The 144,179-nt window shown below is 41.5% G+C and overlaps 1 protein-coding gene across 7 annotated transcripts; it reads right to left on the bottom strand.

The window, feature by feature from the left end:
* Positions 1–80,271: 80,271 nt before the first annotated feature.
* Positions 80,272–111,537, bottom strand: SEMA6D (semaphorin 6D). 7 transcript variants are annotated; one of them, XM_033070426.1, is made up of 19 exons: positions 111,479–111,537; positions 94,823–94,964; positions 94,345–94,456; positions 93,714–93,774; positions 93,540–93,602; positions 93,352–93,453; positions 93,041–93,131; positions 92,644–92,763; positions 92,124–92,212; positions 91,164–91,381; positions 90,924–91,055; positions 90,573–90,728; positions 90,318–90,491; positions 89,478–89,618; positions 89,300–89,377; positions 88,408–88,499; positions 88,009–88,065; positions 86,039–86,206; positions 80,272–83,953 (listed from the first exon to the last, which is right to left on the bottom strand). In XM_033070426.1, the coding sequence occupies exons 2-19, from the start codon at positions 94,929–94,931 to the stop codon at positions 82,650–82,652; spliced, it is 3,267 nt and encodes a 1,088-aa protein (XP_032926317.1). In that variant the 5' UTR covers positions 94,932–94,964; positions 111,479–111,537; the 3' UTR covers positions 80,272–82,649. The 7 variants fall into 7 exon arrangements, with proteins under 7 accessions (XP_032926317.1, XP_032926316.1, XP_032926318.1 ...); XM_033070425.1 differs by lacking the exon at positions 111,479–111,537 and adding an exon at positions 111,097–111,190; XM_033070427.1 differs by lacking the exon at positions 111,479–111,537 and adding an exon at positions 111,097–111,190 and having other exon boundaries at positions 88,408–88,469.
* Positions 111,538–144,179: the final 32,642 nt, after the last annotated feature.

Genomic DNA, 144,179 nt, shown 5'->3' with positions numbered 1-144,179 from the left:
GTGGCTTTATCTCTGGCTGCTGCCCAGTAACTGCTGCTTATCTCAGCAGCAATATCACACTGCTTCTTTGGGTTTGTCCATTGCACTGGAAAATGAGGCCCATGTGTGTTCTCTGTACTTCTATCAGGGATTGTATCCTACATACTAAATCTTTTCTCTAAAGGAATGTGAACAGTACCCTTTTGTACAAAGGATCCATAATACTCTACAGCTTTTCTTCTGTAAGGTGAAACTAAGAAATGCCATAATTTTGAATGTTGATTCATCTTCCTTCATAGTAACATGGAAGATCAAAATACATTGCTCATGCTATGAGGAAGTAGCAGTACATTTGTGACAATGACAGTTCAGCCAGCAAAATTCAAGTGCAATGCCTTCTAGGAAGCTGAGTGGAGTGTGATAAAACACTGGTTGTGCATAGGTTTTTTTGTCTAATGCAACTCAGTATAGGCTGTAACAGATTTGGAATTTGGCTTCAGACATGGACTGTAGAATCCTTTGGAGGGTGATTAAAATAGGAGCTCACTCATCATCCATGTGTTTAAAGTCTCTCATTCTAACATCTTCAAACACACTACAAAAATGTTTTGCTGTAGTCTTCATGTTCAATTACCATCATCTGCCATGTTCCACACCTCTTGTGCATATAACTTTGATGTGAATTACTGGAATTATCCTGCATGTGCACGCATCCTTGTTAAAATATGTGGGTCAGTGCTGCTGTCTCCTCTGCTAAACAGCACTGATCCTCATCTATAGCAACTGCCCTTTCTAGAAATTGAAATAATACCCCTGGCCAGTTTTAGTGTTATTCCTAGAAAGCACATGACACATGAGGATGTGTCCTGCCACAAAAAATTGTCATGGAAGTTAACATGCTGCTAGATACAGTTTTTGAGGGCTCACTTAATTCTGTGTTTGCAAGGCATTTTTCTTTTTCTGCATAGACTGATTACTGATTTGTCTTCTAGAACAGAAAAGAAACTAAGAGGTATTAATTCTCTCCTTTAGTGGGGAGGTGAGCGTGAAGGTGCTTGACAAGATAAAATTCTCCTGTTCTATTAGTGCAGTTGTGAAAAGCTGACTCCTCTGGGCACCTTAATGACTCCCTGTGGAAAATGGAGCTGCAGACCCTGGTCTCCTTGCCATTGGTGCTTCTGTTCACCACAAAGATGCCCAATAGTGGGACTCCATGGTGTTAGCTACAGCTTGTCATGTTCTGATTCAGGCTAGAAAGCAGTAACAAACTATACCATTGATTAATTCCTGGTTCTCTTTAACAGAGAGAATCATTATTTGTCTACTAAAATTAGCAAATCTGCTATGCTTATCTTCAACTTCTCTCTCTTGACTCTTCAAAGATCATAGTACCCTCCAGGAACAGCAATATGTATGTACACAGATAATTCTTGAAGGGTGAATGTAGTTACTAGCTGTGGTTATTTGAACATCACTATTCATGTCTAGTTCCTATATATCACACATAGAATGGAACAGAAGATGCAATGCTTTGGGGATCAAAAGAATAAAGGTTTGAGGAAAATAACACTTCAGTATCCTGCAGTCTTCCTCTACCAGCCCTTTTCAGTCTCTGCCCATCATTTTTTATTGACTCAACATCAGTGTTTTATCACAAGGATGTAAAGTAGGAACTAGACCAGACTCCTGGGTAGAATCTAGTCCTTTGTGCACTCTATCATGTAATCCTACTAATGAAGTTATCAAATTCTGTCTTTCCCATCTTGCCAGCTTTGACTTTTCCACATCTCTTTTCATGTCTTGACTTCACCTAAGCTTCCTTTGCTAATTAGGCATAGAAACATCTCTGCACATAAAAACAAAGAATACACAAACCACATGCTTTAGTGTGAGAGTGCTCAATTTTAAGGTCTGTCTTCTGCATAGTCAAGGGAAAAGGGGAAAAAGTTATTTTTGTTATGATTATTGAACTATGAGAATGACCCAGACCCTTAGATGAAGATGAGAGGACCCCCTTTGGCTGTGTTTTGGTCTCAAAGTTGCTACTACAAAATTGGTGAATGAAATAGAAGCCTCAAGGGGAAAATCTCATGTTACTTGCTTCTGTGCTAATTATACTTCACTTTTTTAACATGATGGGACGCAATATTCAGTAATTTAATTATTAGTGTCATGTGAATTAATTCTGAAATAAGACTTTTTGATAAAATACAGATGAAGACGTGCTTTCTTTTACACCTATACCTAGGTGTATACCATGACACTAATTTCTCTATTCAGCTGGACAGAACTGGTATAATGAAAGCCTCTTTTGGTGCCTCTCCAGTTTGCTGCAGAGGACAGAATTTGGATGTTGTGACCCATTTCCTGTGCATTGTTTTCTTCCAGAAGGTCAAATATCAAAATGGTCTTAACTGGGGGGGCTTTTCACTGGAAAATCCCAACTCGGTGATAGCTGTGGACCCATGATGATTCCATCAGTATTTGACAGGGAGCTATGTTTTGTTGATATGAAAAGATTTGTGTCTTATATAACTTGGAGTGTAGTTACCATGAAACCCATACTGGAATATTTTGACGTAACTCCCAGGTTGTGACCCCTGGGAGTCAGAATTTTGTCAGATTTTTTGTCAACAACTTTTCCTTAGATGCCTCTGCTGAAATGTGAAGCAGAGCCAAACTGGTACTTAATTAATTCTGCAGAGACTATTCTACTGTAGAATTCTTTTTCCAGGTTGTATACAGTTAGATGCCACATAAATGTTCATTTGGAAGTGAGTCAAAAATGATGCTAAACATTATTTTAGTTTGGTTTTTTTTCTGGCTTCTGTGATTAGCGAAGTTAACACAGCATCTCTTGGGCTTAGGTCCTTCAGATTTCTGAAAGAGATTCAAAAATATTTTTCATACAATGCTTTCTCCAATGTTCTCTCATACCTGTGAGGTTAGTCGTGAAGGCTGAGGATTTTCAAAAAACACAAAACTCCCTAAAACAACTTTCCAAAACAAAAACAACTTCCAGACTTTTTGACCCCACAGGCTTTTCATGGAAAGCAGGAACTCAAAAGTGTTTCAGTAGATAATGGACTATATTGCAGTCTGTGATATGTACATAGTGAATACATACCTTGTTATTTTCCTATGGAGAGCTGCTGTGATTTCAGGAAGTTGATGCCTTATCTAAATGATAGGATTGCACATTCAAGGATCATGAGAAAATAGTGAGCAGTGACAGGTGTCTTTATTTTTTCATTCGGCTGACTTTTCTACCATGATCAAAATTGCAATAAATTGAAATATTGCTGTTAAGTCAGAGCAGAGTCAAAAGAAAGTGTCACTTTGATTATTCAGAGGCCTGCTTTTTTAACAACATTCTATGATGGTAAAAGAATTTGCAGGATCTAAATATTTAAACAGCATTTCACCAAACAAAAGCAGAGGAAGTTACAGTAATACTTTCTGCATCTTTCATTGCTAATCTTTTTAGATTGAAAGAGCAGGTCACTTAATGGTGTAATGTAAAAACAGACACACTCTTTCCTCAATAGTAAAATGTGGATAATACTGCAAAGAACTGTTGTGGTGATTCATCTTTATAAAGTTCTACAGAAATGGTAGATGTTATTAGCATCCCATGTGATTACAGTGACAGGATGATATGGTAGTTTGTCTAAATTGGTATTAAGTGGTACTGGAAGTCTCTCAAAAAATCTGTTCCTTCTATTTTTTCAGACATTAGAGATTTAGAACAGTTTGGATAAACATCTGGACTGAAATGAGCTATGTCTTTTTTAAAGGTTACCTTAAAGGACAGATGAAAGAACCTTATATTGTGGTAACCTTCTGCCTGAAGGATCTCCAAGTACTACAGGAATCAATATGCAAACTATATATAGATTACAGCAGCTCTGTTAAGGCAGAGCACTGTTTGGCAAAGCAGTGAAACAAACCAAAATGTTATAGAAATTTAAATGGGAAAACGTAATGTTAAACTTAAAATACTGGAAGAATGTAGTCAGAGAGAGAGAGGGTAATTGTCAGCTGGGTCCTGGCAGGAGACTGAGAGGTGTAGTTTCTTTTCCCACACAATGTACCATAAGAACTGGGGTCTGAACTTAAAGGCTCAGAAATGCCTTTATGGCTCATGTGAAAAATTGCAGCTCCAGGGACAGGCAATTTGCTGGGATGCAGGTTAAATAATGTTTCATATAGAAGAATTGCAACTGCCTGTTTGTCAGCATAACATCACAAAACCCATGCATTTTAAGCTGTTATATTGTTGACAAAAAAGGGCTGCTTACCAGACTGTGTGGAGCTCTTGCAGCAGCAATGTCTTTGGAAGACGCTCCCTTCTTTAACCTTACTCAGCTTGGCTGAGCTGAGAGTGCAGTAACTGGCTGGTATCACTTACATGTAAAGAAACAAAAATAGATGTTTTACAAAGACACTTCATATTTAAAAAAAAAAAAAAAATCAAGCATAGAGAGATGACTAGCTTTTAAAAAGCTGCTTTTATTACTTTTGACCTTGTGCATTTGCCTGCTTTTGGCTCTTTATGCTCTATGCGTCAGGGAATTGGTGCAGCTCATCTGAACCAGCAAAAACTACTTCTCATCCTGCCTTCCTGCTCTGATAAAGACACTTGTAGGAGCAGTCTTAACCAGACTACTCTTAATTTTCTTGTCTTCTAGCAAACAATGAAGCTTGAGAAATTATGCTCTCTGCTTTTCAGCCATAGAGACCTATTAGTGCTCAACAATATGGCAGATTACTTGCTGTAAATCTAACCTAAAATAAATGTCCAGGGTTTAATATTTTATAAACAGGGGAGCTGCTCAGATGGACATGATAGAAGTTCTGTGTCTGTCTGCATGATTTCTATCTCGTTGTCATAGCCAGGCTGTCACCAGGCTGTTTGTATCTTAGTTCTGCCCGTGCCCGGGGCACATGACTGACTAGTGAGTTACACTGTGCTATGCTGAAATTCCTGCAAATGGCAATTTAGCAATCGCAATTTGGAAGCAGTGAAAGCTGATTGTGCTGAATCAGTCAAAATGTTACACTGTTTCACATTTAATTTATTTGCTGAGATTAATTATTTAAATGTCCAATGATTCTCTTTCCATCTTCAGAATAATCTGTTTTCAAGTGGTCCTAAATGAGTGTAACACGTTTTCCTCCCTCTTCCTTCTAAATCTTTCACCAAGTTTTCCTACCATGGTGATAATTAAAGAAATTGATAATGTGTCTTTAGAGGAAGGCCAAAAGGCCCTGAAGGGGGTATTTCTTTTCTTTTTCAATCGGTGTGTAACATTTGCCAATAAATAAAGAACTGCTTCCTAAAGCCAGGAAAGGGTTCAATCTAAATGTGCCAGTCACTGTGCAAGTGCCTATCACTGGGCTCAGGATCTTGTGCTTAGCCCTTCTTAAGGCCATGGACCACTTCCAAAAGTTTGGAATTGTTATTGGTTCCTAAAAACTGTGATCTAACATTTTGTTAGTGAGTAGAAAGGCATCATCAGAGAAGTGGTTAAAGAATGCTCAATAGTCTAAGTTTGTAAATGAGTCAATTCAAAGACAGAAACAGCTCTAGAACTCCAAAGGCAGTTCTTAAACCTGCAGTGCTCAATAGAGTGAATCTGGGATGATATTCCTATAGCTAGTAACCTGAATCTGCATGCCTGAGCCACATTTCTGTGTGTGCTTCCTCCAGAGCAGAGTTCAGGGATGTTCTGTACCACTTGTCTGATAGTTTGAGAAGAAACTTCCAGTGCCACAGAACCATTCTTGTTTCATTGGTGTCAGGGTCAAGTCTGAGCCTCAAAGGAGACTGTACAGTGCTTTTTCAGGAGGCAGCAAATAAAGGTAGGTTGATTTCATGTCGCTTAAAAAGAATGACTCTAAGCATGCCTGCTGCTGGTGGTGATGGCTCTGGATCTGATGGTTTGAAAACAACTGGGAGACTTTGACATAAGAACTGTAATTGATTATGAGCAGTAGATGAACAAAAAACAATTTGCAGGCTCACAAGTTAGAGTGCTCTAACATAACCTCAAAACAATGTTCTGTATGTTAGTTTTCTCTAGGGGTATTACAAAAGGGATAAGCTTCACAGAGCTCGACGCTTGAAGAGTGCGACCCTGATCTAAAGAAGTATTTGTATTCAGCCAATCCAAAAAAGAGGTAAGCACAGCCTCATAATCCTGTTTGTATAAAGGTAGTACAAACAAGTACATTTGCTGAAAAAACAACAAATAGTGTGGGTTTTTTGGCAAAAATTCCTTTATACTAATATTTCTTACCACAGGCTATGGTCATTGTGTGCCCTTCTTTCACTTCCATATGCTGCTTTAACTCAAAGCATGCAATGCTATGTTTTCTTAAAAAAACCCACAAGATTGTGGGGTGCTTCTTCCCCTTCCACACTTGCAGAAAACAAAACTTGAATAGGCAGAGACTACTTGACCAATATGTTATGCTTTTTTGTGAAGGTTTGAAACTCCAATCTTTGCTGCCTCACTGTCCCTCATCCCTGTTAATTGCATTCAGGTGATCCCCATGTGGCCAGTCTACAGTAATTTCACGACCATGAGGCGCACCGGACTATAAGGTGCACCCGCCGGGAGTTGGCAAAATTCGCAACTTTGTAGATCAGATAAGGCGCACTGGACTATAGGGCGCACTTTTTTTTTGCAGCGAGGCTCCGCCCCCAGCTCCCTCCGCGCGGTTGCTGGCCGAGGCCCCGCCTCAACCCGGCAGCCATTGGCCCCCGGGCCCGCCTGTACCTGGCAGGGGCGGTGCCGCGGGGCCCCAGGCACGCCTGCATCCGGCGGGGCCGGGCTATGGCCGCCACCCCTCCGTGCCGCCTCTCCGGGGCCGGGCTATGGCCGCCACCCCTCCGTGCTACCTCTCCGGGGCCGGGCTATGGCCGCCGCCCCTCCGTGCTGCCTCTCCGGGGCCGGGCTATGGCCGCTGCCCCTCCGTGCTGCCTGCACGGGGCCGGTGGGTGCCTGTGGAGGGGCGGCTCTGCCTCCACGGGGCCGGGGGGTGCCTCTGGAGGGACGGCTCCGCCTGCACGGGGCCGGGGGGTGCCTGTGGAGGGGCGGCTCCGCCTGCACGGGGCCCGGGCGTGCCTGTGGAGGGGCGGCTCCGCCTGCACGGGGCCGGGGGGTGCCTCTAGAGGGGCCGTCCTGCCTGCACATGGCCGGGGCGTGCCCGCCCCTGCTCCGCCCCACCTCCACCTGGCAGCCACGGCCCTGCCGGCTCCCCCCGTGGCTCGCAGCTCGCACTTCCGGGTAGGCAATTTTTTTGAACTTTGTCCATCAGATAAGGCGCACCGGACTATAAGGCGCACTTCCGGGTTCCAGGGAAAATTTTAGTCAAAAGGGTGCGCCTTATAGTCGTGAAATTACTGTAATTTCACACAAGTGTTGACAGGGCTCTCCAAATTACCTGTTTGCATCTGCATGTTGTGAAATTTGGGTGAATAAACTTAGCTGAGGTGATGTGTAAATCTGAATTTATGAAGAATTCCAATATCTGGGCCTCACAACAACTAAAGCTGTTGCTATGTCCAGTAAATCTTTAGAATTACATGCTAAACAGACTTTTGAAGGAATACAGGTAAAATTGTTTTTTTGTGAATTCTAATATTCATCTCAAGCAAGCAAGCCTGACTTCCTTTCAGTAACACCATCCTTGAAGACTTTCCTAAGAACCAGAGGGTCACTCCTGAACTGGATCGTGCCAGCCCATCACTTGAGTGCTCAGTTTCCAGGGTCCAGATGGTGGCAAGCTGCAAATGGATATTCTGCAGCTGAAACATCTATCCCCTTGGCAGGCTCGAGAGACACTGGTTCTGGCAGATTTAGACTTCTCTCTGGCTATTTAGCATGGTTGTACAGTTAATGGGCTGTTGGACAGTTTTGTCAAACTTGCTATTTTCTGGTGACTTGTTTATAATTCTGGGAAAGGCATGCATGGTTAGTCATTTGTGAATAATTGGAAATCCTCTTGAGATCTCAAGAAAAACCGCTTTCATTGTTAAATAGGGTTGATTTGCCTGTTTATTTAGGTAGCCTAGATAGAATCTCCATATCGACCCTTGAATGCTCCATATATTTCTCCAAATTGGATTTTGCCCTTGTGTGTGTGTGTCTGATGTGTTTTAAGAGGCCAAGGTTTTAATTACTGTTATTATGCCTAGTTTCCCATATGATTACAGTTGATATTAATTAAAATGGGGACTTTGCAAATCTAAGAGGCAGACCTACAGGTTCTAGGGCTTCCAGATATAGTTTTGTGTGCATCTACAGGTATAAAGTTAAGAAATTTTTTTCCTTAGCTGCTTTTATGTTTTACTTCTTACCAGTTTATTGATCTGCTAATGGATTTCTTGAACATCAAAGTTCTTGACCAAGCTCAAACCAAAGTAAAAACCTAACTTATCCTCCAATTACTACCCTAAATAAAAATAATTAATGAGAAAATTGTTTCCAGTAACTATCAGGCTTGTGGATGGGAGCAGTGTCAGTGTAAAGAGATCTGCTCTAGCTTTTCACAGATCTCACTTTTTTTTTTTTCATGCCGCAATACCCTGCTACAATCTGAGTCATTTTGTATAAATTTGAAGCTGTTTTGGACAGTTCTGCCGTGAATTAAAAATTTAAAACCTTCAGCTTCTTCCAGTACTTGCATTATGATTGCCCAGCTTAACAAATAGGAATGTGTACAATTAGCATTGATGGCACCTTCAAGACACGTGAGCAATGCTCAATGCACCAGGATATAACATTTAGGGTATGTGCTGTCTCTGGATGAAGATGACATGAAAGCTTTGCTGTTTTTCCTAAGCCTGTAAAATGAGGGTCTGGCAATACAGATAACCTCATGCAAAGAGACACACGTAATGCATATCCACATAGAAAAATATGTGCTTGAAAAACGTTCAATGTTTGGAAAAGACCATTTATATTTTCCAATGGAATTGTTTTAAAATTCTAGATGATCCTGGGATTGGTATTCTGTGCAGCACACTGGCATTTTTCTGTATTTTCCTCTCTCAATATAGTTTAATCTGTATTAAAGCACTGTTCTGTCACAACTTTCATAAATTATTACATAGTCAGCCAATAGAAATTACATAAATACTGCAAATATAATCGTCTGTTCTTAGCAGAGAGTCTTAAAGGACTTTTAAACTAGTTACAACAGCAAGTGGTAATCCTTCTATTAAAACTTTCTTACCACGTTATAAGTTTGGTGTTATGCAACATTTTTCACTTTGTCAGCTGAAAACTGTTTTTCTGAAAGTAATCTAGACCTTGCTTTGCTGAGATGGAAATAAAGGGAAGTTTGTCTTGACTAAGTGCTCTGTTTTCCTATGACTCTGAGCAAGTAGTAGTTAGAATGAAACATTGGAAACAACAGTAATTTACTAATCAGGAGAAAAATGGTTGTTATTGAAACAAAACCCATGTTTACTGCAAAATTGATTTAAAGTGCCTTTTAAAATAACGGCTCAAGAAAAACAGGCTCACAGTGGGCTCCAAATTCTAAATGCAACATTTACATATGTGTGATTAAGTGCTGCAGAATGGACTTTGCTCACTGAGGTCTCTTAAGGGCAGAGAAGATAGCAAGGAATGTTGTTGAATTAAAGTGTCTTTGGAAGTCTGAGGAGCACTGAGCTTCTGATCAGGCCTTTCATTGCCCTTGTGGAAAGCACTGAAGCAAGAAAATGCAAGGAATAAAGCTAAATTCTATGATACCTTCACCCAAGCCCTAGACTGCTTTTACTGGATTAGTAATGACCACGGTGCTAAAATATAATTAGCTTAAATTATCACTTGTACGCTCACAAAATAAAGATGACAAGGGGAGAATTATCTCGTGCTCTTTTTGTATTAGAATGGATTTATCATGGCAATTAATGAGAAGTAAACTGAGGAACACAGTTTACTGAAGAAATGAGATTCAGCTAAACACTAAAAAAAGTAATTTATACAGGGGTGAGCTTCAACCTGGTAGAGCTCATGGTAGAGGAAAAAAAAAAAAAACCCTGGAAGTTGTTACCAGCAGCTGGTTTTGAATGAAAATGAATTTCAAACACTTGTGTGGCAAACAGCAAAATTTATCAGGAGTTGTCTTCTCCCTTTTTGCATTTGTGTACATACCGCTTTTATAGCTCTGTGTACTTCATGTGGTAATAAATATTCAAAGATTGCTTTACAGTGGTTGCAGCCAAGTTGATGCTGGTTATTCCAGATGGAAAGATCATTGCTTCTCAAGGTACTGTAACAAAAGACTTGGCAGTTCATAAGTAGTGCTCCTGCTGGGAGCAGGTGTCTTCAGTTTGACAAGATTGCACTTTATCCATGAGTGCTTGAAATGCACGATAGCTGGTAGCAGGTCAAACAGGTCTGAATTTTTAAAGAGAGTGTTGTAAGACTTCAGTAATGAGCTTGAGGTGGTGAACAATGACATGCAAAGCTAATTACCTGTTTACTAACGTCACGATAATTCAGCCATTTGTCTTGACTGGAGCCATGCTGAGCCTTGGCTCCTCCTGCCAAGCCCACTTTCCAGCCATTGAGTGATTGTATGTGAGCTGCTCTGCTAGAAGGTGCCAAAAAAAGAAGAAAAAAACGAGGGGAAAAGGATTTCATTTAACTGTTACAACCCTAGATTTTAATTTACTGACCACATAAGAGATTTAGGGATTAGATTTGCTTATATGCAAGGCATGTCTCTGTGGGAGCAGTGTTCTCAGTGAAGAGCATAAACCGGACACCCGGCAGAAGAGTTAATTATCTGAGTGCTAATGTTCTCAGACAAATATGTAATGCATCACAAGTACTAGCAATGAAGTGCTGGCTGGCAGCATAAAATGAAATTACCCCTACAAGTTTTATTGTGGAAATATGATTGCTACACTGCAAAGATGCAAGTTACAGACACCCAAGAGCAGGGGTCCTGTGAAGCTGTGCCGAGTTGCTCACTAACAGCTCCCAGTTGCAGAAATGACATCTTTGTGGCTGTGGGCTGCAGTATGTGGGGTTAAATTGGTGACTTCATTTGGTTCTCTGACCTGCTGAACTCAATAGTTACCTCACTGTAAACCAACAAAAAGTAATTTTGAAGAAGTTAAGAGAATGTAAAAGGGTGGCATTTTTGTTTTCAGTCAGGAGACTATGTCCACACTAGTTTATATTTAATAAATCAGAACTTGGGTGATTTTGTTGATCTGGATATGCTGCCTTTCTTTGATTGTGTCACCAATTTAATCTTCTATAATCCACTAGTATAAAATTAACCCCTGAAGTAAACTGTATGCATTTCAAGCTGCTCGGAGTTAGTCAGCAAATAGCTGCACACCACTTTGCTATCTGCTCATTTCCCCTCCCAGTGAAATCAGAGGATTTCTTTCCTGTGTGTTCAGTGGGCATTAGTTAGATGGTCAGGTGTTAATTTTATTGAGTGGGAATGCTCCATTGTAACTGATGGAAGTAAAATGGCGGACTTTATTTATGACTAGCAACTGGGCAAAAATTGCATGCTAAAATCAAGGAAAATGGTTCATAGGTGGGAAAATGTGCATTTGTTTGCCTAATTATGTACCGTGTGTGTGTGTATCCAAGGGAAGTGTTCTGAAAGATTAGTACCTGTCTAAGAAATGAAAATCCTTGAATAGTAATAACTAAAAGCACTTGAGGCTCAACAGCACAACTAGGTTACTCTGAAGTGTTTTCTAGAAATTCTATTTCCAGCCTTTTGTAAAGCCTTCATCTTTTACAAATCAATCTCCTGAATTATTTAGTATCTATTGTATGCAAATAGCTTAAGAATACTGAACAAGGAAGCATTTCTTTTAACTTACTCAAATGAGGGAGATAAGGTGTGCAATTTGGAGCTAGATTTCATAACACATGACAGTGCCTAAAATTGGATTTAAATTAAAGAAAGAAGTTCTGATCTAGCTCAGTTACTACCTGGCCCTAGTCTCATGAATACGTTTTCAGTAATGACATTCCTGAGCTGCTTGAAATGTGCTGTGAACACCTAGAAAGCTCCAAATCAGAGCAGTCCATTGCCCAGGACATATCCAAACATGATCCAAAGTGGGCAGTGGGATTCCTCAGTCTGTCTCCCCTAAGAAGACAACTTTGGCTGATGTTTGTGACGTGCAGAGCCCAGGGAATGCTGGGCTCTGTGCTGTCTGTGCACTAGGGAACACAGCAGAGTTCCTGATCAGGACAGGAGAGCTGGCTGTGTGAATATTTTCTGATTGCTCTCAGGCATCCCCTGTGCTGTGAGCTGCACCAAAGTGGTGATGGTGAGGAGGGCAGTATCCTCTCCTAGGAGGGAGCTAGATCCAGAAAAAATGTGTGTGTATGGTCTAATTTGTTAGGCAAAATAAGTATATGAGGGAATGGATAGTGTGTTGGTATTGGGATTAGGGAAATTTGAGTTGTGGTTGGGAATTTTATGCAATGGCCCATTTCAGTGTTGGTAGTATTTTTTTTTTCTTTTTAGGTAGGTTTTGTTGAGATGGAAAATGACATTCTGGCATTGCAACAGCATTCTAAACTGTGGATTACCCTCAAACAGAGATATTTAACTTTGATTTCATTCCTGAGGAAATGTTTCCTGGTTTTCAGGTGCCTTCCTGTCATCTTCCTTTCTATTTTTGCTAGTACTGCAGAGTTTCTCACTGAGTATGCTGAACTGCTCCCTCTTTAGTGTGGTGGCTCTTCTGAGACCCTTGTTTGTCCCCATACACATTCTCAGGAGATTTGCTTTCCTCCTAGAACAGCAGCTAATTAGGTTAATGGTGTTGCTAAAGAAATGTTTGTGGAATCACAGACTTGGGCCCAAGCAGAACAACCAGTTTCTGTTATACCCACAAACACCTGGGTCTTGAACCCAAGAAAATAAAGGAAGGAGAAAACAGTACAGGTTTTTTATTCTCTAATTTTCCTAAATTCCAAGCAAGCTACCTGCAGCCTTCTGCAAAACTTAAATTCACTATTTCAGATAAAATTTTGATTATGACTGTGCTACTCAGTGTGGAAATGGTGTTTCCACATCCAGCTGGGATCTGAGAAATGAGACTATTAAGAGCAGTTTTCAGGAAGTGATCACTGTTGCTCTTAGAGATATTGCAGGTATTGTGTCCCCAGTCTGGAGACTTTTACTTGTATGTCTTGGGTCCAAAGAATTTTCCTGGAAATGAACCAACAACAAAATTTCTCGTGAGATTTCTCTTATATCCTGGCAAGCTTCTTTCCTGGAGTGTGTTTACAGGCCCCACAGGAAGAAGCACTAGGAAAATCTCAGGAAAAATAGACATGTAAACTCTGAGATGAATTCTGGGGAAGACGTGAGTTGAGTTTAGTTTTTTTTTAACCCAATTCAGTCATTCATAGATACATAGCTCTATATAGAAAAAGGTAAAATAGGACTTGGTTGTCTGAATGTGCAGAGGGTATTCTGTGTGGCTTCAATGGACTTTAGATCTGTTTTAGTCTACAGAATCACAGCTTAGCTGATAAGCATTTTGCAAATTCTAAATGGTTTGCCTGTACCAGCTGTACTCCTCATCTTGGGCTTTGCAAAGGCATTTGAAATTTTCCATGTGCTGCAAATCTGGTAAAAAATAGTTTCTAATGTTTCTGATTTGAGTGGGAGACAGGATTTGAATGATACTCTAAATCACAATACATAATTTTCATCAGTGAAAAGTAGTGAGTCGTTCAGTTCTAGTGGATTGTTAATAAGAGACTTAAGGAAGTAAGGTATATGGATTGCTAGAATGGATGACTAAATAAATACTCATAGCAGTATAATGTGAAACACATGCATGATTCTGTGCCTACAGACTTGCAAAGCACGAATTTCCTTTTGTTCTGAATCAAAATGTTTCAAAGGAAACAAAACTCTAGGAAGTGAGCTGGAACATTTAGGAAAGACAGGACAGGCAGGGAAATGAGCTGCAGAAAGGTGGTCCTAAAGTGACCAGCTGTTTGAAAAAAATAGAGTTGGGGAGGAGATAGCAAAAAATGTAACATCAATTATGCTATTTTGGCTTTAGTTCCTGTGGAAGATACCCCAAGCACAACAGTAGAGAGATGAGATTCAGCAGTTAGTATTCAGCACATTGACAAGGAGGTGAGCCCTGGGAGGTGAGCAGTGGCTGTGGGATCAGCCCAGCTGAGGCCAGTGCCATTCTGGTCAGGTAGGGAAAAGCACCCACACTGGAACCATCTGTAAATCTAAACCAAAAGATGGCATGTGAGAGCACAGAGCAGTTACTGTGATGGTGCCCATCCCATCAACTGGAATTCATTCACATGTGGCTCAGGCTGTATGAGGAAAACACTGAGAAGCTGCAGAGTGGCTGCAGGGGTACTGCAGATCCTGTGATCACGTGCAGTGCAGGAGCTATGGAAATCCAGCATGGATGCTAAATGATGGATGTGGTTTAGCAGCACTTGGGAGCAGCAGAATGTCATGCTGAGAGGCAGCAATGTGATTATCTGATGATAATCTCAGCCTATGAAAGCAGCTGCTGCAGAGCACCTAGAAAAGGGGTAAGGGAATAAGGGCTTACCTTAAATGATTGAATCTTGGTGAGGTTGATTCTTATAAACAATGCAGAGTTAGGAAGTAAAATATTCTCAAAAAGAACCTCATGGAGTGGTGTTCTCATGGGAGTATTTACAATGCCTTGGCAATGCAATCCTCTTAGGTCATCTGCACCAAGGTTCAGGTATGACACAGAAGAAAAATACTAGATCCTGATTTGGAACCAAATCAAGTAAAAATTGCACATCTTTCTATTGTTATATTTCTGGGTTTGGGTCAGACCCAAGTGTAAGGAAATTGAGGGGCATGTAACAAAGCCACCATGATCATTTGTCTCTCTTCTGTAGGTTGCTATAAGTTGGATAAAATTGAGTTCAGCTAAAGGTGTTTGTACCTGTACCCTGAAGAAAACCTGTGAATTTATTATTTTTTCCCCACCCTCATGTGAATTAAAACCAACTCCTTAACTTTGAAATGTTTGAAACATGGAATAAAATCATGTTGAGTGTAGCCCCATCAACAACTGTTAATGTGGCAGGGGTTTTCACTAATTTGTGTAGTCCAGTGTTAGATATCCTGTACATGTGCCCACTGTTTACAGGATGTTTTGTTGGTGGGATGTGGGTATGGAATTGATTGGGGTTCGGTGGAAGAATATTATCACCATCTACTGTGTATCAAAGGGAGCACTACAAGGCAATAAACAAATCGTTTTAAGCTGCTCCAGTTTTTTTTTTTTCCCTGGTCTTATTCCTAATGTATATTAAAATTGTATCAGATCTGAGGAATGGGAATGGTAGAGTATGATTTGAATGTCAATAGCATTTTAGTTTCTTGCATAATTGTTCTTTGCAAGGATTGCAGATGAGGAAAATGTGACCCTGCCATTTGTTGTGCATGTGTATTTTAGGACTTCTAACACAAAACAAAAGAAGGTAGTTTTACTTTAGGTGTGAACATGAACTGTGTTTACTAAATATTCTGAAGAGACAAGTTCAAACAGGAGAAAAAGGCGTAAGGACGCCAGAGACGTTCTGATCAAGAAAGATAGACTTAAGCAGAGGTTTGCCCTTGTACTCAGAGAGCAGTGAGAAAGCAGTCTTGATTTTTCTTACCATCACAATATGTCAAGGGCAGTGAGCACATTTTGCCTCTTGATTTTTACAGGCAGTGCTGACATGAGCAGAATATTATTAGAGAGACCGGGAATATTATTAGCATATATAGATATACTTTTTTCTCTCCAAACCTTATGTTTGATTTCTGTTTGGAAATACAGTGCAGAATCCTGTGTGGATTTTAGTAGCACAAGCTTATTGAGAGCCACAATGTAGTGGACAGATCCAGCTGCAAAGAGATTTTGTACACTAGAGGCAGAGACAATCCTTCACAAGTGAGGGAAGATGATGCAAAGCTGTCAGCTGTACATAAAAATTGCCCCCAAATTGCAGGGAGCAGATGGCTGTTAATGGCAAGTGTTTTTAACATAGCTTTATTGTCCCATATTGGGACATTAAATTGTCTCTTTTTTTTTTGTTTTGTTTTTTTTTAAAGTCACTTTGTAAAAATGACGCTTTGGCATGACTTGTATTTTCCTGTGTGGTTTCCATGTCCTGGTTGCCCAGTTTTCTGCAGTAAATGTGCTCAACAAACTATTAGAGTATATTTCTGTTTCATATATTCTCAGTGATTAGTAAGAAAAAAACAAACATCTATTTTTAAGGAATACAGTATGTTGTTTTTTTTCTTTTTATTGCACTGATTTTTACTGCAAAAATAAGAATAAATGTTCTTGTTTCCATGTGCTAAGCTGATATTTACAAGCCTAAATACACAACATCAAACTTGCTTGAACTAGCAAATGTTATAACAGAAGAAATAGAAAAATGCACATGGAACACCCTTAGCTTCTCTGTTTTCTTAACTGCAGGTTGAAAGCTAGCTTTTGGGTGATTAAACTTTTCATTTGGTTATTAAGTGATAGACATCTTGCTGAACCCAAGCATGCTGCAACAAGCACAGGAAGAGTGTTTATTTAAAGCAGACACAAAAGATTGCACAAAGAGACCCTTAAACACAACACAAATGTCAGCAAAACTAAACAAAGTAATCATGCACAATTTAAGACTGATACAGACAGGCAAACCGGTGACAATTCCTGAATAATCCTTTAGAAAAGAGTCTCCCCGGTGAGTTGGGAAATCTGTTTATTTGTTGCAGTTTCTTATCTTTTCCCTACAGGAAACGTAGGAAACTTCCACATTAAAGGCATTGTGTGCCCCAGCATTGGCCTGAAATGGGTGGGTTGACATGTGGGCAGCAGAGTCACCCAGCAGCACAGGCTCAGGTGTGTGTTCTGGGGACTGCAGAATAAAGAGGTGCAGCCCAGCTGGGGGGCTGCAGTCTGCAGTGAGGAGCCTGCTTGCTTTGCCTTCTTCCCTGCTGGTTTGTGCTGCCTGAGCTGGCTTGGGCATTGCAGTGCTGTGTCCCAGCACTGCTGCCTGTCAGGAAGGGTGCCAGGCCATGAGACACCCAGCTTGTGCTGGAGCTTTGTGCTACCCTGGTTAAGCTGCAGAGATCTTTGTTCTGGGCTGTCATGAGCAGAGGAGACTTGTAGGGACCCTGTGGAGTCACTGCAAGAGTGCAAACCAGATCTTAGCCAGGACTCTGCCTTTCCTTCCCTTACTGCAGAGGAAAATCACCCAACCTTTCTGTGACTTGGGCTTTGTCCTCAGTGTAGGGGTGATGACGTTCATTATGAGATCTGTGGATTAGAAACACTATGCAAATATCCAATTCCTTTTTTGGGGGGTGTTGTTTGAACCTGGGAAAAGCCACATAGCTGGTGATTACTCTGAAATCAATTCTTCTCTGTTCTGAACAAAACGGTAGTCAGCTTCTTGAATATTATCCAGCTTCCCTCTTCCTGCCAGTCTTAGTGTCTATTCTTCTCTCCAGAGCCCTTGGCACAGCTTTTAACCACATCAGAGTTTCACCAGTTGCAACATGCAGCTCCTCTTGAGATGAAGTGAGAGAGGCTCCAAGGATATGGCAGGGAGGGAAAGAGTAGTCACTGAAGAGGACAGAAAACTAGCAATAAAACAATACACAAAACATCTTTATTTTTTTAATTCTAAAAATGGAGGAAAATGGATAGAAGGAGGTTGAAGGAATGTGAGATTGAGAGACATACTTGTGGCAGTTGTTCCAAGAACTGATGTAGAACAATTAATGAGAAATAGGAAAGAGGCTTCAAAGACTATTTTTGGTCAAATAGTCTTTGCAAGGGTCATCACCACTAATCCACTGGGAATCAGAAAATTGATTGGAACATTAAGATCACTGAGAAATCTGCTGGGCTGTCATCACATCAGCCTCATTTCAAAAAAACCAGCTGATCTTGAGTTCATTCTGTCTGGATGGAAAAAAATAAGTCTTTCAGATGATTATCAAGACTTTTTCTTGTGTGTTAACCTAAGGCCTGTCTTCTTCTGTGTTTTCATTGCCAAATTGCAGTTCCAGAAAGCAGCTGATGTGGAAGAATAGCAGCTCTGTTGCATTGTACTGACACCGAGTTTCATAAAGCAAGATGATGGCAATAATCAGTGTGTTTTCTTGTTCTGCTCTAGAAATAATTGTACAGCTGTCAAATTCTCAGCCAGGAAAACAGATTCAGGACACTGCAGCAGTGAGCATGTATTGGCCAGTATAACAGCTGTCAAATTCTCAGAAAACAAACCCACACAGTGCAGCAGTAGATCTCAGTAGACTAAGATAACTCAATTTCCATGTGCACCTTTGTATTTTCTGCTGCCTTCAAAACATCTGCTCCTGTTTCATCGATCAGTAAAAGAGGCTGATTAGTGTTTTTCATGTATAGGCACGAAGTTGCTCCATGTAACCTGTTTAACAACAGGAAAGTGTCTGTAATGGCACCAATGACCCATATAATCTAACTTTCAATGGACTGTTCTGGTACTCTTTTAATATTGGCATTTTTAATTAAATGGCTTCTTTTTACAAGTCAGTGACTAACTTGCAATTGTGAAGTAGATACTGTTGTAACAAGTGCTGAAAACGGATCAAAACAACAGGTTGGAATTGCACATACAAATGTTTTGGTTCTAGAGCTTTAAATCAAATTAAATGGAGGATCAAAGTTTTCAGTCATTAAATTCAGTGAAAAGCTCTGAGCAGCCTGTGCTGCTGTATAGATTTTAGAATCATTAAGAACTCTAATTCTTCTAACACAGTATCTTTGTTTTCATTATGCAGTATCACAGCTAGCAGCTTTTTTCCTTGACTTGACCTACAATGACTGGAGTTTTATTTATTGTTCTTATAACATTGTCGCTGTATGCTTTCTCTTACTCTTTGGAATATTTAGAGTATTTAAAAGCTATGACTTTGAGGCAGTGTTTGCTTGCATTATGACTATGATCCTTATGTACTTTACAAACTTTGTTTTGACGTAGCTCAGAACAAGGCAAGGTTTCTTGTTACGGGTAAGCTTGAAGGTTCCCCTTATATGTAGCAATAAAAGAATTCCAAGTTTCATACCACATGGAATTTTGTGGTTTGTAATGAGTAGCCAACTCAGTGTTTCATTGAGCTGCTTCCTAAGAAAATTTTGTATTTGACAAAGATTTTACCAAGAAGTTTAAAATGAAAATAGAAACAAATTGTAAATTTCTCTCCCTATAAAGAGGCTTGTGCATCAGTGAGATATTATGCATTTAATTTTTTTGGAGGCTAGCAGTATCAAAGAGCCCTGGTTGCTGTCTAGAGGCCTCAGTGTCAGGTGGTGTACAAGCTCAAGTGAGGATGTGACAAGAGGCAGACACAAGCTACAGGTGGGGAATGGAAGGACTTGGGAAAAGTATGTCAGGCTGTGCAGCAAGCAGTGATGGCAGCTTGTCAGCTGTTTGACCACGGTTAAAATTGTGCACCTTTCAATTCTAAGGTGGTAAGGATGGGAGCTGGATGATTCTTAAATATACAGGTAATGATATACCATTGTGTGTAATATATGGGTATTACTAATCTTTCAAATATACCTAAATCAAGGATTTAAATATAAAGTAGAAACAAAATTTATTACCAGACTAGAAGACAAAAAATATAGAGATGGGAGGTTTCTGCAGATGCCAATTGCCAGTCATTTAGGGTGAACTCTGAACCAGTTTTTGCTGTATGTGGTAAAGTCACAGTGCATGCAATTTAACTAACATCTGTTAGTGTGCTGTCAGCTCCTTAGAGTATGTCATATAGAGCTATTCTAAACTGCAAAACAAGGAACAACACTTGTAGGTGTATGGCAAGCTGGAAGTTTCTGTCAGATGGTGGCAAGAATGTGGCTTTTCAGGTCTTGCTGGAGACTTCAGCTAAATTCAGGCCACGGAGTATCTGAAACTATTGGGATCCTGTTATACCAGACCCAGTCAGATTCCCTGTTCAGTTTGTGTCCCAATGGATTGAAGAAGATTTTAATCAAAATAATCAACATGAAACTATGCAGCTGCTAACAAGAAATTTTAAAAGCATAGGAAGCTATGATGCTGTGATTACTATCTTTACTGGGTCATTTTCTGAGTCTACATGTGAAATTCTGAGAGTCAAATTAGTTTTTTGTAAAATTGTAGTTGTTCTATCATAAAATTCTAAGCATTTTAAAAGTGTGGACAAAGTTAATTATTGCTGCAGTAGGTATTGCATGTTGGATTGCTTGAGACTTGGTTAGTGCAGCTCTTTTGTCATAGGAAGAATTGCCCAACTCCTTTGTTGAGTTGTAACACCTGAGTATGCTTGATCCAGCTTAATTATCTCTTCAGACAAATTAAAAGCTTTACAGCTGGTTTATGTAGCTTGGGCTTGTGATGTAAGTTTTGCAGTAATATCCTGTGATGTTACTTAATGCATTAGATGTTTTTTATATGGAAAAATCAGAGCTTAGAATCTTTTACAGGATTTTAATTTGAACAAAAGCACAACGTCCTTCCCTATTTGTTCTTAAACATTTAAGGGGGGAGTTTTCCTACCAGCTAGTGATCCAACATCTGTGTCATTTATTGAAAAGATGCAGAAGCTAGTCAGTGGCAGTACAACAGTGAGATTAAGAAACCAGCAGTTTCATGTTTCATAAGCAACACCTTATTTTAGGGAGAAATATTATAGTAGTGAAATATGTTTTATATACTTCACTCTGTTCCAAGAATACTTGAAAAGAGCCCAGATTCTTACATAAGAGAATTCTCTGTGTGGACCTTAAAAGAGAGTATTTTCTATGTAAAATGCTCTTAAATCTATGGGCAACATTATGCTCTTGCAACTGCTTGGTTCTGAAGAACAAAGTCACTCTGGAAATGCATTGCTGAGGTCATTCTTCTGAAACAGAAAATGCCAGGGTTATTAGTGATATGAACTTGTTGCTTACATGATTGCACATGTTGCTTGTCAGGAAAAGGGCCCTTCCTCAAGGAACATGTAGTTGGGACAAAGGAAAGGAAAACACAAGGGGTTAAGCACAAGGGGTTGCAGATAAAACACAAATGTGATAATGGATAAGGAAATGTAGGTCCAGCCTGCTGCCTCATTTACAGGGAAGTAGTGTCTTTTGGGTGTTTCAGCAGAAGTCTGATATTTGTACACAAGTATAAGTTAATTCTCTAAATAATTTTAGATGAGAACTTTGGACTTCAGTGGAGCAGTTCCTCTAATTTTTAACCTGCCTAAGGGACAGACTGGAGCTAGCTGGAAACTTTCTGCCAAAAAAATTTTCCATCAGAAAAGGCAGATTCATTGATACCAAAATATTTTGCAGAAACATCATTTTTTACTGAGTTTCTACAAAGACATGGGATGGGTTCTGACAGGCTTCATGCCTGATTTCATGGCTCCTGGCGAGCTGTGAGGTCTGTGGCTCTGGGATAGCCTTGGCTGCCTCTGGAGATCCCCAGAGACCTGGCATATACCATGGGTGCTTTGAGGGCTTCTGGGCAGCATGCCACACAACTGGAAGTGTAGGAGCCATGATTCCCAAGCTGTGTGATTTCCTGCTCTCTTATGGCCTGCAGGGCTTTGAACTCCTTGTCGGTTCATTTGAGGGCTGGGGGATCCCAGGAGCACTTGGTGACATTGCTGAGCCAGGAGTCCTGGAGCTGGGCTTTCAGAAAGCTGGGCTTTCAGGCTTAACTGTGCTCTGAAATGATGTAAATGAAGCACTGATTATTTCAAACAAATCACTTAAAAATTCTCTTCTGCAGGAAATGTCAGTATCTGTATTTCACATGGGACTGCACTGGCTGTCTTCCCTACCACCTGCTTGGGGAATTATCTGTGTACAGGATGGCAACCACCCTGTGACTCCCAGAGCTTAGGTGGTGTCAGGGCTCTACTGCAGGTACTTGGGGCAGAAGCTGCTCAAGGCAGCTGCTGGCAGTGCCTTGGACGAGAGTTGGTGTATTACATATTGCTCCACTGACCGTGAAAGGGCAATTATAATGTTTTGGTTTCACAAGGAGGCCTTTATGTGGGAGTAGAGTGAATATATTACCTGTGTACCTGTGTGTACAAACAAGCAAAAGTTAGACACGTATTTATCTATATAAATGTCACTTTCAGAGCAATACAGGGTCTGCAGATCCTTCAGGCAGATGTCAACACCAGGAAACTTGTGATGGTTTCTTTGTTATGTATTGCAAGTGTCCCTGATACACTCCTGTTGTCAAGAGGAATGGTTATGATGTGGATTCTGATGTGGTCTTTCTAAAAACCTCAGTATGTGCAGGAACATAAATAGTTGTGTTGCCTTAGATGCTGTGGAATGCTGTAAAGCCATAGGCTCTGGTGCACTGAAGGACAGGGGTTAATTTCAGTAGTTGAAGGTCCTTGAGACTCCTGGAAGGCAAAACAAGCATTTGATCTGTGTTGTGTCTGTGTGTGTCTCTCTATGGGTGTATGCCTTACAATGGCATTTGGTTTTACAATGCACAGTTGTAGACACATGTAAGTGGCCATAGGGGGAGACTTCCAAAAATAAAAATGCCAGCAAAGTTATCCCATGCTTGCTGACTTCAGGATCATGGTTCATCAGTGAAAGTTAAATTCCTAGCTGCCACTTGGTGCCTTTGGCAGTCTTGCTATGGATTTCCAGCAGTTCACATTTTGATGTTTGCTGAGAGTGCTCAAGGGTTTGCTTGTTTCTCTTGATGTGAAATCACTGAAGTTGGAGATGAAGAGGAAATATAGGGAAAGAGTCAAATGAATGTTGATTGCTTCTGAGAATTAATTCCACACTGCCTTTCTGAAGATTCAGTGTGTATTAGATGCAGTGCAGTGGCATGACGGACTGGTAAATATCACTTACTGAGCCCATCATTCATTGCAGAAGAGGACCTGGACCATGCAAATTGGATGATGTTGTGTTTGAGAACCAGACAGCCCATAATTTTAATCTGTTAAAAAGGATTATGAATGACATCGATGAAATACGGTGTCAGTTCTTTGCAAGATGCCTTTTCTCTGCAGCAGCATCTGGAAGCACAGCCCAGCAGCAGCACTGAACGCCCACTCAGAGGCTTGCACCAACTTTGATCTTCTTTCAGGACTAAGCCTAAAACAATGTGCCACTGGAAACCAAAGAGGTAGAACTACTTTGCCACGCAGAGAGTTGAACCTTCCCACACATGTGTTTATTAATGTGAACAAGATAATGCAGCTGTATTAACATCATAATGTTCAGCAGCCTTTAAGCTGCCAACAAACTTGTTTGAAGATAGTTCAGTGCTCCCTGGACACACTGTTCCTTTTAGTACCAAAGTCACTGTTATGATGTTAGAAGAGCAGTTTCTACTTTGATAGATTTTTTTCATAATTAACGTGTGATTTCTTTATAAACCAGTAGGGAGAAAATTCTAGTCAAAGTCACCACTTTCTCCTGACCAAAGAGTCCACTGCTCAGGAATATGGAAGGATCACTCATTTTTTTCAATAAGCAGTCTTGATAAAATACTTTAAAGACTGCTTCCTAGCTGTGTAGTGCTAGATTTGCTTCCTTTTGGAAAGAGCCAAAGCTAAGTTGTGCATGCATGTGACTAGATTACCCAAAATATCTGTCTTGCAGAATTTGAGGAAACACTTGAAGTGTAAGTATTGAATGCCTCTAGCAATGATGCTCCTTTCTCAGTTTCTTGTGCCTTATCTGTGCCTTTAAAAATATTGGATTCTTGTGTTAGAAAAAAAAATCAAAAAATACTTGAATAAGAAGCGGAGTCCCAGTTCCCTAGTTTTTCCTTAATATTTCTTCTATTCCCTAAACTGTACTCCGGGCTTGTAGGCTCAGCTGAAAATGGAGTGATTCTAATGCCAGCAGTACCCAAGTCAGTGTCACAGAAATTGATGTGAGCTCTGTATCATTGTGATACTCTCCTGTCCCTTGCAGGGATTTGTGGATAGACAGTTATTAAGTGTGACTAGGAATTGAAATTTAAGGAGTGATCAGTTCAATGGCTACTTCTTGCTCAAGGCATGGTATGTAGTTGGTTGACCTGGGCAAAGAAAAAGGAAAAAAACCCCACCCTGACAGCATGTGATATATCAAAGTACAGAATTTCTATGATTACTGTATCGTATCCAAAAGCTCTTTGATAATTAAAATATATGCTTCCATTGCCAATCTGTTATATTAATAGTCTAATCCTAACCATGGACACACCTTTTCAAATTAGTTTAGATATCAATTATAGTGACTGCTCCACCACCATTCAAAATCCTTTCTTGCAAATCCTAGCTCGGGTACATATGTTGTTCCAATCCATGTGACTTCTGAACATGAGTAAGCCTTACGTGCATAAGGAAAATTTTTCTGAATAAGACCTGTAACTGTGTTTGACTGGGAGGCATTGCCAAGATTTCAAAGTGTGGAGTACTAGTAAGACACCAAATACATACAGATAACTTGTTTCCAAAAATAACTGTTGTGGGTGTTTTAGTTGAAGGGAACACTAGTAAATATGACCTCAGGGAACTGATATCTATTTTTACAGGGATTACTGTAGCAGAAATCAAGCACTTGTTATATGGCACATAGAAACATCTACAGCTACCTGCTTCTTTGATGCATAATTGTCCACTCATGTGTAGATCTGAGCTTTTTATTCCTTTTTACAGTTGCATGATTTTCAACTTTTTTGTAGCTTCTGGGTCGTGTTACTTTAACCATACTCAGACTGAGATCCTAATGCAGCCTCCTCCAGCTGACAGTCCTGAGGCTGGGATGTGGCACACTTAACCAGTCCAGTGGACCTTCTCTGAAGGTGCTTCAGACCTAAACTGCCAAGGCACAGTAAGGGAATGAGAAGATCTGTCCATATGACTGAGTTTTGTGGAGCAGAGGAACAGCTACGTTGTGCAATGTTTGGGAAGACTGCTTAGCCATGCCCAGGCAGGAGTGCCATGTTAACATGACTGTTGTTTTTAGGATCTAAGATAGCTGTGATTGAGTTATGTAGAAACTGAGTCATGTTTCTCTGCTTGGCCCCACCTTGTGCTGTGCAGACACGCCTGATAGAGGAAGAGCTGCCTACCCCGTGACACAGTGTGGTTGAGCCAGTGCAGCAGCTGGCTGAGCTGGACAGCCAGGTGCTGTTGTAGGAACATCTCATCTCTATCAGAGCCTCACTGCAGTTTGTCACAGCCAACATGGGGCAAGCACTCCACTGAACTTCTTGCCTTCTATCAGAACCTAGAATGGTGTTTAAATATGTGAATATTCTTTGTGTGTGAAATAACTTGTGAAGGAGATTATCCAGGTTGTTCCTGTTTCTCTGGTGTACCTTGCTGTGCTCTTTATGATGGCTCAGTTTTTAATATTATTGCATAACTTCCAAGATCAATGAGAAAAAAAACCAAAATGCATCTACAAACACAAGCTGCATTATTTCTGGATTTGGCAAATCAGAGGCTAATCCTGCAATCAGCTGGTAAAGCTAAGTGAGCATACAGATTTAAGAGCAGAGAACAAATAGCATTGTGGCAAACATCTCAGTGAGAGACATAAAAGTTCAAGTATTATCAGCACTGGCTTATCTGCAGCACGGTGTGCCAGCAACCCAATTACTAGGTTATTTCTGACAGATATGTGTCATGTATTGCATCATTTTAATTGCTACTACTCAGGTGTCTGTACTTGCTTTCCAAGAGGCCATTCCAAGCTCTGGGCCTTGGAAGAATAGGCCACTGCCTAGTTCATCAGCCTGTAACTGCCTGGGGATGGGGAGATGATGGTCCTTTGTTTTGGCTTGTTCAGCCCTTCCTGCCTGTGTGGGGAGGAGATGGAAGGAGCAGTGAGGTGAGGAGCAGTTTTACTGCGCCAAGAACTGCTCCTCTCTACAGCAGTTGCCATCACCTTCCACCTCAGTTCCCTTTAGGGCTGTTCTGCAGCCCCTGGTCCTTCCTCTTCCACTTCTGCCCTGGAAGGTGAGGGGCCTCGTTGCCTCCTCTTACACCCAGTGGGATAGGTGACCCAAAGAAGGTGGGGGAGGTATAGAAGTCTTGCCTGTCTGAGAACCCTTATCAAGACAGAGTGTCTTCTGAACAAAAATGTTTTTCACAATTTTGCTGTTTGTTTAGAAGGTGTTTTCTACTGGCTTGTCTCTAGCAGTTAACTTTGGCTTGTAATTGCAAATGAATATCCAGTGTCCAAGTCACTCTGAGTAATATTGCTCATTGGGACAGTGTTCTGTCATTAAACCAGGACTGAGACGATATTTGAAACAACTAGACATACTGGTGAAAAAACACATTATTGGCAATTAGCAATTAGAATAAGAGGCATTGACTTCATTTTAGGAGCCTTAATACCAAAGCAAGGGGATTTTTTTTTTTTTTTTGCATCTATATCTTATCAGCATTCTAAATCAAATTCTCTGCTTAAATAGTTAATTTTGTTTTCTTTCATCTGGATATTTTACTCTTAGCAAGAAGTAGACAGAGGTAGGGAGGTCACGTTTGCTGTAATGCCACTGGCGGAACTGGGTTTTCCAGGAATAAAAGCTTGGAATTAATTTTATTTCTGAGTGGGAATAATGACACCTTCACATTTTGCTCTTGGCAATATATTAACTATCTCCCCTGGAATTACTAAACATGGTGTGGTGGGTTAATGTGTCCAGCTGCCCACACCCCCACTTTCCTCCTCAGTAATAAGATGTAAATCTTGTGGGTGAGATAAAGCCAGAGAAGTCAATTCCAGTTACCCTCACAGGCAGAACATGTTTGACTTGGGGAAAATTAATTTCATCTGTTGCCAATTAAAACAGAGTTGGTTGGTGAGAAATGAACCCCCATGGGCTGCAGTCTCTCAGGGTACACCTGCTCCTCCGTGGGCTGCTCAGGGGAATCCCTGCTCCAGTACCTGTTTCCCCTTGGCCCCAGAGCAGGCAGGGCTGTTTCCTCACATTCACTGCCTGCCCTTAAACACGCTCCACAGCTGCACCAGCTGCTCTGGGGACTTGGCTGTGCCCTCGGTGGGAACAGGCTGGCACTAGTTGTGCCCAGCCAGGGCAGCCCCACCCTTCCCTCCTGGGGGTCCCTGCAGTCCCCCTCCTGCTGGAGCCTGGAGATGGACACCCAAACCCTGAGAATGCTGGAGAAATGTGAAAGGATTGCTGAATGCCAAACTCAAGAGGCACAAGGTTGTTAGCTAGGTTTGGTCTTGGGATTCCTGATCGCATCTGATCCTCATGACTGCCTCCCAGTACACCTACTGGTAGCCAGCTGGATGCAGTACTGGGAGCTAAGGGCAGGATGAGCTGACAAAGGGTGGTAGGGCAGCTGCAGACTCCAGGTGTGACATGCCCAGCCTCTGGGGGAATATCCTTTTGGCAGAGAGGTTCTCACCCTGCAGGCTTTTAGCAAGTCTCCCTTGTCTCTGTGAGTGTGAACACACTGATGTGAGAATACATGACCCAGCTTTTTCATCTTACTAAGGCTCTTAAACACACTCTGCAGAAAATAAGGTAGCACAGTGTCGGTGACCTTCATGCTGAAACACAGGATTTCCCAATTTTGAGGTAATTACCCTTTTCTGGAAGCTCCTGAGGGGCTTATGGGTGTTCAGAGAGGTTCTGCACAGACACTGCAGTTAATTTCTTTGAGATTTGTAGTAATACTTGGAGTGATCTGAACATACACTTTCCTTTGCTGTATAGGTTCCTTCAAATAAATGTCTATATCTTATTCCAGACTGTTCAGCCTTAGGTCCTACTCCTGGGCTCTCTTTGACAGTTTTCAAAAGTAAAAGTGCCCCACTGCTAAGTGCAGGGCAGCTCTTATGCGATAGCATAAGAGTGATAGCAGATCTTATACTTTCCTCTGCAGCTTGTGAACCCCTTCTTGCTATAGACCCACCACTGGGAAGCCAGAGGCTCTGAGGAAGCACACCAAGGAGGGCTTGGGGAATTTCTGCCTTTTTATTAAATACTTACAGGTTGGGATGCAGCAAAATCTCCAGCCAGAAGTGGAAGAGAGATCAGGCAGCTTTCTGTCAAATGTGGGACCTTAGTCCGGCAATCAGGTGTCACTGCTGACACTGGTGAAACCGCCCTCTTGGCAGCAAGAACAGCTTGACTTTGTTCAGCTTGTGAGGGGAGGCTCAAACCCCTGCCACAAAGTCAGCAGGAGTGTCAGTAGGCACGGAGCTTGCTCTGGGTGGACTGATGGTCACTCCCTGGCTGGAGGTGAGGCACACTGGCGTGTGCTTATTGCTCAATATTGCTTGGAGAAAACAGCTACAAAGCAGCACAGTTCTGTACGCTGCAAGGTGGTTATAAACTTCCTGCATGTGATGACAGTGAATAATGTCTTAGTTTGCTGGTTTCTGCTCTGGTAGTGTTTCTGAAACACTGGCCAAGCAGCCCACGGGGTACTGAGGGCATAATGCAGTCATTCCCCTGTTTCTGTGCCTGGTTCTTTGCTTTTTTTGCTGCATTGCATTTATCAAAAGCCTTATTTTGCCAAGTGCAACAGAAGCACACACCTTTATTTCTACAGTGGAGTTTGGTAGGAAAGAGCACCACAGATCAGGGTCCCTGCTTTATAGCACCAGAACATACAAAACACGAGGCATGAGAATATTTGAATAGTAAAGTGGTTGAGAAAGATGCTGTCCTCATCAGAGTACTGATGCCTTCCCGTCTTATCAGAATTATATCTTGCTTGCTCAGGTTTAATTCTATTGTGTCATTTTCTTACAATCTCCTATCTCTTCTTTTCCTCCCTCACATTTTTTTTTTTGTAATCTAAAGTGTTGCCTTCACCTGAATATGCATGCCCTTGCTTGACATTTTTGAACTTGGGAAAGGAGCCTGTATCTGCAAAGGTAAAACGCTGGAATGCTGCAAATTGTTATTGCTGTTCCCTGCCTTGCATGGGTTGTAAGCTGAGTTTTAAAGGTGGTACTTTCACTGCTGTGGGTGCATGGCCTGGTCTCAGTTGTGACACAGACATCCATGGGAACAAGTCATTCATGGTCACATTCTTGAATGAGTTGTCTGCTTTTTCTTTAGCCACTTAAATGTGGTAACTGTCTGTATCCAACAACCACAATAGAAGCTTTAAATCCTTTGAAAATTTTCCTTTTAGTACTTCCCTTTTTCATGGGGGCATTATGAGGCAGCTGGAAGTGACTGCTACAATAATTATGAACTAATACAAGTAATGGCATCTTCAAGCCCTGAAATAAATTTATACAGTTCAGCAAGGTTCCTTCTCACAGCCATTCATTGTGAAAGTATTAAAACTTAAATGACTTAAGATGTTACACAGGCAGAGAAAAAAGCAGCATTTTTCAAAACAGGAAGCAGAGCAGAACAATTACTATTTAATGATCCTGGAATTGGAAAACATATGATGAAGCAGGAGTGTCAAGTTTACTGTGCAGATTGCTACTAGGGCAGGATGCTTTTTGGCAGAGTTTACCCTATTTCTGTTTTTCTGCTTATACATCTATCCTGGCAATACAAAAGGATTCCAGTGAAAGCTAATCCAGTTCTTGGAATCCCCCATCTCTCCCCCCTTCACCAAGCTAAGGCTTGTTCACAGCACTGCTTCAGCTTTTCTGCTTCAAGGCCAGGAGGATGGTTCTCCTGGCAGAGCAGAATGCTGCAGCCCCTAAAGGCTCAGCACTGCTGTGGCATGGTCCTCGTTAGGTGAAATAACCCCGAGGTTGTTGCTGCCTGGCAGCATATCCTCTGACAACACATCCTTTATTAAACAGACTTGATTAAGAATGGATTTTGCTGCTTTGAAGATCATTATATCAAATATCAGTCAAACCAATATAAAAATTTCTTAGTACAATTTTTGACTAGAAAGACAGCACAGGACCTCAACTTCCCCAAGACTAAAATATCTTTATGTATTTGTCAATAACCTCATCCAAGCTGACATCAAGAGTAGCTCCATCTGAGTAATGCACACTCTCTTTTTTTCTTGTATTTTTCTCTCCCCAAAGCCTAAAAAAAAAAAAATTATTTTTTTCCAGCAGTGAGGTATGTTATACCAAGCATTTTATTTAGAGGTTGCTCATTTCCATGGCAGTTTTGAAACCTCAAATCTATTTTAAAATCCTTCTGCATATACTGGCTTATATGATCTGTGTTTCTCTGTGCTTACTGTCCATGTGCTTGGGGCATTTACATGGAAAGAAATTTTCAGTTCCTTAACTTCATCTATATCATCTTCCAGTCCCCTACCTAAAGTTGTAATCCTTGCATATGACATTGCAGCTGGATGTGCAGATGACATCTCCAGCAGAGGCCTGGCTTCAACTGGGGAATCAATGCCATGAGCAGATGAGGTCTTGGAAGACAGTTATTCAGCTTGAATGGGAATTTTTATAATGAGGATTGACAGATGAGAAAATACGGAGATTTAGGGTATGTGGTATAAAAGCGAAAAAATTCAATTTACAGGTGAAGTGTGCCATCTTGAAACCTACTGTAGGTTAAAAAATGCTCTTAATTAAAACTGAAATGGAGTTTGAATATTTTAAATATGCTAAGTTGTTCAGGCAGGAACTTAACAATAATGTTCCTGTACTGACAACTGCCCTACCTAATTAACAGTGCAGGTAATATGACCACAGTGATTTCTCCCTGCTGGACAGTCAGTGTTTTTTGTTCTTTTGCCTCTTTGTTGCAGCTTTCCTTTACTGGATCTTCTCCCATTTTTATTTTAATCTGAGTTTTTTTAGATCTGTGGTTTTCCTGAATAGTAATTTTTAGTCCAGATTTTTACAAAATTATTCTAGAGGTTCAGAATCTTTAAAAATCACAGCCTTCTTAGGTCTGGTGGAAGCCTTGGGGGGAAAAAAGTGTTTGTCAGGTTTACTTTCAGGAGAGCAAAGACTTGCTGTGAATATTATTGTGGGATTGAAATGTAAATGTCCATTTCTTCTCTATAATCCCTTGCAAGAAATTGAACTGTCCTTTATGTTAACTTTTGCTTAGGTATATGCTTGGGAATTTATCAGCTTTCAGGACAGGATTGCCTTTAGCTTCAATCAGAATATCTCACTGATACTGGATCTTCCATAATTCTGGCAGGGAAATACACCCACCTCCACAAAGAAGCAGATTTTTCTTCATTGTCACCAAGCTCAGTGACTGTCTCTTGTTTACTGAGGAGAGAAGCCAGACTTGCTAAAAATGTTGTGATATTTAGCAACATTAGTTATAGTCACTACATCACCCTGCTGCTTTGCTTTCTGCCTTTGCTCACTGACAAATGACAGAGTAGTACAAGCAATATGTAACTTGGCTCCATTTGTTTTGATAAGGGTGTGATTTTTATTTTCAGTACAACGCAAACAAAAGGAGGGTCAGTGCAATCAGGTAATCTGGTACAAGATCACATGCTTGTTTCTGAACCAAAGTTCAGTTTCATGTTTTAAACCAGTGATGCAACCTTGTTTTAAAGATCAAGTAGAGATGATTTGTCACTTCAGTAGTGACACCTGCCATCCTGGCTTATGCTGCTCTGCTGTTCCCATTTCAGGAGCTTGTGCTATTTGTGAAAATGAAATGAGTCACCATTGTCAGGGCATGATCAGGTTTTTATTTACATATTTTCTGTAGAGCTGGATGCAATATTATGTTCTAAACATAACTTGTAAGCTCTGTTTTGAATATCAGAAATACAGACAATAAAACAAAGCTCCAAGACATGGTATCCAAGAGGCATCTTCGCAGTCCTCATCAAGCCTTAATTCACAACAATAACAAGCCAGATCACGTTTGTTTGAGACATTGGGCAGTTCTTCATAAGGTTGGTAGTTGAGAAAAAAAATTAGACATTTTTATCTTTACTGGACTGTATGAAGAGTCCTCAGAGAGCTTTGGTAGAAGGAAGTGTTATGCTGGAAGGGAAAGTGTTGGTATGCCTGATCTTGTCTTTTGTGAAGGCAGTGCATTTGTCACCCATATGAGGAATTATGCTTAGGGTTAGGGTGGCAGAGATAATTTTATCCATCAAGGTACAGATCACAGAATTCACCAAAACTGACGTTAGTAGAAACCAATGTCTCCTCTTGACTATTAAATGGTCAGTCTCACTTCTGAATTGAAAATTTGGGTTTTTATTTTTTATCATTTCTGTTAGGGACTTAGATATTGAAAGGGTTGAGAATCCAACTTATTTCTTGCAGTGCTAGAAGAGCCTGTTGTCAACAGGGCTCTAAATGTACCATATGTTTTCTGAACTAGTAGGTTGTTTTGAAGGTTTGGAACTGTGGCACTGAAGGTGTCTCAAAATAATCAACAGGGCCTTATGTTTTACTCCAAGAATTGATTTTTTTTCTGGCCTGAATTAATGTTTGCATTGATTTTGGGTCAAATTTTTACCCAAATTGACTCAAACTTGGAAAATTGTTGTTCAAGATTCCATGGTGATGGTTCAAGGTTCAAGATTTTTAAACCTTGGTACAAAAATTTTGAAGATTAAGAGATTAAGGTTCGAGATTTTTTTTTTTTTCCTGGATTCTGAAGACTACACGGAAATGGGAGTCAACTGGTGCAGGTAAGTGCTGATGAGTTTGGGGGAGCAGCTCCCTGGGTATATCTGAGGATTTGTCTATTTTTTTAGGCTTTTTTTTTTTTTTTTAACTGAGATGGCTGACTAGGTAAAAATATCAACTTCTCTGTATCCAGTCTAAGGCCTCTGCTGGGCTCATTCCTATCTGATCGGATGATCTCTAGCCTGAGGAAAGAGCGAGGAACTAAATGACAGCTGCAGCCTTTCAAAGTCATAAAAGAGGGAAATACGTGTGTATGTACTTATTTATTTATTTTCTCTTCTTATTCTGTATTTTATGCTGAGGCTATGAAGACTATTGAACTTTTTTTTGAGCCCTTAAGGTACATCCAATGTCACTCAGACATCAAAGCTCCAGAGCTGAAATGGAAAGAGAACAACCAAATTGCATTTAAAGGTTAATAAAATAATGCTTGTGTTTTCTGTTGTCACAGAATTCTAAAAAGAAAAACATTACCTTCATGTTTACAAAGGTGAACAAAAAGTAGAGAAATGTGAAGTCAGCTGTGATTAGCTTAGCCTTTGTTCTAAAAATGATACATCCTTGTGTTGTATCAGAGACAGGATGGGCTCTTGAAGCTCTGCTTTTTTGTCTTGCCAGATATGAAATGATCTCAGTGGCCATTGATAACTCTATTATAGTTTTTGCAAGTTTATTACGTCTAATTGAAAACCAAAGGTTTACCCTAACATGAGAATTTCCTGTCTTTAGTCTCTTGCAATCTGGATGGCTTTTGCATATGTAAAGCTGAAAATTACCATCCTTACACTGCACATATTGGCTGAGCTTATAATGGGTGCAAGAATAAAACCATGGAGGTTATTGCTGTGTAGCAGAATTGCATGAATCTAACCAGCCCTTTGACTCATATGGCTGAGTTTAACTTTGGTATCACTTGGTCTTTGAAGTACAGATGCAGTTTTGTGGGTGTAACAGAGGAGGGAGCAGAGCTTGTAACTTGGAAGCTCCACAGTGTGTGAAAACAAGTTAAAACTCCAGAAGACTTAGCAGTTCTTTTAAAATTTTCCCCTTTTTGGAGCCAAACATTTCCTTCCTACAGCTTGTCACCCTGCAGGCCAAAACCCCACATTGCTCAGTGGAATCAGAATCCTCTGGGACTTTCAGCACTACCACTCGCATTATTCATGAAACAGAGGTCACTGAAGTCTATGAGAGCTGAAAGTATTAGCAGAGTGATCAGAGCTTGTGGAGTTCCCTGAATTATTTGAAATTCCTCCTGTGGTGAGGTCCAAGGGTGTCTGATTGACTTGACAAGCCTCATGTCTTACTTGAAAAAGAAAGAAAAAAGAAGAGAAAAGAAAAAGACATATCATGGTGGTTTGGAGGTCCAGATGAATCCAGGAAGGAGGATACTGGCAAAATTTGCAATGCATTAAATGAGTCTTTTTGCCCAGGAGTATTATAAAGTGATCTGTTATGTGCATCTGCTTGTTCTATTTCTGATTCCTAGCCTGAGATTCCTAACTCGGGAGGCAATAACCCCGCACCGTGTTAGATCGTATCATGTCACCCTGAATGCTGACCTTGGCTGACATAATGTGACATGCTACAGTTGAAGTAATGCAATGTGAGCCAATGTATCATGTGCTTCATGTTAATCTCAAGTTATTATCAGTGAGCACAGCAAAAGGTTTGGATTGCGTGTTGCGTGGAACTGCCTTGGCTTCCCCAGGCGGTCTCAGCTGTGAGTGTTCAAGCTAACAACCAGAGCCAACAGAGAAACCAGAGGGACACAAACTGGGCCAGTGTCTCTGTGAGAGTCAGCAAGGAAGGTTCAACCAGTTTAGGATGGGTGTGCAGTTAACCTGCTGAAAGGCACTGCAGCCCTCTTGGCACCACAATAACCACACACGTGTGACCATGCAATGCCAGCACTGGCTATCAGTGAATTCCCCCCTGGGAGATGGTGTGTAGAGAGCTGTTCATACACATTTCAGAGCAGATTTGTTGCTGAAGGTATTGCTCAATATACTTACTGATACAAACCTTGACTAAGCAATTAATGTAAATGTTTGGCCTTATGAAGTTAATCAATTTTGTAACATTTCATTTGTTCATCTTCTTGCTTGATCCTTTGACCCACTGCAAAGTTGTGCCCAGAACTATGTGGGTTATCTCTGTTGTTTTCCTAGGGAGACTGAGAAAACGCTCCTCGTTGTCTTGGGAGATATTTTGTAAATTACATGTCATATTCAAACATGCTTGAAAATTAATTGCTTAAATTTAAATACTAAAAAAATAAATTCAAAGCTAGAATTGTCTTCTTCCTTCGATGGTTTAGCAGTGCTCAGAGCCTGCTTCGTTCCTCTTGTCATGTGCTCCTATAACAGGATCATGTTCTTTAATGTGATCACAGTGCCACCTTCATTCTTAATCAGCCAGTTCTAACTGACAGGGGTTATTATTCTTGACTATTTGTTAGGCCAATATTTTCAGTCCTTGGTGCTTAAAAATTAGCCTTATAAAACTGTAATTGTGCATCTGCTTTGGTGAAAACCCCAGGCAGCCCAAGCTGGAAACATTTTAAAAATGAACTAGCAGTATACCTAGTGGCCTAATTTGATGGATGTTGGCATGTGGATTTGCTGCAGATGATAATCAAACATGAGTTTTATTTTAAGTCAGGGCAAAAAGGACTCAGATTAAGAAAAGAAGAAAGTATCTGGGTACACAGGATTTTCAAGTGCTGTAAATCTTGAGTGCCATAAATCAGGCTTTGGAGCACCTTGGAGCACATAGTAAGAAAAATGGAAGCTGTATCTTCTTCCTTTGCAGGATGTGCCTTTCCTTACTCTGAACTGCCCTTTTGATCATAGATCAGTCCTGCATTCTTGGCTTTACTGAGTTTGATTGTGCTTACATTGAAGATCCATTCTCTCCAGGAGTACAGGTCTAGGTTATAGTTAGTCCAGTAGCAGTGTTTGTAGGTAAAACTTTATTCTCTAGAATCTGCAAATCCTCAATAATTTAGTAATTAAAATTATTTTATGAAAACTACTTTTTCTCTTATGTCATTTTGGTTTTCTCTATTGCTGTTAAATTAAAACTGGGCTGGTGGTGGAGGTATTTGCAAGAATTTATAGCAGAAAGAGTAGCACTGCCATTACCTAATAAGATGAAGTAAAGGATGATAATTTGTCCTGGTCACTGCCAATATGCTATAAAATTTTCTTTGACTCTAGACTAGACTCAGCTGTGGTGCAGACTTTCCCCCAGGTTTAACTAGCAAGCAGTGGATGTCAGCACCAATCTGATCTGGGTCCTTCACTGTGGATCATTGTGGGACTGATCTAAAAACAGAAAAAGAGATAAAGCAGCATAGCAACAGATTTGCAAAGAAAGTAAAGGCTTTTTAAATACAATTTTCCTGCTTTCTGTTTAAAACATTATCAGGAGCATGGAAAAATTCATTTATCTTGCTGGAATTAAGGAGGTTTTGAGATTGTCTGTGGCCAGGCTTAAGAGGGTCATCAAAAGGCACAACTCAGAAAGCTCAATGTAAAACCTTAATGGTATTTGATGTAACTCAAAATTGGGAAACCATGGAGTAGCCAGGTAATTCTGAACACTGATTTCCAGAGAGGAGCATCAACCCAGACCTGAATGCAGTCAGGAATAAAAAGACATTTTATTCAAATGTCAAGATGAAGCAAGGCACTGGCAGCATTGCAAGGACAGAACTATTATAAATGAATTTTCAATTCTTTAGCACATAAATCAGCAGTTAAACTAATTAAATATATACAGAGAAAAGGGCTCTAGTCCTTTCTAGGCAGTGTTGCTCAGCAAAAAGGCTATCAGTGGAATAAAATACTGGAGGAAAGGCCATTAAATGGCATACAGCAGATTGTTGATGACACCTGGAGTTGCCAGAGAAGGCTAGAGCAAGTATGAGGAAGGAATTGCATTTCTGTGTACAGTAACCCCTGACCAACCAGATAAATCACAGCTAGTTGGAAGTTATTCCGAGGCCAGAAGCTCTAGGGCACCATGCAAGGCAGAGCCACTTGAGCTGCTTTACATTTGAGATGCATTACATTTGGGGAGGAAGCTACAAAAAGACAAAAAGCTTCCTGAGAGAAATGGGATGTTGCAGTTAAGAGAGCCAAAATAAAAACTTGGGGTGGGGGGCAGGAAGATAATACTTGTAGCTTTTCCCTCATTACTTTATCCCCTCCTTTTTGAAGTTAGTGGTACCATGTACTCTTAGACTGAAAATAGGAATTATTGAAAGAGTTCAAGACATTGTCCCTCTACAAGCAGAGTATTAAAGATCTAAATAAATGAATGTCTCTACAATTGTAAATTCTTTTTGGAACAGAATGACTTGCATGATAGATTTAGAAATTACTTTATAGAGTGTCAGTAGAGCAGATAATTCACTCAAACCTTTGTGCTACAGCAAAGTCTGATTGTGTGTCTCTCCCACCTTTGCAATGTGCTGCTGAAGTCAGCACAGCTTTGCAGACATGTGTCATAGAACTGGCTGTAGAAGAGGAATAAACACAAATACTTCTGGAAAAATGTTCCAGAAACAACATGGGACTACATATAGAAGAGGCATAGAGAATGAAGATTTTCATTGCACTTCTAGATAGGGTTAGACATGTTCCCTGTCCTTTCCGTAAAACAACAGATTCTCAAAAGACTCGTTAAAAACCCTCTTCCCAAACAATTGTTCATATTTTCATACTTCCTTTATTTGTCATTTAAATGTCTAATATTCATAGGCTGTCCAGAGGTTCGTGCCTCTCCACCCTGTAGCTTACTGAGGTGATTTTCATACGTAGGGATCCTGGCACGATCCCTCCAGGCCATTGCTGCCATTCTTCCTCACACTGCAAAGGTATCAAACGATGTTGGTTCCTTTTTCTTGTGCCTCTTGTGCTCACTAATATTAAAAGAAGTACTTTCCAGCCAAAAAAAAGTTTAACCTCACCTTTCCTGCCTAGGCTACCTTGTCTGCTGTGGTAGGAGGCAGTAGAGTGGGCTGAGGAGCAGCTGTGACAAGCTGTGCTTCAGAAGTGGATGTTGCCCTGCCTTAGAGATAAGAGATATTTCCTGTCAGTTTTGTGTTTGTGTGTGCATTGTGCTAATGATAAATATTTTCCATTTGCAGAGCATTTCCTCTGTTGAAGGATCCCAAAGCTCTTCACAAAATTGTTCACATGTAGGACTGCTGAAATTCAGTTAAACTGTTCTTGAGAAGCTCTGAAGTTGTTTTCTTAAAATCCACATAAAAACAAGTTTTCAGTTTTTCAAGTCTGACTCGAAGACGAAGTTGAAATTACAAATCTGCAGGCACTACATTCCCTTTCAAAGAAGGGAAAAAGCAGATGGAGTTGCTTTTTGTGTGCTTAAAAACAATGAAATCTTGTCGATATTTTTCATTTAAATTTTCATGAAGAGCTAAGAAACTCTGCTGGAGGGGGTAGGAAAATGTTGTGACTTTTACTGGCAAAGAAGTATTTGAATGGTTATTGACAAAGAGCACAGTGCACAAAATGTGCTTGGGCTAAGCAGAGTGAAGATGTTTGACATATTGGCAATGCAGCACAGGGTCAGGGGGTGACAGATTAATGTTGTGTTTCACAGTCGGAGCTAATACTCACTGCATCCCTCCTTATACTCCTTGTTATTCTACACATTTGGAAGGACAAACCAGCTCTGGGTTAGTTAAGCCCAAGAACTGATTTTAGCACAAAAATGGCTTATTTTGGTTTAATTGGTTAGGCACAAGTGGAGTAAATCTAAGTGAACTAGTCTTAGACTAAATTGAGAGCATCACGAGGGAATATTTTAATTAAAATAAATTAAATTTTTTTACAGAATCAGGGCAGCAGTGAGTGCAGGAAGGAGGGAGTCATGCCCAGCTCAGTGATTTACAGCAGCCTGTGATCGTGACTGTGTGACCTAACCATGAGTGCATGTCATGGCCAGGCTTAGTGGCTCTGGATATGCTTGGAAAATCTCAAGGCAGGAGGCAGAGATTACAAGAAGTTAAAAAACAACCCATGAACCCCCTAAAACTCCACCTCTTGGCTTGATTCTCTCCCTGGCTGTCGGCTTCTGGCCTGCTCCCTGGAACAAGTAACAAAAACGACTCTGCTTCCAGCAGCAGAGACCAGGAAGCCAGCGGATACTTTTCAACCTTCCAGATACGTTAAAAGAATGGGAGGTGGAGGGCTGAAATGGAAAACAGATGATAGACAGAGGCTGGTGAGAACAGGAGGAATGCAGTGCAGGCAGCCCGTTTGTCTCGGAGCAGCTGCTGTGCCTGCCCGCGGAGCTGGCCAGGTCTGCCAGAGAATGATGGAACAGTAATGCCTCTCTTCTGGAAGGTGCTGAGCACTTTGCCTTCGTAGCATCACTGTGCTGTGTAGGACACAGCCCCCAACAGTTCACATAGCTGTACAACCACAGACAATGCGGTCCGTTGTGGAAGTTTTTGGGAGGAACCTGCAGAATGCAGAATTTCATGCCAGTCTCTGCAATGCTTGGTGAAATGGGCACATGTGTGAGAAACAGCTTTGAGGGCTTGCAAAAGCAGATGCTGCCAAGAATGCTACTCCATGAGTTCTGATCCACAATCCCCCTAGTCCCTGGTTGATGGCTAGTTCTAAATGGATTTCATCTGTGTTGAAACATGTGCACGGATTTATATATGCATGTTTATATATTTTATATCCAGAGCTGTTTGTTGTTTCTAAGGCAAAGAGATCTTTTCCAGAGTAGTTCCCTGTGTTGTGCATATTTCATACATGAAGAGCTGACAATAGCAGATTAATGATGAGAAGTTTTCTTCTGCTGGCCCCAGACCATGTTCCTTAACAGGCACTGGAACTACATGTTAAATGGCAGCAAAGGGAGAGCCCACCGTGGGAATAGCCAGGGAATTCAGATATCAACACATTTGCTGGCACGTTGGAAGTGATGTGACGCCTCTGACAGAATAACATGGGTGGATATGGATCTGCTCTTTGAGGTCCAGGCAAGTGCAAACGTGAGGAGAACACAGCGAAGAGTTTATCCGAGCTCCTTTTAAATGCAAAGCAAAATGAGCAGTATTTGATTACAGCCATCTGAGAGTGTGAGATGGATGGCTGACTGAGTTAGGAAGGCTTTGCTTTGGAAAGACACCACCTGGTTCTTCAGCAAGAATAGCTGGAGCATATTGCAGTAACTACATAGCTGTAAGTGTGTGAAGAGGCTTGTAACCCCTTAATAACACTGTGTGTTTGTGTAGTGATCCCACCCTTAAGGAGCTCATGAGAGGAAAATAAGCTGTGATGACACTTTAAGGCCATTTTTTCTATCAGTATAGTGCTTTTCTGTGTTGGGAGACATGATGCTTCTGCTCCAGACTGCATACCTAACTGCAATAGCAGTGCTGGTAGAGGAGCAGTCTGCAGTTCAAACAGCCAGGATGAAAAGTGGGTCTGCACTGCAGCAGGGGTGAGCATCAGTCAGTGGGGTGGGCTGCTGCTTCTCAGGGAGCTCCATCCCACTCCACTCCAATGCTGTAATTGTAGTTCCAGTTTTTGTGGAAAAATACGCATCTCTATCCATCTCCACTCCTTCAAGTCTCTTGGAGAAGTTTGGATTCCCTTCTTCTGCTTGCTTGACTCAGAAACCATAATGTACATTATCTCATATTATACCTTGTTTGAATGGAGACAATTAAAAAATTGTTAAGCAACATAACTTTTATTAAAAGAAAACCAGTGGAATTAGGCAAGGAAATTTTCTGTTTACTTTCAGGCTTGAGAGTAGTTGTTGACAGACAACGCAATCTAAAAAGAGAAACGAGCTTCTTCCCAGGACCTTTTATAAAGAGGCCTTGTCCAGCTCAGAATTTGGGAAATGTAGTCTATTTTTTGCAGCTTGCAGTTGAGGTCAGTCTGTCTGTGATTGCGAGTATCTCTAGACTTTGGCACTGTGCTGATTTAAGCCCTAGGGCATGCATTTAAATTGTCACATATAGTGTGTCTCATACTGACATCTTCTTCTGTAGAAGTGAAGGATAATACAGCACTTGTGCTGCAGAATAAGACAGTGCTCTCTCCTCAAGCATGAAAATTGTCTGCAAATTTCAGACATGTTTTCCTTGATTGTGGCGGCTAATCAAGGCAAAACCCAAAGTTCATTCTACTCAGGGATGAACAATGCTTGGCAGTGTAGTGAATGTTAATGCAGTTAATTATTCCTAATGCTGTGTCTGTCCTCTGAAGAGTTCAATATCTCTAGACAAGGCTTTAACGATCCCCAGCCACCCTGTGGTTTCATCCAGGGAATATTGCCTCTTCAGAGCAGTTTGCGGTGTGCTGTCCCTCAACCTGTGCTCTCCCCTTGCTTTGTCCCACGGTGAGGTTGGGTGGGTGGTTTTTAATAGGCTTTGTTTTCTTACAGAACTGTTATATTGTGCTTTCTAGTGTCTCTGTTTTCTTTACTCTGCCTTTAAGCTTTTGATATTGTTGATTGGAGAACTTTAAAAAAAACCCAAACCCAAACATTTACCTACAGGGGAGAATGGAAATAGTGTTTGAGGTCACCATGACGCTCAGTGTTGGAGTCCCTAGAACATGAGATAGGAAAGCAAGCCTTTACTTGTACACTGATGGGGATAAATTAGCTTCAATAACACCTGTTTGCTGACACAATTCTATTGTAATTTAATCATTGTGATATCTTTCTCTAAGTTGTGGTTTTTGTTAGATCAACTTAGTCTAGAACTTCGTATTTGGGAAATCTGCATTTTAAATTTGTATGTTACTACATATAAGCAACTTCTCTGACACTTAAAACAATTGCTGAAAATACTGTTTTTAAAAAATTCTCAAATCAGCTGCATAATTATATTTCTTTGCTTGAAAACTGTGTTTTGAATTTTTTCACTTTTCAGTTAGGTCCAATAAATTGACAAAACTTCTTTTATCCTGAGTACACTCTCTTTGCTACAAAAGTAGCAGACCATATTTCTTTACCTGAGAAGCTACAGGGCTACATTGTGTAATCCCTTTGTTTATTGTTCCTTTTTTTTAAAAAAAAAAAACCAACAAAAAACGGTGATTGGAATTGCCTTAATTTGGGAAGTTGACCCCCTCAATGACTGTGTGGTTTGTTGAGAGCTGAGTGCAGTCCTGCCCTTATCCAGAGCTTTGTGCTCATGGAACATCTCCATTTGTAAGTGCTCTGTTAAAAAGTACTAATTTTTAAAAAATATAAATCTCTAGAAGTATCCCAGACATCCTAGAGAAGTTTTTATTGAAAGCTCTCATACAAAACTTGGAAGTGAAAAAAATGTTTTCTCTATCAAGAAGCCATAGTTAAAAATTGGCTTCAAGGAATAAAGAATGATTAATGAAGCTCCTCTTCTTTAGTGCACTAGTCCTTCTTGAGATTTAAATGTCTGCTATGGAAAATGTCCACAGTTTGGAGTGAATGATTTATAAAAGAAATTAGGCAACAAACAAGGCTTGAGGTTTCTGTTCACAGCAGAAGATAAAAAGCTTCTAGAATTAAAAAATATTATTATTTTATTTCTAAGTATTTTTCTTACTGATTTCCTGACATATGTACTGTTAATTAGGCAGTAATGATTTTCTTTCATTTGCACTGCAAATTACACCAATAATTATGCTTTTATTCACAGAATATATTTTGTTAACTGACCTTGGATTTAGAGTGGAATACAAAATGAGAAAGAATTGTTACGTTCAAATGATGCTTTGAGATTCCTAGGGAGTTCTGCTTTTGCTAACTTTGAATTTTAATTTTGGAGACTCCAACAAAGATATACAACAGAAAGGTTTTAACTAAGTATATTACTTTGACAGAAGTCACTGGGTTCTACAATTAATTCTCACCAGTAGATCAATGCACTTCATAAGCTGCAAGTCATTCTGACAAGATGAAACAAATGCAATCGTTAGTGAAATCCTGATAATTTGGAACAACGGGCTGTGAAACTGGGTCAGTTTGCATCTTCTTTGAAATATTTTTCCCTCCATAGTATTTCATACTTGGCTTATCTTGATAATGCACTTGACATCTTTGGTGAGTGATCATATGCTAATTTAAAGTCACATTGTATACTTAAATTCAGAACAACATTGAGAGATGTTCCAGCAGGATGGCAAAAAACTTTACCCAGTGAATGTGACTTAGATATTTTTCTGTTAAAATGTATGGTTTCGTCCTATTCTGAAGAACATAAAGGGATTCTTATTTTTGTCCTTTGAAGACAGGTATTTTAATGACTTAGATATTTTTTTCCCTGTCCTACTGAAATACTCTTCTGGACTTTTTAGGGCAGGTTATTGGGAAGAATAAAGTCTTCTTTTAGACTGCTCAGCCAGACCACTGCAGAGGAAATGCTAGGACTGCTTCCCTCAGGAGATCCATGGTAATTTATTTGCCTCGGTCTTCCTGGTGATGTCAGTGGTAAAAGTATTGTTGACTTCAGTGAGAAAGTTCCATTATCTGCAGATGTTGCTATCTGGATTTTGTGATATTTCTTGGAGCATAAATGCAGTTTCAGGTGTTTGCTACTCAATTCTCTGGCATGTTTTCATTAGGAGAGCACATAAAACTGCCATGTCCTTCTTCACATATTGTTTATTGTTCTCCATCCTTACCATTTCTCTACCATAGGTTTCTTGCAGACTTTCAGAGGTGAAAAAAATGTTTATAAAGGCTTATTGTGCAGGAAGATTTCTGATAATGGCTAGTATGTTGTAAACTGTTTTGGAAAGTAGAAAATCCTTTTTTTGTTTCCTGTAAAAATTTTGACTCAAGATTAGATAGCTGTTTTCCTGACTTACTGATGTATTCCATCTGTCTGTGTCTCTCCTCTTTCTCTCTCTCTCTTTTTTTTATTTTTTAAAAAGGTGTGAATTCAGTGAATATTTGCTGGGCTGGCTGCTAGTGAATAATAATAATGAGAGTGCCTGGGGTATAATATATATTTAATTAGCCAAATAATATAAATATGTAATATTTTGAAAGTTTTAGACTTCTGTTCCTGTCTTATGTTTGCCTCTGATTTTCACTAGTTATGTAACTACTACTTAGCACTTGGGAGAATAGAAAAAAGGTTTAGATTAAAAGTACTGCTGACTTAAGAAGAAGATAAAGATGTAGATGATAGCAATGAAGAGATTTATTGACACTTCTTTTCTTTGTCAAGAAGCCTAAAATATTAAACATGTAAGACACAGCTTCTTAGCTTAGCTTTTCAGAGGTGCTGACCAGTGAGATCTCTCTTTGCCCCACAGATGGATCTGCAGAACACTTAGCTACTTATATTTTAAAAATTCTCAAACACACAAACCCTGCGTAGGGAGTAAAGTCAAATTAAAATCCACAGACGAGGTAATTTATCTCATCTTCTTTTTCCATCCTTTTTCTCAACAAGTGTTTTTCCATGTGGCATAAAACGGCACCTAAGAGACATAATGAGGATAAATCTAGGGCCATGTAACAATATTTATTGTCCTGTGTAACACAACAGGAAGAGCTGGCAGTTGCTCAGTGACAGCTTTCCAGATCACACTGTTTCTGGTAGACTTAGAGCCTGGGGAGACCAGAAGCAACCCAGCTCAGTAGGTTATGGCCTTTCCAGCATAATTTCACTAGGCAGAGATTGAATGGTGCAATGTCAGCGGTCATGGATGCCCTTGGGAGTACGTTGTTAAGTACAAGGTACTGTTAGCATTTTATCAGATTTGGAAAGAATAGTAAATAACACAGTCAGTTGTAATTTCCCAGTGTTATGATAATATAGCTGCAACCTGATCATATGTCCCCTTTTGCTGATTTGCTCACTTTCATGGCTGAATTTTTGGTGATTCTCAGGGGACTCTGTCTAGTTACAAACCCATCACCTGCATGGAAGTCTGATTCTCTACTCAATTGCAAGTTCCAAATAGCAACTCTCTCTGACTTGTCTCTGCTCGGGATACTGGCATGCCAGTAATAACTGACTGTCATTAAAATTCCAGGAAACCAAGAGAAAAGCACTTGCTTCCATTGCTAGAAGATGTTTGTGGGGTTTTTTTGTGTTGGTTTTTTTTAGGGTTTGGTTTTTTTTGTTAGTTTGTTTTGTTGGTTTTTTTGGGGGGTGGATCATTGCAGTGTTTTTTGTTTTGTTTTCTTTTGGATTTTTGTTTGTGGTTTTGGTTGGTTGATTTTAATTTTTATTCTGTGTCATTTTCTTTTCTAAAGAGAAGCAGACAGGAAACTAAGGAAACTTAGGAAACTAAGCAGATATTTTAAGCCTTCCAAATTGTCCTGATAAATGATTACCTTCTCTCAGTACTCCTTGCCCTTCAGGGTTTCCCACTGTAGCGTGTTGTCCCGCATGCTCACTGAGCATTTGTGTTTCAGCCAAAGATACGTGCGTGCACTGAGTGGAGTGCTGAAGTGTTGTGAGCCATTGTTTTGCACAAAGAGAAAAATCCAAGTGCTGTGCTGTACTCTCAGATACAGCCCAAGCAACACAAACTCATGTGAAAATGAAAGTCTTTGGCATGTGAATGGGTTTCTTTGGGTATCATTGTCCTGTCTGCAACTGAACTTCACGGAGGCACAGATGTGTGGGGCGGGGGGGCTGCACTGTGACGACTTTTCGGGAGGGTTTCTTTTGGCAGGCTAGGAAAAATTGCAGTGTGAATAAAGGGAACTTGTTTAGTTCAGATGAAGACTCTATTAATGAGACCCATTATTCCTATTTTTGGAGAGTGTTAGGTTTTTTTAAAATGTGTACAATGCTGTATTATTTTTGATTACAACAGCATTCACTAGTCACTTTTATCTTTGTGTGTGAATTTCTAATTATACATGTTAGATGAGTGATCTTTACTGTAAATAGTAATGTGGTTTTCTTTCACTTGATCTCTCTGTACTGGATTCTGTTTCATTGTTCACTTTTTTCATCACAGTATCTTACTTATTTTATCTTTCAACAGACTTTACATCCTTTCGCATGGCCCTCCCCTCCTGTTTGTAACTTTTTGAAAAGAGCTTTATCTGAGCAGGCAGTTTCATTTGTCTTTTGATCTATTTTTTGATGGATGTACATTCACTTTTGGTAGTAAGCCCTGTACTGAAGTCTTTATTCAAGGCCAAAGTGTGGGGGCTTGATTGTGGCTTCTGGTTAAGGCTCTTACCTACAATTTCCTAGAGCTAATGGAGAACTTGGAGACCAGAGGTGTTGGCTGCTTAACTGCAAGGTTTTTAAAGGTTTTTCAGAGTCGGTATTGGCAATTTCCAAACTTTGAAGTGATTCCTCTTGAGATTTGAACACACAGCATTTGTAGCTGCAAGACATTTTTAGAAACCTGGTTCTCACCCCTTGTGGGCACTGTGAGATGGAGTGTTTGCCTTGCTCAGTGCTGGATCTGTCTGCCCATCAACTGCACAGTGGGAGCAAAGGGCACCTGATACCTCCTGATGGTCCCATGGTGCCTCATCATTGAGCTCATCTTTCCATGTCCCTTTTGAGGTCTTCTGAAGAGCCAAAAGCATGAATAGAGTGTAGAAGCTGGTGCAGAAAAGTGAATTAAAAGGTTTGTAAAGCCAAGTGCATGAACACCAGTGAGGAAAAACAGCAGTCATTCAGCCTAAGCCCCTCCCTGCATCTCTAAACCAAGATAAAGCTGATTTTCAGAATGACCAATGACTGGAAATTCAGGTATTTGTTTTGTTCTATTTTTCAGATGCAAAATCAAAGTAAAATCCAATTCTCCAATACAAATGCTGTGCAAATGGGAGTGACTTAAACAACTTGTTTAATACAATATTAACATTTGGAGAGTCACAATGAAACTTTGAGATTAACATCCCACTAAGATGCACAGGAGATGTTCATACCTCAGGCTGCAGATTCAACGAGACAGCAGAGCACTGATTTACATAGAGAAGACTATGTCTTGGCAAACCAGGAGGGCTGCAGGCATCATTTTTCTAAAGGGAAGCTGCAATTCCAGGGAACACACTGCAAAAGGCCCCAGATCAGGAAGCCACTGGAGCTGGGTAGCTGCAGGCTGTAACTTTAAAATGAAAGACATCAAATGGGCTTTGCAATATAAAAATTGAGATCTCAGCCAGGTGCTGCCCATTCCTGTCTCAAGACTTTCTTCTCTTCCTCTTGCCACCTTTCCCCAGAACTGATTTTTGGATAGGAAATGTAGGTCAAGGATCTGGTGACCTTTACTGACCTTAATGTTATGCCTGTTTTTGTTTCCTTTTTTAACTACTATGTCTTCTTATTTGTGCTTAATCTTGAAGATTCTCCCTTCCTTCCATATGTTTTTTATTCTCTCTTATATTGATGTATTGTGACATTAATTCTTTTCCCTCCTTAGCGTCACATTTTTCCCCACAGGACCTCTTCCACTTGCCTGTTTTCCTGTTTTTTGTCCTAGCTGTCTGGTATGCTATAATTTTTTATTATGCACTGTCATTCTAAGGAGCTTCTCTTTGCACAGCCATATGTATAGATGTGGATTTTCTTTAGATCTCTCCCACATAAGCTCCCCTGCTGCAAAATAAGTCTCTCCTGTAAATCCCAGGATGCTTCTGCCTTCAGCACACAGAGAAGCAACACAGCCTGAATTTTGCAGTGAGGTCAAATTGCAGACATTGTGCCTGCATGTTTTGTAGCTGAAAGCCTTCATACTCTTTCTACCACACACTGGCTTGATTTGGGCACCAGTCTGGAGTGCAAATGAATGTGGCTGCATTTTAGTTCCAGTTGGTTACATCACAAACTCAAAGCATTTTCGGTTGGCCTGGCTGGGGATTCAGCAGTGCCTGGGAAGGGAATAGCAGAGGAACTAATGCTGAGATGCATTTGATGAGGTTTCCCCAGCAGTACCTGCTTGTACTGTGCTGTATATATTGTTTGTCTTTTGTCACTGAAGTCAGTCAGTTCTTCTGAGTAGTTAATACAATTATCAGCTCATAGCAAAAAAGAAGCTAAACTGATTATTTTTAAAAGGACTTCTGCTGGTAAAAATTGCTTTGCAGGGCAATGCATTCATTTTTTACCAGTCCAGTTCGTGTAATTATTTAATTGGTCACAGATGAGACATAGAACTGGAAGATTTTTCTTTTTCTGACATATATTGCTGCATGTCTTGAGTTCTCTTTGTAGTACCTCAGTAGGGCTGGAATGAGGGTCACTCACTCTATTATTGACTCCCTGTTGCATTGCTTTCAACAGCTCAGCCATCATGCATGCTTTCATCAGCATCGACACAGCCATGCATTTGAAACTCAATATTACTGTCTAATAAGCTTCATTTTCTGTTCCACTAGTTTGTGTTCTAGTGCTGGTTTCCCAAGTATGGTACTAAGCAATTTTAGGAAATGCTGGTACAACTGTAGCAATTTTCCTCAATTTGTTCCTGACAAAGAACTCGCTTCAAAATTGAGTTGGCTTCCTTTTTGTTCGAAACACTGGTAGACACAATTAGCCTCATTAACCCTGGTTTCTGTTTCATAACAGAAAATTAGCCTACAATCACTGGTTTGCTGGAAAACACTGTTGTAATTAGTCCTCAACAGTCTGGATGAAAATCCATCGCGTTTTTAATTTCTCTGACATATACAGAAAACATGCCTGATTTCTCACTTGTCTTGGGGATTGAGATAAAGTCAAGGACCAAGTCCTTGGCTTGCTTAGAGCACTGTTGAACAGATTGGACAAACATCTGTTGAGAGAGTCAGAGGTGCACTGGTCCTGCCAGGCAGGAGGGCAGAAGGTGGTTTCTGGAGGTCCTTGGTAATTCTGACCCTTCAAAGAGCATGAGACCCAAATAAGGACCATTTAAATCCTGGTCCCACTGACTGGATGCTTTTCCTTACCAATCCTCCCAAAATGCTGTGTTATTCCTGATTTATTACAGAGTAGAGTTCAACCTTATTCCAGTTCTAGGATTGTGGTGACAGTGGAGCCAATTTTTAAAATCAGCTTAGAAATGAAACAACTTAAAGATGAATCAGACTAAATATTCTTACATCTCTGTAGATAATCTGAAATTGGTTGATCTAAGAGATTTATCATCACCTTTAGGAACTGCATCACTCCAGTGAATATGTCAATGGGTATGATCATGTTCTCCTGAAATAATTAATTATTTCCAGACTGTTATTCCAATCAGAGAGGAAAGCAGAGTTCATATGGGTTACTAAGCCATTAGCTGGGCCATCACTCAGAAGTTCACAGAAATAGTGCTGTGGTAAGGTGAGGTGCACTAGATCAAACTGCTGTGAGCTGGTGTCCAAACTGTGTCAGGCTCTTACCCAGACACTGCAGAGCAGAAATAGAGGTCTGTGTACACCTGTGTGTGCAGAAATGTACCCAAGGACTCTCCTGGAGATTTGGGTAACTCAAGCAAAATTACTTTCCCCTGTGAGGTGGCAAAGGTTTGTGTAAATCCCGACACCTTTGCTTGCCTTGAAAGTGAGAAGACAACCTTACTTATTTTGAATTCAGCATCAAAAACTCAAAGAGTAATTCCTAATCTAGGTCTGTCCTTTCCATGCCTCTTGTCATTCAAGAAAGAGAAATGGTGAGTGCCAACCTCTGAATGTATAATGGGTGAGTTCAGTGAAGGATTTTGTATAAATGCTTAGCAGTATTCCAGTGAAAGACAAGAGATATTATGTGTATCATTAACAGCATTTTAATTCTAGCATGCAGGAAAGAGGGCAGGTTTAGAAGAGCTTCTAGGACTGCTTGTACCAAAAGGAACTGAAGGCCAAACTGCATCATTTGTGGAGGAAAGGGATTATCCCACACGTCTCTAGTGCCTAGTGAAATTTTTGCTGAAGGAATATTTTTATCCTGTATTAAATGTTCCTCTTATTTCTCAGTTGTTCTCTTTAAATGCATATGACACCCTGGGGGGTGTCTCCATTGGAAAGATCTCTATTGCTTCTGTGTCCACTTGGGTGCCAGGCCAGAGGACTGTGAAGAGAAGCTGAGCTATTTTGTCTTGATAGCTGAACAGCAAATGAGGAACTCTGCAATTCAAGTTCAGGTCACTACATAAGTTTGTATTAAGTACTTAAATAACCAAGCAATAACTAAATACATAGTAATTTAATTTATTAGATGCCCTGAGCATTTATAGAAAAATGTTAGGAAAATTAATATGAACTTATTCCACAAAGAACCATACAAGCACTGACAAAAAGCGAAGCCTTCAAACGCCATGTTCAGCTCATTCATGCATGAGGCACCCTGTGTGCATAATGATAGTGTTTGGAATGTCAGCCAATCAAGTAGTTTAATTGGCTGAACTACTGAAGTGCCTCTTCACATAGGTTTTAATATTTTTGTGTCATGCTTTAGCTCCTGCAAAGCATGCCTGAGCTTTACTGTGCTTCCAGCCTGCTGGAGTTTTCTGAGGCCTCTGCCTGGAGATCTGCATGATACCTTGGGCAGTTACCCAACACCTCATGTAGCTGAGAGCCCCTAGGCACACACCTCCCTCAGAACCTCGTCTTGAGGGAGCTCTGGAAGTAGTCCATGGATAAGACATGGTAATAGCTCCTGTTTCTCCTGTTCCAGTGTGGCGTGGGTGTGCCCAATTGGACTTCAGGGTACCTGCAATTTCACTTCTTCCTGCAAGTGGATTTGGAGCCCCATATTCCCCTGTGCCAGCACAGCTGTGCTACCAGTCAGGTGAAACAGCCTCATCACATGAACAGCAGGTGAGAAGTTCAAGTACCACAGGTCAGCTGAATGTGCCACAAATTACAGGGAGTGAGGTGAGCATGTGTGGCTTCAGTTCCTGCTGGCAAACGGACATCAGTGTGTGCTCCAAGCAGCGTTCAGGTAGGGGTGTGCTCCTGCCAAGGAAGCACATCCTCCCCAAGTGCACAGTGGGGAATTCACACTGTGCAGTATTGTCAGCCTGCAAGGCTGAAGAGCCCAGAGCAAGGATGATAATTAGAGCCTCATGAGCAGTGATTTCCAAGTTGTACTCGCAGCTTCTTCACTGGGTGGTTTTGTTGGTTATTTTTTTTTTTTTTTGTGATCAAGGAGGATAAATCATCCAGACCATATAAATCAATTTAGTCTTCTGTAAAATGATTATTCTTGGTAGTTTCTGATTGCCACACTGTGCTGCAAGTGACTGTTTGAAAGATGCCTTGAGATGCTTGCATGAACATTTCTATATAAAGACAAAGCACTATCAAGTGTCCGTTTCAGAACAGAGCCAAACTCTGCAGGCAAGCAGTTTTCTGAGCATGCACACACAGACTCTATCACTTGGCCTGTATTTGTCAACATGTGTTTGTCCATCCTCCCTTGTCTTGTTTACTCCTTTGGTTATTTCACACTACATTCACCCTAACCTGAAAAAGAAAAGATTAAATTATTTCAAAGATCTGCAAATCTGTAGAATGCACAAGGGGCATTTTTGGCATTATTGTTCAGTGTATTTTTTTCAGATAATTAAGCATGGAAAGGTCACCTTGTGTTCTAACAGAAAGCATAGAGATATGGCAGAGAGAAAAGCCAAGTTTGAGCAAAAACACTTTAAGGAGAAAGGATCAGCATCTGAAAATATTTATTACTTCTTTAGTGTTCCCTAAGATGCTATAATACAGCAACCCTATGCCTATACACTTAGTTTCCAAAAGCTAAATATAAAGTATGAAATTGAATACAAGTTAAGGGCTAGGTAGGTCAAAGAGTGCACACTGGTGACAGCCATTTCATAGTGTTTGTCCTTTGGGACACACATCCAGATCAGCACATCAGCCATGGTACTTTATAACTCTCAAGAAGAGGCCACATGAGGAGGTCCTTCTCTTGCCATGTGCTTATGTGCCTTTTCAATATCATGTCCTTAAATAAATAAAAAAATATTTTAAACCCCCAGGCAAACAACTTTTTGGGTTTTTTATTTTAAAGGAATCAGAACAGTGGATAGAGTTGGGTTATGAAGTCCCAGCAACTTTTTCCTGAAGCATTTCCCATCTCAGAAATGCTACTCTTGTTTTCACTTTGTACTTGTGGTTTTCTGTCTGCAACTTAACTCTGCTCATTATTCATCTGGTGAATGTTTCCAGTGCCAGCCACTGACTGAACTCACAGGTGAGCTTGGTGTACCTTGCAACATCCAGAAATCCCTTCCTGAATTAGGAACATGGAGGGGGGATTCAGAGGTTGTTGTTCCCCCAGCAGCTTTGGGGTATGAAGCAGGGCCAGATGTGAGCACACACAAAACCTGTCTTTCCCTGTCTGAGCCTTGCAGCATCAGAGGGACTAAAATAGAATAACTATAGTTTCTTGAGGATGATCTCTGCTCTCAAAGTACCTAAGATTGGAAGGTTGTACAGATTTCTGTTTCATGTTGGACAAATGATTGCAATGGATGAATATAATAGGAATCCATTTTTCTTCTGTTCTTGGCTCTCACAGAAGATATTTAAAATTCACTCTTAGGAGACCTTCTTGCCTCATCTATGATTGGCAGGGGGACTGTCTATACTATGCAGAGCTGTAATTTATTTATTCCTTCTATTTGTGACCTGGAGCTCTTTGAGCATTTTCCCCCTCTCATGGAAAAAGTAATTCTCTCTCCTACTTCAGTCCTACATTCTTTCTTATGAACACTTGGTAAAGATTTCATTTTTCTGCAATCTTTTTCATCTCTTACTAAATAACCCTAGCACTCTCTTAGAGCCCTGCTGACATTTTGCTTCTTATATACTTGAAAAATTCTTATTTGTCTTTATTCCTTGAAAATATTTTCTACTCTTCCTTTCAGCCTTTCCTAGCCAGATTTTATTCTTTTAGTTTTATTCCAGCTCACTTTATTCCTTGCTCACTTGTTGATATCATGTCCCTTGTCTCAAAAACCTTTCATATCTTCTAGTTACACATACATTTATTTTTCTTCTTGTGTCTATTTTTCCTGCATTTTACTTTACTGGATGGTCTTTATTCTTCTAAATCTGCTGAATCACGCAATGCTCCAGTCCATTTTTGGCTTTTCCAAGGCCAGGAAAAAAACCTAAGAGAGAGGAAATAGTGAAGGCTTGGTGTGCATTGGGTATGTAAAAGGAAGACCTTCAGAAGGATTCACGGGGTTTCAGCAAGCAGTAGACCCTTGGTGGTGCTTGTCCTCAGTGAAACCATGATCATGTTTAAAGTTAAACTACAGCCCCTGCTTTTAGGGCTAAATGGTAGCCCTTGTTCCTAGAGGTTGGCTCCTCTATGAAACAGAAGCAATGTAACCATCTGGGTTACTCCCCAGATTCCTTCATGGCAAACCCACAGTATGCTTGTAGAATTTTTTTTTTCCTCCAAAAAAAGCCTGCTACTTCTCCCTCTCTTTCCTGAGATGCTCTGCTTGAGTGCACCTATTGATTATGGTAAGACAGAACTTCCACTTGGCCTTGTTTCCCTCTATTTCAGCCTTAACCCTATCCATGTGATTTCTGGGTGAGCTTTCTGCTTGGTGTGTATGCAGTGTCTTGCCTGAAGGTTTTGTGTCTCTCCTGATCAGGCCTCTGTATGTGTTTGCAGAGCTCAATCACAGAACCAGAAATTCCTGAGTTAAAAATGCCAGTATGGCTTCTTTTTGTCACTGTATTCTCTTCAACACTGCCACAGTGGGCCACAAGCAGACTTTCCAACAGTGCAACTAACTGAACAGGTTTTGAGCACTTTGAAAGTTCCCCTGCTTAGGGAAGATTAAAGAAGGATGATAGTACTTCCACAAGCCCTCTGAAAGACATTCCATGGTCTCAGGTGACATCATCATCTCTCCTGGTTTTCAGTTTAACAGCTGGTTAAACAGCTGTACTCTTGGAAGGGGACAGGATGAAACAATAGCTTGAAAATACAGGAAAGCAGAAGAAGCCTCCAGTAAGATGCATCCTCGCTGAAAAATCTTTTACATCTCAGCCTCTGATGCTGCAAATTCAGAGCAGGAGAGGAGAGGAGGCAGAAAGCCAATGGCTCAGGCTGATAGAACTTAGTCTTTCAGGAGAGGAAAAAACCCATTGTCTAACCCATAATCATCTTGCACAGTGTGTGATGTTTATAAAGAACAGGGGATCACATATGGCTGGCTGTCAGCAAGAGACAGCAAGCTTGAATTAACATTAAAAGAGCTGAGTACTTAAGAAATAATATAAGCACATGTAACAAAAGTAAATGGTTTCAACGGTGATAAAATAATAGTCCTTCCTTCCTTCAGACTATCTCTATGTTTCCTTCCTTAATTTCTTCTGTCATGTTAAATTATTTACAGAATGCATCCTGGTATTGAAAGGGTAGGACCAGATTCTTTACCAGCCCTGTGGTAACATTTAACAAATCAACTTAGACCTACAAAAGAAAAATTTCTTCAGGCCTTTTAAAGTACTACCACGTCTAAAGAGATGTTCAGGTTTGGAATACAGAGTGCTGTTGTGCAAACAACTCATTTTGGGACAATTTTAGACACTCATGATATTCCCTTACTGGCCTAAGCAGCCCCCATGGTGCACTTGTATGATATTAGGGGTGGGAACAAGAGCTGGATATGATAACTAGGGCTGGCCTTAGCTGTGTGGGATGGTTATATGTAGGAAAGACAGAGCTAGTTCTCAAGGAAAGAAAATGAGGCCAGTAAGAACTGCAGGCTTCCCTCTTCATCTTCTGGTGCTTCCTGGGGCTTAGGGGTGTCAATGTACAATGGTGTATTCTGACACTGACTGCTGATTATTCAAGTGACTATCGAAAAAATTGCACTGCTGAAAAGAATATACTGAAGATATAGTGCCCAGAAAATGCCATGCACTTCAATGGGGAGCTTTTTGCCAGAGGACAAAAGGCCTGGGGGCTGCAAGAAAAGACAGAAGGAAGTGTGGAGCCTGTGCTTCCCTGGAGCATAAAAAAATCCATTAATTTATATTGATTATATCCCTAAAGCATTAAAATTTTTTCCATGTTGTTCAGATCTTGCTGTTTCTAAGCCATGGAGAAGAGGGGGAAAATGATAAAGAGCAAGGCAATGATAGCTTTACAAGGAACAGAGGAGATGAAATATAGAGATTGTCCATCCCTTCCATTCTCTATCCTGCCTCCCACTCACCTTGTCACTGCCCATGCAGCCCAACACCAGAGGTTTGCCCAAGCTGAGGATGGCAAAGGGAGCTGGAGGGTGGAGAGGGATGGCTGAGTGGCTGAGGGATTGCTCTCTGATGGCTGGGACTGGGCTCCTAAACAATTTGCCCATAATGATCAGAGCCCACTAAGAGTACAAGCCAGATTTCTCGTCTTTTCTCTGCTGTATTTTCTTATAATTCATCATTAACTTTATTGATTAGAATAAACTGTAATTATAGGGAAAATAATGAAAACAATGTTCTGTTGAGATAGCAGCTGGAGAAAGCATCAAAAAAGGTGTTTGCAAGAGCCCAGTGTGACAACTGGAGTGTGGAGGTGGCTCACATCGATGGGACTCACAGAAAAAAAAGCTGTCCCACATCACTGTTCACAAACCTCTCACAGTTACTCATTACTCGTTCTGTGTCCATATCCTTATCCCTGCTACTCTTTCTCAGAGGCTCTGAGACTGGTATAAGTTGATTTCTGCTGATCCATTGGATCAGGGTGAATTCTGGCAGTCCTGGCAGGGGGTGCTTCTTACAGCTTGTACTTTCTTCTAGTTTACTTCATGGCCTTTTCTTCCTAGTGTGGCAGAAAGGTGAGGAAGAGGTACAGAGAGAGGGAGGCTCCTGCAGAGTGCCCAGGGCAGTGTGATTGCAGCTGTCCCTTGCCATATCAGAATGGACAAGTAGGTGACAGGCCTGATCTGCTCTGTTAGCACTGCTTGGCAGAGGGGAATTGTACTATCTTGAACAAGGCAATAACCCTTTGTGTAATTTTAACATTTTGAAAGTGCTCTCTATCTATGTTGCAGATTTGCAGGGAGCTACTGTCTGCCTCCTCCAAATGTGATGATCAGGACACATTATTTGAGTGCAGCGTGATGGCAGATGCAGCAGATGCTACATTACTTTCTTATAGAAAAAAAAGGGGTTTTTTGGTTGGGGAAAAAACTTCATTCAAAACACAATTCACCAGAATGTGAAATGGACAGTATTTTAATCCTACCTTATGTTATCATTGTTGTGACTTTAGTTACACACTTCACTGGAGAAGCAAAAGTTTTCCATCTATTTAGTGTACTGGCTGACCAATGTTCCTCCAGTCCTGGCTCTTCCCCTTAGAGACAGTCTGCAATGGCTTTGTTATCTGTCTCACTCCTCCTCCTCCTCCTCCCTGCTTTTGTCCCTGGTTTCCGGCAGAGCTCTGCCAGCCCAGCAGTAAGCCTGCCCCACACTGCACCCGCAGCTCCTCTGCTCCCCTCTGCCCACATTTGGTTCCCTCTGTTGCACCAGGACCTTGGCATGTGTTTTACCCTGGGGTCTGTATTTTTCTCCATGGTACTATTTATCACATATTCTTTCTTTCCCAGTTCGTTATTTATTCAAGCATACAATTCACATCCTCCCACAGTGGGGATTAGTGAAGGGTCCTGCTTGGCAAATGGGAGGGTTTTTTACCCATTTGCTTTGTGTCTGTGGTGGTTCTTTCATTGCTGAAGTCACTGTTTCTGGCACTCTGTGATATCCATGCTGTGATCCTGTTCAAATGAGCTCCTCCACATTCTTGTGCCTCTTCTCCAAGTGATAGGCGTTGTCTGTAGCTTCCTGTGTTGTTTTTTCACTCAGCTCCAGCTATGGGCTCCTTGCACCTTTCCACTTCCAGTCTTGTTTTTCATGGTAGTTTACATTCTCTTTCCTGCCTGCAACAGAAGAGGACTGTGCTCTCCCCATCAGTTCTGGTCTAGACTGTCTGACTTCCTCATCTTGGCAGGTTCAAGAGGATTTCTCAGAAGCACCCCTTACTGGTGCCCTGTTATTGGATTGGTCCAAAATTTCTCTCTGTTGCCAGAAGCCTCTTTTGCAGACTGTTTCTAAACACAACTCTGAAATGTTTTAATCTTCCACAGTTGCAGCTCTGCTCCTGTCTCTGTCACCTCTCCCCACTCAGCCTTCTTTGCCCAGATTAAATGAGAACTGTGAAAAATGTCATTTTCTTTATGACTAGCCCTGACTCAAAAAAAAGTTCCCTGCTCTGACAACTGCTTTCTTTTTGGCAGCCACATTACTGTCTGCAGCACTTTTAAACCTTCTCCAGTTGTATCACACATTCCCAGAGAAATTCCAGCTCTGACGGCGCTTCTAATTGGTTTGTTTTTTTCACTTTATGTCTTATCTTGTTTTACTCCAAGTACTTTGTGTTGTCCTGAAGTTACCCTGAGCCAAAGAGGGTGGCAGGGATTTGCCTCATTCAGTGTCCAAGCTCCAGTATCCTGGCATGGTGTAACATGAGAATTGGCATAAATGGAAAATCAGTTTCAAATGGCTCATGGCAGCACACGTAAGAATGTGTTGACTGCAGACAGTGTGTAGTGTGGATTGCACAGATAAGCATATTCCCTGCTATACCATCACTCAGTGCACAACCTGCCATGAATGTGTGTATCTGCTCCTATACAGATGGACTGGTTCTTAATGCAGTTCTGTTCTCTGTAATGATTTCTAATGTGGTCACTGTCTTTTTGATTTGGTCTTTTGTAGCTAAATCTGTCTCAAATATACCATGTGCCATAGGTATGTAGGAAAGTCAGATGGCTCTATAAGGGCTCCTCACCAATTAAAAAAATATCCCCTGTGGATCAATACAGTCAAGTGCTGTAGTTTGATCCAATACATTTATTTCCTGCAGCACAGCCACTTACTAAAGTTGCTGACCATAAGAGAGGAATGATTCTCTACAGAAATTAAACTACCACTGAAAAGTCCTTTGGTGGGGGACATTCACCTCGCTCCACAAACAGCCCGAGCGACTGAGGAGGGCTGGAACTCACCTGCAAAAATTAAGAGCAGGCTCTCTATAGGTGTTCTTCCAATTTAGAGACTGAAAAATGGCCTCTGGCCTACATGGAAGGGTAATGTGGGAGTTTTGGACCAATGGATTTGCATACCTGTGGAGCCAGCATGGAGGAATGCAGAAGCATTTTTAAGCAGCTCCTTTTCTTGCCTGTAGCTCCATAGGCTGTACCTGTTTATCAGCACAGTCTGTATTTGGTGACATCTGCAAGGCGCTGTGCTGCCCTGTCAGAAAGCTCCAAACTGGCTCTGGGGAGGCTTGAACCTGCACATTGTCAAACTGCACCAGATCTGGAGTCAGTTCAGAGCTGGCTGAGCCAGGAGGCTCCTCAGCACCCTGCCTTGCAGGGAGGACAAGCCTGCTGTGTTTCATGTGCTCTGAGCATCCCCAGGTGCTCTTAAAGTGTAAGCAAATGTCACAGCATGGCAGTGCCACAGCAGGCACTGGTGAACGAGTCAAATGTCACTGAACCAGCAATGATACACATGATCTTCTGCCTGGTCCAGGGTGGTTCACAATGGGAGCTATTCTCCCTTGACAGCCCTGAAAAGAGGACTAATGCCTACTGCTGATTGCCAGGGTTTTCTGACAGCAAAGCAAAGCGCTTTGTAAAGACAATGACTTGTTTACTTTTCACTGAAACTTGAATTGAAGATATTTCATAATAGAATTTGAGCAAATTTACCAGATGTTTCATCCTACTGTGCTTTTCTGGCAGGTGTACAAGACAGAATGCTGACTAAGGCTAATAAATCAGGCTGTGTATGAAAGTCCTGGGGAAAGAATACAATATATATGCCTGAAACCATTGGAAGATCTTACCCCATTGATCCTTGGGAATTCCTGATGTTTCCTGTGCTTTTCTTAGACACTGATCTCAGATACAGGAGGGGAAGGGGGTCGTGTTCTGTACTTGTAGCCTATGGTGAGACATGGCTTTGTCTAACAGCACTCCTTGTGCTGGCATTGGAGATCATAGACATGAAAATGATTAATATATTTCTAGAGTCAGGCAATTATCTCTCCAGCTGGGAGAGAATGGGAAATAGAAGTTTCAGGTACATTCAGACTGGCTGTGACCCAGCAAAATACTGTATTACTTTGCAAAATAATATTCTCTTCCTCATTTGTATCCTTCTCTTCTACCCCTTCACCCCCTGTCTTTTTGCTTTGTTCAGTTTCTACTAATCTCTTTGCTTCCTTGCTTCCCTATCCTGATGAGCTCTGCTGATTCCCTTGGTATCAGGAAATAAATCCACCCATAGAAGATTTTTTTCTTTGGGGGACTTGCATTGCAAGTGTTTACCACACATAGCTGCTTTAACTCCCCTTCTCTCACAGTACCTGGTTCAGTTTACTGACCACTGTCTGTGCGAGTTTGGGGCATTCAGTTTGCTTCTGCTTTCTTTTCTCTAGGCTTGCTTTTATTTCCTCTTCCTGAAATTCTGTCAGCTCTATTCACCTCCTTGTTTCTCTCCCTACATATGCGGAAAAAGCAGATAAAGTTTCCACACTATCTTCCAAGCAGAGGAACTAATACAGGAAATGCTATTTGTGTTTGTCTGACTGCAGTAGGAAAACATATATGAAACTCTTCACTGAAGCCCACACAAGCAACACTTGTGCTAGTGATAGCTGGTTCACTAGGGTGTAAGCACAGCATCATGTCATTCTGTCCTTGCTTGGAGTGATTTAATTAATGTGCCCTTCAAATCTGTCTGCTGCTGAAGGTTGTGCTTGCTGGAGGCTTGCAGTGCTGCTCCTCCTGCCTGGCCATTTTTGAGGATTCTCCCTCACACCAGGTTAAGAGAGGTACCAGGCAACTCCTCTTCTAATCTAGGAGATGTGAAATCATGATACTCAAGCACAGCAAAACATTCTTTAAATAAGAGCAGTAAACAGATTGTCTTTGAATAAAGTTTCTCCATCTGAGTAGCAGTGTCAGAGGAAAAGAAGCTGCATTTTTAAATCAAAATCACATTATTTAAACAAGTTCTGTTATTCTGTGTGCTGCTTTTATCTGAAGATTGCAGGCATTTGTGATTATCTGTCATTTTATGTTTATGCAGCTATTTTAATTCTGCTAGGTCACAGAAATTTGCCACATGGCAATAATGGCGGCCATCTCATCCAGCATGTTACAAAAGAATGGAGAGACAGGGAGTGCTATAGCAAATTGACACACTTAGAAAAATGCTGTAAAGCCTTTCCAGTCCATTTTTAATGCTGTGTCATGACAGACTATGCTCAATGAATTGTGGCATTTTCAAGTTATCTGTCTGTGCAAGATGAAGGACTGAGCTGGCTGGGATTAAACCTGTGCCTCTTGTGGCAGTAGGTGTTCCTTGGCCTCTGCAGCAGCTTGAGGGTTAAGGGGCTGGAAAAGGCAACACTGACTATCTTCCAGCTCGTCAGGTCTTAAAACCATCAATACCCAAAGTTATTGTGATGTTCAGCCTGTGTCTGCTGAGTGAGTCTGCACAGTTTGGGCACCACTCCAGCTGCAGCTGCTCCTTAAAGTTGAAAAAAAAAATGCTTGGAAGGTGATTGTGTTTTGATTTTTTGAAATTATTATTTTCTCAACTTTGAGAGTAGTTTGTCATGTCCCTCCCCCCTAGCCCTTCCTTCAACAGCAGTTTCAGTTTAGCTTGTGTCCCACCGCTCACACTCTCACTGCAGCCTTAAAGGAGCACAGACCAAACCTCAGCAGTTTTCAGCAAGGCCACAGAGTCGTTGGAAAGATTCCCACTGCCTTCTTCAGTCAGCTCTAAAAGGCAGACTCCAGCAGTTCCAGTGCTGCTGTAAATAATGTCTAGAAGGGGCCGGATAAGGAATAGGGGGTACACACAGCCTCGCTTCCAGCTCAGCTTTCATTTCCTTTGTCTCTTTTAAGAGAAACAAGGGAGCTAATTTCATGTAACTTGGCACATCATCTGATTGTTGGGCCTTTAGGGGTCTGTTTGGGGCTGTCTCTCCCACCCACAGGATTTCAGGCTCCAGGTTTTACTTGGAGGAGCCAGAGAGGCCTCTCGAGTTCCTGGAGGGGAGAGCACAAAGTGTTAACTGCAGAAGCAGCACTGGAAACAAGGGCAATTTTCTGGCTTTGATCTGTCACTTGGCAGTTCCAGGAGACAGCCTTGTCTGGGGCTATCTCTGCAGCACAGTTTGGAGGTGGCTGAGAAGGCACTGCTCAGCCTGGGGGATCAAAGTGCAGCAGGGAGCAAAGGAGCACGATGTCCTCTGAAGCAGGAGCTGCAGAATATAAATGCATTGCTGCTCTCCGCTGGGAAGCCAACAGGGAGGGTGAACTTCCCTGTTTTCCCTCTTTCTGTGATTTTTCAACAGGTTAAATTGCATTTGGTTGTTAAGGATTGTGAATACTGAGAGACAAATACTTCATCTCCAGCTGGAAGGAAGGCAGTGTTGTTAGGGTGGGGTTAATTAGCCAGATGAAGTGGAAGATGTTAAGTTATTGATAACTTACTGTTATAATTCCCTTAATTCAACAGAAGGTGACAAGGAGATGAATTAAATATAGAAAATAGACATGAAAGAACTCAAAGAATGTCTGTGTTCTTGTTCACTAAGGTACAGAATGCATGATTTCATGCAAATCAGACTTCATTTATTTTCTCTTTTGCTTCTTCAGTTAAATATGAAATGAGAACAAGAGCTTTTTTTCCAGCATCCCATACCTAGTAAATTCATTCTGGGAATGGAGGAAATAGAGTGAATATGATTCTGGACAATGACATCGCCAATGATCCAAAAATATTTGCACTGGGTGACCTGAATAGTCTCTTGAATATAAATGAACCACAAGGGAAAATTTCTATTAAGAGCAAATGCAGTAGCTAAAAGGGTGATATAACTGAATTGGAAATATGCAGAAGGATTAAAGCTTGCTGAGTTGTACACAGGATTAAGTGAATTGACACACATGGAGAAAATAATTTCAATAATTAACAGATTTTTGTTCTTTGGGAATTTTTCTGGGAAATAGTCATAGTTGTCATACTATACACATAAGTTACTACTGTAGTATAGAATGATGGAATGTATCCATGTGGTAAAGGGGTGACCCGTAGTTATATTGTTATGCTAGACAGTAAAAGACATAGACATTTGAAACAAAATAAAACTTAGTATGTTAAAATGGGTATGTTACAATGTGTTACCATCTGTGGGACACCTTAAAATGACATATTGCTCACTGGGTCATCACTTTGTCCTTCGGTTTGGCCCTTGATTACCCATGAGGGACTAAAACACATGCAGGGCAGAGAATGTTGCTGAGGTCATGCAGAAAGGACCTGAATTTCTTGGTTATCTCTCCTTTGCTAACCCTCTATGCTGCTCCTTTACCCTGTAATCCTGATGAAACAGAGCCAAGCAATAGCAATAGCTGGTGATCCTGTTGGGTGTAGGTGGTTGTGCCCATTGCTACTCTTCACCTGCAATCTAATATCTGCCTAAGCCATGAGCACTCTCAAAGCCAGTCAAGCTGGGCCATCACAAAGGCTTACAGGGGTGGAGTTTACAAACCAAGAAGCTGGACCAGGCAGATTGGTAAGGACTTGTCTGTCGTCTCTCACAGTTTCAGGCTTCTTTATTGTTACTGCTTGGTACTCACCGTCAGGTTAAGTCTAACTGGTTAGGATTAATGTGCATTGAGGGTTACACCTCTATTTTTACAGCCTTACAGCTTTCCAAGGCACCTCTGCCACTGAATGTTTCCATGTATGGTCTACAGCAAGTGTCACTCACTTGTTCATTAGCCCCTTTGTGTTCTTCAGTGAAGCCTAGTGATTGAATCTTTCTAACTTACTGGGGCAAGGAGTAGATCTTATTTCCCTTTGCACCATGACACAGTGTTTTCTTTCAGTAAACAATAATAGTGACAACTTGATCGTTAATGGGCTGTTAGGTGTGCCTTATAAGACCAAAGCTGTACAAATTATGTTTAGTACATATGCTTAATCTTCCTGTGTGGCACTTGAACTTTATTAACCAACATACAATCTCTGGTGTTGCAGCAGCTGTGAGCAAGACAGTCCCTTGCTGACCATTTTAAACACTAAGAGTTCCAATAGCAACAATTCAGGTAAAGCATCCTTTCTGATAGCATTAATTATAAAATAGTGCCCTGAGACAGTTGAGACCTGCTTGCTTTGCATGGCTTGGAGGATTAGCAAAGTCTTTATTTTAATTGATAGTGATTAAAAAATGTTCCTTGACAAAACAACTGTTATTTGCATGATTAAGAAAACCACTAATTGGGGAGTGGTGAACAGCAGCCAAACAAAAACTGTTCTACTCCATCTCTACAGTTAGTGCCAAAACATTGATGGACAATACACAACTTTTAGTCACTGCATACAGGACTGTGGAAGAATGAAGAAAGGCTGTGATCCAGCATTGCCTTCTTTGAGGCCATTGCAGTGGTGTGGGGGTGGGGTGCTTTGCTGGTTGGGGTGCCCTTGGTAGTACAGGGCTTCTTCCTTTCTGGTGGAAGAAAGTGTGTGTACCTGGAGGTGTTTATGATAGTGAGTAAGGACTTGATGTGGCCTTAGTTTTATGGTCTGTTTGCTTTAGTAAAACCTGAGGAATTAATCCTAAAATTGCTAAAGGACAAAGGTAGAATGTTGTGCTAATGATCTTGGAGGATATGTCAGCAGTGCTCTGCTGTATAATGTTTTTGCCCTTCCTCCACATACTACCTGGAACTATTGTGAATATTGTCTGTTGTGAATAGTTAATTGTATCGTCTATTACCTCCAACAGTCACTTGGGCTACAGGGGGCTGTCCAAGGTGTTTATAGCAGGGACTTGGGGTTTTGGTTGCCCTTGTCATCTAAGCTGGGATTTGGATTTAATGCTAGCAATATGTTTGGTACAGACATTGGGGCTGTAAGGCAGTGTGGTTCTGGGGAGTTCTTTGCACAGTTTTGTCCTGGGTAGTATCCCACAGGGATGAGTTTTATTGTTGTAGCCAAAGGAAAGTGTGAACCTGCTAAAGGAACACAGTCGGTGATGGCAGTTCTCAAATTGCAAGGAGGATGTTCTTGAGCAATTCTGCTGTGATGTTGGAGAGCATCAGGAATGGTCAACAAATGGCCTTGACCTGTGGTGCCGATGCCTGCTGTATGTCAGCCTTGAATAATGGTAACTGAAACTCAAATCACTTGAGTTATAAATTAATTATAAACTATACTACCAAAGGCAGAGTAGGAAACACTTTTCTTTACGTGAAAAGTGAATCAAATTCTGGTTGGTTGCAGCACAGCAGGAGCTCAGGTGAGTGCTTGAAAGTTCAGAAAAACTATACAAAAGATGGCTGTGTCATTTTGAGTGTTGAAGCCCTGCTGAAGATTCCTGCAGCTTTGCCCAGATTTATGCTCCAATAAGGGATGAAGCTTCAAATGTGCATATTTGTGCTCTGGCAGTTTGGTGTATGGAGCTTTGGATCCCCTTCTGACATGTGCAGCCCTCTTTTGAATTTTGAGCACTGTGGCTAGATGGGCTTCTTGGGATGACACAGATGCAATTTATGAATAATTAATGGCATTTCAAAAATTCTGATTGTGCTGTCTGGGGAAATGGACTAACTACAGTTTGTTCCATTTAAAAGCAGAAAGATGTTTTTATGGTAAAACCCCAAACTGTATTTGCATATTCCTGTGCTCTGATATCTCACATCTCTTGCTCCCTGTCAATAAACAAGATTTTTCAGTAGTTTGCTCAGTAAGAAAGTGGTTCCATATTATTTCCTACTGAGGTTTCTGTTGAAGTGGGCTGGCTGTAAAGAAGCAGCAACTTCTTTACATTCTGTAACTATACCATTTTCTCTATCAGCATGGAGCATTTGACTCATGTGCCCTAGAAAATAACTCCTCACTCCCACTATGTGCTCATATACTGAGCTGAGATCTAAACCTGACCTGCAGTTCTGGGATGCAAACTCATGATCAAAATCCCTGGATACAGGAGGTCAGTGTTCCAGCATCCTGAGTCTCTGGGGTGAGAGTCCACTATTTAAGGAGTAGTGTTGTGAATTCAAAACAGGTTAATACTTTCTAAGGTCTAGTGCAGTTACAAAAACACAGTACAAAAGAGCCTGTCTGCCTTAAATAAAAGCTTATTATAGAGCTCAGTCTTGTTTCTATTAAAGTCAATAAGGGGATCATGCTTCTAAATTTCACCCAGTCCAAGTCAGAGGCTTTTATAAGGGGGAAAGAAACTTCATGTGAAAAATTGAGATGCTTGTTTTCCAGCAAAAGCTGTAATACCATTCTTGCAGTAATGTGATGCAAGGATACTCTTCAGGGAGCCTATTTCATAAACAATACAAAAATAGTGGTTCTGTCTACAGTCTTCTCTCCCACAAAGCACCTTGGACTGTACTGTCCTTATGAAGCAGAAGGTGAACCCTCCACAGGGCTTTGCATTCCCCATGGCTGAGGGACTGGGTTTTCATTACAGTTAACAGCAGAGGGGGTAACTAATGGATTGAGCCAGATCAGGGGCTGTGAATGTGGAGCAAAGTTTTGTGTGATTTAATTTTCTTAATTTGATACTCTCAGAATGTGCATAATGCAGAGGTGATTTGGTTGTAAAGCTTGGAAATAGGCTCACCTCCTCCTGTAATTATCAGGAAGTCTTCTGATCTGTCAGCATGCATAAATTGGGTATTTGTATGTACACAGGCATCCACCAAGGATAAAACTTTGGAGAATTTTGGCTCCATTTATTAGTAACTTTTTGTTCCATGATTCTTGCTCTGAGTTTGTTATTCTCTATTTTCCATGCTGGAAACTGTGTTGAGCTCACCTAGTAAAGGAGAAGTGTCTCCTAGCAGTTGATCTTCAGGGGGAGATTGTGATGAGGAGGCTGGGATTTCAGATTTCTGCAGAAACCTACCTCTGAACCCCATTTCTGACAGTGCCTCACTGCCACAGAGGAGCACCCTTGGCTGCAGTGAACTCCCCTCATCCAGGCTGCCCTGACTTGTGAGTAGTTCTCTTGTTCTCCTTGGCTACCTAGGGATTTGTTCAGTGCTGAGGAGCATATACTGAATGTTCCCTAGAGAGGTGTTAGCCATATGGCTTCTCCACTGATTTTCATGGTGGCCCTTTGTTAGATCTCTGTATGTTGCTTTGGAAAACCTCAGTGTCCTCTGAGTTTTAATTCAGGGATCATAAAGACCTAATGTCTATTTCCATAAAGGAGAGAACAGCAAATAATTCCTGGCTGCATTTTGCCTTTCTTTTGCAGTGTATGAAGATGGGGAGTTTGTGAATTTGTTAGTCCAAATTACTGGGTTAGTTCTGCATGACATTGTTTATGGGTATTTCACAATGTTTTTGGACATTCTCAGAGACAGAAATGAGTATCAGGGTATGACCAAGTAAAGAAAGTGCTTGTTCCCAAGTTCCTATCTATAGAAATTAATGAAGAATTTTTTGGGAATGAATTCTGAATGTGTTAATTTGCTGATCATCTTCACTAATAACCAGAGATTAACAGAGAAGTGTCAAGGGCAGTAATCCCAAGACAATGAGGAGAGGTGGAGAACTCAGCCTGTTTTTCTCAGCTCTGTTCCCCTTGTTGTGGAAGGGCTCTCTTCAGGCATCACTTCCCTTGTCTGTTCAGCAGTCCTGGTAAATCCAGAGGGACTGTGTACTCGTGTCCCACAGTTTCTCTGTGCACACATACACGGCAATATTCCTGCCCTAGGTGCCTTTTAAAATGTTAGGTGTTACCTTCAGAAGATTGTTTCCCTCCCACATAGTCTCAGCTTTACCAAGGTTGGATCTCCTTCAAAGAGAGCAGCCTTCACACTCCTAACAGGCTTTCATCCATGTGGCTTCTTGCTTTCCCCCTCCTCCTTCTGCTTCAGCTTTCTCTTGTTCACCTCTCTGCTCTGCAGCTTGCTTGGATGCCTTGCTGCCTTGGGAGCTCAAGACCAAGGATTCTTTCAAGCTTTCTGTCCTAGCATGTAGCTGAATGCATTCAAAGACTCCCAGATGTGACTGGCTGTGGGTGTGTTGCATGAGATGGGCTGAGGGCTGTACCTAAGCCACTTTCAGCTCTCAAGAGTTTTTCCCATCCCTACTGGCCAAGTAAACCATACATCCTTTTCCTGGTAAGTAGGAGCTCAAGGACTTGCCCTGTGGTTTCCTTCCTACCATTAAACAGATCCATCTCTATGCATCTAATATAATTTTCTTTTGCAGTTAGTCAACTCTCTTGATTGTGCTCTTTGCTGATCTGGTGGTTATTTTTGTTGCCTGTATGGAGAGCTGCTCTCAGCACACCCAGAGCCAAGGCTCCTGACAGGCAGCACAATCCTGGAGTGCCTTGGCAGGCTGCCTGTGTCTGTCCTGCAGGCCCTGGGGGGACTCTCACACGTTTTGCCGCTTACTTTCCTCTTTCCTAGAGATCTAACGCAATTTTGCAAGTAGTCACTTGGAGCCATATTTCCCTTTGCCCTGGAATATTTTTTTATTTATTTTTAGTAAACGTTTGTCAGTATTTCTAACACTGTGCCTCCAGCAACGTGGCCTGGACTGAAGCCACGCAGCAGTCTGACAACCTGTTAGGCGAGTCTCCTATCAATTAGGCTGCAGCTGTCATTGGATCTATTCTCAGCCTCCTTGGTACGTGTTTGCAAATAACAGGGGCTGCTGTTTTGCAGCTCTTGATTTTTTTTTTCTCTCCACAGCTAGCAAGAACATTTTGTCCCTAGAATTTCTCCTGTCTCCTTTGTTTTTGCTTTCTAATCATCTTCACTTTATTCTCCTAAGAATGTATGCTTATCGAGGATATTATTATAATTACATAATGTACCAAACAAGGAAAACATCCCCCAAAGATACAAAAAAAAAGGAGTATCTTACTCAAGGCTATACCTTGATCCTTTAAATGTTTTCAGACTTTCTCCAAAGCATCCAGACTGCTTCTTACCTGTGGGGAGCTGCCATTTTGAAAGCCCATATTGCATGGAAGCTCTCCATGGGGGCTGCCTTGTTTCTGCTGATGTCTGAACTATGAGGAGATAGTGTGCTTTACTATCAGGTTTGCCACAGCTGGAAATAGAGTGCCTGACAATGTACAATCTGTTAGAATTTCCTCTTATACCTTCTGCAATTTACAGTTTTCTCATCTGCTCTAAAATATAATGAAGATGGCTCTATAATTTTTTTCCAGATGTTACACACTACATGCTGGTACTTGATGGTAATTTTTCATCCAGCAATCTATGGAATACAGCCCAGTTTGTATTAGATAGAGGAGCCATGCTTAGCCATATAATTCTTTTTGTTTTGCTTCCATGGGAAATGGGAAATCAGAATTAGGTTGTTCAAGCAAGGTAAACACACTCAGGACGTTTCATCCTTGGGTTGATTGAAAGACACATTTTGATATATTTTCTTTCATAAGCCCAGCTCCATCTTTGCACAAGGAAACTATTCCTCCTTCCTCTCAATCCATAGGTCCTAACAACAGGTTTCCAGCCAGTTGCAGCTCTGGAGGCAGAACCAGCCTATCACAAGCAGATTGAAGCAGTTGAGTTTGGATCAGCTCGTGCTGAATTGGCTGAAACCCCCCTGCCTGCCTGGTGGGAAACTAAGGACAGACAAAGTATTTTTCTGTCCCCACAAAATAGCACCCAATAATGCAAGAACCTTCCCCTGACATCACTCAGAGTTTGCTCTGCAAGAATATCCACGAGGAGCCCAGTTAGTGCTGTGGCTGGGCTGGCATTCAGAGCCATCCTGAAGCTCTTATGTTTAAAATGATTCCAAAGTAGCTGGGTGGCCCTGTGAAGCTCGAGGGCACTGGAAGTGTTTATTCAGCCCTGCCTGGCAATGCTATACCTGGGACAGGGAGGCTTCACCAGGACCCCAGCTGCTTTGGTGTCAGTGCATCCTTGAAGGGAGCCTGCAGACCTCTGGGCAGCCACTCAGAGGGGCTTCTCTGGGAAAAATTAGGGAAGCCAGAACACACAGAAGGCCTGGGCAGGGCACTGCTGGATTTACTAGTAGCACATTGGCACCTCAGAAAGACCTGAGAACCTTTGTGATCCTCTTCCTAGGAAAGGTGGCTCTAAATCCATTAGGAAGCCTCTATTTAGGCTGGGATCTAGGCTCCCAATTCAGGTGTTTCATGAAATACTTGTTAGAGCTAGATCCTGATGAGCAGTTCAGACCTTTGGGCAATCTCCAGATGAGACATTTAAGGTTTCTCAAGTAGTTATCTAATGAAGAATGCATTTCATGTAGCATTCCATGTTATTGCTGCTCAGTCACCGAGCCTTCAACTCTTTGAAAGTGTAAGCATAGTTAGAACAAACTGCCATCATGCAGACAAAGCTTAGTTGGCAAGAAGATGTAGTTTATGCAGTATTTATGTTCTCCTGGTAAACAAAGACAAGTAAAAGGCTTTACTTGTTAACATAAATTCAAAGGGAAAGCAAATGATGGCACTTGCTGTAATCATGTTCAGTGTTCTGAAGGTGTCTGTGTTTTTCACCATTATTCTAAGCTCTTGTTTATAATTTGCTTCTTCTGTTTTAATAGTGTGTGACTCTTTCTGAAAATGGAGTGTACAACTCTGTTTCCAGACTATATTTAAGGAGAAGGGTTCTCTCTGGATTTTACAGTGATAGTATTAAGTGCAGCAGGAACATTGGTTAAATAAGCAGGAGAGGCCCTAGCTGACTAGTTTGGTGTTCATTTCGTTGTCAGCTGCCATTGGAATAGTGTTCAGATTAATGTGATTACTCTTTGCAGTGGCTGCAAGTTCAGAGACCAACTGTGCACTTGTATCAAAGTCATCAGAATGATTTTAGTCCAGGTTTCCTACCAGAATTATTTATATAAAATGCAGTTGTAATTCTATACTGGCCATTTACACGTGAGGATTTCTATTTCAGGAAGCTTTGGAAATAGCCAGGATCTTCAACTGCACCCTTTCCAAAAGATACAAGATCCTTTTAACATTTAATGATGACTGAGAAAGTGCTTAAAAATAACTTAGGAGCCCAAAGAACATTAGTGTGGTCCCCACCAGTTATAGGACCGGACTAACAGTTAAATTTTGGATTCTGTTTGCTTTTCTTGTCCTTTCTTGCTTCATGACCTGAGGTGAACAGTCTAGTTTCCCTTGACAAATGAGCTTAATACTTATCTATTGTCTGTATTTACATTATTACATTTAGAGGTGATAGGATCTGAATTCATCTTCTCTAAGGAAAGAACTGTAAAACTCTGTGGTTGTCAGGTAGTATAAAATATATCCTTCTACTTGACTGCACATGGTATTATCTGCTGTGTAATTTGCTGGGTATAAGTCCATTTCACATGCACAAGGTCCCTGGTTAATGATGGTATAAGTTCTTTTGGGAGGGATTATACTTACATATAGATTTGTAAAATAGTCAACGTAATAGCAAGCTAATCTTGATTGTATCATTTCTGCTTTGCTAAAATTTATACAATATGGATAATCAATTAGTCTGATTCTCCTGCATGCTGCTAAATGGAACATGAACAGCTCATAATGGGCAGCAGTAAATAGACATTTGTATGTACACAGGTACCCTGTGCAGTGAAAGGGGCATGCAGGAGACAAGTACTGAGCAAAACAACCCTGCATAAAACCAGGCTTTCATTTAAAGGAAGAAAAATGTTGCTGAAAGCTGCAAGATTATTAGCATTACTATGCATGAGCAGTAGTCAAAAAAGGTGTTACAAGGGGAAGAGAGACATTATTCAAGTGTCTAAGAAGATGGACCATCATCAGCAGTGGAGACAGAAAAGGCTTCCAAAGGAATAGCATAGCATTTCAAACATTAAATTATAAGGGGACTGAGGCTTTAAAAGGTATGTTGGAGTTTCTGCATTATTTATAATTTGAGATTGCCTTTCCCCCTAGATGCTTAAGTTTTGTTCCATTCATACAGAACAGAAAATTCCTTCTCATACTTCTCAGCTTCCCGACACTGAACCAGCTCTAAGTTTTAGGATATAATTTACTCTAAGAAGGCATTGATTACCTGCAGTGCTGCACTGGGCTGAAGCTGCTTCTTGGAAAGGTTGGGAAGCAAGGAAAATTTGGCTGCCATTGCTCTGGAGCTTGGGAATGGTGGGCTTGCAATTCTGTATTATTTTGTATTTTTATTGCATCCATACCTATGAGCTCCAGGCACTGACAGGATTTTACAGTGCTGGGTGCTGCCTTTCTCCAACACAATTTAAGGTCTTGTGGACACCTTTTTTTAACCTAGTGCCAGTGCAATCACTCAGAGTGCAGAAGCTTAGGGCAGGAAAAAAAACAAACTTGCAAAAACATACCTTATATCAGTTGCCTGAGCAAAAGGAGCTGTATTGGCAAAAATAAAGATTTTTTCCCCCCTTTTGCTCATATTATATCTGTGTGTACATTAGAGCTTTTGCTGGCATAGCTGAAAAAAAATCGCACTGCTAGCTGACAGGGGTATGCTGACAATTTTTTAAATAGATGATGGATCAGTGTGTGTTTCTGTATGTGGGGAAGGGGGAGGGGTGAACCCGATTTAAAACAGGAGTTTCTAAAATTGGTTTGCACAGATACCCTTTAAATGGCAAGTACTACCACCCTTGGCAATAACTTCCTGCTCCCTGGCCCTCCTGTCCTCAGCCAGGCTCAGACTCCAGCCCTGTGCTCCCCATCCTTTGCACCTTTGCTGCACACCTGCTGTGCCAGCTGGGGACTCTTGCCTGCTGTCCTCAGTTCTGCCTGGTTTCTGCCCTGGCATCTCCCCCCTCTGTGCCTCTGCCTCCTCCTTCACTGCAGGCAAACACCTGCACTGGGCTCCAGCCCAGCACCTGTGCCACCAGCAGCTGCCCTTGCTCCCTGAAGTGGGACTTTCCTGCATTCCTCCCAATGCCTCCATTGGGTTTGAGGGCTCAGGCTTTGCATACAAACAGAAGTGCTCCATACACACTGTGCCACTGCAAAATGCTTAATTTCCTTCAGCCAAACTGCATATTAAGTCAGAGACCAGAGAGAGATTTCAATTTCTGACATAAAGGCAAAGAATTTCCAGAACATCTGGAGAATGTCTGGAGGAAAAGATGGAGCTGTGGTAAGGTCCTAGGAGTAGAGGCATGAATGTTGGTTCTGTTGCTGCTTCTCCTGACCAGACAATTAACATGTCTATGTTGTTCCCTCACTCAGGTTGGTTGGTCCAAATGACATAGAAAAGTATTTTATGGACTAGCTCCTGAGGAAGGAATTGATCCCATGAGGTCTTTCCACGTGTTTGCTGGACTAAAGTTCCTGTCTCAGATTCTGTGTGTAATGAAATGAGACTTCACAGTCATAGGGTATGAACCCTAATTTGATCAAACTAGAGCGAGGAGGTCCTGTGATGGTTGCAAGGTGCAAGGAGTAAGGATTAGCTCTTTCTTAGATGATTAACACTCCTTAGGAAGCACAGTTTTGTGAAAATAAGTTGCTAGATAGACTTCAGATGGTGTGAGAGAATGATGGGTGAAAGGCAAGCATGCTCCTGAGCAGAGAGCAGCCTGGGCAAAACCAGGTCCTTGAACCACTCACATGTCAGTATTTATAGCCAGCACCCCCCAGAGTCCTTACTGATGGTTATTGCAGGTAATTCATAGGTAATGCACCTGGAAATGAAGCATACATAATAGTTTTTTTAAAAAGAGCACTGAGAGGACTTGTTTTAATTTTTTTTCTGAATATGAAAGTTTAAGCATTTAAATAGCTTCTAAGTAAGTAACCCAAGCCCATTGGTATCAATTATTTGTTCAGACTTTAAGCTGACATTTCATAAGTATGTTAATTGATATCCCACTAACTTGCTATAGGTATCTTCCTAAGTGCCAATTATCTGCCTCAACATTCCCCACAATTTAAGTTTGTTAGTAAGAAGCTAATTATACTAGTTTATTGCTGATGGAATTACATGAAGAGTAGATTTCACTCTTACATACTTATTAGACCTCAGTAAGTGATCCTTAGCAGTCTGTTGCTATTCAATTAACAAGTAATAACTTACTTAATGAATCTAATTGAAATGCTTATTTCAGTCAGGCACCTCATATAAAGCCTTTACTTGGAACACTTTCCTGAGTGCTAGTTGTGTTTACTTAACAAGAGCTAAATAGGGCCACTGAGGAGAACTCAAGACTGTGATGAGATCTGAACCAGTGTTAGTAAATTCCTGCCAGACATGATCAGAAGTATCTGTCAGGTGATTTCTGTTTTACTGAAATATCACAGGAATAAACCAAGACTTCTGTGTCTCTGAGGATTTAATTCCACAGAGAGGATTCTGCAGCATGAAATTCTCTGAACACATCTCCTGCAGTGGATGTAAACACACTGGCTGCTCTGCTGGGAGCTGCACAGCCCAGCTCTGCTGCTCTGCATGGATGCTATCTATCACTGAGTCCTTGTTCCAGTTCAGCTCTCCTAAAAACTCACTCCCTTTCCCTGGGAGCCTGCACGTGTGGCTGGAGATGGATAGAAGTATGATGGGTACATTTAATGATCTGAAGCTATGGGTATAATTACAGCCCAAAAGAGGTTACAGCTGAAGGGTTTTATACTGTTCCATGTCCTTCTGTGAGACTGACACTACATCATGGTGAATTTAATCTTAGCTCACGAGCATGACCTGCACTGAACTGCCTTGAGTGACCACTCCTGGGGTGAGCAAAACCCAGTTCCTGTGTAGACACAGGTCCCTAACAGAAGTGTCAAGGGGGTGTGTGCAGGGCATTGCCTCACATGCTGTGCCTGCTGAGCTGCTAGGTGAGAGTCTCCTTCATGGAAGGGGCAGAATTCAACTGGGATTTTACAGTGTAGGAAAAGATACCCTGCTGTGCTCATTTATGGCATGAGAAGAGCCTACAATGGTTGGCTTCTGAAGATATTTTTTGCTTTAGGATAAAAAGTGTGCATTTTCTGTAATGAGGATTTAACAGACAAGACTTGTGTTTGCAGATAAATGCCAGGAAATCTTCCCAAGCAGTGCTAACAAATTATGCCATTTGGCAATATTAGTGTATGGACAGTAACCTTTTCTCAAGAATTTTTAGCAGATAGATTTAGTGTCAAAAAACCCATAAAAGCTGAAATATCTTCTCCAGTATATCAGGTTTGTTACCAACCTTTTAATGTATGCCTTCTACTCATTGAATTGAAAGACCTTATTGATCTCTTTGCAGCTGAACTGGTTATTGGGGTAAGAGAGAGACTTCCTGAAAGAAGCCAAGAGAAATTATTCATTTAACATATTCTCATTTTAGTAAACTTCCATTTAACCTCCAGGGTTAATTAAAAAAAAAATTGCTGGTTGGCTGGCATGAATTTATTAAATCAGACAGAAACTGAGTTCAGGCTAGTACATTTAATGTCAACGTTTGTAATAATCTTAGGGGAAAAAAAATTCACATAGACTTATTAGTCTTCCAAAATTGCTTTATTTTAAAACAACAGCCATAACAGCAGCACAACCCAGCAAGGAAAGTAGCCCCCAAAATGGAAACAGAGTCTGTAACCTTGGATAGTAGAGAAATTCTTAAAAATGGCATTAGGGGCTTTGTAGGTCTGTGGTTATTGGATGAAATTCTCTTGTCATCAAGAGGCATTATCTAGTCAGTAGGGCTGGGATTAGGGGATTTGGTGTGTTGTCCAGTGATGCCATGGGTCTTCCCCATGTCTACAGGGTGAATGTTACACATCAGAGCTGTCTTTGTTAACGTCTGAACAGAGAGCAAGGATTAAATAGGCCTGACAGCTGGGGGGATTTTCAAAGGCACAAGTGGCATTTAGAGATGTATCCTCTGCTGATTTTCCAAACTGGCTTTCAGACCCCTGGTTTGGGTCTGTCACCCCACTGCTCTCCCTGACCCTGTGATGGGTATGCTGTTTACAGGTGTTTGAAGGGGATTTGGGGAAATTTTGAGAGAAACAAGTGTCAACACCTGGGTTACACTGATGACATGGAGGAGCCCGTTCTTGATAGTCAGGACTTAATAGGGAACCATCCTGGAGAAGGTTCTGCCTTGGCATTCATGCTGTGACAAGCTTGGAGGTAAGACTGCATAACAAAGGTGCAGTCTGCCATTTTGAAGCTGGGCTCCTCTGATCCTGACTTCACTTTGCATCTGAAGCAGAGGGGAGTGGGGCTGGAGTATCCTAGGAAGCAGAGCTCAGGAGAGAAGCCTTCATTGGAAGGACTTTATGAAAAAACAAACTACTACTAAAATACTAAAGTGCAGCTTCATGCCAGGTTAGGTATTGTTCCATGCAGAACAAGTTAGACTATGTCTCAGAGAGCACACGGAGGAGTGTGAAAGGTCCAGTACTGGATTTAGATAGAAACTGCTGACACTGTTAGCTGGGTGGCATTTGTGCAAGATTTTATTAGAAGTCAACATCATAAAGCTGTCCATTCTGTCAACTAGTTTCAGGGCAAACATTTTCTCCTCCCTCCTGCCATCAAATTGGGATGACAGGTTTCTAAATGGTTTTCATATGAAATGTGACAAAAAGTATATTTTTGACAACTGATCTTGCTCTGTGTCCTATGTGATATTTTGTCCCTCCTGGTCTAGAATACCTTTTGTACTTAGAGCCTTTTGAGGCAAACCCTCTCCCCCAGAGTACGGGGAGCAATTCTATCTGGAGTTTTGTTCTTGTGGAAGAGCAAATCCAGTCTTTTACCAAGTACTGCAGTTTAACTGAAGCAGCAGGAACTAGCAAGGAATGCTTGTAATATGGAACATATCATGTATAGTAAAATGTCATTTTCAAGTACTTCCTGAGCTCTCGTCCCAGTAATGAAGCAGCTCTGAAATATCACATGACTTTCTCAGTGTGTTGCACTCTGTGTAACCTTGCCTTTGATCGTGATGTCATTTCAGATGAAAGACTCGCACGGAGAACGCTGTGCATTAGGATTGGCAGATATCCTCTGGGATCTGAGCAGAGAAGGACTGTTTGAGATGTGCACTCTGTGCTTGTCAAAGAGAAGTAAGTGCTGCAATAAAAAGAGCAGTTGGGTATCTAAACTCCCCTCAGTCTGGGTAGAAGGAAGACTTCGCCTGTCTGTAGGAAGACCCGCCTAATCTGAAAGTTCTTCTAGAAAGGGTTTTAAGGATGAATAATAATTTTTACTGACATTCATTCCAGGTTCCTGGCTCAGGTCAGTGATTTCTTGAATCTTTGAGTAGCTCCAAGTGACCCTGCTTAAGCAGAGGAGCGTGAAACTGATGATCTCCAGAGGTCCCATCCAACTTCAATCATTCTGTGATTTTGTGATTTTGATATTTAGATGTGCCTGACTTAAGGGTTAACCAATAGAAGTGAAACAAACTCAAGGCACCTTCTGCTTCTGTTAGCACCAGGAGCACCCCCCCAGCAGTCTCAATGAGCTCTCTGGGTACCTTCACCTGACTTTTCTCTTGTGCCTGGGAGCTCAGCATTTCACACCTTATGTCCCAGTTGAGTGCAATATATGATGGGATTTGCTAGTGGATTTAAAAGCAGACTTGCAGCCACACACACTGTGGTCCCAGGGGATGGCAAGAGGACTCCACACACAGAATGTCAGCTGGCCCAAGCAAGCCTGCTCAGTTCCCAGATGATGTTGGGGGATGCTGTCCTGTTACAGCAAATGCTTTCCTGCAGATGTGCATCCATTTTGCTTTGGCCTTGCTCACACCTCCTTAACATTTACTTTCTGGGGAGGTTTGAGTGATTGAGGGCCAAGGCCTGGCCCCATGCAGCTCTGCCATCTCCCTCGGTGGAGTCAGTATTTCACCCGTGCCAGCAGTGACAGAGACTGAATGTCAGAGTTGCAGGCACAAGCTTTCACAGAAATCAATTCTCACACACAGATTAATATTGGAAGTGCTTCTCTCTCACCTAATTGTTGGTCAGGCACGATAACCTGTGACTAATGGCCATCCATAGTTATACAGCATGGCCTGATCATAAAAATTTGCCATTAGTCTCTAACAAAAAAAAACATCTTAGGCTGTTAATTGACCAACATGTATTCCTGAGGAAATCAGAGTAATCACATGGATATTCAGAGCACAGAAAAGGAGGGTGCAGCTAGCTTGTGCATTGCTTTTATGATTCATCTGCTCTGATCTGCTTTTGATTATTTTTTTCTCATGTGAGGCCAGTATTGTAAATCAAAGATTTGATAAATAACCTTGTGCTTGAAGTGACCCAAACTGAAAGCCAGTTGCCACCTTTCTTCTCTTACTAGGCAGCCATCCATTTCTGTGCAGGAACAAACATATGTTAGAGGCTGTCAATACTGCTGCAGAGGCAAACCAGTGAGCTCATGGACTGCCTCTGCCAATGGCTAAGGTCAGCTACTGGAAAAAGTTACAAAACAGCTTTTACAGCCAGGTATGATCCTGCAGAAGGGCCTTCATTGAGAACTGCTATTCTTTGCTCATTTTTGTGCAGTGCAGTGACGCTCTGTCCTGGAAAACAGCTTCTCATTCTCCAAACAAGGATAGCAAGGTGTGTGCAGGTAGGTTTGGGGGTTAGGATTCATATTTTGGCCATTAAGCTTTTCTGTCATAAAATTCCTTTTATGTTGACAAATGGGGATCCTTGCTGAGAATGGTCAGGACAGCTTATCTGAGTGGTAGATTTTCTTCTCCTCCCCTACCCTTAAAGCTTTGCAGCAACACCCTTCCCCTACCCTCCCTGACATGAAGAGCAGAGGCACCAGTCTGGTAGGGAGGATGCAGTGCCAGCATTGCAGTCCAAGGAATTCCCAACCCTTACCTCAACATGGCACCTCTGCTCTGGTCAGCAGCCTTCACTGTAGGACACAGGCTGGGACCTAGTTACAATTTTAATCAGAAGAGCTCAGAAAAGTTATTAGTGACTGTAGGAGAAAAGCAAGTGAGGAGACCATAAATCAGGCCCTCAGATGAATTCAGAATGCACTAATAAAATCAGAGCTTCCAATAAATTTCATTTCAGGCAGAGTAGAAACAGTTTCTCAGTTGAGAGTTTGGGACAGATTATAATTTCAGATGTGTGTCAGGCCACTGCAGTATGCCTATGAAAATGTTTGCAAGCAGGCAGCAGTGGCTGGACCAGAGTCAGGCCCTCACACCAGCTGAACTTTAGTAGGGTTGAATAAAAAGGTGAGAATCTCTACTTCTCTGAACAAAGCTGAATCTAATTAAATATTTAATGTGGTTTTTTCCCCTCCCAAATCCTTTGCTTTCTTGCTCTTTCATACTGTGATATGATGACATTTGAACAACAAATGCAGTCTTGGTACGTTGGTCTCCTGGTAGTGCTTTTTATATGAAAAGCTTGCACATCCCAGCTGAAGTCCAGATGCTGCATTTATGAGGTATTTTGTCGTGATCAATTTTTAAAAAATATTTTTCCATGCCATGAAATTAATAGGCACCTAGGGAAATACCAACCAACTCTTCCTGACTCCTGCAAATACTAACCTTTCCCAGATGGGAAGGTATTTCTCTCTCCCTTTATTTACCTGCAAGATGTCCTTGCTAGTGCTCAGAATCACAGAGAGAGAAGGAAGCATTCAGAAGAAAACACTACAGAACACACCAGCTGCACTAAACCCACTGCATTCTGAGGAGCCATTTACTGCATAAACCCTGCATAATCTTCCCAGGGTCACAGAGTGAGTCATTAGCAAGACAGCACTAAGACAGAGGCATCCTGATTTCTCTAACTACTGTGATTACTTTAAGACCCCAATTTAAAAGGCCATAGGTTTGTTCTGGCAGTGCAGTCATAGAGATAACTACTCACAGCTTTACAAATTGGTTTTCTTGCAATCATATCACTGGCACAGGCTGCAGCCCTTTGTGTTTTGTCTGTGTTCTTTTCTACAAAACCCAAAGTAAGCCAGAGCTGAGCAGGAGCCTCTCCTCTGCCCTCCTGTGTCCACAGCTGCCCTGCCCCACATCCCACACTGCTGGGACCTCCCCTTGCTGGGTGACCCTGGCCACATCAAGCACCCTTCATGTGCCCCTTTATCACCTGTGACTTTGGATTGTTCTTCAAAAGAGACCTTAGGATGCTTAAAACCAACTGGCTGACCCAGGAAAGCACTGAAGGAGAAAAACTCTGTTGTTTTCTTGCTAAGCTTCTCCTTATTGCTGTAGTTCCCTTTCAGAATGGGGCTTCTGTAGGTGGCTGCTTTGGCATGCTCACTGGATACAAGCCATATCTGTTAGTAAATGGAGAGTTTTCTTGCACTTATTTTTCTAACAAATTCCTAATATTTATTTGCACGGACTTCTGTAGTGGTTGCACACACCATGTAGCCCATTGGGAGATGATGGTCTGGCTGCACCATCCAGCCACCACATCATGGTTAAGGGAAGGCTGGTTCAGTACAGACCAAACCACAGAACTCCAGAAAATGGTCACTTGGCACATTTTAGATAAAACAGAGACATTTTCTGAACAAAAAATTTCCCAGGATTTGTGCTGCAGTTGCACATTTACACATCACTAAAGCAGCTATTTGTAATTTTCTCATGATGACCTTTAATGCCTGGCTGGTGATGACTCAAGCAGGTGCAGCCCCTCCACAGAAGGAAAGCCTTTAGCCTCCGTGCCTGACACTGGCGTCAAAGGCACAGTTAAAGTGGGAAAGCAGCACATTATGAGAGCTGTATGTTTGATGATGCTTCTCATATATGAAGATTTCCAATGAAGAAAACCCCATAATAATAAAAAATAGACATTTTCCTTATTACTAAGAAAATATATATTGAGCCATTATAGCTTTGGAACTTTTTAAGCACTGTTTTTCTTTTTCCCTCAGAATTTTTTTTTTTTTGGGTAAGATATAGCTAGGTGCCATTGTAATGTTATAACATGCACAGCAATTTCAAATGATTGATACCTTGACACAATAATCTTGTAAAAAATCGTTTTTATCCACTATCTAAAAATCAACTTTTAATTAAAAGAATGTTGTATTTGTTTTCTGATACTAAATTACCTTGATTGTTCTAAAATTGTGTGGGATGTTGGCTCATACGAAATATGCAGCATCTATTTTTCTGCTGGGCTTTAACTGTCTGACAGTAAGTTTCAATTATTAATTGGAAGTATTTAGGAATGTCCCAGTATGTGAGTCAGCCATTAATTTGCCTGGGAATTAGTTCTGTCTTTTGTCATCTACATTGTAGAACACTTCTTTCAAAACTGTACAGTATTTGCACAAAATTGTTTTTTTTTTTACCTTAATAAGAAAGGTTTGCAGTAAGCAGAGCCCAGCTGAAACCTGGATGGAGCTGCAGGGATCAGCTGCAGTGCCTGGTGTCGGGGCTGTGTTTGCAGCCCTGCCTCTGTACCCAGCTCTGCCACCACAGGCTGGTTACTCTGACACTGTGTGTTACCTCAGGAGCCCGAAAGTCCCCGACACACCCAGGGACAGGGGACACCCAGGACCCTGGTGTGTGTCACCCCAGCTCCTCCTGCAGAGCTGCTGAAGGCAGGCAGAGATTCTCCCCTAGGGTAACCCCACAGCACATCTGCACTAATAATGGAATCACACACTCAGTACATGGGAATATTTTATTTTGACTTTACATGCGGTGTTAAAAACCCAAAGAACGTATTATTTACACATCCACAATACAAGTTTACAAGATATCTATACATGTTAAAGTACTCTATAGTAATAGAGCAGCTTCATTTAAGGGTTACTTTTTTATGCCGTACCATTAAAAAAGATACAATCTGCGTTTACCTTTGCACAAATGGATAAAGCATCTTTTATTATTAAATTAACAGAATAAGGACTAGGTTGAATGTTAGAAATTTCAACATAAATACTGAGAGAACTCACATTACCATCTACAAGGCAGCACAATGTTACAGGAGGTTATCAGGGTTCACATACATTTATCTTCCGGGTCACACAAGTCTGTATTAATATTTGTAAAGTGAATTCAGATCAGTTGGTGTCTTCTGACAACTGAATACATTTTAATAGTTATTAATCTGTAGTGTTTTAGTTGCAAGACAGAAGTGTTTAGGAAGAAAGATCATTGATTTTTGGATCCAGAGGTCTCAGGAAATAAATGTCCCTTACAGCCTTACAAGAAAAAAATGACTACTTCTATCCTTTATTCTTTGTTCTGTAACAGAGATCCAGTTTTTAGTGACTAACCTTTTCTCCCCTTTGAACACATAACATAAATCTCCACCGTCTCTGAAACCCATTGCAGTTATTTGTCCCACTAATTCATGAATATTCCTCTGCCATGGTTATTTCTATAGTTATGTTCAATAAACAATGTGGTAGTGTGTAGTTTGCAAGCTAAAATAGCCATCTGTGTTGAACATCAGCTGCAAGTGGATACTGTAAACCCTACTAAATAGCTTACACAACTTTAGCAGGTGTTCCATTACCCTAGAAACCTCATTTGATTTCACATTATAACTGTTTGATCCTTCAGAGAGCTGGAGTGGAATGTTTATCATGGTAAGGTGATTTAATGCTGCTGTCTTCTTGGATTGTAGGCTGCCTTTAGTTACCATTAATTATTCTTGCCTTTTATCTTTTATTTTTTTGGGTACTGTTGAGAGGTTTTACAACTGGCACTCAGGAGATATGTGCTATAGTGAGAACACTTGACAGATTTAATTTTTTTTTTAGTACTTTTATCATTTGCATGAATAAGGCACAAAATGCACAGATTCAGGTAAACTCACACATAATATTTACAGAATATTGTCATTACCTGCATGACTTTGGAAAAAAAACAAACCTTACTTTACACAACAAAAACAAATTGATTGCACTACTGTTGAGTTTTCACAGACTGCTTCTGCCAGGCCAATTAATGTTTCTCCTTTTTTATTGACAAGAGTCTATCAGTGTGTAGGGCGTTATTAAATGCAACAAAAACGTGACCTTCTGCAGTTACACAGGCGTTTGCCAGGTGAACTGACTGTTAGCTGCCCTCAGTGAGAACTACAGGGGCTCGAGTTCACAGTGGCCAGGTATTGGATGGAGGCACTGTGGAAACACAGCAAAACTCCCCCGTTCCAGCCCCAAACACTAGATTTGAAATGCACAGCTCTGAGCAATAGCAGCATACCAGAGTTATGAAGAGTTACACGCGTCTGCACTGGGACTGGGTGGCTCTGTGATCCAGGCGTTCCCCTCAGAGGCTGTCAGAGATGCGCAGTTCATCGGAGCTGGCTCCGAGCTGAGCCCAGCGGGCTGCACAAGGCAGAGTCATCTGTTCAGTCATGCTCAATGTAAACAATTCCATAGCATAAAAGATGCAATGGGAATCTAAGTACATCCTAGTGTGTACAGTACACACACACATCCACACACACGCACAGCTTTATCTGTGGCAAAAACAAAATGCCACACACATGGAGAGAAAAAAATAATGCTACAGTTGGGCCAGAGACTTAATTCCAGCAAATTGATTATTAACCCAGCTATTCATTGAGACATTACCATTTTCTGACATTTGTGCAAGAGGCAAGGTGAATGCATACATAGTAAAATGTTCACATTTAATGGGAATGACCACACTTAATGGCAGTCTAAAATGGAACCCATTTTTCAAGTATTTGCTTACTGGTTTTTTCCCAACAACTGTTTAGCTATTTAGAACAGTAACGTAGCCCCCACCCCATTGTGCTACATGTCTCCTTAGCTCCAAACAAAAGAAATGTAATGACCAGCACTTTCCTTTGTTTTTTGTTTTTTTTTTGTGTTTGCTTGTAGCAAGGACACGAAGCCTTGCTACAGCTACATGTGGCAAGACACAGATGTTGCTCAAGTAAAGACAGTTTCTTTGGCCACTTTTGTTCTCCTTAGTAACAAGCAAGTCTCTGCCTTATGTGTCTACCACAACATCATTTCACAACCTGTACAGGTCAATGCCACACTCATTTTAGCACAGACATGTCCTAGTAGCTGTATTTGTTCAGTGGTCTGACTGACGTCGTCTGAGGGACGAATGAGGGTTTTGGTGGCACGTCAGGTTTTAGGGAGGGTGTCCTCTTTACTCCTGTACGAGGCAGGGTGCCATTGCTCGTGTAGCTGCTTTGCCTGGACAAGGAAGGCTGGAGGTGAACGCTGACCGGCGTCCCTTGCATGTAGTCCATCTTTGTGCCTGCCGTGGGGGCCATGTACCCCCCACGATTAATACTTGGCTGTCTGGATAACAAAACACCATTTGGTGAGTTCAAGTTTTTAGGAAGGGCAGATATTGAGTGCCTCTGTGAAGAATTTTTATGATAACCCCTCTGCCTTTCCAAAGAGGTCATTGGTACTGCAGGAGTGGTGGGAACGTCCACTCGTTTTGTGGGACTGTTTCTCGGCAGGGTCGATGGAGGAGAGTATAAAGACGCCTCCCTGTTGGGAACCTTAGGTGGGATCTCAGACATATTGCCCATTGGATCCAGCATTAAAGTCTGGTGGGCCACTTGAATATCTCCCATAATTGCTTTGGGATTATTAGTAGTTTCATTTAAGTGTTTCAGAAAATCATTCAGGGTGTTCCTGGAATCAACAGATCTCCTGTGGTCTCTTTTGCTGGATGATTTTGTAAGTGGATGATCCATATGTTGCATCTTTTTGTCTGCCTTGTGTGCGTTAGAATTTGAGAAAGACGTATTGTAGTCATGGGTAGCATTGGGAAGAACAATAGCACTGGGAATATGTCCATGACTTAGAGGAGAGTGGGGTGGAGGACTAGAAGGAAAAAACTGAGGGCTTTTGAGTGGAGTTTCCTTTCGCGAAGCATTGAGGTTACCGTGCGCTTTGTCCGACTGACTTTTCATAGCCTGCAGAGTCTTTTGTTGAAGAACTGGTGTGGATTCAGGAGTTGGAAGTGCAGCTAATTCTGGAGGCTGGCCCCGGTGGTCCATCATCATGGACTTGGTGTCACCGTTTGGAGGCAATTCCTTTCTGCTGGTCAGCAGGTTTGTGTACAGTTTGGGTGAATCAATGTTCTGCTGATACTCCTTGACAGGACTGTCAAACAGCCCATTGAGTTTGGCAAAGCTCCCGCTGGAGTCAGTGCAGGACTGAGCGGATTCTGCATCTTTGTGGATTTTCCTGGATTTCCGTACGAAGAGATCCCGGTAGCAGTAAACGGCCACTCCCGCAATAAAGGCTCCCAGCACAAAAGCGGCAAAGACACAAGTGATTAGGACATTCATGTGAACCATTTGGTTGGACTCTCCTGATTGCACTTCCCACCTCACACCTGCAAAAGACAGGCAGGATATCATAAATCTACAGGTATTTCATACTGACACATTTCAGAAGGCAGCCTTCCTCATAGAAGTGTCTATCAAGTGTTTTTAAGTGCTCTGGCTGTGGTGTTGGTGTAACGTGGTAGGATCTTACAATCTACTGCACTGGTGAATGCAAATAATTTTATAAAAAATATAAAATGACTTTGTGTGCACTGACAAGGCTAAATGAAGACTGTCCATTTTTTCTGATAATGAGGAATGCTTGTTTCAGCTTCTCTCCTAGTATTAAGTTTTGTTTAGCCTATCCCCAAATTTCCTTTAAGGCTCACAAATAGGGGCCTTATGCTATTAACATTAATGATTTCTGCTGGAAAATTGAGGTTAGAAGGTCCTACTGGGCCAGACAGCAATTAATAACTCATGGATGGATTTCTCTCTCACTTTCCTGCCCAACTCATAAATCAGTATCAAAGGAGGGACAGGATTATGCAAATGTTGTGTAAAAATGTATAACATACATACTGCATTGTTACAGGCATTCTAATGTCATACAGTGGAAAACTTGTAAACTACTCCACTCCCAGGCTGCTAGTCCTGGAGTGGCACACCTGCACTCATTATACATGTCCAAGTTTGAAGATAATGTGATTCTGTTAGAGCACTGATTTTTATTTTTTACCAATAACGAAGATAAATATTTGCATAACATTATAAAAACAACTTAGGTTAAGTTATTAGAGAAGGTTAAAATTTAGAAACTTTTAGCTTAGACCAAGAAATTGAATACTTGATTAATTTTTTATTTGGGTATTAACAAGCTCCCTTTGATTTTTTTAGATTTTTTAAAGCAACCACAGACATCTTGCAGCTAAGACAATGTTAGTTTATAATGAAAGTAATTCTGTTGCTATCCCAGGAGATGTTAAAATGAAAGAGCAAGAGAGAAGGAACAGAGCCACTTTTTGTTAGAGGCAAGGCCTTTGAATATTGTTAATGTTCAGGGTTACAGGTTTTAATGGCACTGTGCAGAAGCAGAAGAAAAACATGAGTAAAGTTCACTAATGGCTATGACACAAAATGTGATTCAGAACCAAGAACAGATGATAATAAAAACTTAAAGCAAAACAGAAAATAACTGTAACAAATTAAAATGACAAATGCACGGCCATAATGGCTGATAGGAAACCTGATATGTTTTGGTGAATGGTAATAAAACAGAAATGGTTTTTGGCTGGTGAGATTTTTCAGTAAATACAGAATTGTGCAAACATGTCTGTCACCTTGCTGTGCTATGCACTGAGAGAGACTTGTGTTAAATTTTGGTTATGGGATTGGAAGCTCCTCGATTCTGTGGTTGACTGCAATAGTCCCATTGAATTAAAGTCTCAGTTGCCATAAGAGTCTAATCAAAGGTTCACTCAGCTGAAAGAATGGCTGGAGAAAGATGAACGACAGGCAGAATGGGTTTCCTGTTGTGCTCAGCTTAAAACCTCTGCATGTCTCAGTGTGTACTGAGATCATCTCTAAACTGATGCTCATCTCCAGAGGATAAAAATTCAGTGTTTTCTTACTCTGCCCCTTGTTCTTCAAGAACATGTTCCAGGGAAGCAGAGGCTGGGATATGCCCCACTGAACACATGGATCTCTCATGGAGCTCTGCTTTGTGTTCTGTTTTGCCACCACCCCCAACCCAAATGAAAAAAACCCCGAAAGATAAGCAACCATTCATGAGGACTAACAGCCTAAGCCAAACTAGACTGGATTGAAAACAATAAACAGAGGTGCAGATAGGTCTTGAAGACAATTTTTTTAATGTTTCCAGAACTGCCATTGATTTCAATGGGAGTTTTGGACCACCACAGGATTGAAAGGGTGAGCTTCTCTGTGTTTCCCGTTATAAGCTCTAAAAGTAGCACTTTGTCCATGGGATAAGTAGGTATGAAAAACATGATTGCACTGTCTGCATACTCACAGGAAATGGGTGTAAAATAGAGCCCAACAATCATGGCTGTCACATTTAACTTAAGCCTTAGACAATGCTGAGACTATCAGGTTTCCATTCAGCTGCAATGTATTCCCTGGTAAGGCCTTACCCTTTGGGACACCTGATAATGGATCAGAATAATCAGAAGTGTTTGGGTCATCTTGAACTACAAATTTCCGAGAGCCAGTCACTTTAGGTTTCCAGGAACCAATCACTTTAGGTGATATAACTGGGATACTTGCCATTGTGGTAATGGAAGCTGAGGAGAACTCCATGTCTGTGGTGGCAAACAGATTTTTATTAATGTGTTTCATGGCACATCTAAGCTATAGCTGGACACAGTATTTTATGGGAGTTACATGTCAGAGCAAATTGTGATCCCCCCCTACACTCTGCAGAAGTACAGATGGCTGATTAAAATCAATTACTTCAAAACTGGAAGTATGAAAATAGTACATTTACACTTCAACAGCTGCTAGCCAAAAAGCCAGAGAAGTCAACCGTGAAAGCAGTGCAAAAGTTAAAGTAAGCAACTGTGGGGATGAAAAGCACAACTTGGTCTACTTAATTGCTATATTCTTCACTGGAGACAACATACTTGGCTGCCTTTTAAACATGTTAAAAAAAAAAGAAGTTACTTGGAACAATACACAGTCATGACAGGTTATGCCTGAGAAACCAGATCAGCTCCATTACTGCTATTATGGTATACCAGGAACTGCTGAATGAGCCATTTCTGCAGGTGGGGATAAAAGGAATGTTTTTAACCCCTATTTTGTAATGGTTCCTAAGGAACAATGCTGCAGAGGTTCTGGCTCCTCTGCAATATGTTTGCTGAACAGACCCACCACAGCCTACGTGAAAATGCACAGAGGAGGAAACTCATCAGATTGGGTTTGCAGTTCAGTCTCATTTGCACCCTGGAGTATTTTGTGTTCACTGCCCCAGTAGGTTTAGGCGGGAAGGTCTGCGGCTCGAGAGCAGACTTGAGAAATGTACTTCAAAAGCACACTCACTCAGGACTTGAAAATAAGGTTCAATTGTATCTGTGTCATAAAATATCACTTTGAAAATTCAGTAGATAAACACTCATAAAGCCAGGCAGCATTTCTGTGTGACAGTTTTGTTTTGTTTTTCCTTAAGTGAGTCTCTAGCTTGCATTGTGGGTAAATAGATCTGGAAAATATTTGTCTCAAATGTTACTTCTTGTCAAGTTACAGAAGTGAAAATGTCAGAAACCAAACCACAAATAATGTTCTTGTTGCACTCTTACAAATTTAACATACAAATAGATTATTGTCCTATTTGTCAGTCAGAAATGTGCCCTTGGTTTGAAAGCAAAGACCCAAGTTCCAAAAGCAAAGACTGGAAAATAAGGGCTGAGTCTTGCTCCTGTTGAAGTCAACACAGGTTCTGCTCTTGAGTTCAACAGAGGAGCACTGGCTGTCCCTGAACACCAGGGGCTGGTGGTGAACACTTTATTAGAAAAATCACTGGGGGAGAAAAGTCCATCTGACAACAATGCACAACATTTTTTCTAAGCCACTTTTGTCTACACAATTTCTTATTCAGCTACACAGTTCGTGATGTTAAATTTTTTTCCATTAGCATCAACTACTTTAAAGCATTTCAAAAATAAAGAAATACACATTTTAGAAAATGCGTATTTGAGCAAAAAGCTTGCTGGGAAAGAAGGAGAAGAGAAAAGGAGAGGTAAGGAGGAAGATGATGAAGTTCTGCCATTCATCTACTAGAGATGACCAAGAGGGGCATTCACAAACACATGGCTGGGGATCAAGAGTAAAGCTTAGTGGACTTCGTGCAGTGAAGATGTCATCTATGTTAATCAGGCTCTTTAATAAAAGATGTCTCAATAAATAATGAGCTGTTAACATGCGGCTACACAGGGTGAAGTGCTGAGTGAGAAGAGTCTGACTATCTTTACCATCAGTGGGAACATGAGTAAAAGCACAAAAATGGAGGATTGCCAACTGTGCAAAAGGAAGGAAAAAAGGGCTGAAAATGCTGAACTGAAGGAAAGTAAAGGTCATTAATTCAAAAAAATTAAAAAAAACTAACCAGATGTTGGGTCGCCAAATATTTTGTAATCTGGTGTAGCTGTAGTAGGCAAAATTTCTAAAAGAATTAAAGGAACAAGTAATCAGTAAAAAGTAACAGAAAGAAAGCAAAAGATCTCAAACCTGAGTAATGGAAAATAAAAACTAAAATATCACTGTTCAAAAAATAAATTCTTCAATACTTTGCTGTAGACCCCAAATAGCTGTAAACTGGTGAAGGAAAGAGAAAAACTCTGCCACCCAGGACTAAAAAGCTCAGCTTTGTGAACATTCACAGTAACACCAGGTGATGTGTTCATCATGTTACTGAAAAGCTCATCAGAAATTTAACATCCACAGTGAGGTGTGGCCACAGACTATGGTGAGACATTCCAAAGGAGCAGCAGTGACTGTGCCTTACCATGGCAGTCCCCAAGCTGTGCTGTGTTGCCATATTCCACATCTTGTAGGTATCCTCCAGTGCTGTGGTTGTATGAAACAAACAAAGAGAACCTGCAATTAACAGTATTAGTAAGGATATAAATGGAGTTTGTTTTGGTTTTTTTTTTCTGGAAGCAGCAGATGGAAACATACACAACAGACAGTGTATGGCCCAAAGGATTGTACAAAATGTACAGGATAGTCCAGCTTTAAAACTGTGTGTGCCTATGCCAGGAAATAGAAGGAAAAAAAATCCCTTTTTTTTAGCAACTACATCATGTCTTCTCCACTGGGCATGCTCTTGGGTTTAGATACAACCATCCAATTATACCAGTTAAAGTTTGCACTGGCCTGCTACAAAGGCCTCTTTTTAAGATACAGCTGCTAGTGCACCATATATTACAGACTTGATTTGTGCAAAATGCCTTTGGTATGCATATATAACACCCCAGCTCCAGTGCAGAGGCACAACCTTGCTCTTCCCACTGTGAATCCTGTGCTTTCATATTTGCAAATTGCCTGTGCCTGACCATGAGCATGCCTGGGAGGGGGATACTGCGTCCTGTCCTCTTGGAGCTGCTCAGGTTTGCATGCTGCAATTGCTTGCCTTCCTGTTTCAACTGCTCTTCCTACAGGTCTGCCTGTCCTCCTACACATGGAAAACTCCCACTGAAAGCAAGTCTTCACCCTGAGGTTCCAGAATTAGGCCAGACTTAGCATTCTGTTCTCTTACACATACAGTGCATTGAAAAAAATTCTTAAAAAAAACCAGAGATTTAGTGACTGTGTGCAAGGGCAGAGGCACAGGACATGAGCTCGTGGGGTCTGTGAAGCACATTTAGAGATGCTGGCCTAACTTAAGGAGTACTTACAGCATGCCTGGTGTCACTCTTCCACACGCCTCATGGTCTAACCAGCCACAGTACGGGTCCCGTGAAGCAATACATGCCCTTGCAAGAGAAAAACCCCACAAAATCATGCATTTTTTACTTCCTTCCTAAGAAATGCTGGTGCCCTTGCTTTAGGGGCAGTTCAGGAACGGAGCCGTACTTTTTACATGAGCCGTGGCGCTCGCAGCGACTCAGGGGAATTCTAACGACGCAGCTGGAGAATGCCACGAACAGAGCGTGGTGGTCTCTGTCCATCTGGAGGGAAATGACTCTTCTGTCCTCCTCGCTTTCTGCATTACACCTGGTCAGCAAAAACAAGGGCAGGTCACTGCTTTAGTGACTGTACTACTTTGTGCAGTGAACATTTCATGTATTGTCTGTGTAGCTACCGAACAGAAACTTTTCATACACATAAATGTAACCTACTGCTCTTCACTGAGACATTGCTAAACAAACCTCTGGCTTCTGGCTCCTGCTAACAGCTAAGTGAGAAGTTTGCTACATAGGAAAAAAAAAATCCAAATCCATTTTCTTTGTTGTTTCAGTCAGCATAAATATCATAAGACAGCAAAAGAGGAATCCTATATTGGATGGTTGGAGAGTCTAATTGGAATGCTTCCACTCCCAAATTCTTTGTGCCAAAAAATAAACAAGTTTAAAATGATCAGATATAGGTTATACACTATCAGCCACTCCTGAGCAACCCTCAAGATAAGCACAGATCATTTCTTTTTAACATCACCAAATACTTCTGACGTTTCAGAAGTATTTGCAGGAGAATTAGACCATGTCACTGACGTCACTGGAGTGGAATTAGGTTGTTCATTCAACCCATGCAAAATGGCAAGTGACCAAATACTTTCAGGTTATTCAATATGAGGAACGCGATGAAATTAAAAACAAGCAGTGATGTTGGTGATAATGAGCTAGTTTACCACAATCTTTTTTAGCTAGGTACCAAGGACTAGATGAAGAGCTTAGATGTTCTGGTAATACTTACTTTGCATGATTATATGCTTCAATCTCTTCCAGTAATATGCTGTCATTCAGAGAAAAAGGCCTGGTCTTTGCCAAGATTTTAAGTACTACTCCTGCTTCGGAGCCAACAAATATGACTGTGTAGTTCTGGTAGGGTCCAGCAGCGTGGTCTACAGCAATTGCTGTCAATCTGTATCTAGCAAGACCAGAAGGCACATCATTATCAGCAAGTTTTCTTGTTTTCCTTTTCACAGGTGTTACTTTGGAACTGTCATACCTGACACGTGTTTTGGTAAACCAGGGCTCCTCAGTGACTGAGGGAACAGCTGAGTCCATCAAAGGATGAGATTTGATGAAGGAGAGTGTTTCATCTGGGAAGTCAATGGAGGTTTTGTAAGCCTCTGCTAGGCCGTGTTTTGCACAGCAGCCAGGCCTGAAATGAGAACAATATTTTTCCCTCTTGATATTTTAGTTAATGAGAGAAGGCAGCCAGTTAATGAGCATCCTTATGGCTGAGGTGTCAAGCTCTGCTTTGGGTTTTACCCAACAAGGCACTCAAGAGTGCAGCTGATTTAAGGTAGCTCTTTACAGGGACCATGTTATGACATCAGGAGTAAGAACCTTTTACCTTGGCTTTGGTACTTTGTCTTCAGGAACAGCTGTCCAAACAGAGTCAGGAGTCTTTTGTTCTTTAAATCTCCCTTTGAAGACTTTCTCAATGTCATCCATGCTGAAAGCACACACTGCTGAACCAGGGATGCTGTAAAATTTGAAAAGTAGTTTCAACAACCTGGATTACAAGGCACCAATCTCAGCGTAAGAGAGAACCCCGAGATCTGCCTTTGATGAAAGGTTGCTCATCTCTTACCTGTTGAGCTGTGTGGTAAATACACCCACAACAGTGGGCACTCCATTGATTTCTATGATGTCTGTGATAGACTGCAGAACATCAAAGTAGAAGAATGAATCCCCAGGAACTGAGCAGTTGAGCCGAGCTTTCAGAAAGGATGTCCAGTGCTTCTCCAGGACCCTTTGGGAGCCCCCCATGTCGTTTTTGCAGATGCGTGCCACACGGGAATACACAGCCTGCAAAAGGCAAAAAGACAGAAAAAGGGAGAGAGGCTTGAGAGATGCAATGGAAACAGTGCTTGTTTCTGAGCTCTTAATAAAACACCAAGATAATGCTGTTAATAGGAAGCTGCACAGAGAAGATGAAAGCAAATGATGTTCAGGTCGTAATGCACAGGCATCATAATGTATCACTGAGCAAACGCATCTCCACAGCTTGCTCCCACCCTTTTTGCCTTCCAAATCATATTGTTAATGAGATTTAAAGACTTCAATTAACCATGTGTAAGGGATTTAATAATTTATTGTAGAATATCCTTCCATGGTGAGGCATGAGTATTATACTTTGTACTGGCATGACTGAATTATTCAATATCCAGGGACATTGGAGAAACTTCTTTGAAACTCTTCTTTTGTGTTGTTTTCTTTTGTTTCTTTAATAAGCATGAAAACACCCTCAGCTTTTCCAGTACTTGGCACAAGAGTTAAGGCAACAGCACCACTAAGGCAACAGCACATGGAAAGACACCTGTAGCGAGCTCACTAACAGCGAGGCCCAGAGAACAGAAACAGCTTTTTGGTTGAAGAATGCACTGCTCTAGTTCTCTTTTTCTGCCCTCCCTGTAAATTATAACCGTGGTAAAACTGTGCAAGCTTTGTCCTAGTTCCTCCTTCACATTATGAGCTGTGCTAGTTCCTGATGCTGTTTTAGGATGAGCTCTTTCTGCTATGACTCAAAGCTCATGGTGACGATACTGACCTTGCCTAAAGTGTTGTGCTCTACAGCAATTTCTCGGAAGAAGAAATAAACGTAGTTCCCATATTCTATGGCATGGAGGAAGTGTGGTTCTGTAAGAAAGAGCAAGGAGCAGTTACTTCAAGAACTGCTCAATGGGCACAGAACAGTGACACTGTGAGACTTGGCAGCTCCTCCCCAGGTCCCCACAGCCAATGTGAGCTACAGTCTTCCAGATACTTTAGGATGTCCAAACACAGGTGCACTGGAGTTTAAACGAACTTAAAGTCTTTAGCATTGGCTAAATGGCCCCACAGAAACTGTATTTCAAATAAGGTATTTTGTTACTGCACATTCATTTATTGAAGCATTTAACAAAAATTTTGTCTTTTTTTTTCATTAAGCAAATTTTTAATATTCCAAAAGCCTCATACATGCTGACATTGTAGCATATGTGTAAACCAGGCTGGCTGTGAATAACCTGACCTTCTGTGCCACTGAAATGACATTTGCCATGTGTATGGGAAAATGCTCCCCAAATTACCTTTTATCCATTTGGAGTCATACTTTATTGTTCTTAAGGCAGATCCATCCCCCATGCTGCGATAAATAACAGCATCACTTGCCAGGAAATCTGCTACTGTTGCCGAATACAATTTTCCATCTAAAATGGAAGTTGAAGACATGGTATTAAGAGGCCTTTAATAATCCAGAGAATCCTGACTAGCCTGTATTTTTCCCCATTTCTTTACTGTCACACTTCCCCAGACTGCTGTAACCTATTTATTAACAGGTCAGCTTCTAATCCTTTGGAGGCCCCTTAAAAAATTTAAGAGCAGGGGCACCATGACACCTTTAGCTTTCCTGTGCTTGCTTTAAAAGCTCTCTGTCTCCTTTGGTGTCATTAATCATTTAGACTCATTACAAGTAAAAGTTCTTACCAGCAAAGAGGGCGACATTGGTTTGTCTGGCATCAAATGGGCATCTTGCCAAACCACTAATTTCCTCCCCATCATACTCTAATGTATTCAACTAGAGAAGAAAAATAAATGGGTGATAGTGTCATTTCTATTTTGTGCACTGGCACAAAAGCAAAACATTGTCTTTCCACAAAACTTAATTCAGCACATTGGCTTCTGTCTGGTTTTATTTCACCTTGAAGCACTCTCCAGGCACACTGGATGTATTTGCTATGGCATAACCAGTGCAAGCAGAACCAGTAACAGATTAATGACATCTTCAGTTCTCTTACCCGATAGTATCTGCACATGGGGTTAAATGCATTTGTTCCACACACAAATACCATCTCATCATTTCTTGGAACAAAGACTTTAATGAAGTTATGGCATTCATCCTGAAAAGAGAGTGAGATGTATTAATCACAAACTCCATGTATATAATAAATATTAGTGGCATTTTTCTGTAGTGTCCTAAACTTACTTTATGTTTGCCTTTCATAGCACAGTTCTCTCTGTCCTGCTGCTTTGATCTCCATGTTAATTTCTGTTAAAGCAGACCAGAAAGGAACATTTGAATTCCTTGTCACAGCAAATTCTTTTAAAGAAACCATTAAAACCAAAGAAAACATCTCTCCTTTTCCAGGCATCTACTCACCTTGCTTGGGATAACTTCTGATTTTGGAACTTCATTTAAGTTTACAGTGTAAACCTGGTCCCTGTTTGCAGAGTAAAAAGACAGCAGTAAATTCATTAATTCTGTGCCTCTTTATTTGATAAGATAAATCTATTTTCAGAATGAAATGCTAATGGATTTTCTGTGTTCGGTGCAAATGGGAGAAGGTTGTTCATGGGTAACATGGAGTGGCTTTGATTTTCATTGGTGTGGTCCTGAGACAGCACCTGCAGTCTGTCCATCCCTGTCTGCCCATTCTGCTGAGGACTAACCTGGTCTGTAAAAATGCAAGTGTGTAATCCTCACTTCCTACAGCCCTGACGTGTCAGTCCAAGTTTAAAATGATCAGGAGAGGTTTTTATCAGGCAGGGCAGTAATATAAAAGAGGGAAAAAAGCATTTGATCATTGGTTTAAGCTTAACTACAGTAACTGCAGCCTTCAAATCCAATTTTCATGCACTGGCCATAGATATGGTATATTTCTCTGGGAAATTCTGCCCCCATTCTAATTTTTATCATATTCCGCACATTTTTCTAAATGAATTTTACACATAAATGCAAAACCAGAAGAGAAAAGAATTTTAATCTAATGAACTGAGTGAAGGAAAATTACCTGCCAGTGATATAAAGTGTGTCTCGAATTTTCAACATTAGTTGGAAGTCCAGTCTGTGCTGAGATTCATTGCCTGAAGGGCGTCCTCTAAATACTGGATATTGCCTTGAATCTGCAAGTAAAAATGGGCTACACCATCACTCAGGATTATAGAGCTAAAGAATCAATATATGGCATTGATTAGCTGTATATACTAGGTGTAGAAGGGTTTAAACTAAATTCCTTGAGTAATGTCTTGAATATAAATGAGGAAAAGATGGCTAATGTCAGCAAATGTTCTTTTTCCTGAAGTTATTGCTGTATTTCTGATTGCTTTTTTAAGAAAATGATTAAGTGTTCTATTAAAGATACAAAGCCAGTAAACACATTTCAATTTGAAAGGAATCAGATTTTTTTTAAAATTTCCTGTGGGGGGGTGGGGCAAGGAAAAGAAAATCAACCTTAGAACTTTTTCCCTGGTGTTTAGCAGATGACTTACAGTGGTAGTCCACAACATTGATGGGGTCCTCGTCTTCGGGGAAGCTGACGGCGCGGCAGCGGGACAGGCTCAGCAGCGTCACCAAGGCACAGAGCACGGGGAGCCTCATGGCTGGGCACAGGCGACAGCACTGCTCAACTACCTGTGGGACAGGGACACAGCGTGAGCCTGCAGCAGCACGGGACACCCACACCACTTCCTGCTGCTCCAGAGGGGTTTGTTTGGATTTGAGCACTGGCAGCAGGAGACATTGATGGGAAACTGCTGCGTGCCACAGCCCTGCTCCAAGCTGCTCTGAAACATATTGGTGTTTGCTAATTTCTAGTGGATTTACGGGTATTTCTGAAGAAGCTGATGACTGTCAGCCCATTTAATTCACAGAATCAGAAATAGTACATACAGGCTGCTGACCTGGCAAGAAAAATTGCCAAATTTGGGATTAGAATTTTAATTAAACTGCAATCTTTTTCCATCCCCTCAATCACCAAATGTCATCCAACACAAACCCTTTTCCCATAAAGGACCTAAATCTCATTCACAAAACGTCATGACACACACAGTGTGTCTGAACATCCGTGCTCTGTTTTAATGCCACTGCTGGTTCCCAGGCTGTGCCATCACAGCACTCAGTCCCATGTGCCATTGTCACAGACCTATGCCCAGGAGCAGGCACCTGACACTTCGCCTTGGTGCAGTGATTTACACATGTGAACGCAAAAGGCTGCCCCTGCAGTGTGACAGTGTTGTCACACATTTCACAAGGGTGGCAAGAGGCTCAAATGGGGATGCAATGTTGAGCCACTTTCCCCCTCCTTCTGTTTCCTACTGCTGAAGGCTTCAGAGGCTTTCACCTGGGGGTCGTGTGTGTGTGCTCTGTAGATCAGAGAGCAGAGATCATGACAGCACTACAACATTATACAACAAAGCTTTTAAGAGGGGAAGGGAAACATAACTTCTTCAATTAAACCACAGGGATATTTTAGTGAGCAGAATGTAACTACTCAAGTTGCAATTTGGGTAGGATGCAAGAAAACACATCTCAAAGTGAAATGTGATCCTTAATGACTGCAAGTGGACTGGGCAGGGGTCATATTTCTCATTAGAAACCTGGCAAATGCAGTATTATTCCCTCCTCCAACCTTTTGGAGGCATTCATTCAGCCCCAACTCACAGGTCAGAGCTCTGAGTCATCAGCTCAGTGCCTTGCAGTTGCTGAAATTGGTTATTAAACGCTTTGTCTAAACAGAAAAAAAAGGAGAAACCTTTCCATTTTAATGTTTCAAGACTTTCAGTGAGAAGAACATGGTGCCAACACAAAGTGCCAGATCTGATCCAGCAAAGCACAAAAGTATTAATCATTTAATAATTTGAAAAGCAATTAAAAAACCCTTCATAACAACACTTAGCCTTAATGCTTATGGGGGACGAAAATGCTGTATTTGTTAATTGATACTATGGCTGGCTAGGGGAAGGGCTTCCTCCTTCCAGAGGCTGCTGAGCTGTCAGTTGACCAGCTGAAAGGCTGGGAACATTTGGGGATGGGGGTGGGGGTGTTGTCTGGATGCTTGCCCATTACAGCCTGACCTGGAAAGAAGCATTTCCCACTGTTAATGATATTTCTGTATCTCAGTCCACCAGTCCAGAACGAATGGGCTGTGCTCTTAGTCAAGATTGATGAGTGCAGTGGTTAATAAACACTAATGATTCCTGGCACTTTCCCTCTGCTCTTCCTTGTCCTGACATGGCCTCTTCAGCTGAAGCATCTTGCGTTAAATTACTAATGAGCAAACTTAAAACAAACTGGAATTAATAAAGTTAGTCAAATTAGTTCTTTCTTGTGAAAGCACCATTAGAGCAAAGTCCTGCAGCACTGTGGCTCCCAGACACAATAACAAATCATTAATGCTTACACAATCTCTTTTTTTTGGGCTTTTTGTAAGGAAAAACAGGCTCCAAATATCCAGCCCACTCCTTTTCCAGTGAAAGAGAATGGAGAGACACATAAACTGCATGTTGAGTCGGTGCACAGCAACATCTATAAGGTGCTTAGTAAAAGTCCTCCCTGAAGCCTTGTTTTCTTGGAGAACAAATGAATACAAATTGCCAAAGAGCAAGAAGCTCTCCCAGACATGTAGGCTGCAGTCAGCACAGGAGATGAGGCTGCTTGTGGCCCACAGCATGACTCAAAGAGACCCTGGCCTGGCTTCAAATTGCACACAACTTGCAAACTGTCCAAGTTCCACCTGTACCAAGCAGGGGCATGTAATAGGAAGTCTCTTTTTCCTTCCAGTGCTCCATCTGGGAAGAACTGACTGGGGCAACAATTACAAAACTTCCGTGTAACCTGCCTTACAGAGGCAGATACTGATTTCTGGACTCCAGGAAATGACTACAGAAAAAAGGCAATTTGTTTTTGTTTTTAGGTCACAATTGTCAAAGGGCAACTTGTTTTTAGGTCATGATTATCACGGCCAACATGCAGCAAGCTATCACAAAAGCAAACAGGAAACAACTCAAATGCCAGGTAAACAAAGTATTAGTTCTCCCAAATTGATTCAAATTTCAGGCAGGGTATCAAACTCCCTAAAAGAACGAGAAGTTTTGTAAATGTAAATCCAAAGGATGTGTTTTGCCAGAGGCTGCATCCAGAGCAGAAACAAACTCACATTTATGTTTTCCCCAAAAAACACTCAAAGATCTCAGGATACTCCAGAGATGAACCCCAAGAGCATATAGGACAGGAATAGTTACGTTCAGCAATCTTTTCTGACTAAACATCATCTGTCACAATCTCTATCAAAGAAAATACCACCATGAAGCACAGACCTTTGTCATGACAAGGCAGAAGGCACACAGAGAGCTGCACTGGTTCAGCAAACCACAGGTAATCACTTCTCACCAGCCAGGCAACAAGTACAGATTTCTTTATTATTTTGCTTGTAAAATTATTAAAAGAATATTAACAGTAGCTCTGCTTTACAGCTACATATGAAAAGAAAATGCACCTGCTTCAAGAGGCTCTTAAATGCAGCTTTTATCTGGTTGGACACAGGCTTGAGATCAGAACCACTGAAGAGAGAATAAACTGGGAAGAACAGCTGTTTCCTGGATAATCAGAAAAATGGGCTCATCTAGCCCTTGGAGCAGGGGTTTATGACAGCCAGGTGTAGCCTTCTGGTAGGCACAGATAGACTGGTGTGAAAGACGTAATTCCTGCCACATTCAAACCTTTTAGTGGAGGCCACTACTGGGGACTGCAAATAACAATGCTGAAATATCTGTTAGGCCTGGAATAGCTGATTACGAAATGCTGGCAATGTCTACCTCCAAGAAAATGCAGAAAACATTCATACTCTGGGTTTGAATATTTTCCCCTGCCAGGATTCAGCCCAGTCTTTGATTAATTTCACTTATAAATTGCATTCCTAGCATTTCTGCTAGAAAACAATCCATGGCAAGTGCAATGCTTGGAAATTACCATATTGCTATCCTTGTTTTGCAGCTGGGGAGTTGAGGCACAGATCAAGACTGAATTTATGACCAAGGCCAACCACCAAAAAAGCCTTTTCAAAGGTTCTGAGCTGCTTGGGGTCAGATGTGCTCCTTCCCTGCAGCATGGGCACACCGACCAGTGTCCCTCAGGTGAAAAGCTGCTTACAGATGAGAGCTCCTCTGGCCTCCTGGCCCATGCCATAATGATTTGTGTCTGCAAGGAGGAAGAACTAGAGGTATAAATGTTAACTGGTGGCAAAAATCCACCTTGTTAAGGAGGCAAGCAGCTGCCTGAAGCAGGCCTCAGGGAGATGCTGTTGGTCGGATGGGAGGCAGGCAGTTGTCCCAAGTAATAAACTGGCTCTTTGTGGCTGCCACCTTTCAATCTCAGATAGAAATCCCATCCTTCAATTCCTGATTGGGGGAATCCAGAGAAGCAGGATATAATTTCTGTTAAAATATGAGCCTGCCTTCAAACAATCACACATGAAGGGGAACAGGCTGGTGTTTCTTGCCCATTAATCTATTCCAGCCTTTGACAACGTGCTGGTGACGCTCCATCAATCATCTTTCTGTGCACTGCCACGTAAAAGAGAAGGGGGAAGGGAAAGGGCATTCAGCCAGCTGGGGAGAAGCAACATATAAAATGGATTCAAACCAGACTGATGCAATATCTTCTACTTACTGAAAAAAAAAAAAAATTCTTAAAAATCTCTTTAACACGAAAAATGCTTCTCAAAATGCTAAGCACAGACAGGAGTGCAGTACAGCAAATCCAGGCTCTAGTTCAAGGCAGGTCAGAACAAAAGATACAGCCCAAAATTTAGCTCACTTGTGAAGAGTTTGGCAAGGAATGGAGGAAAGGGTTGAAATAAAAAAGCTGAGTGAATGACTCCATCACCTTCCTCCTCCACCAGACTCGGGCTGTTAGGTGAGACCAAGGATCCCCTCTGTGCTTGGAACTACAAGTTGGCCATAATGTTGAGAGGGGACAGGCAGAATTGATTAGTAATATGCTGAGCCTAGACAATTTATGTTGATGTGGCTTCCCACAATCCCAGCTGACAGGACTTGGACAAATCAGGAAATCCCTGCTGTCCTGTTTCTTCCTGCATGCAAATGGCTCCCTGAGGGCACTAATTAGTGCAAAGGCACTGACTAGTGTCTTTCTCAGATAGCACCTTCTGCAATTTTGAGCACAAAACCACTCTAATAATAAAAGTTAAGTCAAAACAAAACAAAAAAATATTTTACTGCTGCTTGTTCACAGATGTTCAACAAGTTTCTCAGGGCCTACAGCTGAGACTTCAGTCCCTGATGTGGAGCAAAGCTGATGTTGTGCAAAACCCAGCAACTTCCACGGAGCCCCTGAGACAAGCCCTGCTGAGGGGCACAGGGCACGCCTGGACAGTGGCTTTGGGGCACTGAGCCCTTGGCCAAAGCACTGCCTTGAAACTCTTTAACCAGAAGAACACTCAAGCAACAAAGATCTGTTGGCCAGGCTACAGCAAGTCACAGATTCCACCTGCAGCCAAATAAAGGCTGAATGGGAGCTCACTTGTGTTTAGCACCTCTCTCCTTTTTTTGTTTTGGATGCAAAAGGCTAGCATAGAAAGGTTAAAAATCTTGTTTACTGCAGCCTCAGGGATTATCTTTTGATGTACAAATCACTTATGGTCTACTAAGAGCAGTTAAAAAACTCTACCTGAAAAGGGTAAGGTTCAAATTCTGGGTTTCATGAAGTTAAAAGCCTGCTGGAAATGACTCTGCTTTAGGGGGGCTAAGGATTTGCACCTGAGTTTACTTCTGATGGTAACTGCTTCCAGGTGGGAGAAGTTCAACTTCTAGAGGCAGCTGCAGAGAGAACACAGCTCCCAGCGAGTGCAGAGTACAGAAAGGGAGAGTGCTGCTCAATTTTGGTTTGTGGACCAGGCCAGTCTTTTCAGAAGAAAATACACGAAGGTGGTACAGGCTGCCTTCAGGGGAGCTGTAGAAATGTACACATTGGCAACCACAGAACATTCACCCAGAACAGCACCTAATCCCTGCTGTGACTGGAATAAAATAACTCCAGAGCAGAGCCCCACACTTGGGGGAACCAGGCCAAAGTGTGTTTTGGTAATCGAAACATGAAAATGGAGCTTTTTTGTACCATCACAATACAAGACCAGCATAGCCCAGGGTCTGATGCTTCAAACTCTAGAGGGGGAGCCAACAATTCTTTTTTCTATCTCTATTTTTTGGTCTTGGTCGTTTTTTCCTATGTCTTACTGTGTGAAATGTTCATGATGAGTCATTTGCTCATAAGCCAGAAAGTATTCCACACAGAATGCAACATTTGCCTTAAAAATCTGTATTAGTATTTCTGATACGAAAGGCAGGGGATTAGATTCCCATTTTAGGTCATATCTATACATAGGTTTTCCAATGATGCAATTGCATTATAGTGTGGTAAGTCCTCCCCAAACAGGGATACAACAGCCAGCATCAATGCAAGCGTGATTTTCTTTATAATTCTTTCTAATGTCATTCCAGTAAGTGTTTCTTCTAATGAAGGCTGACTTCAGTAAAGTTCCTGAAGGCAATGTCTGACACAGAGGTTTACTGTACATTCAAATCTTAGAGATTCTCTATGATGTGATAAATTCATGTTGTGGAACTTGGTGACAGATTGTTTCAGCTAATTATCAAAAAACACAGGAAAATATTTGTGGTTAAAACGAAAGAAAGGTACTTAATTCCTGTAGTCCCTTTCAGGAACATGAAGCATGATTTAGCATGAATGAATAAGTAATAAAAACTCTTTCTGTCCTACAAACTTACTCCCAAATGTACACTTGCAGTATGCAGCCATCCTTACTTTTTATAACAACTTTAAAGTCTGCAGCTCTGAAGAAAAAATTTAGGATATTTAGAGCTGAGATATTAATTGAGCATGAAAGTGCAAATAACAGGTCTGTTATTTTAAGATAATACTTGACTTCTTTTAAGGATTCTGCATTAACACCTCTTGATCTATGCCTAAGTAAAAAAAGATAGTTTAATATTAAAGTGATGAAACCCTACCAGTGAGTATCACAGCTTTCATCTTAATTGGCTTATGGCACTGCCAGCTACACTTCAGTTGTTTGCAGGCTTTGAACGTTGCAGCAAGCGCACCCCTCTTGCTCTAGAACGAGCTGACAGAACTTGCAAAATGGATGGGGTGACTTTTAATGATGCAAGTGTTTAGTGGTTGATTAGAAGCACTTTGAGGGCTAAATTCTCCTGTGATCAGAAATTTACTTGAACACCAGATAGTTTCAGCAGGAAAGGAAATAAAATGCCAAATAAACTGTAGGTGATTGCCTCAATTATGGTTATTTTAAGTTAATTTTTGAGACTGAATATTAACCACCTTCCCTTATAAGGGTGACATGCAAGTCCTGCACCTGAAACCAGTCTTTGATTTCAGCTGACATCTATGGCCAGATCAGTTTTGCAAAGCTCCTGCAGGACATGCTTTCCTTACAAGTTTGCCAGGGCTGGGCCATCAGTGATGGAGTGCAAGGTGCTTTAACTTAAGCAGTGCTCTGTACTCACCATTTTAGCAGACTTGCATTTCATTAATTCAAACTGCTCCCACCCAGCTGGGAATGCCCTAGGATATATTAAATTTATTTGTGGAAGTGTCCACAGAGTGCTGCAGACAATGTCAGTACAGTGACATTTGTCCCATACTCTGGGTACTGATCCTCCATTAATTCCTGCCCATGGGCAGCTCTGGCAGCAGGAACTCCTGCCCTGCCCCCAGCCCAAGGAAAGCAAAGCCATCCTGCTGGGAAAGCAGCTGGGGCTCATCAGGGTGAAGTCCTGAACACCTCCAGCTCCCAGTTGTGTCAGAGGTGTCTGATGCTTTGGATTAATGTGGTTTAGACCCAAACACTTTTGTCCTGAAAACTGGGGAGAACCCTTAAACCATAATGGCAAAGACCCGATTAACTCCTGAAGTACATACAGGCTTGGATGTAGGTTCAGTAACACCTAAGTTTCCCCCCTTGGCCTGAAACAACAGCCTAAAATCTAGACCAAAGTATCACTTTTCCTCCCTCCAGGAGGGTTGGCTACAAGTGTGGGTTAGTGCTGTAAGTGAAGGAAGTCAGTGTTCTTCCTGGAAGCCTGCAGAACACGATTTACATAGCAAAACTGCCACTCATTTCAGCATGATTAAGCATCATCTGATAAGGTAACTCTGAGACAGGTATAAGCCAGTACTTGCAGGTGAGGACATAATGAAGGTCTCGGGCACAACTTGCACAAGTCCAGCTGACGCCACAGCCAAGGGAGGTGCTGGCAGCACCCCGGGCCTGCTGTCTGCCAGCCCTGATGTCTCCCAGCCCTGCAGAAAGAAGTCTGAGCAGCCTTCCCCCTGAGCAGGGCTGCAGCCCTGATCCTGAGATAAGTGCTGCCCATTTCAGTCCTGGCTGGAGCCCAGGAGGTCAGGATTTGCCTACTGGATGAAGTGAATGGGACGTTTTGAAATGGAAGGGAGGTTTGGAGGAAGGAATATGCTCCAACAGGCAGGGCAGACGGGGAAAAGAGGGATTTGCACTGTGGAAAGGGCACATCTGCTGTTCAACAGGCTGTGCCTCAGACAATGTTGCTGTCAACCTCACTCCAGAAAGCATCACTTCTTTCCACCCACTGCTCTCCCCTGCTACAAACATCCCTCCAGCACCTCATCGCTGTGCCTTGCTGGAGCACTGCTGGCTTGAGCTGCTGCTGCTGGGGAAAAGGCTGCTGCATGTCACTGCTCTCACTTCAGAGGGAAAGTAAATGGCTGCAGAAAATGCAAAGGGAGAGACGGGAGAGGACTCAACCAGCAAGAAGCACATGGGAGATCTTAAACACTGTGCTGGTATTCTCTGTCTGCCATTCTCAGGGCTGGACCTGTCAGCCAGCCTTGCCTGCAGGAATACTGCCTAGAGAGACTGGGGAACAACACATTTTAACTAGTCTTGGTTTTTCTGCACGGACAAATCTGGTAGCTGGCCACCCAGTTACCTACTTGTATATGCAAAGCATGTGCTCTGCCCCTTTCCTGGGCACCATCAATTACACGTGCAAAATGCAGGCATGAAAACCTGGAGGAACCTTGAGCTCAAAGATAACAATTACTATCGTCTTGTTATGATTAAAGATTAACTATGCCAGTAAAAGGATGTGTTATGAAATTACTTTCCCAGGCTGACAGTAAATAAAGAGTTTTGTTTTCTTGGTTTTAGTTTGGGTATTTTTTTTTTTAATTTCAGTCTTAGGATTGTTTAAACTGCTGCTTTTATTTACAATAATACCAAAATGTTGTCACTTGCCACGTGACTGCTCATACTTTCATTTGAGATGTCGTGCAGAAACACATGGAAATCTGGTGAAGGCAAACCAATTTTAGAACATGTTCCGAGCAATTGTTTTGCAGCACTGCCCTACAGTATGAAGTCTCTTCCATTTCTTAAATTGCCTAATCAAATGCAGACTCTGTTCTAGTCACGCTAAATTTTCACATAATGGCAGAAAAATACTTCTTTCTAGCCTAGCACTGAACAGTTGGATCACATTATCACATTTACTGCCTTTGTAGTCTCCAAGTGTGTATTTGTAAAAGTATGTATATACATATTTACAGGGGAGAGGGGGAACACTGGTGGTCATGCTGTGAGACCCTGGGGATGGTCAGAGGGACAGGGATATGCCTTGAGAGGTGCCTGTGCTGAGGGTCTTTTGGGAGGACCTGGCTTACCAGAAATGCAGAGAAGTGATGAAAACTTTATTTTTATTTATTTAGAAATCAGATGTATTAGTGCAGCATTTGATCTGGCTGGCTCCTGGCCCTGCAGTCTGAAGTTATAAAACTGATATAAATGCAGTAAGGTAAACTACACCTATCTGTTGCCAGTTTGGGGCTGGAGACAGGACTGGTGAAATGTGCGGCCGTAGCTCTCCCTGCTCTGGGTCCCACGCTTGGGCACATCCCTGTGTTGGTTTGGGCAACTCTGACCACAGAACTGCCCACTTTCCACAGAGCAAACACAGCCTGCAGGGTCCATCCATGGCAGTGTTTGCAACTGGACACAGCCATGCTGGACACCAGCTCTCCCCCCTCTCTCTTTCACTTGGGCTCCATCACCTCATGATAACATTCACTCTGCAAGACAGGGAAATGTTTGCATCACAATACTTTGGCATTTTGACCAGTGAGCCACGGAGAAGGCACAGATCAGACCTTTCAGTGTAAAATTTAAAAAAAAAATATTCAAATCAGTAACATATGGACTGCAAGTGCTTGAATCAAGGTCAGAAGGAAATCTGTGCCAAATCAGGGAAGGAGACTCAGGGCTTTAAAGCTTTCTATTACAGCCTGTCCCATTCTCTCTTCCACACCAGCCTCCCCAGATCCCCAATACAATTACAATGTTTCCTTAAATCCTTGGGTTGTCACTAGTAATATTGGCCAGTGTAACAACACGACAAGATAATCATACCTATCCCCCACACTATTTACGTCTGCAGGTCTATTTTTCTTACCCATCTGCACCAAACATTTAGGATCCTGCTGGCACAGCTTGGTGCTGAAGACCACTGTTTAGCCATGAGTAGTGTTTGTTATGTTTTTGGTGAGGATGAAAACCCGATGCTTTAGGGGGAGGAAAAGCCATAATCTCACAGTAAAACCTGTATAGTGGTATGCAAGACAAAAAATAATAATTCTATCCATACCCTTGCAGGAAATCAGATTAATCCCCAAAGCATGAGATTTGATTATTTTTGTCTGAGGTTATCATCAAGGAAAAAACCTACATAACGCTAAAAATATCCACACAGCATTTACTTTATGAAGAAAATATGATTTACTGAGCAAAAACAAATTACTGGCTTTTCGGTGTTAATCTTTGACAAACACGTGCTGGGTTAAAGAAACTGTCACAGAGAGAAGTTTGCAAATTGAAGGAAACCATTCAACTCTGCAAGATTATTTCCCCCCTCCCTTATTACTCCTTTCATGAGACACCTGGGGACATTGTTCACACACTGTTGACAGCTTTCCCACCACTGCTTTTCCTCTGTTATCCGTTCCCTTCTCTTCAGCACTCATCCCCAGGTGGCAATACACACAAGAGCTATATTTACAAGGGTGCCAAAGCTGGCTCCTGGACAACTGTCAGAGAGCCAGAGGGCCCTCTCCAGCCTTCCAGGTAGGGCTGGTTCAAGTGGTTTCCAGAGGGCACTGACCCACCAGGCAGTGCTCTGGTATTTCACTCCTGAGGGCTGCCCAGGAGCACACACACACTGCCTACACAGCCCTTCGGTAGCTACCATCACACCAACAGGCAGGGCCACGCTCCTGCACGCTGGGCTACATTCAAGCGCCATCTAAAACTTCAATACTGCAGCCTTGACTATACACAGGGGATTTTGTAAATTAAATACGCATTTTTCTTCTCTGTGGTCTCCCAAAACACGATGGTTACACAGCCCAATGGGACATGTAGGGGTTCACACAACATGGGAGGGGGGTACCCTAAATGGGGGCACAGCATAAACAAGGGCTTTACAGACAGGCAAGAAGATTTTCTTTTGACCCCAAAGTGCATCTGTCATGACAGACAGACACAGAAATAGCAGCAACACTTTGTGCTGGTGCTGCAGTCCCTGCCCACCCCCAGCGCCCATACACACGCCTGGGAAGAGGCAGCAGCACTTTAGGGAAATACCTTTTGTTACACAGCACAGCAAAGCTCTGAGGAGGGCCCTACCCAACACAGGTGTGAGCTGGTACTTCACTGCTGCTGGAGAAAGCAGAGTCCCAGCTGCCATGACCATTTGGTAAAATAAGGATGAACTATGAGGCTCACACTAAGAAAAGCCTATTATTGCAGTAATAGCTGAGCAGAGTGACCAGCTGATCAGCTCTCCTCTCTTCTGAGGTTTCACTCCCACTGCTGGTGGGCAGCCAGTCTGTGATGCTGGTCCCCACTGCTCACTCATTACCTTTCTAGATGAGCAACTCTGTGTTTGCCTCCCTGCTGTCCCTCACACACTTGAAGAGCCCCCTAGCACGCATCTGCCAATTAACTCCTCATTCTCATCCCAGGCCCTCTTCAAAGCTCCCCTTTGCCTCTGATGCCAAAGCGTGAGTGCCCCCTGTCCCCAACACATGCAGCTCAGCTATGTTTAGGTGCCTTGTGCACCAGCACAGCTGCTGATTGTGCAGGTCAACACAGCCCTCCTGCTTCTAGAGGCCACTGCCCCACTGTACCCATCTGCCTTCTCTTCTTTTAAACCATGCACTGTGTGAACAGGATACATCCCTTTCATTCTGTGCTTTTCCAGTGCTTATCCAATTAGAAAACCGGACTGCAATCTGGCTCTTGGATGTAATGGTTAAAAAAAAAGTAACAGCAACAACAAACCTTTTTGCACTAAGAGTCTCTGTGTGCAAATACGACCTCTGTTATGTTACCAAGGTCAGGCAGACCAAGGCCAATCTGCTGTGTGAGAATATAAATCAAAGCTGTCCAGGGACTGATTTAGTTTACAAGGTTTGTAACCATTCTGGACAGAACAAATGTCGCTTGCCTGAGCTCCTTGCTCCTCCTCTTCCACCACCTCTTTGCTCCTCCACTCCCAGCAAGCCCCTCCCTTTCCACTAATACCTCTTGACCTCCTTTGCTCTTGAAAGCAAAAGTTCTCTTCTAGCTAGAAAGCAGTGGCTCACACATGACAGACAGCCATGCAAAGCCAATTTATTTAAATTATGCAAAAATCTCAACAAGTAAAATTAGCATAGAGTCACAAGTATATTCACCTGCTGTTTACCTGCCATTCAAAGCACACAGAATTAAAAGAACAAATCCTGTAACAACTTCTTTCCTATTGCATTCATAGATCTGCAAAACAAACCAAGGAAAGCATCTGTAGCAAGTATTAGAGTCTGGGCACAGATCCTGTGAAATCACATGGTTTCCGTTGTGGAACTAAAAAGGCTTCTACAAGAATGTGTGAAATACACAGCCGAAATTCTCCATTTCTTTCTGTGCTCCTTGGCAGTTTGTGTGGCTAAGTTAAAGTGGCAAGTTCTGTTTCTGTAGCTGGTGCTTCCCAAGCACACCCCAATCTGCACACTGAGCACACACAGGATTCAGCCAGCAAGCTCCCTCTCGAGTATGGACAGAGTTAATGTCATCCCACTCCAAACAACAGGTTGCTGCCTCCAAACCGGAGCCTTGAAAAGAAAGAGTCCAGCGCTTGCCTCACTCCTCCCAGCTATTCTGCAGCCCTCCCTTCTTCAGGTGTGCACACCGAGCTGCAGTGGGGAGGCAGGGGTGCCAGAATAAAAGAAACTTCACGTTCTGGATGTTAACTTTAGTTACCATAGCCAGACAATGCTGCCAGTGGCGTGGAAGAAAAAATTGCTGTAGCCAGCTGTGCTGTTCACAGTTGGGTGGTTTCTGTGTAGCTCCAAATGGTTATGGAGCCAGTAGCCTGTTGTGGCCAAGGACAGGATGATGGATGGTCTACACACACTGTCCAAGCAGGGAGAATGGCAGAAGTTCACTTCAGGGTTGTTAAAATGCTAATCTGGGTTAGTTAACAAAAGCCGAATGGAAAAGAAAAGTTAGGGAAATAAATACTACTCATATGCTGTATATATGCACTACAGATTTGATCTCTGTGGTTAACACAAACATTTGACTTTGGAAGTGGGACAATTCAACAGTCTTCCTGTCTGAATAAACTGAATCAACTTCTGATATTAGCTGTACTGTAATTACTGTCAAGCCATGAAGAGGGAAAGCAGGCTATGGCAGACAACACACAGAGCTCCACAAACAGCATCGAAAGGGCAGGAATACCATTTGCACTGCACACCTCTTCCATGTGACACAGGAACAAATCAGAACCCACTTTCTTTTGAACTCTAGGCTGTGAGCTATTCACAGAACAAGTAACAGCTTAATAAAATGGCTTAGATGGATTTTAACAGTAACTGCAGTAGCTTATCAGATGCATAAGAAGGGATCATCTGTTTGAGCAGCAGTTTTGACGAAAGCAACATTTGAACTGTTTTAATTACATACAGAGTTGCTATGACTGAAAATAACTCGTACTACCCAATGCCAGTAATATGCCTTATTCCATCTTTTCTTAATTACTTGTGGAGCAAATTGTTACTTTATCAAGTGGAAAGGTATCTGATTTTATCAATCTGGAGTTAGAGGTATGTTTAACATGAGTATGTAATCAACCATCATCTCCTCTGTTCAGTAAGCAAACACACAGTCTAAACCTTGAAAAATATCAGACTGCAACACAAGTAAGCTCCACATAAGCTTATACAGGCACAGAAGCTGTTGAAATAATTGTTTCCTTTGTCTTACAAAGAAAGGCTAGAACTGTAGCAGTCTCAGTCATATCACTTTTCTACACTTGATGATAACTGACCGTATTCACCCCTGATCTCCACTTGACTTCAAATTGCTTTTTATTTTTCAGAAGAACAAGCAAACATATCATTTCAACACTCCTGCAGGTTCTGTCCATCTAACTGGGCTACACCTGACTTCAGGGGATACCGAGTCTTGTGTTAAGTGCACTAATGTTTTTAAAAGAATTTAAAACCCATAAAACCCCAGAACTGAGACCCGAACGTGATCAACTGTAGTAGGACCAGAAGATACATTATTACAAATCCCTAACATACACTTTGAACTGAACTTCCACGGTGGACTTTTCCTTCACTTGCCTCTCGTGACAGGACCGATCAGATCAAAGATCAACTCAGAATGCTTAATTACAGATGCAGTTCACTCCATCTAAATGTGTGCTCTTCATAAATAGACAGCAAAGTTATGGTGGCTCCAAGGGCTGAAGTATCTGCTCTAACAACTCAGCTCAGCCATTCCCAGAAACGTTCAGATGGTCCAGCTCAAAGGGCGCGAGAGGCTGGGGGGAAAAACCCCGCAGCCACACAGCTGGTTTGTAGAGCTTTGACAGGGCCAGCACTGTATTCCTGGCACACACTCCTGCATCACACAAAGCACATTTAGAAAATGATGTTATCTCTGTTGCATCTCACCATAAAGGAGAGCAGGTAGTGACAGACTGCAGGATATGGGGGAGGAAGGCTCACTGTAACTAAAGGTGCAGATGAAAGTGAGAAGCTGGTTAAATAAACCAACATAGAGCCTCTGGGTCGTACTTTTTTGGCTGCCTTTCTGAAAACAAATCTGAGCTACATAAGTCAGAACCTAGTAAATTCTTACTACAAACTTCTTCTTCCTGATTTAAAAAACCCCGAGCTTTATACTAGTTAATACAGAAACTGTTGAAGTTCATAATTATATAGAGAAGAAATCGGAGCACTAAGCTGGCAATTTGTTTTTATCTAAGCCAGAGTAAATGTTTATACAATATCTGCCAACATAACAAAATATACCCGTCACTTACTACATTAAACATGATTCCATACAGCTTAATTTACTGAAAGGAACTGAAGTAGACTTTAGAGGTACACAGAATTTCATAGCATGAATAAAGCAGGAAAAACGTCTATTCTCTTTTGCCACAAAAGTAATTGCAAAGCTTTACAATGAGCTTCCTGTTGGACTCGGAAAAAGGAGAGGACCTCAGAACATTCTGTGTGAAAGTATTTGTATGTGAGAGCAACAGACCAGCAGTAAATGCCACTAAGACAGTAGGAAGCTGTTACTTCAAATAACATTTAGGGAACATGTATAAGACCAACAACTTGCAGCACATAGGTATCCCCCCAAAAAATGCATGCTTTTTTTACCCCAAAGGAAATAACCAGAGGAAAAAAATGCCACACATTTACAGAGCATTGAACAGTATTGTGGAGGAAGTTTGCTGTAATTCCTGCACATTATGTGTGAAGCCTGTGTGTGTGTGTGTACATGGATAAGCTACAATACCATCTGTACAGCAAGTGCCACATATGTGAACATTATGAACCATCATTGCTGCTGCTATGCTCAAAACTAAATGTATTCTAAACCACACACACATTCAAATACAAATGACTTTACACACTGAAGGCTGAATTTTGCTTAAATTACTCTCAGGCTAATGCCTGTGATACAGATCATAATCTTGACCAGAAGTAAGAAACAACTGAGAGACTGGCAGAATTTAAGACCAGCTATATTCATGCTAACAAGTGGGATATCCACCGGAACTACAATTTTTTCAACACATCAACCTAAAGCAGTTAATTGCATTTTTCAACTCACAAGATAAAACACAACAACCGTAAAAAATCCTCCACAGCCACCCCAAGCCCTATAGAACAGGGGCGTAATAGCCACCTAGCTATATCTGCGCGACCTTTCATTTCCATTCGTGCTTATAAATAATAAAAAAGGCTTTAGACCCTTTCTAATTACTCCCTGAAAGCAGCTGTATCGGTTTCTGCAGAGATGAAACGCCCCCACCGCCCCAGAATAAAAAAAAAGTTTCCCCGCTCTGCACCTGAGCATTGTTTTCGGCAGGAGGGCGGGCGCGGAGCTGCCCCCGCCGCGGCGCGGGGATAATTCACAACTGACTCCAGTATTTGTTTCCATCCATAATTGATGGGGAGCTGGAAACGCGGCTCCCTCTGCCTCCCAGCGCCCGGCTACTGCCGGGGAGCCCGTAAATCACGCCTCGCCAGGCTGCCCGCCCCGCCGGCAGCGCCGAGCCCCGGCCCGGCCCGGCTCAGCCCCCGACCGGCGCCAGCCCCAACTCACCCCGAGCGCCCCGGGGCGACTTCGCCGGGGACAAACCCGAGAGCTCCGCTTCGGCTGCCCCGTCCGCGGCCGGCGCCGGCTCCCGCCCGCTCCGCTCGGCAGCGCCGCCGCGCTCCCGCCGCTCTCCCCGGTACCTGCAGCCGCCGCGCCGCTGCCCGCGGCCGCCGCCCGCCGGCGGGGCCCGCTCCGCCCGCCGTCCCCCGCCGGGCGCCCCATCCCGGCGCTGCTGCGCTGCGAGCCGGGGCGGCGCGGGGGAGGCGCGCCCGGCAGAGCCCACCCCTGCCTCCACCTCCCGCCTATGGATTTATTCTCGCCCGTCCCCAGCCCCGCGGCGGCCCCGGCCCGCGCCCCGCCGCTACCGCGGACAACTTCGGGGTCTCACCGGCCCGGGAGCGCGGCCCGCGGCACCGCAGCTCGGCGAGTCGCGCCATGGCGGGGGCGGCCCCGGCACCGCCCCGGCCGCTGCCCCCCGCCCCCGCCTCCCCCGCCGGGCAGCGCCGGGCGCGGCACCGGCACCGACACCGGCACCAACACCGGCCGGCTGCGCGCAGCTCGGGCAAACTTCGCCCGTAGTTTTACCCCTCCCAGCCCACCTCGGCAAACCTGCCCCGGCCCCTCCCGCCCCGAGGCCGCGGAGCTAAACAGCTGGGGCGAAGCCATCGAGAATTTGTTTTGTTCGTCGCCGACGCCACCTTCGCTTCTTCAGACAGAGATTTTCATTTCTGTTTGGGAAGAAAAAGTCATTGCGAGCAATGCAATTTTGCAAGCTAATGAGACTCGATTTTGCAGACGAGTACTTCGCGTGTGGTGCTGGGGGGATGTCCTTGAAATGACATCTTTTTAAATGCCTGTCCAAAATCCCCTCAGATATTCCAGAAACAAAGGGTTTAATCCCAGAAATGAAGCCCAGGAAATAGCTGTCACTAATTCATTTTTCTTCACATGAAAGATAAATTAATTAAGGCTTAAAGTACCATGGAGTATTTTGGATGCTCCTGCAAGGGAAGAAAAAGGGATTACTCGCCAAACTGTTTCATCTGTGTTTATTTTATGGGAAGTAAGAAAAATTCCAAGTAAAAGTAATTTAGAGATTTTTGCTGGGGAATACATCCTTCATTCACGTGCAGTTCCCAAATTCCAGCCCCTTAGCTGAGCACTCTCTCCACAGCAAAGCCTTGGGCTGGTTGCTTCCCACAGCGCTCCTACCCATCTGGAAGACAAGTACTTGATACTCCCAAGCAGTATTTTGGGCTGATCTGGCAGGTTTTTGTGCACGCACCACTCACAGCAGGAGCGTTGCCTCTTGAGAACTGATTCATCTAAGTAAGGGCGCCAGGATTTGGCCCATAGTAAATTCTCTTTAGAGGCGGTGCCAACAAAATCTCCCAACCATGGGAATAGGACGTTTTTGGCAGCTCAGTCCCTTGGCTCAGTCTCTCTCTGATGTTTCCTAGTGGTGACAGGCTAAAGGCAAGATCATTGTGGGCTTCCTCACAGTGAACACAGCACGGCTATGTGGCACCCCAGGAGCTGCTGCCTGGTTAAAGGTGTAAGGACATTATTTTCTCTTTCTTGTGAACAGCCCTAATCTGAAAAGCATCAAAATTTGCACAGTGCTGCGAGAGGGACTACTTGCTTGGTTAGGAATCAAATCGCAACCTCAGGAGAAAAAAGCTGGAAGTGCTTCCAAAAGAAAGACTTGTTTCACAGAATAGCTCTGTGGCCTTTGCTCTGGAAGTGAGACACTCGGTGCAGACCCACTGTGCTGGGATTTATGGGTGGCTGCCTAGGTGCAGGCTACCCACACCAGGGCATGAAAAATGTGGGATCTGCTCCTTGGCTTTTGAAACGAGTAATGGTAGTGCTAGCCAGGAAAACTGCAGTACTGGAAGAGCCACTCATATTTCCATTTAATACACCCTTTTGTGACTGCCATGTGGAAATCACTCCTCAATGTTGCTCGGTTATCCCTGCCGTGGGGGCATCGGATGCCCAGCCCCTGGCACTGCTTGGGCTGTGGCTGTGTGCTCCCCTCTGCTCTGAGAAGGGCAGCCTGTGGGAAGGGACCTTTCTTCCCTGCTGTACCTCCCAGCCACAAGCTGACTCAAGGTTTCCATATAGCAGGATGAAAGATGAATATGGTTTAAATCTCCTTCTGCTTCAATTAGGCAGGTGACACAATGTTGAGGATCAGATCACATTCCCGTAGGGTGAAGGGTTTCAGCTAGAAGTAAAGCATTTTAGAGGATTTTGGCACAGCCAAGACTAATACCTTGTGTCTACACTTAAATATGGTAGTTTATTATCATTTCAAAATTTGCTGCATGGCTAGAAACCACTTTATGTAAGGATTTAAAGTATGTGCATTTACAATATGTGTGCAGTCAAGGAATTACACAGCCACAGGTTTTTAAACACAAATATATGCAGGCTCCTATTGATATGATAAACTATCAGTAACATGTGCTGCAAAGCTTCTTAAATCCTCATTGACACAACAGACCACTATTGTGTCAATAGTGTGCAGATTAATGGGGTGTTGTCAGGCTATTTTAGGCCTTAACTTTCATTTATCCTAAAACTTGTTCTTCATTGTAACTCTTAACCTTTGGATTCTGCCAACACATTTCTTGTCACAAATATACTAATGGAATTAAAAGAAACCTGGCTTTTAAATGTTAATTACCCCTAGAATGATTGATTTGCAAAAGAAACACATCAGCAGAATCTGAAAGTACAGAGGCAGATTAAAATGGACTGAGTGTCAGCCCAAGAGCCAGGAATGCCTGAGGACCAGCTTTGGCTTCAATGAGTCCATCCCTGTGTCCCAGATGGTAACAGGAGCACTTCCCCACCCTGTCTCATGGGTAGGGTGTACTGGTTATTCCTACTGTCCAAAGGAAATTTCCCCCTCTAAGTGCTTTACAGAGTTAAGCAACACGTGTTCATTTATTTCAAAATATAAGCAAAGTATTAAACATTTAGATATTGATAAAGAACCATTCTCTGTTAGAAAAACATACTGAATTTTTTATTCATTACAATATGGATAATACTAAACTGTTTTTAAACCAGATATTTCATTCTGCTTGAATGCCTACTCTGGGTTTATAACCAAAGCTGAACTGATTCCAGCAAGTAGGTGTGTTGATTGACATCACCCCTTCAGCCACATGGTGATTGGGTAAGGAAGAGCCAGTGCACACAGTGCAGGGCAGTTTGCAAGTCTGGGAAACCACCTTCAGATTGTGGTAGCTCAGGAAAAGTTAGCTCAAACAGCACATCCCTAGGAAATACCAAGTACTGAGGGAAATGGAATTAACTGTTTACCCCTGGCTGGGCCAGAGCTCCATCAGTGACTCAGCAAACACACAGATGCAATGGTTTCTGAATGAAATATCAAACTTATATTTTGAGGACATGTTCATTTAAGCTGTGTCATTTCCAATAAAAACAGCAAATGTCATTTACAGGGGGATGGTCAAATCACAGCAGTGCCAAGAAGTCATGATGTTATAGCCTAAGAGTAATTTTGTTTTAGCTAAATATTTTCTTCCTCCCTTCTCCTTTTTGCCAAAGCATACAGACATCTGCCTACTGCAAGGCATTGCATAAAGGAGCTGGTAGGTAATTTAATATGGATCGATACATAATTCCTGATGAAGTAGACATGCAGTTTTTATATTCACTGTCCTTAAATCTAAATTGCAAAGTGCGATGTTATGACTTTCCTTGACTGTAATTAAGTTTGATAGTAAAAGAGAATAGAATTTATTTATTATGAGTGCATAAAATTAGTTGGACAATTTAAGGTGCTATTCAATGAGTAATGCTCCCATAGAAGGGGTAAACATTTGTCTGCCTGATAATAGTTGTTCTTATTAACAACCTAGAAAAGTTATTTTCATACAGCTCTGGTTTTATGTGTCTTCTCAATATCCTGGGAGCCATTGCATAGGGCAGGGCAGGCATGTAGAATACATTAATAAATGTAGAACAATTTCCAAGAAAAACAGGCTTTTTTTTCCTCTATAGATTGGTGAAGAATTGTCTCCTTTGGACTTTTAAGAACATAAATGTAGAAAATAGGAAGATGAAGCTGTAATGCCTCACAGCTCTTGACCATAACGGGGCTAAAGCACAAAAGCAGAAACTGATAGCTCATTGCAGTGTCAGCCTGCACAATGCAGAATTCCATGTTTCCTAATGCTCACCTCTGCTAGAGGGATACCAACCATTCCTGACTTTAGCACCCCATCTCCATGATCCCTTTCTGTAGGTATTGCCCTTCTTTAGCCACTCATTCTTCCCCATTCCTCGTGGTTTAGATCCCAAGGAGATGGGTCTTTATTCTGCCTGGAGTGCATGTAAATCATATCCCTGATCAATCACCCTAAACCTTGTTGCCAGGGGGAATATTGGTGAGAATCCCAGTGTTTGGCTGGCAAAGCAATAAAACTGAGCCAACCTTTTTCCTTCTTCAAGTCCTGAGCTTGCAGCAGTATAAATGCAAGTCAGAAGTGAGACATTTCAGAACATTGTTGCTCATGATTTACACCAATTGGCTAAAAATAGCAAATTGCTAATATAACAAGCCTGTGCTGTGTTGATACAGACAAATAATTATTTATAAGTCAAGTACTATTTAAAGAGGGGTAAGTTTAAGAAAAGATGCTATAAATTTATCCCTGTAAATAGTATCCAAGGTATCATATGAGCATAGGTCTTTATAATGTTTAAAAGAGAGAAGATAATTTTCTCATATTTTCCAATTATGGGAGACCCCTCTTTTCACCCTTGACACCTGTCAGAAAATTATAGGAGGTGCTTTTAAGCAATTGCCATTTTGTAAAATATAGGGAGGAGAGAAAACAATTTCAACACTTTTTTATAGCATCTTCTTGGGTGCTGAATTGAGAGTTGTGTTTAAAGTATTTCTGACTGTCAAGAATTCACCTTAACAGAGAATCATTTTGGTTAGGAAAGACCTTTAAGATCACTGAGTCCAACCATTAGCAACATTGTTCCCTTTTTTATATTTTTCTAATCTGCCTCCTCATTTAGAAAGATGTGCAGAAATCTCAGGCTGTTTGCCTATCACTTGAAGGTGCAGTGATAATTTTTTTGCCAACACTGATGCTGGGCTGTGCATCCCAACTTGGCAGCTTTGCATTTCTGTGTAAAGAATCAGCGTGTGCACGTGCTTTCATTCCTGTGATTTAGCTTTCTGGCTGGTGTAAGAAATGGGTCCACACTGTTATTCATGACCACCCACCATCATCTGACATCAGTTTGCCTTGAGGAGTCCACAGAACTATCTCTATATTGAATATTTAAGTGATAAATCTAATAGCTGCTCTCAGGCAAAGGTCCAGCTGAAACTCAGAATGCTGGCTCTCCCGTTCTCCCATCTAAACTCTGGGGAGGCAGAGGAGATGTGCCAGTAATGAATAAAAATAATTAGAAAACAAATACATTTTTAAAGCTTTGTCAGTATATTGCATGGGTCAGCCAGAAGGGATCCTGCAGGATCTTGTGCAGATGAACCTGAGACAGTGGAAAGCCAGAAATTCCTCCTCTGCTGAGGCTGTGGGGCTGGCAGAGAGAAGCCCATGTCAGCAAAGACAGAGGAGACACAGACACAACGTTTGCAATTGGTTGTCCTGTGTATTTTACAACTTGAAATGTGCCTAGAGTGAAATCTAGATGAAATGTGCTTGGAGTGAAATCTGGATGACTGTATGTCAAAGCTAATAAAAGGGATTCAAGCAATAAACACAACTGGGCCCAGTCCTGTAAAACTGGTCTTTCCTGCCTGCAAGCTCCCCATCAGGCTTAACTTTGAGAAACCAACTCTTTCAGGCCAGTGGTTCTGGCCATGGCACTTGCATGCAAAGATCACTGCAATAGTAAAACAGGATTAATTCCTGATCCTTCCAAAAGAATCATCTTGTAAAATAATCCCAGTGAGGGACAGCTGTACAGGGCAGAGAGCTGGCAACACCAAAGCCAAGCTGAAGGCATTGCCATGGTGCCCTTTGGGTCCAGGCATAGATCAGTAGGCCTTGCTCACTCCTCAGCTCTTTAAATCTCTGCAGGAATGATTGAAAGCAAAAAAACCTCAATTTTCTGTACAATTACTAGCTTTTCAGGTTGGTGTATTACAGCACCCATCTTTTGATGGGGAATTAATTCAAAACATCTAAGGTAATATCATCAAAATACTGTAATTAGATTTAATGGCACCCTTCCAAGATTAATAGGTGATCTTCCTCACAGCCTACAATTTTAATTTCCAAAATTTCATTTGTCATACTGCTACTCATACAGATTCACCATCACAGTGTTTACCTACACTTCTCCTCACTAGCAGTAAAATGTGCTGCCTTTTCCAGGCACAGACAGATGAAAAGATGTATTAGTAACAAATCTGTGTTCATGGCATATAATCACAAGATGACAAGACACTTAATGTTATCTATTTATATTTTATGTATAGCAACTTCTGTTACACAAAATCACTTTTCAGTCCCATTTTAGGGGATTACCTAATCCTGTAATTGATTCTGTGTGATGAGTCCCTGTTGTCCTGTGGAGACCCACTGACCTTCAGAACAGGAACAGGCCTGAAAACATTCCATTATTTCACTGTTTTTTTTTTTTTTTTTAATGTGTAACTTACAAGATAATGTAGGATGAGACCAGATGATTTTATCTATCTATTTACTTCACTGGGCTAAGAATTCTAACTGTTTTATGACTTGACCAAGAAGAAGAATTTATCCCTATCAGTAAGAATGACAAAAGACATGACATGATGTTTTCTTTAAGGAAAACCAAGTATTCCTATAGAAATGCAGCCAGTCATACACGTTCTCAAACAGCTCAGAGCTACAGTAAAGCTACTTTCTACTGTAACTGTCACATCTCAAAACTCGCAAAGGGATGAAGCAATTGCTCACTGGTTATAAATACCAGCAGATTAGTTTATCTATAGATCTGTATCACGTTACTCATTCCAGAGTCCATAAAATCCAACATGAACCAGCTTGACTTTGTACACAAACAATCCCATCCTACACAAAGGTGAGTCCACAGGTAGCAGCTGATGACATTTTTTAGTCATGGAGGTTTTGGTATTACAGAAAACAAGAAATTGGACATGTGTGCCTGTGCAGACAGACACACACAGACACACATAAACCTTGCTCCTTCACTGTCCCACCAAATATAACTCCACGGATTAAGGCCTTAAATAAGTCTCTAAGAATGTAATTTAGTACAGTCTGAATCCCCCTTGGGCAAGCCTGAGGTAGTTCCTTGGGCTGTCACAGCTAAGCAGCTGTCCAGTCTAACACTGACTCAGGAGCCAAAAACCTGCCTCATTTGGGTGACAGTGAAACAGTTGTAAAGGATCAGACAGACTATCCATAGATGATGTAGAGAGGGTGCTTAGAAAATAGTTAATACCAGTAATTACTAAGAATAGAAAGGTAAATAAACTGCTTGCAAATTTGTATCTGAATGAACTCTGAAATAAAGCCTTACCACATGGCATTCCTATCCAGCAAGAGGATAGGCTCTTATCCTAGCACAGAAGAAAGATGATCAAACTACTTTTACTTCTGTGACACGCACAATAAAGTCCATAGCCCCCACACAATCAGTAATGGCAGGAGATGCTGCCTTTGGCATATTACCTTGAGTTTCTGTTTAGTGTGTGCCCCTTGACATCTCGGTATCTGACTTCAGCCTAGGATATTTTGTTCTTGAGACATAGGTGATTACCTTTAATTAGTCTTTTGACACTTATGGCCTTATCTAACATTACTGTGTGTTTAAAAAAAATTGCTTCTAGCTTTGATGTACCTCAGTGCTCTTTCTTGTGTGCTGGCTGTGGGCTGCAAAATCCTTTCTGTTGAGTAGCTGTAACAGAGCCATCTGTGAAATGTTTCCTTTCCTCTGTTCTGCGCTTTGCACGTTAGTGCAAAAGAAAAATTTCCACTTATGGAAGGTGTGCACACACAATTACTATTCTCTATATATTATATATTCTCTTTATATGTTCTCTATTCTACTGTTCTCTATAGTAAGAGGCAGAAGTGAGTGCAGATTGTTTGATCCTTTGGAGTTACTGTTGTTCCTTCTCCCCATCAACATTTGAAACGTGCACCGTGTCTGGAAGCCACTGATCCAGGGATATATCCTACTGCTTTCCTTTAGAGAATGCAAGATGACACATTTTCACCTTTGAGGTGACAGTAGGTGACAAAGAGATAGGTGGCCCATTTCAGCCCCACATTGTCTCACTGATCACAGTGTGCCAGCTGCTTGTATGACTGTGCATGTCAGCCCACTAATCTTGAGTGATGCAAAGCTCCACAGAGTCTGGGGAAATACCATTGTCTGTGACAACTCATGCAGGAAACAGTCATGCAAAGGAGCTGTCAAGGGAGGAGGCTTGGTCTAGGAGAGGGGGATGTGTGGGGTCAAAAGTGTAGAAAGCACTTTGGATCCAAGGCAATATAAATTAGCCATGGCACCTATTCTATCCTACAAAATCTCCTATTTGCATCACACACTGGAAGAATTGATATCGCAAAAATGTACAACAAAGCAACAACAAGCAAAAATCAAATTATAACAATACTCTGGATGGTGCTTGACTTGGAAAAACAGGCTCAGGTAGGAATGCCAACACTATTATCTGACATAGCTGGAAAAAAGAGTAAGCCGTGACATCTCCATTCTTGGGAAATCACAGAGACTGCTGCAGGCACTCTGTTCCCTCTGCTGCTTGGAGTGATGCAGTCTTAGCTGCTGTCGCTGTTAGCTACAGATCTCCTCTCTTCTGTGTCTTTGTGGGAAGAGGAGGGCATGAAAAGTCATTCACTTCTTGGGAAGCATTGGAAGAAAAAGTATTTGTGGTTCCAGTCAAAGTTTTCCAGCTCCTTTTATAGATTTGGCTTTTTAAAAAATTATTGGCATAACAGGGTGTCAGGATTTTAGCAGCCATGTTATAGCAAATAAATCATTTTATAATAAAGTCTGTACTGTCCACTAGCCAAAGATAACTACAGGTTATTCTCAGCTTTCTTATCAAAAGCTGCTTCAGACTTGACTATTTTATCTGAGTACTTCAGACGCTGCCTGAATAGCTTCCCACATTCAGAAGAATCTCAGTGATTGTTTACTTTGTGCATATGTATTTTGCATGCTGGCAGAGAACGCCTAGCTGGTAATTTCTCTCCTTGCCATTATTACCCATGTATGTGCACCAGGCCAAGAGCTCAGCACCAAACCAGAGAGGGATGGAAAGGTCTCCACCTGTCGTGTAGCCAGACCATGCAGAAACAGTCTCCATCTGTGGAGACCAGCTGCATGAGGCTCCCTGCCACCTGGCCAGGGCCCTGCACTGCCCCAGGCCCCGAGTGCACTGCCAGGGGAGGAAGGGAGTGCAGTCAGGGGGAGCAGGGAGAGAGCAGTGTCCACTGCTCAGCCAGCTGACTGGGGACTTGAGAGCAGATCAGGGCCGTGCTCAGCCTTGGACTCACATTACACTGCCAGGACTCAAGCTCAGATGAGCTTTGGACATGTCAGAAGAGGCCATATGACTTCTTACTACAGACCAAGAGAGGAGCTCTCTGCAAGGTAGATCATCTATCAGTACTGCCCATCAGTAATGTCATGGCACTGATGTCAGGCTGACAATTTAGATTCAAAACCCTTCCTAGAAGGATCAGGGTAGCACATGTGCATGTGTTCCTGGGGTTGCTGGCCATCTGGGCTGCTCTTAAAGCCATGTGGTTTTACACCCTGCCCACGTTTCAGGCGTTCTGCATCCAGAATGGCACTCATGCGTTAACTTGCTCTCTGATCTACACCCCTTCATGAACTTTTCACAATGACTAAGTCTATGTTTTCCCTAGGATCTTCAAAACCCTTTCAAACAGACCTGATGACAGAAAGCCTGTTGATTTTTTTGGGGACTGAGTGAAGATCCCTCTTTTCTCTCAGCTGCCATTAGAAAAAAAAAAGTGAACTATACTTTCCAAATGTCATCCCGGGGAGCCAACCCTCAAACTCTTCCTTACATACAAAACGTCCTGGCAGGATTACCATATAATATCCATTGCAGCAGTGGAAAATATCAAAGGATCATGGCTTAAAATTAAACAAAGCAGCACCCTTTCTTGTCTCAAAGCAATACACTGTTCCTCTTCCTTTATTCCCTTCTCACCTGCAAATTGCCATGCAATTTGGTGAAGTGGGATTAAGTATCCGCAATAAACACTCCCATGTGAGGCCAGCAAGAGCAAATGGAAGCAATTGTTTTACTTTTTAGCCCAAACCTTCTGTTACTGTAGCAAATGAGATTTTTTTTTTTTTGCAGCTGACTAGCAGAAACTGATTTAGGCCCTGTGCACTTGCTGCCAGCAAGTGTTCCCACTCCAAAAATAGCCTATTGAAGAAAGAAGTGTCAGTTGCTGTCTTCAACAGGCTGCTTTCTAAACCCATTGTTAGAAGACACCTACTTCAAATGAAACCTGGCATGTCACCACACTGTGGGCAAAGTGCCATTCCAGCAGATGGGCAGGGGGTAGGCAGTGCCAGCAATCCAGTCTGTATATCAACCTTGAGTAACAAGGTTGTATTCCCATCTGAGGATGTCAAAGCCCGGAGCTGTGCTCTACCTGAACCTGCATCCTTACACAGGTTGCTGCCCACACACATCTCTGCAGTATTTGAAAGGTTTCTGTTTGATTTGCAGCCCCTCCTGCCCTGTTCCACTGGCAGGTTTAAGTTTGGGATGGGTGAGCCTGGCCTGCCATGCTCTGCAATGAAGGACCATGTGAGCAGTGCTTGGCTTTCAGTGCCTTTCTCCCCACTGTGGGATTTAGTAGCAAATATGTGGGAAAACACCTCAGGGTGCTGTAGTCGAGGCAAAAACTTCCTCAACAGCTGTGGAAGAGTGAGAAACCACAGTGCAGGTCCCTCTGAGTGGAGCTGCAGGAGTCCAGCAGAGATCAATCAGTGCTCAAGGGCCCCTACATTCAGAGTAAACACGTGCAAACATGTAAACATGTGTCAGGTGGTAAGAGCAGTCCTGCAGTCTCATTCTGCTCTAGTGCCAGAAATGCCCACACTCTGAAGTACCTCACAAGCGTCAAAGAACTGGGATTCATATGCCACAGCCTCGTGAGACTAATGTGACAATGAAGTTTCTACCCTTCAGTGTGCCTCATACAAAAGGGGCATCTTTCTAGTGAAATGCCAGCCTGTGTGTGAGACTTTATTCAGGTTCTTCTGTAGTACTTGTTTGTGTTATATGTCTTACAGAGTGTCAAATTATTGCATGTAAACTCTATCTGCATATTTTTAAAATCTCATCTTATATGTCCCATGAAACTATTAGTTTAGCTATCACTAGGTATTAAAATTTAAAAGGGTCACTAAATGCATACTGCTAGAAGGGAACAACATTAGTTACACATTACCAGAAAAAAACTAAATTAAGAAACAGCTCATTTCCTTTGTACCATCAATATTTTACTCAGCCATAGCCTGGATGCTTGTACTCACAAAAAGGAATTAATCATTCATGTACTAATGTACATCCATTTTTTAAAATCATCACTTAAGTAATAATTTTTGTGTGTGCTCAGATGTGTGATGCCTGCTTATGAAAGTGCAGGAAAAATCAATACAAATTAAATAAAATTTAAAAGGTGGATATCAGTGAAACAGATGCAAAAGAGTTCTCCATGCAGTAAAATTGTAATCAAATTGCTGTAAAATTCTGTTAGTGAGTCATAATTTGAAAAAGATACCAGTCTAATGCTAAACTTGTTTATATGCCATGCTATCCTCTTTATTTTGGTGCAAGCCTACACAATGCAGTTCATCACAGATTTTGTCTTAAAACATGCATAAAACTGAAACAACAAAATCTTTATTGCAATTTAATTGGGTACTGCCATTTCCCAAGAGTTTATTTACCAAGAATCACAGTGTTCATAGCATAACATCATCTGGGAGGTTCCCAAAACCCTTCTCAAAGTGAGGTGCAGGAAGTGTTGTGCAGAGGCTCCCACCTGGGGCAGGCACAGGGATCCCTGCCTGGTGCTCCCAGTCACACACCAAGTGTGGGAAATGAGGCACTGTATGGCTCAGCAAGACCAAAATTCTCCTCTCCTGCAAAGTGTCAGATAGCCTGCAACATCTACCCAGTACAGATCACAATAATCAAAGTTTCATTTCTCCAGCTCCCTGAATCTCCTCTCTGTATCTCCTGGGTTGGATTTGCTGCTGCCTTGGGCTTGTCATTTACACCCATGGAAAGTGCTCCAAATCAAGAGCCCTGCTCTGCTCAGATATAAATTACAGCCACTTTACTCAGCCATAAATGTCTGTCTAAGGTGAAAAGTAGCAAAGAACAGCAGTTAGTGCTGGCTGCATATAAAAAGAGTTAATGGGGTCCTACCAGATTGGAGCCCACAGTCCCAGGAAATTAAATCAACTTTTGCTAAAGGTGTGATTGCTTCTTTTGGACTACCCACATCAATGAAAGAAATGGCAAAGCTGTTAGATCCCTGCAAGAACAATGAATTTCACAGAAGAGCAGCACAGTGCTTGCAGTAGAATTTGGTGTAGCAGTACTGTAGGCTTTTTCTTCTATTGCTTCAGTAATTTTATGGTGATGTATTTTGATGACAATTTAAAGAATGTCTTTGTTTATGAGGCAATAACACAACCTGCAAAATAAATTCCAAGGCCAAGTTGTCTATTAATATATGCTATGGCTTCTTGTGAATGAATAGAGAGGAGCTGGAACAATGCTCAGGAAAAAGCAAGAGAATGTGCACCTTGACTTCAAGATGTGAAGACTTGTGTTCCTTTTTCAGCTAATACCTGACATTCTGTCTATGAAATGGAGAAAATATCCAGCTCTATTTTGCAGAAACTTTTGAGAAACTAAGCAGTTGGTTCCCACTCATAAAGCCATACTTTTGGGTATTTAATTTTGAATAAACTACTTTTATTTTTTTCTTTTTCTCTTTCCCTTCTTACTAGATCCAAATCTTTTCCAGATGAAGCTTTTGTGATAAACACTGTGTCCCTCTGAACTGTTTTTCCCTCACAAGACATCATACTTGCAGCCATCTCATCTGCAAATGTCAGTGAGTACGTGGCAGAAAAGAAGCACAACAATGTGATTAGCTTACTGATAGTGGATAACAGGAGCAGCAGGAACTGACCATGATTCAGAGGTGTATCATGAATGGCTGTATTTTAGACTGCAAGGAACTGAGAATTTGACTTTCCTTTTGGAGAAGCACCTGGTGAAGCTGGGTTTGGGCACAGCTCAGGAACTCCCCGAGCAGCCAGCAGGAGCTCAGTGCATGCTGTATAAGCACCAAACCAAGCACACAATTTACATCCCCTGGCAGTGCAGAGCAACCTGGTTCTACAGCCCAGTACACAGATAGGAGTCCATAACCTTGGAGAATTGGATTGGCTTCGTTTATTTTATTTCAACCCAATTAAGGGACAATGCATCATGAGCAGTGTATGAGGCAAAAAAGAGTTTCCAGATGAAGCATCCACCAGGTCTGAAAGCCACTGCCAGTGATATGTGCAGAACAAGCACTTTTGCAATTACACAAACAGTTAAATAAATATGGATTTTAAATTTCTCATTTTTCTCAAATTCAGCTGTTGACAAGACCTCAGCCAGAGGGAGGAAGGGGAGTGAGCTTTTCAGCCTCAAGGTGTGCCACCTGGATGGGGGAGGAAGGGCCCTTTCCTAAAGGACATACATTGGGTTGTACTGGAGGTGACACACATTCTTTGCATGAACTGTCTGCATGGAGCTACCTGACTCCTTGAGACTGAAGTTGCTGATAAGAATGTAAAGTTTGACCTATAACGATTTCTTTTTGTGGGTGTCTAATGGACTAAGTGGTTGTTTTTCCCAGTTCAGAAGCTGCAGGTGGGCTGGGGATCATTTGAGAGAGATTCAGCTGTGGACCTCCACCACTTCCTGTGCAGAAGAGAGTCCCTGCAGAGAAACCAGAGTGGGAGGTTGCACAGGTGTTGAGAACTGCCCCAAATCTATGTGAGTGCCTCCACTATCTCAAAACACATACACACATATGGCCCTTTTTTGCCTTTGCTTAAATTGAGCAAAGTGTCCTGAAATGCACTTCACATGATTTGAAAGATAAAAACGTCTCAGTCTTGTGCCAGCTTATTGCTAATGTGGGCAGGTGATTCATCAATGGATGAAATGAGATTTTCAAGTTGTTTTAAAATGATGAGGTAGTTTCCAGAGCTCATGCAGTTTGTTACTAGATACACAATTTATTAATGCATTTGTCAAATAATGTACTTGACAAGTTTTAAAAACATTTCTAATTGCTTTTATAACTCATCAATCTAAAAAGGGAAGTAGCAAGATAAGACTGTATTTTACAATCCGTATTTTTCTAGTATCTCCCTTATCATAGCCCAGTGAAAGGGATGGAAATGTAAACACTGGATACATGTTTCCCCATGATTTTTCTTTGGTTTACTGTTGATTTTCTTTGTTCAGGACTTCGTTCAGACTCAACCTCGCAAGTTAAACTAGACAAGGAGACTGGCCAGTTTCAAACTTTGTAATTGACTGGTGTAATTGTGATTGCTTTCAGCACCATGGGACGTTTAACACCTTTTAACACTTTGAATTTTTTGGTTTGATTTCACTCTAAATCATACCTAAATGTCCATCTATTCCTTACTGGGTCCTATTCAGAAATACAATTTTCAGGATTACATTTGCCTATTAAGGACTTGATTGAAAGATGGATTCAGGGCTCAGACACATGCTCACTTAACAAAGCAGATGCAGCAATTTCCTCAAGCTGTTTGTTACCACCTGCTTGTCAGACACTGTATCCCACCAAGGAGTGCCTGGAGCAGGGGGTGTGAGCCTTTGGGAGCCGCTTCAGTGCGAAGTCCTGTGGCTTAGCTGCATTCCCTGGACATGTTCCCTTCCATCTGCAGATGGCCAAGCCTTGACCATGCACTCAAGGACCACAGACTGAGCAGTTTTCCTGATTGAGACCAGAGCTCCCAGTCCTGTGATGAGATCAGCCAGGAGACTTCCCAAAATGTGCTGGGCAGCGCTGAGGCTCTGCTGGGGCAGAGGAGTGTGCCAGCACCAGGGCAGCCCAGGTGCTCAGGCTGAGCACACACATCCCCCCCAATGTGCTGGTCCTCATTTCCAGGCCCAGCTGCTTTTTACTGCCCCTCTGCCAAGCAATTGCTCCCCATAACTGCTAGCAGAACACAGCACGTGCCTCTTCCCTGTGCTCTCTGGGCAAAGTCAGGCAGGCAGCTTAACCACCTGCTAAACTATTTAAACCTAATGTCCTTTTAAAGCCATAACAGCCTAGCAGAGAAACAGGGAGAAGTCTTGGAGACCATTCTGCTGAATAAGCGTGGGGAAATTTTTGACACTCGATTGATAGCTGGGAAAAGTAAAGCAGGGATGCTTTAACCACAGTAAGGGTTTGTTAACTGATAGTGTGGGTTCACAACCTCTTCTCTGAGACTGCTGGGCAAGGGGAGAAGAGAGAGATGGGTTACACTCAGGTGTAAATCTCTGCAAGATCAGCATGTACACACCCTTCACAAACCTGCTCAAGCACCTTGTGTATAAGCCTACATGGAGTTGCTGATTCAGGGTTTTCTTAATAACAAAACCATATTTTTTGGAATTTAAGTTTTGGAACACAATGCAGCCTGCTAAACTCTCTTTTATTAAAAAATGAACTAGAACAACACAGAAAGCATAGCACCAGCCAGTGCTGGGAAGGCAGACTATTATATTGAGAGCAAGAGCATATACATTGAATAAACTTCATTTCTGAGATATGCCATACTCAGACCTAGCCCTGCAAAAACACACTAGGTTTACTGGCATGGGATAAAGACACTGCCTGATCTGTCCTTACAGATAAGGTCCTTCCATCTGCAAGAACAATTTTCCTACCATTCTTAGTATTTCTCAGTAGAATCCAACAGTCAGCTTTATTTGATTTGGGGCATAGCATGTTTTTGTGCTTTTATACACATTTTAAAGTTATCTTTGTCTTTAGTTGTGGCATTGTCTCTCTAGCTGTGGTATTGTCATCCAAACAGCTCAGAAACACCAGGTACAGCAGGAAGGGTGAACAGAGGCACTTCAGGAATTAACGAAAGTAGGGAAATCTGCATATTCAGAGCAGGAGGTGCACACACAGACTGAGCCACCACCAATGGGTGAGCTGATTATTATTTATTTGAGGTAGAGAAATGAGTTCTAACTGGCTAAGACACTTTTGTTATCATGAAATGCATATTTGGCTCCAGCAAATGGCTTCCAATCAGAAAAGTGATATTCTTGTGCTGTCTGTTTATAAACAGGATGTAGTTAATGTAAGGCACCCCCAGCTGCAGTAACTGCAGATTTTCAAGGCCAGACTCAAATGTATCATGCTTTATCCTTATTTTTCTCATATTTGCTATACTGAAGGCCTTGCAATTTTATAGAAAGCCAAGAAAATAACTTCTGTGGTTGGTTGGCACTTAATATTGTATGGCAGGGCATTGTTTTCAAGAGCGTTTGCATTTTCACCTGAAACTTTAATGACAGCATCACAAGCCCAGCCCCTGTTTTTGATAGTCAATGTCAGGGTCATGAGCTTTAGTAAGTGCACAACTGAATTAAATCAAATTGAACACTGGGGAACCCCTTCAGTATTAAGGATGAGTTTAGCTGAGATGAGAGTCAGAAATTCAAAGCCTGTTGCTGACTGCCTGACCCCAGTGGGGAGCAGGTGGGAATGGGCAAGGAGAGGGGGAGCAATGAGGTGATGGGGCAGCATCACAGGTACAGCTTTCTGAAAGACAGATGCAGCTTCAATCCAGATGTCTTCCTAACACTTGTGGTACAGTTGGTGGGAGGGTTTGGTTTTTTTTCGCTTGCATCCATGTGTAACAGAAATTCTTGTTTCTTACAAGAAAAACATTGTGGAGATGAGTGGCTTTCCACAGGGAAAAAACCCCCGAAGGTGTGGGACTACAGTACTGAGATCTGTAAGCAGTTGCTAGAAGTTGTTCTCCAAAATGGTACACACAGAGTTTGTTTTTTACTCCAGTAATAACTAAAAGAACTTATCTTCTGCCAGGAAAACACATTTCTTTCCAACAGAAAACTGCAGTGAGTGTGCTGTGGTCTTCATCATTCTCCAACTTCCCCTCTGTGGACAACATTGAAGAGGCCAGCTTTTCTGAGTTGTTTTGGTTCCTTTCTCTTTCCTGCATCTGTCAGTGACAGTTCTAATAAGTTTTGAAACAAAAGGACAATTTGTTACTTTAGAATTAGCACCATGACTGCTCTGTCTATGGAAATAAGGTTATTCTGCTCTAATGAAATTTCTGAGCTGAATGCACAGTTTGAAGTTCATGACCCATTCAAATGATGATTTATGGAACTTTCTTGCAAATCACCTGTGTTAACATCATATTTAATGTATTTCTATCACTAGACCTTTGGAAAGAGTTTTCTTTTGCAAGATTCTTCTTGTTTATTGGGAATGCTTTACTTGCCTCAACGCTGTCCCATAGGAAGGTTTAAATTTGACAGTGATCTAGAAACCTCTGAAGTTTTTGCTTTCAGATAAATGCTTGGCAGTGTCCAGGCTCAGTCCACTTGTATGGATGCTTCTCTTATATAAGAAGACAAGAAAAATCAATGTGGGATCAAATAATCTGGGGGAGATCATGGTGCATCAAGAAGCATTTTGTTTTGGAGGATTATAATATGAAAGGCAAAAATAAATATACGGAACAAAAAATGCTGGGGAATGTGAACAGTGTGGTGTGGAATTCCCTCTTTGTCATTTCCACTGAATTTCATTCATTGAGAGTGCTCAATATATGGCAAATATTTGAGAGACCAATGCCAGAGCAATATTTTGTATATTCTGTAGATGGAAGTGTACTGGGAATCTGGTCAGCAGTGTAATTGTTTATATTCATTATAAACAATCTGTGTTATTTGGCAACAAAACCTGCCTTTCTGAGTTGACTCTCACTGCTGCTGAGATAGTTCTATCAGCTGGTTGTAATTTTACTATGGGGGTATGCTAAATACACTGTATTTCTTCCAAATAATCTGTGGGAAAAACATGAACAATACACTGAAGGCCCCTCAGTCTTGTGGGACCTGTCTTGGCCCTTTTTCAATAGTCCTAAAGGCCCATAAGAGGATGCAGAATAGGTTTAGTTTGCATGTGTCTTGTACCACTGTTACATACATCTGCATCTTCTTCCCTGGCTTTAATGCCCAACTACTCTCATCTTGAACAATGATAACAGATGAAATAAGGAAGAAAATTGCTACTGAAGGTAGAATGCACATGGAATGGGGTGAAAATATCTTACTGTGAAAAGGCAATGCCCTATCTGCCTTAAAAGATGAAACAAATACTACAGAAGCCTTTTCCTGAGCTTTCCACACAAGGCTGAGCCCCTCACAGATGTGTAAATGTGGTTTCCACAAGATGGGACCTTGTGTTTGTCCGAGCCACCCTGCACCTGAAGAACCTCCTTGTACCGCATATAATGTGTACTTGTGCTCCTACCTAGAGGAAGAGGAGCATAAAAGATTTTTCTATCAGGTATTTGGGAGGGAGATTCCCAATTATTCTCTACTACATGAGGAAGAACTACATCTTCTCTCAGTTTTTTTTTCCCTTGAAGACTAGAGAGAAGACCTGACAATGAGTTACCCAGTAAGTTCATGGTTAGGATCTTTCACCTTATGGTCTCAAATGGTCAAAGCAAAGACTCAAAACCTGAACTTTTGCATCCCACATACTTGTTATAACTACTAGGAGCTGGTCACTTGAAAGGAGATTTTTCTGTCACTCTTGAGCTGTTCCAATTTGTAGGAATAATTGAATATTATTCAATTTAATGAGAGATGGATTCTACAATCCAGCGAGTTTGAGCATTCGCCTTTGGTGTCGATGATGCAGGTCTGAGTCTGTGCTCCAGTGACTCATCAGCGCAAACAGGCACAGCTGAAGTGCTGCAAGGGGAATGCTTTAGCTTGATTGTTGTTTTTCGAGGAAAAAAAGAAACCCCAAACCAAACTGTTTGTTGCAAGAGGGCCCATGAGCTCTGAATGAGCCCTACCACATTCCTGCTGCTCCTCTGGCCACAGACCTGACCATGCTCATGAAAAATATTATGAGAGCATGTCCCAGCCATGTGTTTTTGGAGAGCATTTCATCAGCATGAACAGTTTTAGCTCCTCTCCCATGCTGGCAGCCTCCACTGCGGGGGAATGTGTTTGTGCTCACACCTGTGCCTAGAGATCACAACCGCACAAGAACATGAAAGAATTCTTCCACGTACATTAGGTGCTTTAAAAAAAATTCCTATAATCTTCTGTTTTCCAGTCTTTCTCCCCTTGTCTATTTTTGCTAAGCCTGTGCTTTTCATGCCTGTAGACTTCAAACTGAGTCAGACTTTTATTCTGAAAGCTGCTGTTTCTACTACAGAAGTGCCTTCACTTAGGCTGTGATCTTCCTCCAGGAAGGTGAGGCTCTGCTCTCAGCTTACACCCAGCTCCACTGAGTTGACCCAAGGACAGAATTTAGCTCTGTGGGCTAGAGGCTGAGCCTTTGCTCTGTTTTAGCAAGTCTGACTCTCTTGTCATCCCTCCTGCTTTTGGAACTTGCAGCAGGAGCTTCTCTAAATTTTAATCGGGCAATTTCATTTGTTCAGTACTTGGAAGAGCAGGATTTATTTACCAAGGATTTAAATTTCTCCAAGGTAGAGAGAAACTAAATAGCACTGCTCTCTGAGCATGTCTCCACATTTAGAAAGCGTTGGGTTACACTTTCCATTTGAAGCTTTTCTTAAAAAATAATTCAGCCACCCCTGGTGGGACTTTCCCGGCACTGCCCCCCCGTAACCCAATCTGCCCCCGCCAGGGAGCACTGCCAGGTGTGCAGGCAGGTTTGTCACATGAAAGACTTCAGGCACAACTGCTGGCAACGTGAGCTCTGAGAAGGCATTCAAAGAGGCCTTTATATATACCTAAGTGTAAGAGATGTGCTATTTTGCTAATGGGATTTGGTATCTGTATTTTACTGTAAATGCACCTTTTTCTCTGTAAGCTATGAATGAGAAATTAATTTTATTGACTTTATGGATGGCTTTGGGTTGTAGATAGATGTCTTCCTAAAGGCATTTTTTGACTTTACCTGACATTCTACCATCCATCTTTTCTTTACCTGACAGCTATCAGAACTGGTAGGAGACAACCACCATTTCTATTTGAATGAATTCTCTTGTTATTATAGTGTCAGGCACTCAGCATTGTCTGACCTGCAATCTAGAGGCCCAGAGTGTCTGCAGTCCTGGCAAATACTCCCGAAAAATAGTGATAACTAAGATAATAATAATTCTCAGCACTCCCATAAAGCTTTTAATCCACTGATCTCAACCAGATACTGGCACTTACTACTAGAGGAGAGTTAAATTTGTGGCATGAGGGATCCTATCATTTGAAGGAGGAAGCCTGCAGAACAATGTGCACTGGGCTGTTAAAAGGACAACAGTCAATTGTTTGGGGTAACATGCTGATCTCACTGCACTTAATGGCAAAATTATTTCAGTGGAGCCATAAACACAAAAAAGCTTTGGCAAAAATATTGTCATGGTCTCTGTATTCAAAATATGCCTTTTGTAACAAAGCACTGCACACTGTAATGCAGATGTTTGCTATTTGATACTTATTTTGTATGTCAGACTAATTATTTTTGACTATTTGGTTTCTTTGTCTCATTTCTTTCAAATTTGAATATAAAGAGATACAACTTTGTAAAGGAAGTGAAATATTGTAAAAGTACTTTGCAAATATTGACATTATGTCAAATTGATTTACTTGTACATCAGATTTTTTGTTTACATTTCACAGAAATTTAAGAAGCGTCACATTTTTGGCAACAGCATTCATGGCTAATAGCCTTCAAAGTGTCATTGACGAGATTTTGATGAAGAAAAAATTTACATTTGCATGTGTACACGCTGGTATTTGCTCTAGAGAAGTAGGCAAACATATCCAAATAGGAGGGAGAAAGCTAATCATGTACCTTTCTGACAAACTAGCTTATCAATGCCATATGACTAGCAAGTACCTTATAGCCTCACAGAGAAATTGCAATCAATCCAAATTGCTAAGAATTGGGAAAAAAATCCTTTTTAAAAAAATAAGTTTGCATTGCAAACTCTTCTTAAGCTGCTGTGATTTGTTTATGGATTTTCTACAAACAGAAGGAAAAACTAGGCTTCCTTGATAAATCACTTATTGTTAATTATTCACTAAGTCCCATTCTCCCATCTACTTTAATGAACTCTACCACAGTGAATGTTAACACCCAATATAATGAAAGTAAATTTTCACCCTTAATGCAGTGTGAATGACACAATTGCTTTATTCTTTTATTCACAAAGTGTCAGTCATTCATTTCAGCTCTGCATCATTCAATAGAACCAAGATGTGCAGTGAATGTGATTCCAGTCATGTCATCCTGTTAGTGCAAAGTGATTCTCAATAGCACTTGACAGCACACTGCTGGCTTGGCTCAGTGCATTAAAACAAACCAAATTATTCTGGTTTTATGTACATATCAGTACTTGTTGACATACTAGTAAATTGTTTTAATAGCCTGTACTTATGAAGGTGTATATCTTTGTAGTTAAATTCCAATACATTGTAAAGTATACTTTACATAGAAAATATTACTCTCTCAGGAAAACTGTAAGCACAAAGTTTAGACTCAAAAAATACAGCGATGCTAACTGCTTTATCTGCTCTTTGAGCAGCCATCACGAGCTAATGTGTGTGACTGAACCAGGAGTGAGCGGCCCGAGGTGCATCTTTGGAGCAAGGAGAGGGTAATGTGCTGCCAGTTACAGCCCAGTTAAATGGTGTTCTGCTCAGCTATTTGTGGCCAGAACTGCAGCCTTGATGAAAACCAAACCAATATGTTTTTTTACACAATCCTCAAAAATAATTTCCTTTAAGCAGTCTTTGGACCAGATTTATGTATTATGTCATACAAAGGGGATGATGAATACTTCTCTCAGTTAATACCACCTTCATGTGAAAGGTGTGCACTGGCCTAGCAAAGCAATAAATAAATCCACAGTGATGAATACTGACCCTTTTTACTCCTTTTTTTCCTGCCTCTGCTTTCAGCTCCATGCTGCCATGCCAACTCACACATACAGAAAATATTACGTGTCCTGTTTAGGAAGCGTGACCCGCTTTCCCTATTTGTGGTGGTCCTTAAGGAGGAAATAATTAATCTCACTAACCTTTATGGACTTTAGTGCACAGATGACTTGCTGATGTTTTTAATTGGTTCAACAGTATGAGTTTGATGTGGTTTGCTACACTTGCTGCTTTTGTTATGGAATATCAAAACACCCAGGAAGTCTTATTCTGATGCACATCCGACCTCTCATCTACCCACACAGCTGTTACTGGCTTGTGGTTTTCACAATTTGATCAGAGGGTTCTTTCAGTCACCAGATGAATTAAGATTCATTCATTGACTCCAGATATTGAGGGGCAAAACATGCTGCTGATGCCAGAGAGAAACTTTGGCACACATGTATCTCACTGAGATACTATTCCTTGCTTGACTGTGTTCATATCCACCTCTCTGTAGGACTTGGTGTCATGTCCCAAAACAGCTGAACCTTTGCCACTTAAGCATGTGATCTGACACCTTTTAGAGCAGAGGTAACCTTAAAAGACTTAGAAAACTGCTGTAATGAATTTGAATATATGCAGCATTAGAAATATATGAGCTACATCTACTCTGGGAGGGAAAGAACAGAATAGGGTGATGGGGCATTCCAAGAGTGGGAATGGGTCACTTTTAGCTGGAGAACCAGAGTCATGATACAAACCTGCCTCTAAGGGAGATAGATCTGAAAATCTTACAGAAATAATCTGCAGGGTGAAGAAACTCTCAAAATTACTAATTTTAGCTGCCAACCCATTGGTGTGTTCTATTTATGATCAGGGAAGAGCTGTAGAGCTACAATGGCTTGTATTTCACAAGCACTGATCAAATATGATTTAAATAAGCAATTGAGATATGTAAATAGCATGGTTGTCCACTTTGGCCTTCCCACCTGAATTTCTGTTTCCTTAGCAGAACTTCTGAGAATTCAGAACAGGAGAATTCTTAGTAAATGCATGCTTTCATTTGAGTCCATCTGAACAAGGAACTTCTGTTATTTGAGAATGTATGGAGGGAATATCAAATCATAGAACAGTATGAGTATTACTTGTATTACTGTTCTATTTTATTTTAAATAAAATGGTACTACAAATACTCTGGAATTGCCATAACATTGAAATCTGAGGATTTGAAGTGGGTTGCAAAAAGACCAGTAATGAAACCTGACTGGTTACAGGCCCTCATGTGATGGGCTCTCTTCTGCAGACCTCATGGATGCTTTATAAAATATTCTCAGATGGCTAATGGAACATGCACAAAGTGCAATACTTCACCCTCTGCACAGAAACTATTCATTGGCTTCTAAAGCCCAGGCAGGTGCAAAGATGCACTATAACCATTAACAGCACAAAGGGAAAATGGGATTTGTTTACATTTCAATCACTGATTAAACAATGCTATCTAAGATAACAATCTTACCTGGACTAGGGAAAGGGTAGAGGGTACATAGTTCTGTGTGCAGAATGCAGAAATCAGAAGCCCTTATGCTTGCATTTTTTCATTATGGGAATTAGATAGACAAATAATAATGATAGTGGCAGAAGTGCAGGGGATAAATTCACTTCTGCAAGAAAGAAGCCAGACCACACCCAGGTTCTCTCACGCTAAAAGCACAGATTGTTAGGCACATGCAATTCTTGTATGTGTGAAATAAAGTGGATACATGAACCAATGGAAATACTATATTTGCATTATTATATTACACTTATTATAGACCAGTTGTGACAGGAATATTATTAATTTTTTCCCCTTTACAATAAGTGTTATAACACTTATTCTTTGAAGGATACCTAACTGATTTGGCTTTGTCCTTATTTCTGTTTATCACAGTTGAAACTCGTTCTCACTAAAATCAGAACATTTAAATTTTGGTTTCAGTGATATCAGAGCGCAGACCCAGCACACTCTGCTTGCAGATTACTGTATTTGTCCAGTTTTTGCAGACTAGTAAATACTATTGATCTCCTCTGCATAAAACATGTGGCCAGCTAAAGTGTGCTCATCTTTATTTAGAAGTGAGCATGCTTATTGGTTGAACTATTTAAAGGGTAATGTATTCAAATATGTCAAAAATGTATTTAGCAGTATCAGAGATTTTACAAATTTCTTAGTTTCTCATTTTTGAAGATGAAAGCACACATACACTGTAACAGCAGCAATGCCAGCATCAGCTGCTGCATACCAAGCTGCTCCTGTTGAATAAACTGATGGAAGGGGGAGACTGAGGGAACAGGGACTAACAGGGCCAGGCACAGGGGGAATCACACACCCTCAGCTTGCTTCTGGTCTGGTCACTTAGACATGGATAAGCCACTCCTGGTTCCAGAGGTAATGGCTTACTCTGATCGACCAGCTCAGTTTCTTCAATAGTCAACTCACACCTCTAACCCCCCCTTTTGCATGGCAAGGATTTGCTTTGCCTGAGAGGAAGGAGGGAGGCAGTGTCACAGCAGCTCTACTGGCAGACTGGAGCACTTCTTGCAGTCAGGTTGGAACAGAAGGCTGAAGGCTATAGAGAATGTGAGCACAGAATCGTGACTTTTTAAAAATCAAGATGGAAAAAGTTAAGTAAATGCAAAAAAATTTTTTTTTTCTTCTCCAGATTTTCACATAAAAATCCACTCCAAAGTTCATTAAAGTAAATAGCTTCAATAATCATTGACTCAGGCAGTCTTTATATCCAGAGCTGAATTACAATCCATTATTAAAAATTTCTGGAGTAGAACCAACCCCAAATCTCTGATCCACTGCTAATAGCCTGCCTGAAAATACTAGTCCATCCTAGTGCCCCACACAGATCATTCAACAGGGAAGCTGTTACTCTTGCCTCCCTTTCTAATGTTTGCTTTTAGTGTTGGCTTATTTTGTTTGCTTTAATGTTCACTAAAGCTGTAACAAATTATTTGCGTCTTAAACTTCTCTTGGCTGCCGAGTGCGGTTAGGAGAAATTAGTCACTCTTCCCGTGAGAGATGAAGGCAAAAGGTGTGATCATCTCACCCAACTTCAGCCACAGGCATTGGGCTGATACACCCAGCTGAAGAGATTTTACAGAGCCCATTCCTGGTGGAAGAGATGGATGCCCTCAGCACAAACACCCAAGGTCGCTCCTTTCCCCCTCCTGGGGGCTCCTTTGGGTCAGCCAGCTCAGCTGCACCTGGGAGCTCCCCAGATTTATGCAAATCAAAGTGAACCAGCTTAGCTTGAAAAGTTTCATTCGAGAAGGTGTCAGCCTTCTTCTCCTGCAGAAAAAGCAAAGGTACTACAGGAGACTGAACTATTACAGCTCAGCTTGAAATACGGCATCGCTCTTCTTAAATTACGTACAAAGCTTCACTGATGATTTTAATTTCCTTAACATCACTGTGAACTGAAGAAAGCTGTCTTATCTTTGTGGTCAGCATAAATGCTGGATTTCCTTTTTCTAAAAAAATTTTAATTTTTCTAATTAGTGTATTTTCACAATCTGTTAATTCCAACTCATGAATTATTTATTGTAACTCCACAAAACCAGCAATAGTTGCTTTCTGTTGCATTCACTACAAAATGGTGGATGGAGAATTTAATGAAGAGGAAAAGGATGTGACAAAAAGTAGTTTCTCTCTTATTCCAGCTTGATCTCTTCCCAGGCAGGAAATGGAGATCTGGGCACTTTTCTTTGGACAGCTTTAATTACACATCAAGAGCAATGTGGTCATCTCTGCTGTATGCATTGCTCCTATGAAAATTTGCAACATCCACTGTTGCAAAAATGTAGGGATTATTTAAACATAATTATCAATCATCACAAATATTTAGATATCAGCTTCATAAATCAAAATGAAATGTGCCTATGTGGATTTACTGTTTTCAATAGCCCTAGTAGCTTTTCAGAGAAAGACTATAGGGACACACACAACCGTCAGACTCCTCACACAAAAATTACAAAATGCCTCCCAATTCAGCTGTGACCAGAAGAATGGGTTGTTTCTGGGAGATCTTCATCCATGGCCAGATGTTTTCATCCCCATTACTGAGCAGCTTTGCAGCTTTCAGATGGCCTCAGCAAATCCCTAGATCACCCTCAGACTACTGGGGGATGACTTTAATTTGCATGTTAAAAGATAGGCAGGCTTGCTTTATAGGTTGTTTTTCTGCAGTCCCCCACAGTTTGTCCCAGAGATAAGGCCTTCCCTGCTGATGGCAGGATAGAAGGAATGGGAATTTTTTCTATACAATAGCCTCTCTTTGCTCATCACACAATCTTCCAAGTGCCCAGTAATTCTCTTGGCAAGTGTCAATGCAGTAAACAGACACATACACACACAGGTAAGTGCATATATATAATATATATATGTATATATACACACACACATACAGTCATGGGGAGTTTTTTCATTCACTTGCTGATCAGACCTCCAGGGGAGCCTGACCTCAGAACCTTTTCTCTTCAATGAGCAGGAGAATGTCTCAGGGCTATAAACATGCATTGTATAACTGCATAATATTAGCTCAAGGGCCTGCATACTGCAGTAGGAGTTGAACAAGCACCTAAACGTGTCTGCTTTTGGCAGCAAAAAGCAGAAAGAACAATTAAAGAGGTTAGTGGGCAAGACATTAGGCAAAACAACATCCCCCAGAGAGAGGGTTCCCTAAAAAGACAAACCTGGCAAAGACTGAGTCAATCACACCTGAACACAACATCTAACTGGATTCATCTGCTAATAGGACATTTACATTAATTAAACCATTTGAAAAGCATTTGTGAAGTTTGGTTATTGACAAAGTGAAAAAACAGAACCTACTTTGTATGCCTGGTATCCTCCTAAATTAACAACTAATGAAAACAAATTGTATTTTAAGGATTTTAATATTAATTAAGTTAATGATGACATATTCCAAGCAGTACACTTAGAATCACTCTGTAATAGCAATCTAACAGATGTTGGCATTTTTGTTATTAATTATACATTTCATTATCATACGATGATTGTCAAACAACATTTGACAGCAAAAAATGTATAAATGTTTCACACGTTTTATATTGTAAAGATGATACTGTGCTTGATTTTACAACACGCTGGCTTTAATATGCCAGATACAAAATATTCTTTGTTTTAGCAGCCTGGAATACAGACAGCTTCTGCAGAACACCAAAGACTGACTAATCTAATATGGGTTGAAGCTCTCAAAGAAAAACAAAACGAAACAGCTGTCACATTTGAAGGTGAAGCATGTATTTTAAGATTACCTCAAGTAGCAACAGAAGGTAAAAAATATCAGTGTATATATTTAACAAATATCATTTGCCTCTGCCATTCAAATGGTTATGAAACAAACATGTTGATAAATACTGGTGCTAACAAGTTGCCATTCAATCAAGATGAAATTGGGGAATGATTTATGCAATACTTGCGGTGTAAGTGCATTTTACTTAGAATTTGTTTAAAATTTACAAAGTTTCATCTTTAAAATGAAGCACTGGAGTTATCTTATTGATTTCAAATCACATTACATGTATCCTCAGAATGCAATTTCAGCAAAGTCTGTAGGTACAGTAAATATCTTGAAAAGAACATTTGGGAAGGAAGTGTAAATCTCCACTGCGTGTCTGAGCAGACAGATCAGAGCTCTCCAAATCAAATACCGGCACACTTATCTTTATAATCACCCAGGATTTTTTTTTTTTTTTTTGCTTACTGTTTTCTAGCTCAGCATAATCTTTGTTCATTGAATAAATGTTAAATACTGTAAATGACAGTTCTCTGAGGGCCATCCAAGTCCCAAGACATCATTCAGTGTAATACAATCAACCAGTAGTAGCATCTGAGATGTTACTGAGTCACAGTCAGCTTGATTCTTTAACAGAAAGGCTCATTTAGTAATTGTTAAACAAGTCATAAACACCCTTGCCAAACTCCATCATTTCAAAAGGCATGATTGGTAAATGAAAATGGATCCAAATTACCCTCTTTGCTTCTGCAGGGCACAAGGAGCTCGGACACAATAATAGTTCTGTCTTCCTGTGTTCCTCACGTTCTGTCTTCCTGTGTTCCTCACGCACACTCACCATTTCAGAATGAAGTTTTTTCAATGATCTCTTTTCCTCCTTTTTTCTAGTTTCACAGTTAGGCTATCCTTCCCATTCTGTATTAGCACAGTTCACAAGAAGGCTATTTCAACTTCGTTTTTTAACACTTATCTGCTTAAAGTGCACATAATGTATGTCTGAAATATAGCCATTATCCAGAGCTCTGATTGTAGCAGATTACTCTTAGCTGACTCACAGGAAATTGTTTAACCCTAAAAACCTGGGGTTTAGTCACACAAGTGTTTTTAATATTTTATCAGATTAAAATCTATCAGACTGATAGAATAAATTTATTTTCAATAATCAAGGGACATTGTCTCATGGAAAATATTGGATTTTTAAGGGCATGGCAACAAGGCTGAGGCTGCTCCTCAGCAAGTGGCCACTAAACCCACCAGAAGTACAGAGGCTGCATCAGCTGGTCATCTGTGCTGACACCCTTTATAATTATTACTGTGCACAGATGTTAAATACTGAATTTCTGTTTCTCACTGCTATGAATATGCTCTCTTCATGTCTCTTGCATAGACAATGGAAAATGAGCAGTCTTTTCCACACAGTAGTTTACATGCAATAGCATGACACTGAACCACTGGGCATCCAAGTTTCCCAGAGGCAATTTGATTTGTGGCCCCCACTCTTTAAGCAGAAGATTTCCTTAAGGCTGAGGATAAGGAGAAAAGAATATTTACACTGACAATTTCTAAGTTGTACCACTGCCTGAATGTTCTGCTTTTGGAGGATTACTCCTAGAGGATTTATTTATGGTTTGTTCTGTTTTAGTCTTTTTATATTTTATTTACCCTGTGCCTGTTTATTGTTTGCAAAGTACACAAAGCATGGAATCTCCAAGGGTTGTTTTCTATTGCTGCCCTCTGCTGCATTACCAGCAATCTGTTCTCCAGCACATGCAGAAGCTGGGCATGATTCAAGGGCATAAAGAGAAATTTCTCAACAGTTGGTAGCCACAGTTTTCTTGGACCAGGAGGCCCTGTAATAATCCTCTTAGAAACATCCTAGGCCATTCCTGTTTCTGTGTTTTCTGTGTGCTATCACTGCTCTTTCCTGGACATTGGTGTTTGACACAAGGCACCACCCTATTGGCAGCACACACCCAGGGACCATGTTCTGGCCTAATTGCCCATGAGTTTTATCGAAATTCTGTGTTGGGTGTATCAAGATCTGATTTCATTTCATTTGACTTTCCATCCTGAGGAGCACTGAGAACCTCTTATCATAAGTAGTAACAAGGTTTCTTCTTGAATTACTGAGCCTCAGCTGTACCTGGCAGATTTCCAACATAACCTATAAACTGGCTGAAGCTGAGTAAACAAATTACAGTGAATTTATAGTGCCCGAATTTAGCCTCTCATTCTGTTTGTGATCTGTCAGAGAATATTTTACAGCTTGTTTTGCTTCATTCAGAATCTTTTGGCAAGTAATTCTATACTTGTATGTGGTAAGTTTTTAGGAAGTCTTCAGGATATTCCAATCTCAAGGTGTTGACAAATTTTCATGAAGGATTTAATCTCTTTTGACTAGGTGTCAGTATTAAGCTTGCTCATATTCAGCATTACAGAGTTGTTTCTGCCTGCCTTTTTTTGTGGGTAAAGAAATATGTTTCCTTAAAACATCATGACACAAACATACATTACAACAGGAGACGTCAAAGGAAAGAAGAAAAAAAAAAAGCCCAACAAAATCAATGGCCATTGCACTAAGATTTGACTGCAAAATTGAGTCAGAAGCAAGAGATCAGGCTCGTAGCCTTAAGGTCTTTCCTAGAGTAAGGTTTAGCCTATTGTGAATCCTATTTGACTAAACCTTAATAGAAAGAAGTGCTTAGATGTTCAGTGTTACCCTGAGTATAGTAGAAAAAAATCCTCTTTTTTACTTTCCAAGCTAAAACCATATTCCTTACTGTGTAAACCTAATTAGGACTGAAAATCCTGTTGACAAAAGGTCGGACTGAGTGAGTACATTTCAGTGCAAAAGTTACATTCCCCAATGCCAGATGTGGCTATGCTGCACGAGGCAGGGTGATGCCAGTCCCCAGTGAGCATGGCAAACCCAGAACCAGAATCCACCAGCAACTCTCCTTCATGCTGGAAAACAGATCAAATGCAAGAACTACTTCAGCTCTTCCCAGGCTCCTTTCTCATCCTCTCCTTTACCAGAAGCTAAAACACTAACATTTAAAAAGTTCATAACAGAAGAACAACTAAAACCACACAGCTTGCTGTCGGCTCTTGGTTGTAAAATGCAGAAATTTTCTTATCACTAGATTTTATTAATATTAACACCCCAAATGCATGCTTCCAAATAGACTCAGACCCTTGAGCATTCCTGGATTGCTACTGTATCCTTTGTGCAAAGAGACTGTCATTGGTCAAAATTATTACCCCAAGTTTCTCAATTTTACCAGTGAATCAGGGAATAATCTACTTTCTACTCTGCTCTACCTGAATTCTACTTAAACAACAAGCTGGATAAAATACAGCCGAGTGTAGAATCAAAGAATATACTGAGTTGGAAGGGAACCATCAAGATCATTAAATCCAACTCCTGCCCCTATACAGGACAGCCCCAAAAGTCACATCATGTCCCTGAGAGTGTTTTCCAAATGCTTTTCAAACTCTCTCAGGTTTGGTGCTGTGACCATTTCCCTGGGGAAGCTGTTCCAGTGCTCAGCCACTCACCGGGTGAAAAATCTTCCCCTGATCTAACCCAAACCTCCCCTGACTCAGCTTCATGTTGTTTCCTGGAGTCCTGTCACTGGTCACCAGAGAGAAGAGATTGTGCCTGCCCTTCCACTTTCCCTTGTGAGGATGTTCATCTCAAAGCCTGCACATCTCTTAAGCTGCACTTAGATGTCACTTCAGGTCTATTCCAAAGACAAACACAATACTTAAATGATGCAGACTTTGTGATGGTCCTCAACAGAGGATAAATCTATCTCAGATAATTTGCTCTATCTTGAGCAAACTGATTTATGTGGATATCTGTGGAAAGAAAGACAAAAGACATTGGAACATTTTCAAAGAAAAATCCTTTTAAAGAAAGCTGATACAGGCTAATGGAAGGATTAAAAGCAATTATCCAAATGTTTCTCTATTTGCTCAGCTGTAAACTTAGCAGAAAGATTGGTATAAAACTCAAGTAAAGCTTTAGAAATGTTTTAATGACAAACAAACCATGAAATTTTCAAATGATCACAATCCAGATGGTGCAATGCTTTGGAACATGGTGGTAGTAGCTCATCACAAGACACTACCATCCATCCTGGCTCTGCACCATCTGCATTCAGGAAACTCAACCAGACCTCTTATCCTGCCTCCCTAACCTGCTGCCAGGCATCCATGCCTACAGCAAGTTGTATAAATCTATTACATGCATTTCTTGCTTCCTTGAAAAATTCTGTAAATACTATTATGCCTACAATGGATTAACAGGAAAATGTCACACTATCCATGTCTGAGATGGTTGGGAATTCTAGAGGATCTTGAGTTACAACTAAACTTGATTAAACCTCTCATTAAGCTCGTGGTAACCCCAGGTCCAGTTCTTGCTCCAGATACATATAATTAAATGGTTTCATACATTTCCCTCTCCCTCTCTCACACATATGCAACTGGCAGAATCAGCTGATTGCTGTTTGGAGACTTGGGAACTGTACATTTGCTGCTGATATACATTTCAGAGCTGGAGGACAGAGACTAAATGAATTGATTAGCTTTTTAGATGTGCCTTGGAAATGGACTCTGACCTGAGTCCACTTTTTGCTTGAGATTATTTTACTTGGTTCCCTAGCCTACCATGAACAATGAATAAATATAGAATTTCAAACACCCTTCCCTCTAAAGGCAGATTTACAGAAAAAGCTCAATTTTAAACAGAAAATAAATACTTCAACAATAATGAAAAAATAGTATTTGAGTATGAATTGAAAGAAATTGATACTATCCACAAGACTTTTTAAAGTTGGAACTAAATTCACAGACTGAATATTTCCTTGAAATTAAGAGTCCTTTTGCTGTGTTAACATTTTTCCTTCTGTGCTGTTGCAACCACTCTCCCACTCCTTTATCTGACTGATATGGTAATAACAGGTCCTAGGGCCATATGTTCAAATACATTAGAATTCATGATGGCTTTGTTCTAGTTTCTTAGTTCCTATTAAGACTGACAATCTTCAAGGAAAATGGGCTTTACCAGCACAACTTCTTAGGAATGTAAAAGATGAGCACACACAAATACAGTGCACAGGTGTCAGTGCATGGGTTGCTCCTGTCCACACCTACTCCTGCTCATTTTGGGAACAGTTGCCTTGCCTTCAGAGGAACCTCCTGGCAATGCCATTTACTGGCACGAGCAAGAATTTCCAGGATAAGGCCCTAGATATGTGTAGATACGAGGGAAAGGAAAACTTTGTGGGGAGGTAAGAGGATCAGAGTCACAGGCAAGCTGGCACATGCATTGTGAGAACCAGAGATCCTCACCTGGCTGATCCTGCCTGGCTGCAGACAAACAATTCCAGGGATTGCCCTTGGTCACAGCCCCGTGGGCAGCCTGGGGCAGACCTCACCACCCAAAGATGTGCCTTTGCAGCGATACTGAAGCTAATACAGATCTCAGCAGTACCTGCATGTGAATA

This window comes from Catharus ustulatus, chromosome 12, assembly GCF_009819885.2.
Source record: "Catharus ustulatus isolate bCatUst1 chromosome 12, bCatUst1.pri.v2, whole genome shotgun sequence".
Taxonomy (NCBI): domain Eukaryota; kingdom Metazoa; phylum Chordata; class Aves; order Passeriformes; family Turdidae; genus Catharus; species Catharus ustulatus.
The sequence above is the reverse complement of the archived record's forward strand: the minus strand, read 5'-3'. Positions and strand labels throughout refer to the sequence as shown.

What these genes read in the sequence shown, in the direction of transcription:
- SEMA6D (XM_033070426.1), bottom strand. Translation starts at nt 94,931, where the DNA reads ATGAGGCTCCCCGTGCTCTGTGCCTTGGTGACGCTGCTGAGCCTGTCC. An exon ending in CCATGTGCAGATACTATCGG is followed by an intron (nt 93,132 to 93,351) that starts GTAAGAGAACTG and finishes TTTCTTCTCTAG; the next exon opens with TTGAATACATTAGAGTATGA. An exon ending in TTTACCACACAGCTCAACAG is followed by an intron (nt 91,056 to 91,163) that starts GTAAGAGATGAG and finishes CAAATTTTACAG; the next exon opens with CATCCCTGGTTCAGCAGTGT.